We start from the raw sequence: 144,179 nt of genomic DNA, 5'->3' as shown, positions 1-144,179 counted from the left end.
TGCTTGAAAGCTTTATCACACATATGGCATGCAAATGGCCTCTCATTACTGTGAACTCTTTCATGCTTTTTTAGATCTGGTGCCCGAATAAAAGACTTTCCACATACCTCGCAACTGTACGGCTTGTAACCTGTGTGTATTTTCAGATGCTCTTTCAAATGAGCTTGTGTGGTAAAGCCCTTTGTACACATTTCACAAACAAATGGTCTATCAGCAGTGTGTAGCTTTTCATGTTTTCTCAGTCGTGCTTCATCAGAAAAGGTCTTACCACAAGCCTGACATACAATGTGTTCCCTGTGACCATAAAGCAAATACTCAAACTTCATATCCCCAGCTGCTGTCGTCCAGCCTGGTGTCTGTTCATCTTTCACTTCACTTATGCCATCATTAAATGTCAAAGCCTGAGGGGTTTGGGATCCTAAGTCTTTTGATTCGGTTGTTTCCATGGGCTCTACCTCTTGGCCATAGCAGTTTACTTTTCGAACCTCTTCGCTTCCCAGCTCTTTCAGAATCGCCTCCTGAACTCTCAGGGTAGTGGTAGGTGATTTTCCATCTTCCTGACTGGGGGGAGTTCCTTCCACTGTCACATCGGATGGACTGTCATCGTGATCTCCAATTTCTTCCACCTCATCGTCTTGGGTATCGTTAGGTTCCCCAATAGGACGGTTTATTTTTAGACAGTACTTGTTCTTGGACTGCGTGTTTTCTTCGGGACTAGATACATCACGCTTTTGAGTGCAGAGTTTATCTAGAAAGCGAATACCAAGAATCTGGCCCGAAGACATCATCAAATTTACATCCTCTTTCTTAACAGAAATCTTTGCAGTGTACATGTAATTGAGAACCTCCTCAAAAATATCAGAACGAAGAAAATCTATTTCTATTACTGATGAACTATCGACTTCTAGTTTTTTGAAAAGCTTTTTGAAGTAGGTACTGCAGGCAGCAAGCACACACCTATGTGCTCTGAACTTAACATCTTCAACCACGATAGCTATGTCACAAAATTCTCCTTCCAAACGTTGTTCGTTTAATGTTTTCAGGAACACAGTTTTGTGATCATCGTCATTGTACTTAATGGTTTCAGACATACTGATGAAAAACTCCTGTAAAATAACAAGTAAAAGTTTTGTAATACAGTAGTCTAAACCATAAAATCCCAACAGCTGATGCCATTTACACTCCAAAAGAACTGCCAGATAAATTTTTTAGCTTAACAGGACCAGGAAAAGCCTTTCAGAGTATAAAACCATTACTCTTAAACCCCTTTTAAATTTTTGAATATATAAAGAATATTGTAAATATAAATACATATAAATAACTGCAAATATAAAAATCTCTCCCTAGATTACACACTTTACAGGACACATAGTTACTTGTAGAGGATATTTTTTGCATTAAGATATTAATTTATTCAAATATTGATTCACTCATCCACAATTCAAAACTTTCTCTGTGAAGTTGTGATTCCTTGTAAATGTGTGATCCAACTGCAGCGAAGTCATTCTTATAACTAAATCTTCATTCTGAAAACCATATAGGGAAAAATCTAAATGTGTCAGCATAACAAACTAAAATGTGAAATACCAAATAGACCTCATGCCTTACCATGAACAACGCAGAAAATTTTCTGAATAAATGGTTACTAAGTATTTGACAGATGATTAACCCTTACAATGGCCCAGCTTCAGCCTGAAAGACAGAAAGACAGTAACATTTTAAGAAATGATAAAATACATTCCATAAGTTATTTTAAATTAGCGCGTTAAAACATAGTATTTTCCATTATTTACAATGATTCTGTATACATTATTAAAATGCCCCATCCTACCAATGACTTCGTAAATTAATTTGATAGCACTGCTGTCATAGACCATGCATTTACTTTCCTCTGGCTTTTCCATTTCCATGACTCTGCTTTCTTGCTACTTACTTTGGACTAGAGCTGAATGACAGAAAAACTTCTACAGGAATCAACACAGTTAACTTATTAAGCCATCAAAAAGACTGAATGACTGAATTCTGCTGAATTAGTGAGCTGACCAAGCCCACTGGAAAGAGTGGTAAGCAGACAGAGCAGCTCAAAGGACACCATGTTGGGCTGCAGATGGATGAATAGAGATGGATGCAGAGAGACCAAGGTTACCAGATCTCCAAAGAAACAATAGAGATACTTGAATGGCAGAGGGATAGTGAAAGATACAGAATTTACATTATTCAATCCCCATCTCCCAGAGGCAGCCACTTGTGGTAGAGACAGGAAATGCATTGGAGAGGAGGGTAATCTAACAGTTGGTTCAAACACCTCCCTCCATCACCTCACGTGCAGCTACAGGACGCTCAACTCCTAAACTCCTATTTATCCTTATTTTTCTTTGACCATACATGAAACGGAACCAGCTGACAGGTATGCAACTCCCACTTTTTAACACAGTATGGAAACAGACAGCACCCTGCAAATGTGCTTGCAGGTCTGGCGTTGCAGCAAGTAGTGCCAGTGACTTAAGAAAACAAGTAAAAAAAAAAAAAAAAAAAAAAGAGAGGAAAACCAAAATTATTTTCATTGTCCTATACAATCAGATGCTAAGATAGCCAAAAGGGAAGTGTACTGATATTTGAAATACACAAAACCAAGAAGCTGTGTGTGTTTTCCTGGGCTGTCTGGCTCTGCCACCCCAGGACGAGGCATTAACGCAGCACTGATGAGGGCAAGACCAGTGACTATCCCAATAGGACCTACGACTATCCCAAGAGGATCTGCTGGGAGTTTGTTGCCGGCTGGGTAAGACTGCTTTCTTTCTGAACAAGCAGCAAAGGGTCAGGGTTAATAAGCGAGGAGCAATCCCACCCTTCTTTGTTAAACATGCAATTGCACTGCGGTTCCGTTGACTCTTAGAACCAACGTGGGCTTAAAGCAGTATCGCTGAGCACACGAGTGCGGCCGCGGGGAAAGGACCCGGCGGGCACTTCACCGGAGAACCCGCAGCGCCATTGCCGGGCCACCCTCCCCCTTCAGCCGAGCCGGGCTCTCCGTGCGGCCCGCCGGCGCGGCGCCGTGCCCGTGCCCGCCCGCTCCGCGCACCCGCCGCCGAGGACGCGGCGCGGGCGGGCTCCCGACGGGGCCCATCCCTCACAGGAACCCGCGGCAGGAAGGCGCCGCCCGCGCTCCCGGCCTCCCCCCCCCCCCACGGCGCCGCCTCACGGGGCTGCGCAGCGCCCCCCTCCCTCAGCCCGGCCGCGGCTTCCCGCCTCCGCCGCCAGGCCGCGCGCCCCTTTGTTGCAGCGGCGCCCGCGCGCACCCGGCGGCGGCGGCGGTGGCGGCGGCGCCCGCGTCCCCCGCGCGGCGCTGCCGTTGGGGGGGGGGGAGAGGGGGGAGAGGGGGAGGAGGGCTCGCGCTTACCTGCCGCCCGCCCGCGCGCGCGCGCGCGGAGCCGCCGCCGCTTTCCCGGGAGCGGGAACGGGGGACCCGGGGGGGGGGGGGGACGGGGACGGGGGAGGGAAAGGGAGGGAAGGAGGAGGAGGAGGAGGAGGAGGGGGGGAGGGGGAATTTGGGGAGGGGGGCTGGGGGGGGGTCTGCGCGCGTCTCTGCGGCCGCCACCGCCGCCTCCTGCACGAGCACTCAGTGCGCGCGCGCGCGCCGGGGGCGGCGGGGGGGGGGGGGGAACGTGCATGCGCAGTGCGAGCAGGGCGCGCCTCAGCCGGGGAGCGTGGAGAGGAGCACAGTGTGTGTGGGGGGGGGGGGCACGAGGCGCGGGCGGCGCGCGCGCGCTCACGGCCGGCTCGGCCCCAACGGACGCCGGGCACCCGCCCGCGTGTGCGAGCCCGGCCCCGAGCGGGAGGGGCAGGCGCGAGGCGGCCGTTAGGAGCGGCCGTGTGAGGCACGGGCGCGAGGCGGCCGCTGGGCGGCGCGCGGGGGCGGGGCCGCGCGCCGGCCGCGAGGCAGCGGGCGGGAGGCAGCGGGCGGGAAAGGGGCGCTCGCGCCCGGCGGCGGGAGCGGGAGCGGGAGCGTGAGGCGGGGCCGCGGCTCCTCGGGGCCTGTGGGCGGGACCGCTGAGGGGAGCGTGCCCCGGCCGGCGGCGCGCAGCGCGTTCCTACCGGCACCTCGGCTCTTCTGACGGCCGGAGAGCCAACGCACCCGCTGGGAAGAGCCGTGGCAGCACCTTTCATCACCCACCTCCGTTATTTTATTTTATTTTATTTTATTTTATTTTATTTTATTTTATTTTATTTTATTTATTTGTGAGGTGCCAGCCTGATGGCACGGTGTCCGGTGAAACAACCCGTGGATAAATAAAGCTTTAAAAGTTGCAAAGTGGTAACTTTTGCCCCTTCCTGAGTCATCTCTCGTAATGTTTTTTGACACACAAATATATTTAGCGAATTGCTTGCCAGCTGGATCACTTATATTTTTAAAATTATTAATTAGGAAATGTATATTATCTACCCAGTTTTAGATACTATGAAAGTAAGTGTATTTTGACTGCACAGATGGGATTGCCAGGCTTGTTTTTGTAGCGACACAGGTGATTTGCATTCAGGAAGCAGAACTGACTCTATTAAACCAACTCAGAAGTATTTCTGACCCCCATACGAGAACTCCCTCCAGCATGGAAGGAGCTTCCCACATATAGCTTCAGGACATGTTGTATGTTTTTGTGACAGTGCCTTGGGCGCTCTGGTGGTACCCTCCTTAGTCCTGAGTAACGTAACTGCTGCGTTTACTGACTTCACAGAATGGCTGAGGCCGGCAGGGCCCTCTCCCCCTGCCGCAGCCCCCTGCCCCAGCAGGGCCACCCAGAGCAGGGTGCACCACATCCAGGCGGCTTCTGAAGGTCTCCATGAGGAGACCCCACGGCCTCTCTGGGCAGCCTATGCCAGTGCTAGGCCACCCACACATTCAGACAAAACCTCCTGTGTGTTGGGCTCCTGCTTGTTCCCGCAGCTTCTTGTCCTGTCACTGGATGCCACTGAAAAGAGCCTGGCTCCTTCTTCTTTGCACCTTCCCTTCAGATATTTATACATACTGCTGAAAGCCCCTCTCAGCATTCCCTTCTCTATGCTAAATAGTCCCATCTCCCTCAGCCTTTCCTCATAGGAGAGTGCTCTGGTTCCACAGTTATCTTAGCAGCCCATCGCTGGACTCTCTTAGTAGCTCCACATGTCTCTTCCACTGGGCAGCCCAGAACTGGGCACAGCACTACAGATTTGGTCTCACCAGTGCTGAGTAGAGGGTGTAGGGTCATTTCCCTCATCCTGCTGGTGACACACCTAATGCGGCTTAGGACACCACTAGCCTTAATTTACTGCAAGGGCACATAGCTGGCTCATGGTCAACATGGTGTCCACCAGGACCCCCTGTGCTGACCAGCAAATTGTGCCTCTTATGCTCTGTGTTTCTGCTACACCTGCACAGTTCCCAGCACAATGTGAATGTGCTCAATATCCAGGGGCAGGTTGCACTGTACTGCACAAGATCCGAGTTAAACTCCTAGTGGAGGACAGCACGGTTACCATAGGGAAAGTACGGCCCTTGGTTTCCTCTCTCTGCTTTCTGTGTGATAAGCTACTTTTGAATGAGTGCTGTACGTTTCAAGTTGTATCAGGAGCAGCTCTCACTGAGACACTAAAACACAACAAGCCTGTGTATCCAGATTATATCTCCACAACTATAACCTGTTGAAAAATGAAACGTTTGCTACTGCCAAACTGTGTCATATTTTTCATCACTTGTACCATCCCAGGTGTTTGCCAAGTGGTCTGAAGTCAGCTTGGTGAGCTTGCAAGCTGAGCTAAAACCTTCCTCCTTTCTGCTTGGAGGTGCAGGAACACTGCCTGACTGTAAATGCTATAGATAATATTATAAAGCACGTACAGTGAGCAGTAGGCCTAAAGGTTATTAAAATTCAACAGTACCAGGTAATAACAATAAAATTGCAGGTGCAGGTTATTTAAACTACTGCATGTGAGACAATTACCCGTTTCCCTGTGACTACTTTTGCTGAGTGATTGAAGCAAACAAAGAGATAGAGACCAGTGTCACATGAAAAAAGTCATGTCACAAGCTTCTGGTGAAACGTGCTTGTCTGAAACGCAGCTACAAGCATGCACCCTCTATGTCTCATGAAGGCCCTACACTGAAAGGTAGCAGAGGCCTAGCAGTCATCTCAAGTGCTGGTGTGTGGAATCTGCAAGTAAAATGGCTGCACATATGAAACTGAAGCAGGTCTGGATGTGGGCAGGTTGCTCTGGGCTTCAGGAATAAAAGAGAAAAGGAAAAGGTCACAGAAATTTCTAATACAAAGAACTGGGATCAAAAGTACATGTTACTGAAGGTAGAACATAAAAATAGGAAAACATCTCCACTAGCATGTCTGTAGGCTAATATATATCATGTCAGTTTGCCAAAAGTAAGTGTTTCCTCAGTCTACTGGAAAATTCCCTTCTGCAGAAGAAGTGTAACCAGGAGGAAAAAAAATGCCCTGATCCTATATATCTGAGTGCAACACTCTCCCTGTGAAATTTCCCTCTACAAGCCCAGATTAATATTCAGGCTTTGAAGCAGATTTGCTGTTTTGCTATGTGATTCACCAGACTGTGGATACTATGGAACTGTTGAACTAACAGGCTGTTTCCAGACTGTTTTCACTGCAGGGATATATGTGTAGGGAAAATGAGACCTTTGTAGGATGGGCTTGTTGGTTTTGCAAATTGAGTAACGGGAGTGCAGGGTTACAAGTGCCACTTTCTGCAATCATATGTGAATGAGACATCGGAGGTATAGGCAGGAAATGCTGAAGGTTTGCTTCTAAAATGTTGAAAGTGGTGACTAGCTTTAAAATATATATTGTGTCATTGTGTTCTTGTGTGTTTGTGGTGTTTGTAAAGTCTATATGAGTTACAAGCAATGATACAAACATCTGAATATTATGGCCTGTTTTCACGTATACTGACTGTATCTTGGTCTTGCAGAAAGAGTCATCCTTCAGGAACATAGATTTCCCATGTGAACTTTGCACGGGTCGGATGTTCCATCACACGGAGCGTGCAGAAGACAGTGAAAATACAAAATGTCCACTCTTTGTGAAAGGGAATCTCAGAGCCTGTTCACGTATTCCCACACGTCAGCAAGGACTGTCTGTTTAAGCCTCTGTGGAGTAAAAGCGAATGTGCTAGGACAGAGGAGGACAGTCACAGAGCAGATGCTCCTCGCAGAGCCTGTTACCCATAGCAACCTGGCGAATTTCCCAGCAGAAATTTGCGTACAACTTAGTCATGGTTTTGCATCATTTACTCACTTCTGTGTTTTCAAGCATCTTCAGATGCTTGAAGACAGAATAGTAGAGAGAAACAAGGAGGAGCAGAGCACAGGGGATGGAGGTTGGTGGCACTGCCCTCGGTTCAGCTGCACGAGCAGGAAAGGTGGCGAGGCCATCTCGCCATCCCAAACACTGAACAGTGCTAACAGTTTGCACCTGTGCCTGAAGGCACACAGGTCCTGTCTAGAGACCCTGAGCTCTAAAATTGTATTTAATAGTACTTTGAGGTAGAAGAGCATCTTAATTGTACACTAACCCTTGTGATTTAACCTGGCAGGCAACTAAATACCACACAGCCATTTTCCCACTCCCACACACGGTGGGATGGGAAAGAAAATAGAAAAAAAAAAAAAACGGTGAAAACCTGTGGGTTGAGATAAAGACAGTTTAATAGGACAGAAAAGGAAGAGAAATAATAACAATAATAGTAGTAGTAGTAGTAGTAGTAATAATATGTACAAAGGAAGTGATGCACAATGCAATTGCTCACCACCTTCTGACCAATGCCCATCCCATCCGTGAGCAGTGATACCCCCACGCCCTGTCCAGCCACCCCATATTAATTATTCAGCATGATGACACATGGTATGGAAAATCCCTTTGGCCAGCTGGGGCCATCTGTGCTGGCCGTGTCCCCTCACAGCTCCTTGAGAACCCCCAGCCTCCTCCTGGCAGGGCAGTGTGAGGAGCTGAAAAGTCCTTGGATCCGTGTGAGCACTGCTCTGCAACAACTAAAGCATCAGTGTGTTATCAGCATTATTCTCATCCTAAATCCAAATCATAGCACCATACCAGCTACTGTGAGGAAAATTAACTCTATCCTAGTTGAAACCAGGACATCCTACACCTTGTGCCACATTTATCTACAGTCACGTGTAGTAGTACATGATGACATGCTTGTCAAAAGTTGTGGTAGATTAGGATATGTGGCATGCAAACTTAGCAGTTCACGCTGTGTGCATGCACGAGGCACTCCATATTCCTTTTGTTCCTAAGCAAAATAGTCCAGCTGTAGCTTGCATAATATTGGATACCTTATTACAGTCCGTGTCTGACTCTCTGCCTCCCTCTCATCCTTTTTTTAAAATATATCTTTATTGATGTTTTGCAGTTTGTGCTCCATTTCTTTATTGATTTTTCTCTATTTCTTCCCTGTATCCCCACTGCTCTCTCATTTTCCCTGCTCTCTCATTTTCCCTTTTCCTTCCTTTGACCATCAGTTTTCTCCGGGCCCAATACTTGACTCTGTATGACACCCTTATGTGATTCAAATGCCGCAGGGAGTGAGTGAAGAAGGATGCTTGCCACTTCCCAATGCCAAGTGCCAGAGGTGATTCATGAAAACCTCACTTTCTCTCTTCCTCTTCACAAGTATCCTCTCTGTGTTTCCTTGCATCCTATGCCATTATATTCCTGCCTCATGTAGTTTTGATCCCGTACTCTGGTGCAGGAGCTAATGATGCAGGTAGTGACTTAGGGCAGCAGCAATGTTTATTGCCATCCACGGAAACCAATGGAAAGGGGACACAGAATACAGGTTAGAGGTCCCAGAGGAGAAAGAATGTGCTCTATGGATTTGGATTCTTCATCCTAGGCAAATATGGTATCAAATGAACAAAAGGCTAAAATTACACATTCAGTCTTAATGTGGATATTTCTTGACTTTTGAGTGTATAATAATGCATTATAAAAAGAATGGAAAGCATTTTGCTGAACTAGTTAATATTCAGTAGGTGGGAGCTGCTTCTGTGCTTGATTCCTGTTTGTATTGCAGGTTGTGCTAACATTGTTACAAACACACGCCTAAGAAACAACTGATCCACAAGAGTATAATAGCTTCCTTATGACTGGCCTATCAAAAAGAACAGATTTCTCACATTTACAGGTGAGGTATCTTTTTGATTTACAGAGCACATGTACCATCTGTTCCCATAATGCTGGTACAGTGACTTCAGTTTCAGCCATGTTTCATGTCCAAGGCAGATTCTTTCAGGATGCAATTAATAGACGAGACTGCCTTTCTGTGAGTGATTCGCCTGATATCCAGTTTGCTTGTTTTAGTAGGTTAGACACATTTTTTTGGATGAATGATCTGCTGATGTGAGAATGGGCTGAGGGGTTACCAATTTATAGTGGATCTTGCCATGGCTATATGAAACGTTAATTTTTATTCAAATAAATATTTTTTGGCATGGCATTTTCTGCATTTTCTGAAAGGAGCTGAGCTTGCCAAGTGTACGCGAGTACTGTTAACTATAATGTATTTATTTTGTCAAAAGAAAAACAAACAAACAAGCCTTTATCTTTCATTTGAGCATTGGAAACTGTCCCTCGTATTTATGGATAGGCTATAACCGAAAAATCAGTTGTCTCACAGCTACAGCCCTCGGTCTCCCTTCACCCTCATTCTTTGTGTTTCGTTATTCCTAAAAATTAGATGTTTGTTGTTTACAACACGAATAACTTGTTAAATTCTCCATTGCTATTTTGGTTATTTAAAGCTCTATAAATAAACTAAAAGCAGTGTCTGATCTGATAATTTCACATCAGTCAGTATAAACAACCACACAGGATACAACCACAGAATAAAATGGAATCTTGTCCACACTACACAAAATGCTAGAAAGTCTGTAGCTGAGACCAAATGACCAGGATTCATGCATCTCAAAAATGCCATTGGTAGAGAGGAATGAAGTCCTCCTAGCAGACAGCTTGCATGCTTCCAGGTGATACAGCTGCCTTCATCAGCAATTGATTGCAGACATGGGATTCTGTTTTTGAGAGCATGGTCAGGGTGGCACTTTGGTTAACAGAATGCAAAGGCAAACTTCCTAATGGCAGTTTTTGCCTTATGTACAGTGGTAATTAATAAAAATGGTTTTTATTTTTGCTTTCCTCCTCATGTCTTTGCCATAATACAATAAATGTAAAATCAACACAGTGGCAAAGAGAGGCTTAAGTTCAGAATTTGTATGATTTTATTTTTCTGATATCTGTTACTATTTGGATGTTTGGATGATCTAAGTAGTTGAGTTTATTTCGGCAATCATATGCTTAGAGACAAGCGTAGAGCTTCATACAACGGACAAGTTGTGCAGCTCTGTGAGTGAGATTCTGTTTAACGTTAACGGTCTTTTCTGCACATTTGCTAATAAACATGAACTTTCACTTAAAAAAAAAAAAAAGGAAATTGTAGACTGAAGAGCACTTTCACTGAATATTCTATTTTACACATTTGAATCCTTTACCAGCACTTTTTGCTGAAGAGACCAGGAATTTTTAGCCAGTTAACACCTGCAATGTTGATCTCACTATTGCATCTGAATATTTGTTGAAAACAAGGAAACAATTTTATGATAATGAAAGCAGAATTCAGAACTGATCTCATCTAGTACCAAAGTCATTAAAGATCACTGGAAAAAAACATCACCCCAAGAAAACATCCCTATTACCAAATTATTTGAACTGAGCTGGAATCAGACTAGAGGCAAAAATGCTCAGTGCTCTGTCAGAACTGTTAAATATCACTGATTGTAACCTGCTTAAGAATAAGAAATATTTAGATAAGGGAACAAAAGGGAGAAGTGTTTTATTTGTTTTGAGGGAATAAATGGGCCTAGAAAGCTAAAAAATGTTATCCTCATGTCATAGAGCACTAAGTAGTTAAGAATTGGCTTTTCAGCTTTCTCTGTCCTAGGACAAACACAGAACCTTTATAATCTGTCATGACAAATATAGAAAAAGAAGGAATATCTCCTGTATCTATTTCACTTGTCTAAACTGAGAGTCTCTTTGGTTGCATTAAAGATGGCATTAACTGTCCTGTGATATCAGTCATTCAAACTAACTTCCTTCTAATTACTTTCTAATGATACACATACATGAAATAACAGCAAACACAGAAATAGACATTGAAGTTCTTCTGGTGCTTACTATTGCTTATAACCTTTCAATTTCAGAAGAACAAGCCTCGCACATTGCCTTCAGGCAACTCTGAGATGTAACTAATTTGCACCAGCACTGAAGCTGTTTAAGATACTATTTTTAGCTGATGCCTTTGGTCACACAGTTATAGGAGTGCTGCAGAAAATGGAGTCTTATCTGGCAGCCCCAAATGCTTCTCAAGCAGAGGAGGAGAAACAGAAACACAAGGGGAAGAGCTAAAGAAGTGAGAAGGTGAAAGGAGGAGCATAAATCTGATGTTGGACTGGCACAGGTCTGGTAAAGGCAGCACTACTAGCTGTCTTCCCCACACGCCTTAGGCTGGTCAGAGAATTTCCACAACAGATCCTGGCCTTGCAGCAGTGGTAGGTCCCATGGTAAAGCACCCCCCTTACCACCTGCCGCTACTGTTGGTGCTTTGGTATTTAATGAATTTGGTTGCTCATTTGCTGTTAAGTACAGTACACAGTTCTGTTCCCATGTTATGAAAGGTATGCAAAAAAAAAAAAAAAGAGCAGAAAATAATTTCAAAATTATTTTGAGGACTGCAGAAAGTACAGTAAGGTACTTCCAAGGCACAAGCTATTTAGCTCCCTCAACAATAATGCATTAATATGATTTGATTACAGCGACTAAGACACTAAACTTAATGGAAAGAAAATACCAGTTGAATAAAGGGTTCTTTAGTCCAAAGAGAAAAAAACAAAACAAAACAAAACAAAACAAATGAATTGCCCATAGCTGGAAGCTAAGACCATGAAACCATTCAGACAGGCAATGAAGCATATATTTTTTAAACATAGGGAGTGATTAACTGTTGGAACAAACCAGCAAGAAAACTAATGGATTCTCCATCTTTTGAAATCCTCCAGTGAAAAATGAATGTCTTTGAAAGTCATGCTTAGTCACACTCTAGCTAATTGGCTCAGAGTAAAAACAGCAAGTGACATTGTGTCCTGTTTTATATAGGAGGTCAAATTAGATAGTTGTAATAGTTCTCTTTGGCTTGCCACCTCAGATATACTGCAACTGCCAAAGGCCTACATTAAAGGAAAAATAATGCATTGAAGTTAGATGCTCCAAGGGTAAAAAAGGCAGAATTAAGGTTACTCCAGTAATCTTCACTATGATCCTCTGTGCATTTGCATTGTGATGCATTCTTAACTGCTCAGTCACTCAGATTGTCCTCTCAACATGGACCATTACCAGAGTTATAACCCTAAATCTTTAGAAATCACGGACTCTTCTGTTGCTTGATCTAAAGAAAGTCCTGTATTGGGTTTACGTGACAAGGTTTTGGTAGCAGTGGGGCTGCAGGGGTGGCCTCTGTGAGCAGAGCCCAGCAGCTGCCCCATGTCAGAGCAGAGCCAGCTCCAGCAGGTTCCAAAAGGGACCTGCTGCTGGCCAGAGATGAGCCATTGAGCAACACTGGTTGGGCCTCTGGGAGAGCAGATTTAAGGAAGTGAAAAAAAAAACAACCTGCTGTACAACAGGAGCTGGGAGAAGGGAGTGAAAACCAGCCCTGCAGATCCCCAGGTCAGTGCAGCAGGAGGGCAGGAGGTGCTCCAGGCAGGCAGCAGCAGTTCCCCTGTGGCCTGTGGAGAGGCCCCTGGTGGAGCAGGCTGTCCCCCTGCAGCCCATGGGTCCCACATGGAGCAGATCTCCACGCTGCAGCCCGTGGAGGAGCCCCTGGTGGAGCAGGTGGATGTGGCCTGGAGGAGGCTGCGGCCCATGGAGAGCCCCCGCAGGAGCAGGCCCCGGGCCGGAGCTGCAGCCCGTGGAGAGGAGCCCACGCAGGAGCAGGGGGTCTGGGGGGAGCTGCCGCCCGTGGGGGACCTGTGCTGGAGCAGGTTGCTCCTGGGGGATGGATGGACCCCGTGGTACGGAGCCATGTGGGAGCAGTTCTTGAAGAGCTGCTGCCTGTGGGCAGCCCCCGCAGGCTCAGTTTGGGAAGGACGGCATCCCGTGGGAGGGACCCCACGTGGAGCAGGGGCAGAGAGTGACCGTGAAGAAGCGGCGGAGACAAAGTGTCAGGGACTGACCGCAGCCCCCATTCCCTGTGCCGCTGCACTGCCTGTGGGGAGATGGAGAGGAAGGCACTTTTAGTTTGCTTTTAGTCTCTCACTGTTCTAGTCTGCCAGTGATAGTGAATAAATTATATTAATCTCCCTATGTTGAGTCTGTTTTGCCTATGACGGTAATTGGTGAGTGATCTCCCTGTCCTTATCTCAACACTTGAACATTTTTCCATCATATTTTCTCCCCCTTTTCCTTTGAAGAGGGGGAGTGAGTGAGCAGTTGTGGCTGCTTTTCAGGCTGAAACCACCACAAGTTCCTGTCTTATACTTTTATGTGGGTCAGCCTTAGCAAGGGATGCAATGAGCACATAATTGTATGAAGGACCAGCAGAATGAAAGGCACTTTGTATCAGTGTCGAGTGAATGGAAGTATGGGAACTCTGATCTTCCCAAGGGCATGGGAACTCTTAATCTTGAAGGAGAAAGGGTACCCCATTAGGGTATCAATCTTGTCCTGCTTATTCTGAAAGGCAGCATGGGTATGGAGGTGACACAACCCTGTAATATTAAGAACAAATATTTTATTCATAAATACAGATACATCATATCGGTCACAGCCTAATTGCAGAATACAATGTATTTTGTAGGCAGGATTTTTTCTTTCTCTTATGTATGTATGTTAGCTGGGATGCAGACAAATATGAGACTACCACATGCCTGTTAAGAAAATGGATGATACTGTGAAAAATTGCTGCCCAGCAATTTACTTAAATGCATTCTACTTACAGTCAGTGGGAATGCTGTTACTCATAAGGGAATTAGGTGTGAACCCATAATTTATAATGTAGTATGCAGAGAAAACTTGCTTATCCACTAACATGAATTTTTGAACACATCACTTCATATTTAGGGAATAATATGTGTCTTTTTTCTGCTTTTGTTTTGTTTTGTTTGATTGAGAAAAATGTATAGAGCTGTGCAAGAATCTTTTAAGTCCATTTATAAAGATATGTGTTTCTATGGCTCTGTACACAGCACAGTTTTTAGGAAATATGTTTACTACTTAAAAGTAAAATAATAGTGTAAGTATATTTATAGGGTAGAGAGGAAAGACTGATTTTATTTATGTCACCCTTGTCTCTGGGCAATCAAAACATTACATTAAGAAGTCATATGTAATAGTATAAATGAGAAATCTAGACTTTAATTTGTCTAATTTTAGTGTGCCCCTAGATTTTTATGTGAAATATTTGAAGATCTCACTCTACATCCAATAAAGTAAACAGAATAGCTCCCATTGATTTCCACCGGAGACAATGTCAAACTGCATTTAGGATAGGGTTGAGTGTATCCTAGCTCTCTTCAGGTTTAGTGAGTTTTATTCTGATAAATTCAAAACTCTTACCATAAATTAACAGTCTCATTAGTTATAAGATGAAAAAAACAACTACATCTCCATTTAACTCAATGGGAATATAGGAAAATAATATCCCCTACTAGAATCAGCATAAGCATTATTACTGTCTTCTTAACAGATTTGAACGTATGTAGTATGATCAATACTTCTATTTCTGTTCTCAACAAACTGTCTTGTTCCAGTTCTAAATTGTTAAGAGGTGCAAAGATGAATATATAATAGAGATGATGGACAGAAAATACTAACTTAAGATAACACAACTTTAGCAGCTCTCCCACCTCCTCCCTCCCCCCCACCTTACTCCACCCCCAATTTCTTCTTGGCCCTTCAGCACTGTCCAGAGTTACAGGTTCCTTAATATTTGCTGGACCACAAAAAGCAAACAAAACCCAGCCACATGCATATTAAACGTAATGGTCAGCAATATGCTTTCCTCCATTGTCAGTGTGGACCATCGTGCCAGGAGCTACAGGTGGCCACAAATGATTTCAAAGGGTCACATTACTCAATACTTTAATTCTCCTCACTTCACAGGGACCTATTGATTTTGTCTTTAAATGTCTGCAGCATTTGTGTCAGTTAACTCAAGGAGTCACTGGTATATTTCCTTCAAAGAGTAGAATATTCCTAGCAAATTGGCTAGGTGTTTTTGTTTTGTTTTGTTTTTGGTTTTGGTTTTGGTTTTGGTTTTGTACCTGGTCTTAACAGATCTAAGTCCACGGCATACATCACAAAGTCTCCTTTTCAGCTACTTTCCCATGAAGTTCAATGTCAAAAAAATCCTAATACTGCAGCTTTATGAAGCTTAGCTCTGCCTCAATTTTGCTGCTGACTTTAAACACAGCACTCTCTAATAGCTTTTCAGTGCACCCTAATCGGTCTAGGTCAGCTCTGCTACCATTAGAGAAGCTTGAAAATATCCCAATACATTACAGCTGGTAATATTTAACCTACAACAAAATCTGACTGACCTTTGAGAGAACTGTTTAGATGCATGCAATAGACATACAAGGATCCACACGGATAACGTACTTCCTTAAGTATACTCATGAACACAGATACCAAAAATAGAGATGCAATGCCTACAGCATAAAAAAAGGGTACAATACAACGGATATGGCAAATAATAAAAAAAAATAATAAAATAATAATAACAATCAATTTATAATTGGTCTGCCACAGCAAGAGGTTGTAGCACACTGAGGAAACCTATGAATATTCCAAATCTGAAGTGCTTGCATGAAAGGGGGAAATTGGAAAAGATTCATAGGATAAAGCTGCTGCGCTCTAGAATGGTGATCGACTGTGGTGTGCCGCTTCTGCTAGTGAAATGCTTTTGTGCAGATGGGCTTTGTCTGAAAACAGTGTTGCTTGTTCAGCCATGGGATTATCAGATTTAATGCCAAAATATACTTTTCTTCGCACCTTGTTTGACCAAGGTTCTTTCAGCTGCTCATGTCCCCAGTACAAGTGTATGCATTTTGCAAACTGATGCACGGTGTCGAATGGATGTGGGCTTTACAGTCAAAATCAGGCTGTATGATTCAATACCATACAAGCTGCATGTAATGCAGGAAACATAACCCTATAACTCATTGCAAGTTATGTGAATTATTAGTCCCATGAAAATAAGTAGAAGTTACATATGCTTGGTTTGAACAGTTTATGCTTTATAACCACAGTCCGTCAGAATCTTTTCCACATAGAACCCATAAAAATATTTCCAGCAGCTGTGACTGCCAAATTATGTGGGGCAAGTGAACATTGCTCAGTCTCTGTAAGTACAAAGACACTTAACAGTCATGCCTTATGGTCATCCCAAGCATTACTCATTCTGCTTTGCCTAATGCATATTTTGGACTTAAATGCCCACTGACTTCTCAGCCAAAGCTGTTAGTGGTATAACTACAGCCTCTGATGGCAATATAGCAAGCCTTTTTGCTTGATATGTGCTGTGATTACAAAATAAAGTAGGGTTATATTAATCATTTATAGTACATCTGCAGCATAATTTGCAAACTTAGAGTCTGATTATTTTATGCATTGGCAACTAAACTAATCTGTATTTATTGTTCAATCCCAATTTATTATTCAAGGAATTCAAAGGGGATGGCTAAGCATCATTCTCTGCTTTCTAGCTTCTGCATTTTCCTTTCCTGTTTTGTTTTAGTATGAATGCAGAGAGATGGTCTCAGGAATGGGGGAAGAGAAACATGTTCTTAAAATAAGAAACTCTTTTTGTAAAACTCTAGAGGAGTTTCACAACCCAGATAACAATTATCTGACAGGGACACTGACAAAGATATAGCAGCTTCTCAAAGACCTTGCATAAATAGCATTTTACACATACAGAGGCCAGGAATTATTATTAAAACACCAGTTCCAGTATCTGTATGCAACATAAGTCAAAGGAGGAAAGGAAAGGGATAAAGGAAAATAATTTTAATAGTATCGACTATATAATAGCTCTGGCTACTGTCTGTTAAATAGTTCAGTCTACAGAAAGTAATACTTCAGGGCTAAATCATCTTTGAATGGTGGGTCTCATGAAAGTGAAGTCAACAGAAAGTCCATCAAGTGCTTTAAGAGAGGTTCTGTCCCTCCATAGGCTTTTCCATCTCACGTATCATCTCTCCCTAAATCAAATGAGACTGGACATTGCTGATGTTCATACCCATTAGGTGGAGATAAGTGCAAATAAAGCATGTATATGAGACACTGCTATTGCATTTTGACTTTCATTCTCTAAGCTTGTGAAAGTCAAAACAGGACATTCCACATGCTGAATGGACAGTGCCGTCTATATGGGTAACATTCACTGAATGGATAATCAGGGTTATTTATGCACTTTTTTTTTTTGTCGTTGTTGTTAGAGAGATTTTTTTCTTCTGAATAACTGCAGCAATTTCCATATTTGCTCCCATATCAACAAGGCGTATGGTTAGTAATGGAAGTAAACCAAATTCTGGGTGTTAGCCTTATATTTGCACAATTATGTTTTGTCATAGCTGATAAAATGACAACAGGCCAATTCTCATGCATATTTATGTTAATCAAAGTGCTAGGATAATGCATACTTCAAATATGAGGCAATGTGGCAGTTGTTTCTATTAGACCATCCTGCTAATATCTCCTATTGATGCCTACGGGATGAGTCCTTGCGTGCTCTGGAAGCAGCTTAGCCCATAGGATTATTGCCTTAAGAATAGAAGCCCTAATTTCAGAGAACTCTTTCAAACTGCCTGAAACTTGGCAGTAGCAAGAGTAATATAACAACAGCTATAAACATCACCTCTTATATTGATATAGGTTCCCTCTTATATTGATATAGGTTCTATAGATTTCATTCATTTCAGTAGCAGAAGATCCTCTGTTTAGGTACATGATATCCACACAGCATTTCAGTAACCTTCACTATTTCATTTTTTTCCTATATGGTACCTCACACCCTGTTGTATCCTTTGGCACTTAGGGGGGCAAACACTTGTAAGGTGATGTACCACATACAATCCATGTAGCTACCTTGAAACTCTCTCCAAAGCCCAGTTTAGAGAAAACTAGCAGGTTTTGGTTGTTGTTTGCTTTAAGTTCATTCAATGTGTACATTCTCCAAGACTCTTATTTGCTTAGATAATTATCTTGTTTCAGAAGAACCTGAGTCAGCCTTTATTAGCTTACTAGCTTTAAAATCTCAAATGCAAATGGATGTTTAAAAAAATAATAGTAAAAAAGGAAGCAAATATATTAGCTTAAGAGCATATAGCTTGGCACATTAATGACATTATACTTTATTTTTATTTTAATCAGTGGCTTTTTGTTCACAATATTTAAGTATTTAATGCACCATCCAAATCAGGAACAACTGTTAGAGCTTTGGATCAGTATGCTGTCTATTAGCATACTGCATTAAGTGTTAGCGTTATTATATAAGTTTACATGTTTTGCTGTAATAGCTACCAGATCAACAGGGCTATGTATGATCAACTCAGACTAAGTAGATCATAAAAGCCTTAGGCATCGCAGGCTGCGTTGATTCAGCAATATTCTCTTGCTGTCCTCTTAACATGCTATTAAAACCTTTTGCTTCATCATCGTGTAGAAGCAATATAAGCCATGAATTCTACTCAGCCCATTACTATGCTTATCCTGAAATGTACAGTGTGTTGCTCACAGGAGTTCCATTTAATCTTGGGTACTTGTTACCACACAATTTCTCCTGATACACCCCCATGCACTGTGCCATTTTCCTCTCTTAAGCTCTCTGGTGCAAATCAGACCAGAGTGAGGATGTGACAGATTTCGCTTTCTAGTCTTATTTTCAAACATTTTCACCCCGTCTGACTTTCATCGCATTTGACTTCACCTGACTCTTCCCTTATTATCTCCTGGGTACCTGGGCTCTGTGGGTCACTGTCTCTAATTTTGTCTTACAGTTCTCTATTGAATGTCTTTCTCCTCTTCTTAAGGTCCCACATGCTCAGGCTTCGGTGATCTCCTTGTTGATGACCCACTTTAGCTGCCCATTTCCTCTTCCTCACCTCTGCTCAACTTCCAGGCTTAGCTCAAAACTTCCCACAGGGCTAATTTCCCCATTAGGGTCTTCATTAAATAAAACTCTTTGTGGTGCTTGGGTCTGTTTGACCTCTGTAAGTTTCAGACTCTTATATCATATATCAGGCCCTTATATCAGGCTTTTGGCTCCCATCATCATGTCCTATCACTAGTTCAGCCTATCAAAATTTATGTCTTAATCTCTCTTAGCTGGCTTGCCTCTTAAATTGAGGTCATCCTTGATTTCTTCATGTTTAATTCTTCTCTACCTTTGCAGTGAAGGCTGTTTTTATCTCCACTTTGAGGTCAACCAAGCCCTGGCTGAATGTTCATCTTGTCTTTGCATCTTCTCCCACTGCTCTTTTTGCACAGCAGGGCTTTGGTGCTGTGTCCTCCCACTCTAAAGTCACTTCTGTCTTGTGCACTGCCACCTTTCTGGCAAAAAAAGAATCCCACGTTCTGAGGTCCTGTGTTTTCTCTTGGTGTTCTCCCAGACAGTCCATTGTGGGACTACCTTGGTTTGTTCTTTATAAAGATGTATAAAATTATTTCTTGAACTCTCCTTAAGAAATTCCCTTTCAAAATTGGTAGCAGATAAGACACGTACACTGGGATTCTTCACCAACAGAATCTCATTGTATCCACCTGTGTGTTTTTATTCAATCATCTCTTTTATTACTGGTTTATACACTGTGTTTATATACTGGTTAGGAGATTCTAGAGTTGTGTATTTCTGCTGATTCCAATGTGTGAAAAATGTATCAACTCAGATCAAAGCATAAGCATACTTGCTTTATGGATTACCTTCAGATGGTTAAATCAGCTTCACCAGTTCAGACCTTCAAATATCTATGGCCCTTAGACCATGCTTGGCTTTGTTTACATTTGAAATCTGTGCTGTAATTATGAAGTTGTTCTGATACTGCAGTTCTAGTGATTCGTTTTGGGTTACTGCCAGGTATCGGGTGGAAAAATCCCTTTTAAAGGAATATTGGTCTTCTGAAGCAAAATTCTGAAGCAAGATCATACTTCAAAGAAGTACTGCACAAACCATTTTATGACGTATTTGGAGACCTACAGTTTTAAAGGACAAGCAGCCTTTAAAAGACATAATTGTAGTTTCTAACAGTGGAATGTATGCCTTTTGTATAAAGTTTAACAAATATCCAAAACATTGTATCTGGAAATGGGAATACCTCGTAGAATTGTTTGCTGTCAAAACAAAACTTTCCACAGTAAAATTCCTGTCTCTTCCTCTCATTTTCTTTCAAGTCGTGCTCCAACTGTTTTTCATTAATAGCACAAATAACATCTCCCACAAGTTTTGTTCAAAAGTTTGGTTCTTTCACTACAAACACATAATAAAACCTCAGTTCCAAATGACTTTTCCTGTTTTCAGAACAATCTGATGTATCTGTTATGCATCTGTTGTGTGCTATAGGGTTATATCTTTCAGATCTCTTTGTTTGGGCTAGTTTGACCTCTGAGACTACAGACTTTATTTTCCAAACTAATTTGTTTCTTACAAAAGACAAACATTTCTATTTATCCTTGTGATTTAGACATATGCTATATTTTTTCCTAGACCTATCATTATGTCTCCCATCTGGCACTGTGGGAAGGAATATGCATTCTTTAATATCTCATGACAAATTTCCATGTCTTGAGACATCTCCCTAGCAAGGTTTCCCCCTGCATCTTTGAAACTATGTCTCTCTACTTTCACTGCCAAGCCTGATTCATTAGTACTTGCCATGGGACAAAGAGACAGAAAATTACAAAAAATCCAAGTGATAATTTTTCCACCCAGCTGGTATTTTTTTGTCGTGGGATGCTTCTGCCTGCCTATGATAAAGCCACAGAGAACAAACATATTTTACGGTCTGTAAGGCAAACATATCCATACTATCCTGTATTTAGGATATATATAACATAACATACATATAACGTATCCATATGCTATATTTACTGTTGCCAATCACAAGTAACTTTCTCCGTTTGAAGCATGGCTTCCTAGAGCTGTGCCCACAAACTGTACCACTTCTGTCACAAACACCACATCCACCCTAGTAACTGAACCACTGAATTTGTGCAGGATGGTGACACTGTCATCATTCAGAGTGCAAATTTCATTAACTGGGTTCTTGTTCTCTTTTGCTCGCTTGTTAGGTGAAGATGGTAATTAACCAAGAAAATTGCCATCTATCTTTCACTGTTCAGATTCTATCAGCGGTACAAAGCAATGAAGAAAGAGGAAGTCACCAAGAACAAGATCTAGAAAAAGAAATTATTTCAGGGGCAGTCTTCTGGAAGACCTGGGAGCTGACATTTGCCTCTGAAATGTATTTTAAGCCTAGAACAAGGTTCTACAAAGTCTGATCTGATAGCTATCGGAGAATTTTATTTTCAACTTGATTCAAAACAGTAAAGAGAAATGAATAGTAAAGGAGTTGCCCTTACTATTCTGGTAATCCTGGGATCTGCAAAAGCAACATACCTGACAAGTCATGTTATTGAGCAGCATAACACACAGCATGAGCATGTGGAGAAATCTACCTTCAAATGACAGCACACAGCTGTTGTGAAGGGATTACTGTTGTGTTGCCCTTTGCAAGTGAAACAAATATAGATTCAGACACACTCAATGTGTTTGGGTCCATTTGCGAAGTTGCTGTGTCTCTTACTGCTAAGGATAGTAAGTGCCCTTTCTCACTGGTCGTGATAATTTTTAGCCTTGTCATGAGCTGCTACATCTTTCTGGGGAAAGGTGATAACCTTTCACCTCTGTTGTGTTTGAGCTGGGGATATTATTGTTACTGTTGAAGTCACCTATAATAGAATCATAGAATGGCTTGGGTTGGCAGGGACCTTAAAGGTCATCTAATTGTAATGCCCATATTTTTACATACCAATGTGGGAATTAGAGAATGAGCTGTCTGTTTCTGTACACCAAATGACTGAGCTTAGTCTAAAAGAAGTTCCTATTAAATATACTAAAGGAAATACTGAACGTTTTCTCCATCAGCTATGAAATTAATCATTTATACCTTAATATTTGTAATGGGATATGTTGAATTTAGGCTATTTGTTTTATGATTAACTCTAATGGCAATAATAGTAACACACACTGCATTTGTCGACTTTTGCTCATCAGACATAGGCAGAGTATGACAAACTATAAATGCTGGTAGGCATTTGTAGGAAATAGCTGCTGATAAATGGTTATAGACACCTTTCATCTGCTGTTGGAAAAAAAAAGTGGGGAGAGGGTTGCATTTTTTGCATTTGAGCTTCTCCTTTGTTAGCTTCTGTTCAGCTCACACAAAGATCAGTGCTTGGTGAGAGGCACCACAGCGGCTGAGACCCAACACATGGGTTTTTATAAAGTGGAAAGATCCTGGACCTGTTTGCCATCATGGCAGGCTCTGAACAGGCCACAGGTATTGACTGACAAGTAGGCATGAGGAAAGTTTCCCTGTCACCTTGCATGGATGAGGATGCTATGAAAACTCTGTCACCAAAGTGGTAGGGATATTGGTTTTTTGTAGGTTAAATCCAGAAGACAGGTAAGTCAGCTCTTCAGGTCCTGTGATATGGGCCATGTTTGTTGTTGTTGTTTGTTTGTTTGTTTGGTTGGTTGGTTGTTGTTGTTTTTAACCAGGAAAATGGCAGTAAAGCTCAGCATGAGCTGGGGCTAGGGGAGGAAAGACAGAAACGAAAAAGCTGAAAGCTTTGTGAGAAGAAAGATGAAGGTGAGTGATGAATGCCCAGGGACACAATAATACCTACAATGAGAAACACAGAAGATTATCTGGTAGAGTTGGGGGATTGGACGGAGAGGATTTAGAAAGCAGAAGCAGAAAAATGACAGGGAGGTTTTTCCCCTCTGCAGTTCTAGAGTGTTAGTTACAGCGTAACTGAGCAGGGAAAGTTGGTGAGGAGTCTGCTGCAAACCAGAGAGAAAAGACACCACCAAGTCTAATGCTCTCCAATACCACATGTTCTGAAGTCAAAGACTTGCCCTGTCAGACAAAAAGCTTGAATGGGATTATGACTTCTATTATGATTTCATCAGTATCTCCCCAAAGGTATCAAGGGTGAAATCTTACTGTGTTTTTGTTTTGTTTTGTTTTTTTCCCTATTTTTTCCTACCCTGGGAGAGAAATAGATGCAGAGGGTGAGGCATCCATATTAGAAAGTCTTAGACTTAAGTGTTGTCTCAAGAGATCATCATTTCTCTCTCCAGCAGCAAAACATTGCTTGAGACAGGAAGGATATCAGAGAGTTTTAATTGTTGGTGTCAACACAGTGCACATAGGTCTTGCCAAACAGTGTTTGCTCTACTGATTGATATGTAACAAATCTACTTGCCAATGTTGCTGAGTACACAGAGGTCTGCTTTGGCCAAGTAAAGACTGCAAGATGGACATCATTAGTCAAGGATGTATAGCTGGAATTGGATCACTTTTGAATCTCAGCAATAGCTGCTTTACATAATCTAATGCAGGGATGAGATATTACTAGTGTTGTGAAGAAACATTTTGAGCTGGCTTACACATATTTGCATTGTTTCATGTCTGTTTATGTAGGGACAAATGCAAATGAGCATACCACTGTGTAATGAATCTGGACACCACTTGACATTTGTGCTCAAGACTGAGTCAGTAGTAGTAGTTTCAATAAGATACCACCTGGAGCTGTGCATGCACTGGATATAGCCATCCTTTCCCCAAGTATCTCCCCAGTATGTGTTAAAAATATAATCAAATAATAAGACAGTTGTCAGTACCAAAAGATAGCATTAGAGATATGTTTTAGTACTGTATACACTGAAGAAGCGTCTTCTTTGGAAGTTAGCAATGTTATGGGGATGTCCTTTCCTGTAGTTACCTCTAATTGCCACAATTTTAAAGTAATAGTGTGAAAAAAAAAAAAAAAAGAAAAAAAAAGATGCCTGTTTCAGATGGTGGATAGATATTAGTCCATCACAAGTTTTACTCTTTCTTGAGACAGCAACAATAGTATTCCATGACTGCAATGAACACAAAGAGTACATCAAACTATTTTTCTCAGATACGTGCTAACTGAAGAGAGATATTCTATTGCACATATGAACACGTGTTATTACTCCTTCAGTACAGCATTTTAGCTGATTTAGTGTTCTACTAAGTGTTACTTAGACAAATAAGTTATATTCTCTCTACAGAAGTTCTGAATTAAGACTGTGCCCCTTATATCACAGTCCTAAAAAAAAAAAAAAAGAAAATTAAAAAAAAAACCACCTAGCTAATGATATTTCTGCACTGCCATGAAGTATCCAGTACAGCAACGCCACCTTATTTTACTTGCACGTCTGGAGACGACTTTTTTTTTTTTTTTTTTTTTTTTTCCCCACAATGGTTCACTTATGAATAGCCACAAGGACTTTTTTAAACCCTCCCCCCTCCTCCTTCCTTTTTTTTTTTTTTTCCTTAGAGAAACACAAAAAATAATTACTCCATGGATATGGGACAAAGTTTCAATGTTTGACTCTATAGTGAAGTTTATTTTTTGAGACTAGCAAGTACCTGCTTTCTTGATCTTGAACTATTACCACCTACCTTTTCTTTCATTCATATCATCTTTCCCAGGCCCATGAACAAGTTCTGTCATAAACAGTGAAGGAAATATTTTATATTTGTTCTGTGAAATCATCTAATCTAGACCTTCCTTGTCCTCTTGGTCTTTGAAGGGAGGCACAACCAGCAGTTTCAGGTGACGTTAACCTTCTTTCAGTAACTACTTTCGATGAGGGAAGACATCTGATCAGCTCCCAAGCACATTTGAGGAGTTTTGTTCATGCAGGTGGTAATTTCTTTTCTTTTATTTTTTTTTTCCGATCACCAGCATTTAAAAAAAAAAAAATGTTCCAAATCAATAGAGCAACGGTTTTTGGCCTGCCATGGAACCATATGGCTCTTCTGACATGGTGTGGTTAGTTGTCAGTGGGGGATTCATCTACATCACTGGAGAAACTGGAATCATATCTCCACAATTTGCTTAAACTTCCAGCTAAACAAGTATATGTAATGATAAAACTTGTGTAGGGAGCCAATTTGTTTTACTGTTGTCCCAACATCCATTAGTCTTAATTACTGGAGTGATTGATGTACTTGACGACACAGATGGACTACTCAGGGTGTCAGCCAAGTTTTCCATAACCTACATGGCTATGGCAGAACTTTTGCTCTGCTTGTCTCTTTTCCTGTCTTTTCTTTGTCCTAAAACCAGACAGACTTATATGTGAACTCAGCATTAAATGCATGGAAGAAGAGCCCAGTGGCATGGTGGAATAAATACAGCTGATGCACCATTTCGGTCCAAATGCAATGACAGATGTAATCAGTGAGTTGATACCTGACTGGTTCAGCCTGTTGAAGCTGTTAAGACTGAGTGGTGAAGCTTGCAGGACAGAGAATATCAAGAGTCCACAAAAGGTTGATAGGGAGGACAGGATGTAACAGCAGAATGAATGGGAACAGAAGCAGCAGATGCAGTCTGTTCAAAAGCCCAGAGAGAAAATGCAGAAGAGAGGAGCCTGATAGATCAAACACACTTGGGTTAAGGTGGAGAATATGAAAACAAGCAAAAAGGGTGAAAGAGAGTTTGAAATAATCATGGTATGATCAGCTACTAACTGTTGCAATCTGTCTTCCCAGAGTTTGCAGAAGCTTCCTTGTCAGGTCACAAGGCCACCTCCTGCAGATATTCAAGACAGCCATTTGTTTCTGTGAAGGCAGGCAACATACTGCAGTGGTTTCATGTTAGATATTCACTTTTACCGATTGATATGACAGAAAGTATTTGTACTGACATATTGCATCTGATTGCAGGAAAAGAAAAATCTTGTGACATGTCAATCACTAGATGACATTTTGTATGGAAGAACGGACAAAAAAATCCATTGTTTAATACATATTCAGGGATGATTTTGTACAGATACTGTCAGAACAAATAATGTTCTGTGGCAACATGTATACACGTGTGTGTGCATATTTGTCTGGTAGTTTTGGATTTAGGAGCTCTAAGGGTGAGTGGTAAAACTCAGCACTTCTGACTATATAACAAGATTCATGTTTGTCTGAGTTTTATATGTATTGGAGATTAGATAAAAGGAACATAAATGACTTTAGAAGTGAAATCCATCAACTGAGTTCAATCAGAAAACCAATATGTCTGAGAAACAGCCTCATAAATCCATAGCGGAAGGATATCATGATATCTGTGCAAGTAGCACTCTTGATTTAAGGAAAGAGTGAGCATCATATTAGTTGGATTCTTCCTAGTGGAAGCAGCTTTGAAGGTTTTTAAATGACCTGCTTTTGTACTTTCAGATATATTGCTTTCATTTTTTTCTTTGTTCTGTTGTATGATTTATAATACATCCTTCCCTGAGATGTTTAATATATATATATATATATATTTTTCTAATAATCTGTTATCTTTTACACTACAGTCACCCAGGAGAACCCTCCAAAGATTACATGGCCAGTACTTAAAAGCAACATGTGTAGCAACAGAATCATAGAATCACAGAATATCCTGAGTTTGAAGGGACCCACAAGGATCATCGAGTCCAACTCCTGGCACCACACAGGTCTACCCAAAAATTCAGACCATATGCCTAAGAGCACAGTCCAAACGCTTCTTAAACTCCGACAGGCTTGGTGCCGTGACTACGTCCCTGGGGAGCCTGTTCCAGTGCACGACCACCCTCTTGGTGAAGAACCTTTTCCTGACGTCCAGCCTGAACCTCCCCTGTCACAGCTTGACACCATTCCCTCGGGTCCTATCACTGGTCACTAAAGAGAAGAGATTGACACCTGCCTCTCTATTCCCCCTCATGAGGAAGCTGTAGACCACGATGAGGTCTCCCCTCAGCCTTCTCTTTTCCAGGCTGAACAGAACAAATTTTGCACAGTAAACTCTGCACAAAAAGAAGAAGGTGGCTCTTATACTAGAGAAAATAGAGCTGATAGACTGTATTACAGAAAAGTCAAATCTGTGTAAAAAAAGAAAATAATTTCTACTGTCTTTTTTTTTTTCCTATGTCATCATAGTCTCTTTTAAAGACAAGGCAATCCTACTTACAGTTAGTCATAGTTGTTTCAGCTGTAAGAGTGAAGTCATTGATTTATGGAGGTTATAGCTGCATTTGGGAGCAGGAGGTGAAGGAAAGAGCTGATTGAGATTTTTGCATAACACGAGCATATTGGTCTTCCTTAAAACGAGGATTTTTGAAATTCTGGTACTAACAGTCTTTGCAGTAGCCATTAGTTCCAACTGAGAAGCAGGAATGATGGTGAATGGGAGACAGAAAAATGGGTCTCCACCCAATCAAATGTCACAAAACAGAGCAATTTATGTTGTGAACAAGAGCTAACGTTAGTTCCAAGATAACCTAATCTGGTTTCTTTTAATGAATACAGGGATTTGTGGAAATCATTTTTATACAAAAACTAACGGCAATATGCCTCGTTGCTTATTTCAACCTAAACCCCTATGAGACAGAAATAAAAGATGCAGACTACTAATGGTCCTTTCAAGTGTATGACCAAATTTTTATTAGGAAGGCTGGCATTTTGTATAGCCCTGAGGGAACTCAGGCCAACCATGGACTACCTCTTTCCCGAGGTGGCACAAAGCTAATGATAAAAGATACAGTTAAACATCATTTACAGTGTAAGACTGAGATCACCTTTGGAATTTGTAGATTTGAGAAGAGTCCTGCATTTTCTCTTTCTTTGAAAAAACATGCAGTGTAATAAGCGTTTCTCATAATCATCCATTTAGACACCTCAGACCACCGCTATACCTTGGGATCTATACAGGACTTAAGAAAGTCCAAAGCACTTCTTCATGTTCATCCTGTCCCAGATAGTGTTTGACAGGTCTTTTTGTCTTACTCCGTTTGAGTGGGAGTTGGTTTGGTGTCATTTCATTACCATGTAGTTATAGAAAACATCAGCACTGGAAGCATGTAACTACGGATAGTTTTCACTTTTTGAGGAGAAAAAGAAATTGCAAAGGCATCTTGAAAGATTAGATCAGCAGAGCCAACCTAAGGAGCTTCAGTACTAAGAGAAGATACTTGAAAACAAGTTTCTGCTTCTTTACATAATGGAGGGGAAGGGAAAGAAGAGAATCTAACATTTGTTTTTAATCTTCTCTCCTTAGCCAAACATTACTCTTTTATGCACTTCAAGAGAAAGTGGATCTAAGACTTGGGAATGGGAAAATGTCCAGTTAAGGACTTTCCTTAAAGTTAGAAATGTAGAAGAGCAGAGATCATATTCTCAAAGCAGTGAACTGTAGTTTGGGACTTGTGTACCTTGGAAAATATCCCTGTCCTTAATGCTTTGCAATGGCTAAAGTCAAATGAAAATGTGGCTTCTTTTGGCTTTAGTTTGTTGATTGGAGATACTTTTACTGTAGGGTCTCTGGCTGCTTGTATAGTAACTAACAATGTAAAAATAATACCAGCCTATTTGACAGAATGTATGGGTGACTGAACAGCATTTTGTTTGGGCAATACAGTTAAGAGTACACAGTATGAGCTGCTGGTGTGTTCAACAAACATTAAAAAGGCCATACAATCTATCTTAGCATTGCCACAGGCACACTGAAAATTTTTCATAGACTACAGTAGAATGCCAGCTGAAGAAAAATAAAAAATAAGGTTTGATTCCTATCTCTGCAGAACCTGAACCATTACTGCTCCTGTATAAACAGGGGAAACTCATTTCATTACCTCACTACTATTACATGTGATGAAAGAAGGTTGCAGAGAACGTATTGTAAAGGTGAAGCCTGGAAACAGGGCCTTGTGCTCTTAACTATTTTGGATTAAGGTAAGAAATCTGCATGCAAAATTTTCCAGATGACAGGATGTTTTCCAGACTGAAGCCTGGACTCAATTTGCCTTGAGAAACTATTTATGGAGAACTATTATTTCTGCAGATACTAATTGTTGTACAGGTGAGCCTCATCATCACACCAGCTACTTAAATCTGCTTTGGAACTAAGCTGTTAAATAAGACTGAGCTGTTAAATCTAACAGCTAAATCTAATCTAATGCTTTGATCTAATATCTGGATTTAGAGGCCCATTAACATTTTTTGAGATGCTTGTACACAGATCATTATTTGCAATTTGGGAGAGGAATACCTTAAAAAAACTTCAGAGTGAGAAATATGTCATTCCAAATGGCCTTAAAAATGCTGAGGTAGTGGTTTTTTTTCTTTCTTTCTGTGTCTATAATGGTTACAATTGTGGTGACTGCTTGTTATGTTTATTCTTGCTTTGCAGAGCCATCATGACCCCTTACCTCAATGATGCAGAGCAGCCAGTTCTCATGGGGCTGAAGCTGTGGCTCCTGTTGTAACAAGTGAGGTTGTCTCCTGTACTGATGTCTGTGTTAGTAATGGTGCTTTCAAGTAATACATCATTTGATGGCTTATTTTATAAGCTGTTTTACGTCAAGACACCAGACAAAGACCAACAATAAATGAGAAGAGTCGGAGACAAAAGCTGGTTGGTAGAAACAGGCAGGTGTTTTTTATTTCATGTGGCACAGCATTAGGCAGACAACCCAAGAAACAGTTTCTAACAAAAACCAAAACTATTGCTCCCAGGAACCATCCCCCAAACAAGGGTCTATGCCAACAGTGGCACTGAGATGTCCTTGCCTGTCCACTCTAATCTCCTCATATTTTGCACATGCTTAGGCCGTATCTTAGCTGTGAGCATCCTTTCCAAGGAGACTAACTTCTTAAGATACAATATCTTTAGACAGCATACATACTGTGCAGTATCACCAAAGTACAATCTCCTCAAGCCATGCTAAAATATAACGCTAACTCTGAAGAGAAGGATGTGCAACCGCCTCATGTCTCTCTGAGGTAATACAATGCTGTTTCTTAGCTGACAACATAAGGGGCACCTGAGGGAAGATCAATATGGCTTCAGAGTCTATTTTTAAACTCCCGATGCAGTAGCGAGAACCAGGAACGAAGTCTGCTGAGACACTGCGTGAGCACCTCTTCCACCTATGGCTGCTGCAGGGCGCTGGCAGCACCAAAAAGCTGATCCTACCTTCATCAAGAGGGCAAGAACATAGACGTTCTTCTCTAAATCTGAAGGGCTAGCGGGGAGAGAGGTCAGTCAAAGATCACAACAGACCGTAACTTTTGCATTATTCATCAGGCAAGAGGTAAGCAATGACTGCAATATGGGAAGTTACATAGTTAGCACTCTGGATTAAAGGCATGAAGAATGGCTGGTGGAAGGAAGACATTTTAGAGACTTAGGGCAAAGCTTTTGAAGCCTTGGGATATTACTTTAAACTATTATCTACAGGTTATTCTCTCTATATATTCTATTTTTCTTTCTAAATTAAGAAAATAAACATTTATTAACAAGTCACTGGGTCAAGTCTTGCTCTCTGCTGAAGCCAACCCATTGACTTCAATGAGAGGGAGCCCTGTGTAAACAATGAAGGGCAAATTTGGCCCTTTAAGTCCTGAAAAGTCTGCTTGTATCCATTTCTTTCAATCCTGCAAGGAGATACAGATTGAAGGGTGAGTTACTTGTTATGAATTTCTTTTTAATTACCAGGGGAGCATCAATGAGATATGGCAAAAGAGCAAGAAAAAAGAACAGAAAATGAAGTACTCCTTTAAAGAGATAATTTTATCCATGTTTCAGAGCAAAAATGCAAAATGAGAAGGGCTACTGACCTTTACTTTCTAAGCAACTGCAAAATCCTTCAGTTAGCCTCAGTGAAAACAGTACACAACTACAGAAAACAGAAGAAACCATATACTTCTTCTCCTTTGCAAACACAACTTACACAAAGGTGAACACCTTCAGACCCCCTGCTAACTCCAACTGTCTGCACAGTGCAGTGTAAACCACTGAAGACAAAACGTGTCTACTGTGCAGATGTGTAAAACCTGTGGTGCCTTACAAATGTAACACAATGTTTTGAATATAAGAAACACTAGGTTCTTTTAGACACAGAACAATACAATTTTGGATGCATTTACCACTTTTATTTCACTATGCAGAAACATACATTCACCATGTGTTGTGATGCAGCTGACAGTGTAATGGACTCTATCCCTTCAGTGGGTATTATAGCTGAACACTAACGAGTTTTCAGTGGACGTTCTGTACAGTTTAAGGCTTGACTCTGAACTAGATAGTAAATGCTGACCAGATTCTCAAACAGATTTTTTTTTTTTTCCTCTGAGAACAAAAGGGAAATCAATAGAAAACCATCACGGTTATTTCAAATTAATAATTTTCTAAAGCTGCAAACTAAGTAAAATACAGATTTTCTCCAAAATAACTACATATAATTTACAAGGTTAGGATCTGTGAAGGGTGACCAGAAGCTGACTCTGAACAACGCTGACAAAAATTGTTAAAGTTAATATGCTAAAATCATTACTACCACATAAGGTATTCAGTCAGGTATACAAAGCACACTTTGTAAGCATTTAAATATTTTGATAAGAGTAAAGATTCATCATTGTTTATCGGGCAGTAATAAAACCAGATGAAACAAATATAAGATTCAAGTTGTTTACTGAATAAACTGTGTTATTGGCACATCTAATGTGTGGTAAAACATTATACACAGTACCTATACAGCTTCTAGCATTTTGGGGGTAATCTTCATTTACAATATCCGTAAACAAAAGGCTTGCCACCTAACAAATTTTAATCTGTTTAGACTTTCATAAACTGTGAAAGGCATGAACTGTTTATGTGTTACATGAGATCACTGCTTATACTGTTTATGAACGTGCAGGTATAGCTGAAAACTTAGACATTTTAAGAAAATTAAAAATGCTGCTTTTCTGTAATTTTATCGTTGCTTCATGCAATATTGTTTAACTGCTGCTGATTCAGATTGCTTTCTATGGGAAGATATCTCTGCCAGTTTCTTTATTAACGGTCAAGATCAATTCTTCTGTACTGAAATTTTCCATAGACAGATACAAGTCAGTCAGGCTGGAACTGAGACTCCATATAGGCTCTCGTATTCCTACAGGTGTGTATGTCTGGATTCATATGCAATCTAGATTATTCCTGCAGGAAAGAGAACTGAGTTAATTATTTGAAACAACTATTCTCCTGCAGAGAGAGATTTTGTCAAATTGTTTGCATGACAAAAATTATTTAAAAACAGCATCATTCCAGTATAAGGAACTTGGCCCAATTCCAAAGACTATTGATGCCAATGGAAAGAACTGGTGACATCAATAGACTTTTAACTGAGCCACATTATGTTGTCTCTGAAACATTCAGCATAATACCACAAGAATCATGGCTACTCACTCCTCAGCGATTGGTTCCATCTTCCAAAATAAATTACAGATACTGAAATTCAGTTTTGTTTAGGTCTCTATATCCGAAAGCAGGAGAGCAAAACAGCTTCAAAAGGTGCTGTGCATAATACTCTGTTACTTACACCAAATGCTAGGGAATATATATTGTTTTAAGAATAAAATGCTGCTATAGGTTTAAACAAATTAGACAAGCAGCTTTTTTTTTTTTTCTTTCTTCTTTTGCATACAGCATTCAAAGCAATTTGTGCAATGGTGCTGGCATTAACAGCTTTTGCAGAGCAGGTTAGTATGCATGACATGTTTCTGCACATAGAATAAATATAGTAATATTAAGATGTCTGTTTAGCCAACCACAATTGGAGAGCATGCCTTTACTGAAAAAAAAAAAAAGCTTGACACAAGAAAGCTGCATTATCATCTCATCTTGATAAACAATGCCGCTTTAAAACGTAAAATGTCCTATAAAATACCTAAGAAAGCCAAGACATACAAATACTGACACACTGCTTCACTGGGTTCAAAACAAAACTCAAAAGCAGGTTACACCGAATCTTTGCAAGTTTGGAATAAAGCTTAACTTGTAACATATCTGTACAGAACGTTTAAAAAGCAGCTATAGGTTTTTCCTTTGGCATTTTTTAAACAAAATGCATAACTTTAAGAACAAAAGCAATTTGTTCTTAAATGACATAAAAGCAGACAACAGATTTTTTTGACTTCAGGATTAGAAATTGGACTATATCAAAGCATGGACAATGAGGAATTTTCAGAAAGCCAACAAAAGCAAATGAGTAGTTTCTCTTTCTCCAGCTGGCACCATTAAATGAAGACATTTAGAGTAGAATGGACTTTGCATTCAAATATCAGAACTCATAACTAGCACAAATGCAACTTGCAAATGCCAGTGAGAGAAAGCAAAGAGTTAGAGGTGAATTATGGTAGGAAAACCTTTGCAACATGCCAGCCCAGTAAATGCCTAGGAAAATCATCTAGTCCTCTTACCTGTGGTCAATCCTCCCCATCTTCTGGTGTGATTTCTGTCTCTTTATGTACCACTACTTTGGTCACTGACATGTCAGGGTGCTGCTCTTTGGCTTCTTTAATTGCCTGAGCCAGCGCCTATCCCAAGGAAACCACAGAAGGGCAAAAACAAAAAGGAGGTGGAACATGCATGATCAGTAGCAAGGTGGAGAGATTCATGAGATATTACACAATTTACAAATGAGGAAAATGATTAAAATATGAAATATACCATCACTGATTAAACTACTAATCCACTTTAATTTAAGGCATGCCAGTTTGAACAGTATCTTTTAGAGCCATGTTAAGAAATGTTTTGTTTGGCAGTCTTCAGGGTAGCCTTGAACAGCTTAGAGATTTTACCTGATCATGATCAATATCTGCATCTCCTGTGATGACTATTCGTTTTTCAATTCTTGTCTCTGAGATGCCTCCTTTCACAGTCTAAATGGGAGGGACAAATGCATGTCAGTAACTTGCTTTAAAGAGTGCTGTGACCCATTTGCAGAATGACCGGGAATCCAGATGTGACCAGACTGAACAATCTCAAACAGAGAACATGGACAACCCTGAACTGTGGTTGGAGCAGCTCTGGAGTAGCTCTGGAGTCTGCTCTGAATGGGGATTGGAACTCTCCAGGGGTCCTTCCAACACTGATAATTTTGTTATTTTAAACAACTTGTACATGTCAGGAGAGATATTTGTATGTGTTGAGTCAAAAATGGCAGGTATTAATGGTAAATTCATGCCATTAAGAGAAGAATGGACATACAGACAGCTCATATTAAGACCTACTCAAGTCCTACTGTAGGCTTCATAGGGACAGAAAGGTTGTAAGAACTTTGTATAGCTCATCTACCGAAGGGTTAATTGGACTGCAGAAAGATGACATTCTGTCCTCAGTGAACACTGGTAGGAGAGCTGTCACCATACAAATAAGGTTTCTGCTTAGGGGCAACCTGCTACTAAGATGCTACCTTGAAACTCGAAAGACCCAACATCATTTGTCTGTTCAGCCTTAAGCTTTCTGTCTGGCTGTGGGTAAGCACCTTATGGGACAACACAACTCAACCGTAATGTCTGAGCTGACTGAATGTCCCATTATGAATACACGATACAGATTTATTTTATCATTTCAACGCCATGCAGAGATAATAGCTCAGTACTCAAAAGCAGTATAGTCCTGTCAATGCACCCTCACACTCAAGAAAATTATTCCTTCATTGCAATCACTTGATACCGATATGGCTACACTGCTCCCAGTTTCAGAGAGTATTTGCAGCTAATTCAAGTGTTTCTGCACAGCAATATTTTATGCTTATGTAGACATACCCTAAGGGTTTATGTTTTTTGGGACTGCTGTCAAGTCCTTGGATGATAGGTTAATCAAGCTAGTACACCCAAAGACAGGTGAATGAAGACAAGTACACAAAATAGACAGGATTTTGTCCAGAGATTATAAACATGCGTCCATATTTTAAAATAAATAGAACAAAAGCTAAGAAAACTTATTTCCTTCTGAAAAAAAAAATCTCCTAGATTTCAGAGGACTCACTTTGGTGATATGTGTAGTGGTTGTAGTGCTGGTGGTTTCAGACGTGATGGTTTGTGCACTCATCAGCACACCTGGTTCTGAGTCAGCACCACAATCCACCTAGAGAACCAAAAAACAATCATCAGAAACATGCTCCTGCACAGAGAGAGAACTGAATTTCCCTATTTTTATTGTTCTTCATAAAAAGAATACTTAATAAAAGGGAAATAATTGCTGTTAGGATGATCATGTGTCAGTATTTCTCTCTGCATAACGACACCACTTCTGGAAAGACAGATGAGATAGTGTGGTTTTGACACCTGCAGTTTCATCAGAGTTCTCAAAAAGCCCTACATCAGGACATGACAGTGACCTTCAGATATGCTATAATTACGTACATCCTCCTTGTGCTAATATTTAATACTTGAACAACTTACAACAGTTTACACTAAGGCATACACTTAAACATGGATGAAGAAACATGGGTTCCTTAAGGTCATGTTAAATTAGACCCTGGCTTTTGCAGAATTTCTTACCTGTGAAGACTCGTATGTAATGGTTTTTGTTTCTGTATGGACTACCGGCACTTCCTTTGTTGAAATTTCAAGATTTTCCCCCCCAGCAGAAACACTACTGAAACTGATAGTCTCAGTCTTCACAACTGGTGACTGTGTGAACAGAAAAAAAAAAGGAATTGGAACATTTATTAAAGCTTCTTAATTTCTCAGAATATATTCTTGCATGGGAAAAGAAGGGAGGATGAATAATAAGTGCTCTGCATTTTTAGGAAAATAAAAGAGAGAATTTCTTAATTATAATGGTACATACATGTATATTATGCTGGCAATATTTAACACTATCCTGGATTTCAGGAAAACAAACTTCAGGAAAGATGTAAACTTTACACATTTTCTCAGAGTGACAAGAGAATAAATCCTATTCAGGCCTACTTTTCCATTCAGGGCTCAGAAAAAAAAAAAAAAAGAGAGAGAAAAACAAGCTTTTTTTTTTCCCCTTCTGCAAAATAATTCTTGAAATTCTGCAAATAGGGCTAACGTAAGAAGCCTGGATTGCTTGAGACATAGTACAATAATTTAACAACTGTAGCAAACACAGAAAAAAAATATTTTCTGTCTTTGAGGACATGTGAACATTGCCAATCTTGATGGACTTTCCCAAAGCAAATGCCAGCTGAATTCTTGTTATCCATTGCATAAAAAGCCACCAAATTAGGTATTTCTCTGCAGCATGAAAAGCGCTTTTAGGTAAAATATGCATGGCATTTTGCCAAGGATGGAAACCAGCGACAAGCCTTGCAGGTGCCATGCAAGGAGGAAATAAGAGGAGAAACAAACTGCCTGCTGTAAAGATGCAATCATACAAGCCTTGTACTCTTTACTTTCCATGAGAGGAATTGATTTAGTCCACTACTGCATACATTTACAACTCAGCACAATAACTAATTTAATAATGAGTTACCTCAAAATGAGGTTTTCTTTCCAAAGAATCTGAAACGTGAACTGTTGTACTGTGCTCCTCCACTTGCTCATGAGAAGTAGCAGCAGCAACGCCTTCCTGTTTGGTTACAGCTTTATCAGCCTCCTCCCTTTTTTCTTCTTTAGCCCCCTCAGTCACAGCAGAGCCCTCCTTCCCTTTCGCGCTAGCAGCTGCCGCAGATGCTGCCTGAGCCTGGGCATCCAGCACAAGTCCAGCCACTTTAGCAGGATCCCCACTTGCATGCACATTCATCCCACGTCTCTCCTCGATAACCACAGTCTCCTGTACAACCTTCGTCACTGCATCCTGGTGTGGCTGAGCTGCTTGCTTCATTTCACTGGAAGCTGTCTCCTGAGATGTCGTTGTGTCTATTCTCTGTAGGGAAAGAGGGAAAAAAAAACCTCAATGTCAGAAGCAGACAACGGTACTCAGAGCAGCTCCTCAGCTTAATGTACTGTGAACATAAATAAAAATGGGGTATTACATTTTGCCAATTTATTTCTCTCGCATTGATGGATTTTCACTCTGAGGACCTTATTAGCATAATAGAAATGAAAAATAAAGCAAGAATTACAATTTTTAAAGGTGAAGAGAAATGTCAGTGTTTTTCTTCTTGGTAGTTTTGTGCGAGGTTTATAAAGGCAAAATACAGCACCCTGTAAAATGACCAAAATAAAGTGAAATGAGATTAAGAAAAAAAAAAAATTTTTTTTTTCCTTTTGGTGAAGTTTCTGTTGTGGTCTGTTGTAACAAAGGAAAAGGCACAGCAAGTCCATGAGTCCATGTGTTAGTTATACAGGCTCTGAGCTATGCATAAAAACAGGAAACAAAAGAAAAAACAAAGTAATCAGTGTGCATTTATAACATTGACGGATGGAATCAAACAGCCACCTGAGCCCAGCTATGTGAAGTAGAAGTAACCCCTCCTATGAACTCTGTTGGTTTTCTGGCGGACTCTATTAAACTGAAGATATCTGAGCCATCCAAGGTTTTTTCACCAGTGGACTGTTTAGTCTAAACAGACAAAGAAATGGAGAGTCATACACAGGAGAAAGGCAGACCCACATGCACAGACATTTTAATTGACAAAACTGGAGCCAGAGACAGAGGAAAGGAAGAGAAGGTTGCAGGGGCACACAAAGGTTGGAAACAGGATAAGAATGGGAAAATAAATTAGAGCAGATTCATAACGGCTGTAGTAAGCAATAGTTACAAAGCATAGTTGTTAGCACTGGCATTTTGCTGGTTCAAGCAAACCTTTTTACCCTTTGATTAACAAGCAACAGCAGCAATACCACATTTCAGTAACATGGATCTTTAAATAAACCAGAAAAGTTGAAAGCCTTATATAATGCCTGCTTTAGACCGTGGTACGGATTCAAATTATGAGAAAAAAAATAAGCTGGGTTGGCTGCTGTCAACATAAAGCCAGGCAGCAGAACTGAAAGGTAGGGTAGTGTGAGGGTATTGCCTAAAAGAAGTCATGCTTTAATCTTTAAACCCTTGGCGTGAAGTCAAAGCCACTTGTTACCACTACTTTTGATGCAGACGACTCAGTAACATAGTGAGCAGTAGCAATGGTAAATGGTTGTTCTCTGGAATATCTCCACTCTTTCCGGGCAAACGCCCCTGCTTTTACAGCTTCACTGTCAGGGTGTTTTTCTGCTTTGCCAAGCTGCAAACTTCCCAGTGTACCATGTAACTGCAAATCCTGATCCATCTTTGGTGTCTTTTTCAAACTCTCTTCTTCAGGACTCTGCAACTGAGATTCTGCTTCCTTTATAGGTGTCAGGGAGTCGGACAGCTTTCTTTTTGTGCTCTGCACGTCGGATCCCCTCCTGGCTTTCTCATCAGTGGCATGCTCTACGATCCCATACTCAGCCACTACTGGAACGATTTTCACAGATTCTTGCACTTCCCTTTCCATTTTTTGCAAAACTTCTACAGAAGGCTGTACTGTTTTCTCTCCCTCTTTAGCTTTACTTGTCATGGTTACAATTTTCCCGGACATGGTATCATAGGACTTTCCTAGGGTGAACATTTTCTGCTTATTCTCCTCTTTGGATTGTATTTCACTCTCCAAGTCTTCAAAGCTCTGCATCAGAATGGTACTGGATTTTAATAGCTCAGGTGGAATGCCAGCTTTACTGCTCACAGTCACTACTTTGTACGTCACATTTTTTTTCGATTCACCATCAACTACCTCAGAGGGCATTTTGTCTATAATAACCCAATCCTCAGTGCCCTATATTTGAGATACAAAAGCTAAATTAGAATATCTGAAGGTTTATCTGTGCTTCAGAAGCACTAAAGTATGAAGTCTTTTAAGAAATCAATGTTGCCTCTTCTGAAAGCATATAACTTTTACCACTGAACTTCTTAACAGCAGTTATCAAACCGATAAACAATATCACCTTAGGCAAAGTATGATTTCCTTTGTAGGTTTCCTCCCCTTAGAGGCCCATATAATGCAGACACAAAAAAAATACTTTTGCCACACTATGTCTGCAGTAACTTGAAGCAAAGTAAAATGGTGATTGGAACCATCCTGAGGTTAAAAACCATATATCACAATGGTTTGTAATGCTACAGTTGAAAACAAGTTACAAAAATAGGGCAAATAAGCCCATTCAACTGTTCCCCAGTTGTCACAAACACACTTTTGATGAGGTTTTAGAATAGTATGCACTTGTATGTAGCTGTAGTCTGCACTGAATTTCCTTGCTTTTGTTAGAAAGCATCAGCCCCCTTCAGCATTATTTAAATTTAATAGCACAACACAGAGAACTTCATACTACTGAAGATACTGAACTGAACTTAAGGCAATGTCTTTTTTTCTCCTTATGCAAATATGCTATGCGATTTGCTTTGACTGTGCAGTCAGCATCCACTTATTTGACCACAAGACCGTAACTTCAGTATTTAACTAAGCAAATGTGTTTTTTTAAAATTGAATGAATTAAAAATAACCTCTAGGGATGGTGGGATACTTTTCTGGATAATGATTTGATGAGAAGTAACCAAAGTGCCAGCAGACTCTCCTTCCTGCAGCTTCTTCTCTATCACACTTGGCTAATAGAAAAACCAATAAGAACACAAAGTTCACCATCACTCAGCATAATCTGAATTCACTTGACAGTATATAGGAAATTCATTCTAATGACACAAGTGCCCCATTAATCATAACGTTCTCATTGTGAATTGTGCTGGAAATGCATGCACAACTGCAAACAATATCCACAAACAGCACTACACAGGTCGATTTGTAACTAGGGGAGAAATCAATCTCTATTAGGTAGTCGTAAGCTCTGGAGGGGCCTCATTCTTCAGAATTTAGGCCCAGATTACATCTGGCTCTGGAACTTATGAAATTAATAGCAAAAAAAAAAAAAAAAAGTGGCTTGGAAAGCAAAAAAGATAATACAATAATAAATCATTGCCAGCCTATCTGACCGTATTTCAAGAAAGTATGATTTATTTTTACCTGCATTTCAAGGAATGTAGTACCTCCCTTCTGCAAAAATATGAGTTTTTCTGATTTTTCTCTTTCTTCTTTGGTCTAATGTCAGGGGAATAAATGGTTTTAGTAAATGGAGGGCATATAGACCACTATGCTATAGAATAGCTTATCAGACTTCTTTACTCTATGAATTATTAATTGCATGGTAAGTTAGGAAACAGAATTACACAGAATAATTTAACACCAAAGAGGTTTTCAAACAGTCTCTCCCTTTTAAGGGCATTCAGATGAATGCAAAGCGGACATGAGCATACAGTTTGTATAGCAGGAAAAACAGCAAATTGAGTAATACTCAGGTGTGGATGCACCTGAATTCATCCTGTTACTCACTTAAATGTGTCTGATGCCAACTTACATGGCTTCCATCAACAGCCAAAGAACAGGACCCTCCACCTTACCCAGGCTTTATCTTTTTCCTGAGTTTACAGCTTTCTCTGGTGAAGCAGACAGAAGGTGTGCTCTGCAAAGATTTTGGCTTGCCCTTTCTCCTTACAGGTATAAGAGGTCTCAGAATCTTTTCCACATGCAGGAAGCTAACCATTGCTGTATTACCTGATACAACATGGCAACAATTCCTCCTTAGCTTTACCCCATCTGTGCTTTCCCAATGCTGTAAGAATAATGAGAATTTCTCTGCAAATTGACCAACTGGGAAACTTTAAAATGACGGTAAGTCTCAATTTCCTAAGCCTTTCAAGCCTGGGCATATGTATTTCTCAGTCAGACACTCTTGGCCATTCTCCCTTCTTCTGGGCTGGCCACCTTCTTCATTTGGCTGGAGCACATAAGCCCCCACATAGCAAAGCAGATTTCTTGCCAACCCCTTTCAATCCACTTTAAAGGCTGGTGTACTCTTTAGACGTGTAAATGCAAGCAATACAATTGCATGATAAAAAGGTACCATTTTAAATTCATATATGCCGCTGTACTTGGGAAGAAAGGTTCACACTTAAAGAAAGATACAGAACTTCTAGAAACTAGAGAGGGAAAGGGAGAAACGACTCAGCTACCTGACTGCATTGAGAGGCATAACTTCTTCATTTCTAAAGTGCTGGTTTAATTCAATCCAGGCCAGACTAAACATTGTTAAGGAATCTGTTAATATGATGGCTTTCATGTTCTGCAGCTATCTAACCTCCATTATAGCAGACATTTAAAACAATTTCTCATAACTAAATAAAACCAAAGAATTTCTCCTACTATTGTGAGAAACCAATTGGTGACCAGGCAGGCTTAAAGTCAGTCTGACCAAACACAAACATGCCAAACACTCAAAGTACACATTTTGAAAAGGCATATTTTCCTCTCTGTTCTTGTTTTATTATATTAATCTTAAAGAACTAGTTGTAACAGCTTTGAATACACTTTTAAAGTGGCTATTCTGAATTAACATGTAGCTTCCTTGACTATGTTGAGCTACTGTGGGTCTAAGCGCTCTAAATTCTGACTGCCCATGCATTTCTTTGTAGATGACATGGTGCTGATTTTGACTTTGCATGGCTTAAAGCAGGACATGCAAACTGAAACCATCCCACTTAACACAGACAGAAGGAATGGTCAGATGTCACCTACAGCGTGGTGCCAGAAGTCACCCCAGGGTTAGGCTCTGGTAGCTCAAATGCACTCATATTTTTCACAGAAATACCTTCATTTGAATGAGGTTTTGTGGGACAGCTGTAGTTTACTTAGATGCATGTAAGATATAACAACTGGACACTGCTTTTGAGGAAGTTCTTTTCATCCAGTAAGAGAGTTACCAGATGGGGATATCTCTTGCCCTTTTCCTTTCCAAATGAATGGTTAAGTTAGGAAGTTTTTCCTCAGGGCAAAGCCTACATAACTGTAATGTTTTGCCATGCCCGTGCATTTTTAATAAACATTTTGTTATTAAATTTGCATAATAATAAAGACATGAAACAAACTCAGGGGTTACGTTTGTTTCACCCACACTCCTCTGATTCAGGCTCAGCTAACCAGCCGCTCCCTTTTCAACAGTTCCTCACATCTTTAATATGTTAGATGCATCCTGTTTATTATAATTACATTCTTTCTTTTAAGACAGAAAACCTGTATTTTCAACTACAAACTTATTAACGTGTTTGTAAGATCTATTATGATTCCTGAACAAGACAGCAGGAGTAAAATTAGTACTCCCATCACACTACTGCTCTCTCTAAAAGGTAAGCCCTGGGCACTGAATCAGTTTTTTCAGTATTTTAGTACAACCTGATGGCCACTCTAATGCAAGTCAGATGCCTCTATCAGACACTGGATAGATGGATATAACGTGGGAAAAGAGGGGCCTTTTTCTTGGCAACATCCCTTACCCTAACAGGAAGATGAAGAAGTTGACATGTTATCTGCATGCCTCCCCAGAGAGTTACAGGTCTGCAGTGCCAGCCTCTAAGGTGGGAAAGCAGAAGACTCTTTTGAATTATACTTTCTAGCCAATCTTGCTGAGTTCCTTACAACAGTAAATCATTGAAATGGTGTCAGAAGCAAATTTTAGGAGCAGTTACCGGTCCTAAAAAGCAAGTGGTAAATATAAAGATGATTCCTGTGAAACAGAAACCAGATAACCACAATGGAATAAAAATTAAGCTTCATGCATACCACACAAGCAGGCTTCTGTTTGCTCTACTAGACTTAAGACACTCTCTGCTTGTTTTGAACACCTATACATTTTAAGGCAACCGTAATGTTACATCATTACCTCTACATCTCATTATCTACCCACAACCTAAATAAAACATAGCTTTTTAATCAGCAAGTTTCTTGTGAACATTTCAGGCTGCACGGTAAGATTTTTTCCTGCATACACACTGCATGAAAATGTGCACGCTTAGCAATCTGCACTGGGTCTTCAATAGGTATCCAGCAGACGGCAGCAACTTTCAGCTACCCTACTGAAGTGGCCAAGCAGGCCCAATTATCATCATTATTTCTTCTTCACCTTCAAAGACTGACAAAGTTCTGCCTTTTGCTCTGTATTTTCTTGTCAGGATTGGTACTGTACCCCCATTTGTGCTGCTATGCCACTGCTCCCAAGCAGTCACCATTACTTAAATTTCCCTTCAATCACCATCATGTTTTCTTCATGCATGGCTGGACTTCCTCAAGCTCAATGAACCTGTAAGGAAGCCTGTGTTTTGCACCCTTAGAGAGACCCAATTCTGCCAGGCGGCTTGCAGTGAATTTTGCACTCTACCTATACATATATACATACATTTAGACAAGCTACCTGCTCTTCCTTGTACCTTTGCTGCTAGAGCCTGTGTCCTGAGAAAAGGGAACACCTGCAAACATGGGGAGGCCTCTAACATCTCCTGAGAGCTACTGTAAGTAAAAGTGAATACACAAATACATCGTGAAGCCTTTCAGATCACGCTGACCTCTTCAGGCACTAGCGGTTCAATCATAGGAGCTTCCTCCTGCCTTGCTGCAAGCCGAACGGGAGATGTGGAAAGCCTCTTCTCCCACTCATTAGACACAGCCGTTTCTGTGGAGGTTTCCAAGAAGGTTCGTTTCAGCTCGCTTATATTGGTCTGATGTTTCATCAGATCTTCTTGGGTTTTGTCTAGGTCCTAGACAGTTTTAAAAGAATAGAGCAGTTTGAAATACATCCTAAGCTGGCCAAATTTCAGAGCCAAAACATGTAACTCGGTTAGTAAAGAGGAAAGTAACATCTCAGGGAGCCAGGGAGCACAGCACTAACACAACACTCTGTGAAAATGTGGCATTTTGAAAGGTAACAGCATAGCATATCTTGTACAAGTGGGTATAAAAATACTCTTAAAGAGTTTATGTGTATCACTTTAATTTACACCTGGTAAAGTGGCTTAAAACAAACATACATATGCGCGTGGAGGCACACACACATACGCGCACATAAATATATGTATTTATAGTACAAGTTAGAGGAGTCATCATAATCTGAGAAAAAAAAATATCTACTTAATTTATTAGCAGGTGGGAATACACAGGTCATGCATCATAGTGCAGATTCACAGTTTACCACTAAAACTAACACACATGTACGCACATGCACTGGTATATACCAATACCAACCTCTAACATAAGATTACTATGTTTGACATACACATTTTCACCCTGTATTCGCTTAATCAGACTATTCTGAAAGAAGTGAAAAAGAAAGGGAAAGGTAAGGGACACAGTATTGAAAGGATATAAAATGCTGTTTCTACACATTTCTTCACAGAGAACTGACAATAGCATGCTGAGAGATATGAACACCTCCAACATCTACACTTCAGTAACACTGGGCCTTTTGTTTCTGTACCTGTGCCTTTAGATCTCCGTCTTCCTCTTGATCCGACTGCCAGCATGAGAAAGATTTGAAAAAATACCTTATCCATTCATATTAACAGAAGTCTTTATGAGAAGTTGGTCAGTGGACTAGGTTCAGATCACACTTTTTTTACTTTAAGAGCTTAAGGAGAATGAGTAGACACAGTAGCTAACTGCGCAGTTCTCCTAAACCAGAGCAGGCCTCCTCTTTTCAAATTTGTTAATTTTGAACACAGGAGTATTCAACATTGCCCTTAAAATTTTACATTATAATTTTTTAACTTCCATTATTTAATTTTCCATTACCATAGGTGCACTCGACTTTCAGAGATCCTCTAGCTATTTGTGGAGTAGCAGTTGGACCTTCTCGCTGAGGTAACTGCTGGTTTAGGACCAAACGGCAACAGCAAGGTCTTTGGAAATCTACAATCCCAAAATTTAAACATACGAGGACATCTCCTGAGCCACAGGAAATGTTTTGTGTAACTCATCAAGGATAAACAATGTGCAACACTTTCTACAGAACGAACCATATTTTATTTGCTAAAAATGCTATTTCCCTAACCTCAGTCCCACTTTGTATTCATATAAATGTATTTCAAATTCAGCCTGTATATATTCTTTCAGGATCAATCTGCCATGGTTCTGGAACTGGACACATACCACATTCACTTCAGCTCAAATTTTCAAAAGCAACGCAATATGGACTGCCAAGGCAGCTCTTTTTCTGAGGGTTTAATTTTAAAATGCAAATATACCAAACTTTCTGAAAATCAGTTGTCCATAAGAAAAATGATTCACAAAATTTTCTCCCCTAAAATAAAGATGGAGTATAGGGAAATTATCATGCATTTTTGCTAAATAAACCGAACAGTTAAAGTGTCATGGTTTTAGGATTATATTTTACTTTCTGTATGGCTCACAGCCTGAAGCTATAGAGTGCAAAAGGTACTTCAAAGCATTTTGTGCTCCTGACTTGCCTCTACAGACATTATGTTGTTACTCCATGTGGATTCTGCTAATGCCTGTGCCACTATTTTATTGTTAATTTTTCATACAGTTCTAATTAGTGAAATGACCCATTGAAAGATCTTTATCTGTTGACTGCTTCATAACTCAGTTCAAATCTATTCTATTTACAGCCAAGGCTGAATTGTCCTGATGCGTCATATAGAGAATTCTTCCTTGATGATAATTTTAATAGTCTGAAATATTAATGAGATCTTACTGAAAACCTACAGTAGTGTTTGCAGTAAGGCTCTGTCTTCTACCAGATGTCAGACCAAATTCAGCTCATGTTTGCAGCTGCAACCATATTAATTATGAAAGCATTATATACACTTCACTGGAGTCACACACGGTTGAATTTGCCTGCACAGTCTACATACTATGTTGTTGGATATGAAGCTTATCAGTACCAAGAAAAACTCATTCTTTTTAAATGTTCCGCACCTAAAGACAATACCTGCCCTACTGTTGGCGGTACACACATCTTTGAAGATGACACGTGAAATTAATCGCATTGAAAATATTTATAATCTGAAAATACCATTATTTTTTTTTTTTAGAAAACTTGAAAACTCTGCTTTACTTCCTTCCCCAACCTCCCTCTCTCAAACAGACCGCAGATTACAAGAGCAAAGTAACAAACAGAAAAAAGCAGGACATGACCTGGCCAGCCTTACTGCCCAGGTAGGTAGTGTTTGCATAGGCAATGCTGCTACTATCTTGCTATCTGTGCAAGACAGCACGAGCTTTGCAGCTTCCAGATAAAATACCAAAATAAGATGAATCTGAAGGGTGCCCTGAAAACCCCACTCGCCAAGGAAGGCTCTCGCGCTCGCACGCAGACATGCACAGAGTGGGGTATCCTACACTGCAGGAAGAGACATGCATTTTAAGCACTAATGCCCAGTAGGGTTGGGGAGAGATGAAGCAAAAGGCTCTCCCCTTCACTAACTGGGTGCCGGGGACTGTACAAACCTCAGTGGCAGTGGTCTCACCATCAGCTGCAGTATCCGTCTGTTCACTGTCAGTCTATTTTGTTAGTCAAGTAACCAGGTTCCAAGAGGAAGGCAGGAATAAAGAATAAACCCATCTCATCAGTACATGTGGGCCACATGGAGAACTGTTAAATTCAACATCCCTGTGAACTGCATTAGCATTGCTTTTCAAACCACGCACAAGTCAAAGAAGCAAAATAAAAATGCTATATTAGTAAACAGAACAGACTCAGAGGAAGACTCAAGGCGTACTGTACACAGTATATGGCTTTACTGTAACAAATTTATAAGCCAAACAAAATGTTACAGGAAAAGTGTTATTTGAGTAGCAGATTTTATTTTTATTTTTAAGAAAGCCAGGTGGCTTGAAAAAAAGAAAAAAAAAGATATTTTCTAAACAAACTTTTCCTCCCATAATGTTTTTTTTAAAGGATATTATTTATCAAGTTTTTGTTTTAGCCAATATAGATTAATGGGTTGCTTGACTTTTTATCTGGAGGGGGAAAAGATAATGAAATACAAACAAACAAACAAAAAGGCTACTTTAACAGTCACCTGACTTTCAGCCCCTCATTTGTACAGAAGGTGTCTTGTCTCCACATTTATATACTATGAGGCTGTCTGCGTTACCAAGGAGTAGAAATAACCATACCCTCAGCCCACCTACTGCCTGCCTATGGAGTAAAGGTAGGTAGGGCTCAGATCCCACTTGGTTCCAATAAAGAGCAGCTGACATTGTCACCGATAGTAAAAAGAAATAAAACTGTTATTAAAAAAAAAAATCAAAATACTTCCCATTCCATTTAAGAATATGGACAAAAGCAGGAGAAAAATAAAAATAACTCCCTCCCCCCCCCACAACACTCACTGGGTACAAGTGATAAAAAGGAAACAAAGCACAGCATTGCACAGACTGATCTGTTCCTGCTTTGCTCTGGTAGCACATTGACACCATGAATAACATTTTAGTGGAGAACCCAAGTGTTGAGGCGTAGATAGACAGTCAAGTATAGGTTACTGCAGGCTGAGAAGACAGCTCGAATGACAACTTTTGATGTTATAGAAGCTTACGGAAAATTATTAAGTAATGAAAGGGCTCCCTAATGCCCTAGATTGGCACATACAAGTTGTTTTAACGTCAGTGAAAGCTTTTGTTTTGATTAGCGATTTTCTGTGGTTCTTAGATAATCTAAAGTAACACCAGCAGGCAATTTAAGGCCAGGACAATATATCTCATCCTCAAATCACATCAGTATGAAAGAGGAGAAATAGGCAACCTTCTGCAAGACACGGATGATCAGTCTAAGTTTGAATTTCCTATCTTCTGTCATTTTCTGACAACTGCAATGGTTCATAAAAATTCTTTTTTTGATGTTTTCACTGCTTTATTCTTTATCATTCCTTTCTTCAAATAATTTGTATTACTTGTATGACAGGCAGAAGAATAAGCAGATATTTTGAACTATTGGGTAAGTGCACGAATGCAAGTTAGATGCAATTTTTCAAGTAATAACCACTCACTAGACAGACCACTTTTATTTTTAAATAAATCTGTACTGCCAAAATAGGTTACCTATCTGGTCAAGCTGCTTTCACTAAAGTGTTACAAAACGTTTCTCTGAAAATTGTTTCTTTATTAGCAAAGAAGCTCACATCTTTAAAACATAAATAACTGTATGGCAACATGAAAAAAAACACAACTATGCATTGTTGCTACTATTAAAAAAAAAAAAAAAGGAAATAATAAACCTAAGCATTTGAAAAGAATTAAAAGATTTGTGTCAAGGCACTGTCATGTGAGTCTGGCACATACTGTGCACTTAAGAACTTGAAGTTGGGAATGTTAGTGAAAAGTCAATAGCAATGCTATCTACCAAGGTACCAATGCAGAAACTAATGAAATCAAAGGGGACAGATCCTGTCTCTGACTGCGCAGACTCCCTCCAAATGCACTGTTCAAGGAAGGATGGAGCTCAACAAGGTATGAGATACAGCCTGTAGCTCTTATAAGTGCCTTCGGCATCACTGTGTGCAGCATTTGGTGAGCTGGAAGCACATTTGGGGAAAAATTTCTTTCCCCATAACAGCAATGAAGTCCTAAATAAGGCATAAAACTCGGTTCATTGTAACATACATGTCTGCTAACAAGCCAATCAACAGCCGTGGAGCAGAAGTCAGAATTACTGGGTTACTGGAAATAAAGACTGTTGCAGAGCAGGGAAGGGCGAATTACGAGGCTCAGCAAGGCAGGTGCCATCAGCAGCGGGGAGTAAGAAAGGTCGGGCTTGAATCAGAGAGGGGCTGCAGTGCACTGCACAGCAGGCAGCCGCTGCTTGTGCTCGTGAGCCTGCGAGGGGCTGGAAAGGAAGAGAAAGCAGCTACCTCCTGAGATGTTGTGGCTGCACGTCCTGTAGCTTGTGATCGTAATTGCTGTGATTTGTTTTGCCAATGTAATGCAGACATGCCCAAGTTTAAAACATACTCACTTTCATGCAATATTTTGAACAAGAAATACCCCCTGGATTAGGCACAAGTCTGTGTTGTCTGCCAGAAAGCACTGCCAGAGTAATCACCGTCATAAAAAGGCTACACTAAAAAGCCTATTTTGTACATTTTTATGCTCAATACTTTCTAATTTTACTATGAAAAGAAATGCTTATTTCTGAAAGAAGAGCAGACAAATGCATTATATAAACACAGCCTCATTATTGCCTCTGGAGCTGGCACTGTATTAATGCTGCTATTGCTATTAGATTAATCCAAGTGCAGAGCTAATGCAAATTGAGACATAAATGCTATCTCAAAGTGAGGACATGAAATGAGACAGCAAAATTTTGGATGCTTTTTATCAGAAATTACATATTATTACTTATTTGTTAGGCATTACGGAGCCAAAAGCATCTAAAGGCCATGTTTTTACAAGATAAATTGATGTAACTTTTGGCTTTCCATTAAAAGGAAATGAAATCCTGCACCAAGTCTTACAAAAACAGCAACGGCAGATTTCACAAATGTTTAGAAGCACAAGATATTTATTGAAACCAATAGTGCGATGGCATAGACAAGTGGCCCATACAGCTTTTACAAATGGCCAGCTGGTCTGCAGTATCTGATCCGGTGTTTTTACATACAAAGCAAAAATGTATTGGTACATTTGAGGATGAAGGAAAAAAGGAAAAAATGAGAAAAAATGAACTCATTATTTTATTCTATCAACTGAGAAAAACAAGGTACCAGCAGAAACAGAGACCAGTTACTCTGTTCCTTAAACAAGCAGATTCCTTTTCTTCTTCTGGATATATTATTATGTCCATAGCTATCAGAAGCACTATAGATTCTTCTTCTCCTGCTGTTGGTTTATCATCTGCCTGTGATAACCCTGGCAACTAGAGGCATTGATCTTGGCAGTGCTAATTTAACACTGCAAATGGTAAAGGGCCCATGTGGCATGCTCCCGTAACAGCTGTCCTGGTCTGAACTCTCACTGATACATTGGATTTAAGTTTGGGAAAACAATTTAATCAGCAGCAGAGATGGGATTAAGGCTTAAAATCCAGATCCAGGTTCTGCTGGACCAGAAAGCCTCTCCTGGACTTGTGATACAGTTGATGGCCTTTTGCAAAAAGCTGAGCCTGACTGAATTTCAAACACCCTTAAGTTGGTGAGGGTGCTCATTATTATTGACTAGCTATTTATATTATGTAAATACATATACATGCATATGTAATTATGCATGAAATTGTACTTTTTCCCCACTATTTAGATGACTATTCTAACATGCCCTAGGATGAACTGATAGGAAAAAGGAGAGATCTTGGTGGGTCAGACACTGTACTTCAGAGCTGATCGGTGACAATTTGTTTAGCGCAAGTCACTTTGCATCAGCTGACACAGTTTGGACCAAGCCACTTACACAGTGTTGTGCCTAACCCTGGGCCCCAAGCTGCACTCCCAACACGAGAAAAAAAATAAAAAGAAAAAAAATAAGGGGAAAAAAAATCAACCAAAACCAACGCCAAACCAAAAACCCCATTCCTTCTAACATATCAGCACAGACAGAAATGAGGCTCTGAAAGTAGGACCACTATTGCAGCAATCTAACACTGGTTAGGACTGAAGCACTGAACACGAAAAAGAGTGTGTTCGATGCCGAGGTACACACCTCTTCCTCTGAACTGTCACTCAGGTCATTGGCAAGTGAGGCACTCAAGGAGGCCGCCTTGGGCTCCAGGTAGCAGAGGCACATAGCCAGAGGAAAGGAGAGAGTGAGGGCATATGGCACTGAGAAAGAGGCAGAGAGCAGAAAGAAAAAAATGAAGAGGAAGCAAGGCACGAGGGAGGGGGAGCGGATGGGAAGGTAATGCTGCACGCTGGCAGGCAGGAGGTTGGTTTTGGAGAGGTTAGGGAGCGACAGGTAGCCGTCGTCATCCAGGAGAGAAGGGAATGACTCGGGAAGTTGCAAGGAGAAGGAAAACAAAGTCCCGCCTTTGCTGGCTTTTTGCTTATAGCCGAAACCCACGTCTTGCTCAGTGGAGCAAACTCTGCCTTTTCTGTCGGAGTCCGTCTCTGACTCCCCGTGCTTTGGAGCACCCTCTTTAGGCGACTCGCAACCTAATGACTTTTTTCGAGCACTCTCCTTGCATCTCCTGCGAAGCTTTGCTGAAGATGCATGGGGGCCAGGCTGCGAGGATGGCGAGGAGTGGCGTGAGTCAGTGCCAAGCAAAGGTGGCTGGTGACAGAGAAAGAGCAGCAAACAAGGCGCAAAAGCAAAAGGACAAAAAGAAAACTGTCATTAGTTAATTTTCTTCCGTGATGATAAATAAGATATATATATATATAATTATATACAGTACTTTGACACCACAGCTTTTCACTGAGTTAAATGTTGCATGTTCCCATGCTGCACACCACACGTATTGGTGAATAATGGTTACAGCTTACAAAAGGCAACTTCTCAGTTCAGCATTTGTCTAGTCATCTGTAGTACACAATTTAAATAAAATTCTTCATGGCCATATGTGGAGGTGCAGATGCTGCCAATTTCCACTTTCTGCACGACTTGCTTCAGATCTTAAGGACCTTTCAAATGTGAAGTACATGGATAGCAACAAAGAAACGGGAATGTATTCCTAATACCAACAGTGCTTGTAATGCTGCCCTTACTCAAGTCATGAGGAGACAGAGTTGGGGTCAGACGCCTTGGAGAACCTCAGTAGTAATTGTTAAGACCCCAAAGGTTTTAAACTGTGTGCCCAAATTCCTGCATTGCAATGCTAGAACTAGTCAAAACACATTCTGGTTTTGGCAGGGGTCAGAAGAAACTGTATTAGGTCGATACCTAGCCAAGCAGCATCTCCTTAGCCCACCTCTCCCCATTGCCCAGCCCTGCCCTCACTGTGTGCACCCCACCACGCTGGCCCCATGCATGGCCAAGCATCTCTGTAGTCAAAAAGTGACTCTTCACCCCTAGGGAAAAGACAAAAAAGTACCCAATGCTTTTGCTACAAATTTTACTACAATGCAAAGAGTATCAACTACCAACAAACAGGCTTTGCTTTAATGCACCATTTGTAGGGCATTCAACAGGTCTTTAAGATAATTCAAGGACAAAAAAAAAAAAGGTATAAGCAGGGATGTAACTCAGAAGAAGGGCACTCGCTTCTTGCTGACATACAACACACTCCCTAGCAGGAAGCCACAACTAATTTTTAGACACAAAAAAGCCAACAGTTGCCACCAAAATACCCCCCTACCATAGATTTTTCACAATGCTGATGGATATTAGGCATTTTGGCCAAAGTCAAGTAGGTGCACTTAGGTAAAGTAACAAACTGGCTCTTTGACCAAACCATAAGTACCTGAGTTCCTCCACTGCTCGTCTTCCTGAGGAGCTTATAAAAGGCATTTCAATTGCACTCACACTCCAAGCTCCCAGGAGCAAAATGACTTCAAAGCCAAAACTGCTTTTGTCTGCACAAGACGGTGCAAAATCTGAGCCAACAGACTGGATCAGAGTTTTATACACAGGTGGCATCAATGCTACCTACTAAGCCTAACCTTTACCGGTTATACTAACAGTAGGAATGGGATTTCAGCCCAATATTTACATGGAGGAGATCATTCCCGTCTCGCTAATATTTTGCTTCTATCTTTTCTTTAACGGGAACAGGTAAAAAAAATAATATATATCTATCAATTCAGGCATTTTGCATTCCAGAAATAAGCAATCAAAATCAAGTCTAACTTCAACAAATACCTTCTTTGTGAGCTTAAGGTAGTAAATGCAAACCAAAATCTAATGCTGATGGACCCAGAGGACTTTATGTGAGCTAAATACATAGAACTTCTCTTTATGTTGTAAAGGCAAAAAAGCCAAAGTAAATATCTTCTTTGCTAATGCAGACTATTCATTTATGGACAGCTTTGCAGCATTAATATTTAGAATAACAACTCGTGCTTAAACACATAGGGATAAAACAAAGATAAAATGTCTTAGTGGAAAATCTGCAAACCTACTCATATATCTTTAAACAGAAATGTGATTGCAAACTTGTCCTGTGTTTCTTGAGACCCTATTCTCTTTATAATAAATAACAAACTGTTGGCAGGTCCAGTGGAAGCAGGACTAAGATCTCTATATGCTTACAGGACTGAAGTTCTGTTAACAGGTGGTTTAAACAGAACCCACCTCTTGGGGGTTAAATTCATTCATTTGTGCGTGTTTAAGTACCATTTTAGGAAAAGTGTTTTCCTAAAAATAGCTCTGTTTCTAGCCATCAATAAGGAACATATGATCTTTGAAATGCAGCTGAACCTCTCCATTGACCTAAATTAACAAATACTTGGAACGGAATTAGTTTCTATTGGATTTTTTCTGCATATTTAATTTTCATCCATGTTTCTCCATGCAGAAACTAATGAAGTTTCAAGGAGACCCTAGTCAAATTTTACAAAGATTATTTTTTAATAGCACAATTGCAGCCCACAGTTTCAAAAGAAAATCTTTCTTTACCTGCAGTTTCAGTAATTCCGTTTGTTTCTGATTTTTGTACCTTAATTGCAGCTTTTTATTTGAGGATCTGTATCTTTAGCTCATTATATGTACCTTGTTATATGATAAGGCTAGAAGTTCAGGCTCTCAGATTTGCATTCATAAACAGTTTTCTGGGTATAAAGGTATACGTAAAGTTTTTTCCTCATACATGAAGAGAGTAAATCTTGCACATTTAGCAAATGCATTCCATAGAACACGCTTTGAATGATACCCTAGATTCAATATTTCATATTTTTTCTCTTCAATGTATAAGAAACAGATGCCATTTTACACTCAGTCTTTTCTGATTCTACCTTATTTCTCTTCACTATCTGTCTCTGAAATACAGCATCTTCTCTGTCCCTCTGATTTACTTTCTTAATATCTCAGTAGATGTAATCCACAGCTGTGTGTTTTATATACATGTGGTGGTGGTGGGATTGGGTTTGGTGACTCACAAATCAAATTTAACAACTGAGTAGAGAATCATCAACAAAAACAATCTTCTTCAGTGAAAATTTCAAAATAGGGAAGTAAATGCTTTTGTAAGCCAGAAAAATGTTTATCATAGTATATTCATACCCAAAAGGAAAAAAATACTCATTGAAATATATGGAGGGAAACATACTGCTATGAGAAGGAAATGAGAAAAATACAATAGTTTAAAGCACAAAGCTATGTACAATGACACAGAACTACTTTGTTGCCCTGTCAAGAAATAGAAAACTTGATGCCCATACTAATGTCAAAGTACAACTGAAGACCAAAAGAGCAAAACATGCACTTCTAGGCTATTTTCTGGATATTTCATAAAGAACTCCTGAATGCTATGTAAAAAACACACTGATAAATGTTTGCTTTTCCAAAAGCAGTCCAAGGCAGGAACTGGCTTTTACAACATCATGCAAAAGGACTATACAAATATACAAATTGATTCAAGACATGTATATACATGTACATATAACTGTGTATATTTTATGTTCCTCTTACTGCATTAGGTATCTTCTCCCTCCCTAATCATTCTGTGCTCTCCAAGCACTCTCCAGGCAGGTCAGTTTAACAAAAAAAAAATAAAAACTCTACCTTTGTGTCATGGCGTATTGCCGAGACTGGGGTTACTTCCTCTGCTCTTTTCTTTTTGCCCTCTTCATCATCTTTTTCTTCTTCTGCTTTTTTCTCTGGCGTCACAGTGGTTATCAAGTTGGTCTGAGAGATGTCCTTTGTTGTGGTGTACTGGCCAGTACCAACCTCTGCAGCAGACACAGAATCCTTCATGTATATTTCATGGTTTTCATTCACTGATGCTAAAAGCAAATATTTAGAGAGGGAAAGTCTGAAATAGCTTTTGCTGAGAAGCTGCATAAAATTAAAAAGCTGGGTTAGTAAAACATTCAGATATTGCTGAAAACACAACTATGTCATGTGTCAGGAAACCAGAAGCATGTGCATACATTTAAATAAACTGTTTACGTGAAACAAAGCATTTAGCTTTCATATGCATAAACATATATTATGGATGTGTATACACACATTACTGTAGCTAATGTGTGCATTACACAGTTGTTAAATGTTAGCAAGCCATTGCTATTGTAGTAAAACATCAGAGAAAAAATAATGCATTGCCATATATATCAGGCAGAAAACATACAGAAAAACAGCTATGACATCAGCCGAGGGGATGGAAGAGGTTTTTTTTTTTTTTAAATCTGTCAGAATATATCAATACAGATCAAATGCAAGGTAAGTAATGCACTGTATTGTAGGAAATGACAATATTGATGTAACACACAATATCTGAAAATCAAGAAAGGTCATCTTTCTATTATCAAGTATTAAAGTCTGTCAGTTCAGTGAGCTCATTGTCCTAAAAAATTCTGGAAGGAATATTTTAGGATGTAAATGCTTGACAATTCAGCAAACTTAAATATATATGAAGGATTTAAAAATAAATAGTAAATTTACAGATAGAATGTAATCAATATATTAATATATACCTAGATCCTGCTCTTCACTACTGTGTAACCGATTTCATATTCACCAGGACTATTCAAATGTGCAAAGTGACTTGCATGCGTAGCAAACCACAGGGCCAAGATCACAGCGTAATCATAATGCAGAACATTACTGGCATGTTTGTGTTACAGTAACAACATTAGTGAACAAATCATAAGCATTAATTAAAAAAAAAAAAAAACTCTCTTCCCCATTTGCACTTAGACAAATTAGCATAATAAAAACCTTGCAGTCTAACAAATGCTCGAGAAAAGCCTTCAGATATCTTGTCTCTTGGGTATGAGCTCAGGAGGTGGGAGAAAGCAAAACGAGTAGAGGGAGACATGTTGTTTAGATGTTACAAACAAAACAGAGCAGAAGGGTAATTTCTGCTTTGAGACACATGCACAGCAATCAGGTCACCAGTTGCTTGGTAACGAGCAAGAAGCACATCAGAATTAGAGGATTCCAAAATAATTAATGACAAGCAGCATCTTTAGGGGGAGAAAAGAAGGCTTGTCACTAGTACTTTTAAATCAAGGCTTTTCCCCCTCCCCACCATCAGCTATATTCATCACAATTCATTGGTGATATTCTGCAGGAGAATCCACCTTTTTTAAAGTCGTAGTGATTCTAAATTTAGTCTCAGTATTTTTTTCCATAAAAATAAATTGCAACCTACTTTCTCTCAATAGCTGACAACAGTAACAGCTGATGAAGTAGCTGAGACTGCATCAGATGTTGGTCTAATCTAAGGAGCAGCAGAACCTTGACTTCCATGAATCACGGAGAAAGAGAGGAGGAAGGAGGACCTACTGTTAACCTGCACACGTTACTTTCCATCTTACACCCTCAAAAGTGATGCACATACAAAGCCTGGTAGGACTCATCAGAGTGAGATACTAGGTAACAAGAAGCAAGCGTTATTACTCTATGAAGGGAAATAACTCATTTATGAATTTTAACATAAACTTAAATGAAACACCTGTATAGGAAAAAAAAAAAGCCAAATTAAAACAAACAAACAAACAAACAAAAAAACAGTTATTCATGTAAATCCTGCCAAAGTGTTGAAGCCAGACTTGCTCCGGAGGGCAAGCCCAGTGTGACAGATTTGGGTACCTTGATCTTCTCCCAGGCTGGGAAGGGATCTGCAGGGGTGAGGCCAAGGAATGAGGCCCATGAAGAGTGGGCTCCCAATAACATCCTTCAGGCAAACACTTTGTAACTGCAGTAGCAGTAAATTCAGGACATTATTTGTCTGTATCCTGCTCATGGCTACCTGTGAGCCACCTTGCTGATGCCCCTCAGTCAGGTCTTTATCTGTTTTCTCCCTCCTGGAAGGGAGCAGAAGTCATGGGGCAAGGACTTGCTTTCCTGCTCATCTCTTCGGGGCTCCTTGGCTTCCCAAGTGGGACACAGCTCCTGAAAACCACTGCAGGCAGTCATTTATAAAAAGGCTCCATGACAACACAGAAGATGCCTTGTTGAAAGCTAGCAAGCTTTGTAGGGGCACCTGATGCCTATCCCACTTCATCTGAGACACTTTCCTGCTACTTTACCCTCTACTGCCTGGGTGAATGTTCCAGTTGCAAGGCCTCATGAACCTAATTTCGAAGTTCAGCTGTGCAAACAAGTTTAAGTAGTGCCGCTCTTGCCACACAAGCTGTATGCTGCACAGGTCATTAGGAGCAGAAGGGCCAGCTGTACTGACAGAGCCTCCGTTCCCGGTATGCAGTGAACGTGCAGGTACTTACATTCTCCTCTCAGCAGAAGCTCGAGGGATATGAGATTACAAGAGGTTTACATCTAATTTAAAGCAGTGACCACGGTGACTGTAACTTTTGGCAAAGTCAATTAAGAGGACCTTACCCCCATCTAAGCTGCGGGACATAGTATAACGTTTACTAGAAGACCGCTCGAAGTAAGGCGCGGGCCGGTCTATGAGCGCGCTGGCTCTTCTCGTCTGAGCCTGCGTCCTGCCGCTGTAGCGAAACTTGGAGCCCAGTGTCAGGAACTTCTTTGGAGGTGCTTCGGGTAGCAGGAGCCTAAAACACACCAAGACATATAGGGATTACTCCAATTCCTCCACAGATCAGCCTACTACTTCTGCAGAGGGGAGAAGACCGCTGCTGCATATCATTAGCCATTGGGAGCTGTGTCTCACAGGTCCGTGCTGAGAAAGGGATCAAATAATGCTCCACATACAACATCACTTAGCTAAAGTGCTAAGACCACAGGGCCATATCCATTCATAAAGATGCAAACATTTTTCAGGTCAGAGCCTTCCTACCCACTGTATTATGGCTACAGCGTTTGCTAAGTTTGCTCCATTCTCCTACTATGGAATTTATGCTCTAAAAATTGATTTTCCATGAAAAATCAAAAACACACAAAAAAATGCACAATTTCTTTTTAGATATTGTGATACTAAGATAGTGTTTCATACGAATCTACAGACAACTTGAACCAAAAGTTTTAAGAAAGGAGAGAAATTCTTCAGTCCTCCCAAACATCTTGAGAGGGAAACACTGGACACTCTCATGCCACTGAAAAGCTTACCATTTTGGGTTCTCATTGCTAAAAATCTCTTTGCTGACTATCTCAGCATAAACTAGTTACTGCATTTATTCCACTATCCCAAACTTTTCTCAGGTCTTCATAGATGTCGAAAGCATAGCTGCTTATGCATAGTTGCAAATTTCCTCAGAAATATAAAAATTACAGCAATGGATTCCTTATTCTAGGGGACCAAATATTACACCGCTGATTACTGTCTGCATTTTTCATATGTAATTAAGTCAAAACGTTTCTCTGTTTTTTTTTTTTTGCATGTATCTCCCAGTATACATACATATATATATATTTTAACACATATCTCCCAGTAACTTTCCATACAAGTTGTTCTGCCTATACAAGTTTAGAAGAGTCCTATGACTTTTTAAGTATAGTGACTGACAACATCATGGCACAGATAAAACAAAACAATCAATTAGAATCATATGGTGATTTTAAACATTCAGTATCTAATTGAAATACTATGAAAAATTTGGGTGAAACATTTCACATTTGTAAGGAGCAATAATCTTTCCTTCTCTGCTCAGAGGCACCTCTTGATCAAAATGACAATTTGCTTTGAAGAGTTTTGTCTCTGCCAACAAGATTGTTCTTTTTTGTTGCATTTTATGGCACACCTTTAGGAAAAGAAATCGACGTACCTGAAAAATGTATGGTGCTCAACACACACTTTCCATAAGCGCTTTGCGGCACGATGATTTGGCAACTTAAACCCAATAGTGCTTTCGAACTGCTCAAACTAGGTGGGAAAAAAGAAAAAGTACACATTTGATGCCGTGCATCTATATTTAGATATTACGCACAGGTACACAGGTTCATCTTCATTTCCTCTGTCTATATAATCTCTTTACAGTCTCATGTATATAACCATATATATACATACTCCACAGACTACTTTCTGGGAAGGAAGCTGTGAGTAGTAAACAAAGGCAGCTTTCAGGGATTGCTTTTTTTGGGGAAAAATTAGATAATGAGGAAGAGGTTTTTGATGCTGACAGTGATGTTTTATGCACTGTAGTAACAAAGAGGTCAGTTAAGACTTGGGAGATTTCCGAGGGAAAAAAAAAAGCTAACAAAAACATTTAAGTGTTTTAACCCTGTTGTTTTAAATTCACCAGTTTAAAGAACAGTAGGAAGCCTGATAATAGCCTGGAGGGGAGCAATAGTCTCCTGGGACTGGTCTGGTCTCACACAGCCCTATATTAAGGAGAATTACAGTGAAAGAACTAGAGTTAGTAAATCACAGTATTTTTAGCTAATTTAGCTCCTGGGAAGGATGAGAAAAGGAACAGGTAATTGAAAGAGTTGGCTGGGGACACTAAGTGACCTCTTCGGGTTGTGCTGCAGATTTGTATTCCAGATGCAAAAGCTGTGACAGCTACAACTGCTGTAACATGTTGATGGCTACATGCAGATAGCTGAGTAGGTGAAATAGTGTTGCTGTGATCGGGAAAAGGTAGGCAGAAGGGCACTTGTAAGGAAGCCTGGATCTCTATGGGAAACTGACAGAGCGAAACATGGCAGGAAACAACAAAATGATAAAGATGATGGAAGCAACACATGGGATGGTGAATCACATTATTATCAAATGTGATTTGAAACGGACTGCATTGATCATTTTGCAGAAGTAACTATGACCTGGTCACAGGAAGCTACATACCAAGACCAGCAGAGCTCAGTAGGAAATCAATGGTGGAGAGCTTGACTGCAGGCATTGGGAAGGAACATCAGTGGCTATTCGTTTTGTTTTTTGTCTTTTAAATTAAATTCAAGACTGGGAAGTTGGTGACTAAGACTGTGTCTGCTGTGAGGCAGAGGATGTAGGTTTGTGGATTTTGGTTTACAGCTCTACAACTGCTCAAGCCCCGATGCAGGTGGTGACCTCAGTAGATTTCCCAGGTCAGTTATGAAGCCAGTACTGGAGACATTGGCTCAGGACTCCCAACTGCCATATTGCATTAAGGGAGAAATGCCAGTCCTCAACCAGGTGATTTCTGTCCTGCTATATAGCTCCAACCTCTAAAATGGATATACATGTATTTTTAATCCATCACAGTCCGATTACTATGCCATGGATTTTTAATCCATCACAGTCCAATTACTATTCCAGCAGTTCAAATGGAGACCCTTTTGTTTATGATGATCTTGAACTCTTCCTGGGATTTTTGCTAAGATTTATCATCTTATTTCTGTGTTAGTGCATGCTCACCACATGAGGTAGACAGACACACGTTACCAGTGGTGTATTTGCTATGCGTGCGGCTGAGCCACAAGAGGGCACTCACTGTACGAGATTTCACATCACTTTCTTCCGTGTTAGAACATGAGCTCCTATGAGCCTGGAAGGGCTAATGCATGTAGCTACTAAAAATGCTGAATGATGGATGCTGGACTCCATTTTTATGAGTCTCCAAATTTCGACTTAGACCCCAAATTTACTAATCTGATATGCTTATAAAATTTGGTATGGCCTGTTTGCATCTTACCGTGCAAGATGAATAGACACTAATTTAATATACAACATGTTGGTGGATAACGAGCACTCCATGGATAAGCAATACATTACTTAAATGCCCAAAGTATTCATAACATGGATTAGCTTTTTGCATGCAGATGACCATGTTTACTGTTTACATTAGTTCATGGATGTAAACAGAAAAACACCAAAGAAGATTTTACCTGTATTTTAAATAAAGTATTTACCTACTCTTTCCTAAGAAAATCAGCACAAATTAAAAAAATATAAATGAAGAGGAATGTTAAAGGGCTGTAAGACATGACAAATCAACAAATCAATGAGAACACAGGTTTTTGGAAAAGGTTCGTTCACTGAAGAGTTTCAGGTTGCCCTTACCTCCCCTGGTCGGATTTTGATGTAGAAGTTGTTCCTCTTGTAGGAGATTTTCAGAACCTTTGGCCAGGCAAATCTATTTATTCTGAGTCGGTCTCGATATATTAAGAGGCCGCTTGCACAAACTCCTAACATGATTTCCACTCCTTCAGAATCCTAGAAAAGCAAGCAATGTACTTTGTTGAATACTTCTCTCTTCAAATTCAATAGTACTATAGATTCTTGTCTACTGTGCTTCTGTCTGAGCTACAAATCTTTAATGCGTCAGCTACAGTGACCTTATTTCTGAGAGCTACACTACTCATTGACTGCATTCATGCAAATAATAGTAAGGTTGGGCAGGATCAGAACCTGAGTGTCGTGGAAGTTATCTCATCTTTTAGAAAGACTCCAAAATGAGGGGGTTTCACTTTAGGTGGTATTAAAATAATGATATTAACCATATAGAACACTTTAATTACTTCTTAAGGTCATTAGGATAAATACAAGATTGAAAGTAAGTAGGACTGCATACACATTTACCAGTCCCAGCATCACCCATTCTCCATGACTAAGCCTTGTGAATCAGACAGATTTTTTTCTCAAAGTCGATCTTCAGTCTCAAGCCAATCTTCAGTGTTTACCATTACCACTAGCCTGTAAATTTTTTTTTCATTTAGCTAAGTACTAATAGTTCGAGAGAAAAGAAACGTCCACCTTAAAGCACAGAGTCCTGTGGTAATTATTTTAAAATAACTTAATGTTGTAAAAGTCAGCTATGGAGATGTCATTGTATGATAATCATAAAGTGAATTAATAATTTTCTGCTATTTTTCCAAACATTTTTTAAGCACGCAGTGAAAATTTAATTATATTTCAAGATGAGCACAAAGGCACACATGGTCAGATGAAAAGGCTACAGCACAGTTTGAATTAAAAAAAATAAGGATGCTTTTAAAGTCAGAGACACAACAACAAATTAGTACCACAAGGTCACTCCAGTGTTAAAAAAATACGTATCAATAAAGGATGTATGTTCCAACAATGATGGTATAACACCCCAAAAGACATCTTTTTTTCTAAATAAAGATCTCATGTGATAACATTGTGAGGTACTGCAGAAGAGAGAAAGTTAATTTTTTCAGCAGACTTCAGTTTTACAACTTCCTAAGAAACGAGTAATGTTTAAATACAGTGAATACATTTTTAAAAATGAAATCTCATTGTCTGTGATCACACTGACTGCAAAATGCTTGAAACGCACATGCTCAAATATGGCATGTAGCTGCAGATGAAAGGGGCTGCTTCTTTTGGTATACTTTCTTAAAACCTTGCTGAGAAGTGCTTCCTTTCTTCCTCCCCACCTTTGCAGCAGACCTCAATCCATTCAAGGCTTCTTTTGTGTTTTTTGGTGTCAGAAACTGCTTTTCAATGTGATACTACTGGCGTAAAACAAAACCCGAGTACGAGGAGAATTTGGCTGTTTTTCAGGAGCTATGCAGTTGCACAGAACACAACGCTCTTTGCTCTGACTTCTGAGGCACAAGATGCTGAGCTGCACATACCCATAGCTCTGCATACGAATGGGAGGTTTTGTCAGACTGCTGACAGCCCAGAGGACAAATCTATCCATCTGAACACATTCTTAATTGTAGCCCTGTGCTAGGTAATTGAGAGCTAGTTTTAACAGCAGTTGGCAAGCCCAGCATCTGTTGAGTAACTTGAATACCTGCACAGCCTTAATGAATTGACGTTGACACAGAGACATCTGCCACTGCACAACTTCAAAAAGGCATCCATAGAGACGCAGGTCCCACAGCCTGATACTATCCCATCTCACCAGAAGACCTAATTAAAACCAAGTGCTGCTTCTCATGAAGATTCTAGTTTTCCTACTTTTAGCTCAGTTTCCAAGATTATCATTGGATTTCTTACTCCACAGACAGACCCAATTCAGTTACCAGTGCAGCTTTCTCTATTAAGAACATCACTTTAGAGAGAGATTGGTTTGACTGACAACTTCGTTTGCTCTGAGTCTTTCAATATGAAGAACAGAAAAGTAAAACTAGACACTGATATTTTGTAGGGGAAAAAAAAAAGAAAGGTTACCTAAGGACACCCTGTCTTAAATTTCACAGCCTTTCTCCAGTATTCTGAAAAATACTCAGGTCTTAATGCCATGCTATGTCAAATTTTCGGTAATGAAGCCTGCAACATATTTAGAGCAGGAACTCACTTTGTTGCTGTTCTGCAGATTTCTTTGTGTTGGACAAAGGGTGTTTAAAAAAAGCTACTGAGTGACATTCATCAATCTGTTTCTATCTCTGTTCCAAATGTGCCTCAAGATTTTGTACCTATCTGCAAGACACAGGAAAAGCAGTGGCATGCTTCCTGGTCAAGTGCTGCCCATTGAGCCATACCCATATTTTTCATTTTCAGTGAAGGCAATTAACAGAACACAAAAGATTACCTTGAATTCTGTAACACACATGCACAGTTCCTATGAAATGCTCCAGGGACATGGTTGCATGCCCTTTCAAGATCCAAGCTGCAAATTTATCTCAGTTCTTGAAAGGATCTGCTGCAGCATAAAAACAGGCTCACAGAAATTTGACCTGTACAGGAAATGCAGTGCTCTCCACAGCTCAGAAGTCTTTGTTCGGTACTCATTGCCAAGGATGCTTGCTAACCTCAGAGATGTTAAAATCCCTCAACCTTACTTTGAAAAGTGAAGAAAAATTGAAGAGTGAAGTAATTATTTATATGGAGAAAAAAAAAAAAAAAAAGCCATGAACAAACAGAAAGCTGGCAGGTGGCTTTCCCAAGCCACAATAAGCATGATTATTTTTTTGGTCCTATCTTAACCTGCTGATGATTAGAGAAACCACCTCGTCATGGGAGAACGCTTCCAGCAGCATTACTTCCCTTCCAGTCAACTGCAACGATGACACTTCAGAAGAGAGACCAGACGCTGTCTCCCTATGACTATCAATCCGATTAGGTTTCCAGCACAGCTAAATAATTGCTTCAGAATTCTTTGCAGTGTTAGAAATGATCTGCTTATCTAGCTAAGATACCATACTTGGCCTTATTAAATAGAAAAATGTAGCTGAATGAAATGACAATTGATCACTTTTTGGACAGCTTCTAAAATCCTTTCTCATTACTGTGTCCATTCAGTATTTTTTCCCAAGGATTTGGTTGTTCAATTAACACGAAACGTTGATGTGCAACATCTTTGAATCTATAGGCTAAATTGTGTTACAGTTACAAGAAATATTTATGATTATCCCAGGAGCCACCTTTCCTCATGTTGACCAGTGATTTATTCCCCAATCTGCCTGTCCCAAACCAGAAAGAATAAATCAGGCTGTCCATGCATATTCAAGTACTATGCCACATGAGAAAGATGACTGTTGTAGGCTCCCTGCAGGAAGAACTGTAGTCCATACCTTAGCATGATGGAGATCTACTCCATACATTGATAACTTCTTGGCATTCTCCAGAAAATGCATCTCAGCCTCTGCAGGTGTCATTCCCCTGAGGAAAAGCAACCAATTCTAGCATCAGTGTTAAGGAAACAGAACATGAATTAAAATCCAGCACCTGGAAGACATTTTCAGCCTGTCACAACTGAAGCTGTATCCCTTAAATAGCACGGCACCTATCAGAGCTGAAGCTCTGGTGAAAACACTGTTATCTTTCATGCTTTCATGTTATCTCTTCTCTAACTGAAGGCACAGAGAGGAGTCACGTCCAAAAAGTACTTTTATTAAGTGCCGTCACTTCAGAAGTACGTAACAGCAGGTTTCAACATTTCCTTATGCTGCAGGACGTACCTGAAGGCAGGCTACGGCCTCCATCCATCCTACCTGTGGCTCTTGTGCAGCTCGATCACCTTATCTTCCAGCTCCTTAGTGTGATTCAGCGCAAAGCGGAATTCGCTGACGTAGTCGCTGCCATACTCGTCAGGGTCGTAGTCGCCAAGCTCGGACTGCACGGTGTAGGAGCCCAGCAGGGCGAGCGTGACGAAGGAGCAGGGCAGCCGGCCGGACACGATGTCATCTCTCAGCTGCAAGCAGAGGTAGTACCTGCAGGGGAGCACCACCACCGCTCAGACAGGGCCCACCAGCAACAAAGCGGCAAGGAGCCAGGGGTCCTCTGCTGACGGGCAGAAAACTCCCAAGCTCAAGGTTTTTCAGGCATTAGCAAGGATAATGAGAATTAAAACCATCCTTTGCCTAACTTGTGGGTAGCAATGCTTAATTAATCTTTACAAAACTGCATGGAGATTTCTTAACAAAATGGGTTGCTATTTTGTTTTGTGGTCCAGATGGTGAATTACCCCATTGTTTTCGATAATAAATCACTGAGATATATTGCTAACTGATATTTTTTTTTCTTTAAGGATAAATAATGTTCCCTAAGGGGTAGCTGAACTCCAAGCGGTTCAAAAGATGTCTCCTTAGCAAACCATGAAGCTTTCTCAAAAACACATTTAAATGGTACATGCTGTTAAAAGCACAATGACAAGCAGTGCAAGGGATCACCAGATAATCACCAGAAAGAAGAATCCAGAAATAAAGTGAAGCGTGTTGGCTTTGTGGTTAAGGCACGGAGTTCCCTCGGGGATTTAAGGGTGAGAGAGAGCTCCCGAGTCCTCCACAAGCTTTGCTACAAGCCTGATGACAGAATGCCCTTGTTTGGAGGTCAGGTATGATTTTTGGTGTAACAACTAACACAGCCTACCCCAACATGGAGCTGATAGAGAACTGGGACGTGCACTCAGTTAGGTGGGTTAGGAGGAATTTGGAAATGTTCCCAAGCACTTTACTGCAGATATAACCTCTGTGTCTTGAACCCAGTTACACACACAAAAAAAAAATCCTTCCCTTCAGCAGAGGTGCAGGTTGCAGAGCTACCTGACTTCGTTACCACCACACTCACCATACCATGCACACCAACAGCACACCTAGCCAGTGACACATAAAATTGACAAGCATGCTCATTTTCATCCCCATTCTTTCCTTTCACAGTTACCATTTTGCTGACAGTAAAATCTTGTTACCACTGGCAAAAAGGGGCATTAGGCATCTCTGTGAAAATTAAAATCAACTCTCAAGAATATGCATATTGGAAAAGCTTGATTTTGAGGTTAAATTATAAAAAAGAAAGTTGTCTGAGCTCAGAGGACTAAACACTGTTCACAGTGTCTTTTCTGCCAAAGCATCACATATTTTCCATAAGCTCGTAAGAGAAAGAAAGCCAATGGGAATACAAAACATTCCTTTTCTTGGATAATTAGAGAATAAGTGCTCTCAGAAACAGCCTTTAAGCCCCTTCTAGAAAGGTATTTAATGCTTTAAACACCTGGTAATATCTTCAGATAGCTGGGCAGGGTCTGGAGGGTAGAATTTCACATTAAATGCAAACTGCCAAGCACCACCTGGAAGAGAACACAGGTTTACTGAAAGTACAATGTAAGTGCAAATGAAGATGTTCATGCTGTTCACTTACCAGCAGACTTAAAAACACCCCAGTCAAGAAATTAATAAGAACAGGATATGGTATCTCTTTCCTGTATATCTTTCTGATGATACTTCTTTTCTGTTTCATAATTATGGTATTAGATCAGATCTTACAGCTCTTTTCTTATTTAGTAAGATTTTCACTGAAGCGAGGGCTCTAAGGGAGTAGCAATTTATTGCTAATACTTAGAAAAATTCAGTCTGAAAAAAAAAAAAAAGTTTACTGGAATTAACCATCTGAAAACACAGCCTATACATGTGTTAAAACCAAAAACCCAAAACGCAGGCACTGGAAACACGGCAAGCTAGGGTTCACTCGGGCAGCTGATTGGGGTGATGTGCTGGATGGGCTTTGCCCAGGGCAGCTCAGCCGCATCATCTCAGGGTGCTGCCTCAGCACATAGCTCCTGCTGCCAGCAGGCAGAAATTACTGTGCTGACAAAACTGCAAGGACAAACACAGGCACCACAGCTGAAAAAAAGGCCTTAAGCACAGAACACCAGGAAATTCCCAGTTAGTAATTTTGGTCAATTTAGATCACCCCTGGGATAACTGGTTTGCATCACTGCAAATATTTAGTGAAAAGAGTTTTGGAGTGCTACTTTTAGATGTTGTCCTGAAAGAATACAAAGACTGAAAACCAGAAAGTGTTGAACACAGCAATGTAAATATGAATGCTGTTATTTAGAAGTGGAGAGGTTATACTAGTGCATATCTCTAAAGCAAATGAAAAGCAGTAACAAAACCCCAAACAAGAACATGTTAACAAGCAACGTGGTGGTATCTCGTGAACAGGATTTTCTCTGAGGCCTTTGTTGCAGGATACACCTCTTCACCTGCAGTTCTACTGTAAGTTACAGTATTTCTGTAACCAAAGCCAAAGCAAACATTTGAGTTTTCTGAAATGTGTTGACATCCAATTACAAATCTAACTAGAATAAATCTCTCAAAAGGTCCCATATTGGCTGTGTAATGACAAAGTGCTCATGAATGCTGTGAAAAACAGTATTCCTCCTTATAAACCCTGCAGAGCAAGGTTTTTCCCCTATCTTTGATCCAGAAGTACCCTGTGCCTAGGTAACTCCCAATGATCATGGGTCTTGGTGGTGTATCTGGTACACTCTCTGGTATAGGAAGCTTATATTCTGGGCAGAGTGAACATCTGCTTGCCTGGAAATGCTGTAAGGTTTTCCTGATTGGATGTTTGGGAGTATTTACTTAGAGACTTCAAGAAAATCTCATCCTATCCAGTCCCATTTGCTATGGTCATCCATGAAAACCCAAGAAAACCAGCTGTATGCACAATAAGTCTTTGACATTTACCATCAGGGTTTCACCTCTTGGTGAAATTTTCAGGCTCCTTATTCCAGGACCTTTTCCACTCCCTTGCACCATAAAACCTGGTGGAAGGAAGATTTGGCCAGCAGCGAGGATGGGGCACGGTCCCATTGCTGCCCTCCACAGTGGAGGGCTGGGGGCCTCAAAAACCACAGCCTGAAAAATCTGTGCCCATGCTTCCAGCACACACAAAAATAAATGAAACCTACTCTATAACCCTTGGGAGCATGGCCAGTTAAGGTAACTAAGTAAGAAGCCTTCTCCCTGAACTACAGGGGCTAAAATAAAACATAGTGGGTTAAAACTAATGGGATGTGAACCAGAGGCTGTAAACACAGCGATGACCTTGTTTCTTAGACACTGGAATGAAATCTGTTTGCAGTGGAATCAAGAATATCTGAGTGCAGTACAGCACTCAGTAAGCAGGATGATATATGTATTTTTTTTTTACCACTCATGAAAAGGATCATGTGTAAGAGTCCTACTTTTCCATACTTCTCTTGTTCCAAAATTCTACAGTGAATTCTCCAGAGCAAGCAAATTATCACTGTCATCTCCTGCAAATACAACTGTCCCCAGCTCCATGTCCAGGACTAGACTTTTCTGCCCTGCTTAATCTCTCGCTGTCACTACCTTTCACTATCCAACTCATGGCTTGGGCACATATTAAATGCATTTCACATCAGCAGTTTGAAGCTGAGCTGCTTTACTTGCATTGACAATCAGCATAACCTGACTCAAGAAGGTCTACAGCACCTTCCTCTCCAGAGCCACCTTCTCCACAGACTGAAAAAAGGCATACAATGGAGCACAGATTTTCATTGTTCTTCATTGCCGATCATTTAACTTGTAATGAAAATAATACTGGTGGAAAGGTGCAGTTGCTCAGAGAAGCAGAGGAAGCTTTGCAGTCAGTGTCAAGTAACCCTTTGAATTACAGAGAGGGGAATGACTCATTTGCCAGACCTGATCCAAAAAATGTGAACCACCAGATGTGTTTGCTTGTAAAAGCACAGGTGCTAGGTTATTTACAAAACCTGCAAAGACAAAAATGCTGAGGTTTTCCTGCCAAAAAAAAAAAAAAAAAGTAACACACACAAACATTTCATCAATTTGAAAAAGTGAGGATGAAAAAAAAGGCAGGTCAAGTTTCAAGCCTGGCAGCCCTGACACAGTTTTCCTTCCAGACATTTTTGAATTTCTAATGCAGCAGACAGCTAAATTTAACAACGGGGCTTTTTAAAATATTCACGTGAAGCAGAAAATTGACTGATTCTGTACAAATTGAATGGTCATTTTAGAAGCAAAGTTCAAGCTTTTGACATGCAGGAAGGGAAGATATTTTAGAGCACTATCTTTGCATCATTAAAACATTTCAATGTGGGGTACTAACAAGTGTTCCTGGATTTGATATAAATATCAGTAACATAAAGAAATAACTTATATACACGGCCTAGTCCCTAGGGTTATGTTGTTTAATGTCAAACTTCAGGTTTTTGCATCTCTGCAAATGTCAAGTTGTTTTCAGTAACGGAACTTCATGTGTTACGAGCCTGAGTAACTGCCTGAACTCTTTATGGGGTAAACACGTGGGTAATTCTTGTTCCAGAGACAGGATGAAGACGACTCTGAAACTTCAGCTCCAAGATGAGGTTTCATCACCCCAGGGGGAAGCGAGCTCCGTGCTGCCTTATACACTGAAAGGTGGGGACAAGGGGGCTGTGGCCCCAAACCACCTGCCCCATAGCCCCCATGAGCAGGCGGCCGGGGCGAGGAGCACTCACACCACAGGGACGTCCAGTGGGGCAGATCTCTTGCCCATCAGTGACAGGGCACCCTCACATTTCCTATGGACGGCTCTTGGAGGGGTTGTGACCACAGTGGAACGAGTGGTACTACAGCTCTTTAGTGGGTCTCCCACTGGGGTCTTCCAGCTTGGGACACCACATTGGGGGCACCAGCTTTGTCCCTTTGTCACAACGGAGGCTGGAGTCAATGAGAGAAGAGGTTTTGTAGCCCACCAGGCCTCTGCGAGGTGGCTATCCATACGTAAGAGACCACACTCATTGAGAAACTTAGGCCATGCCTATTGTCAGCAGCAGACAACAGAAAAAACTGTATGGAGGGCAAAAGGATTTTTTCAGATTCTGGGGTCTGGGAACACAAGAAGGAAATGTTTTCCAGAATCCCTGAAAGAAACACACAAACAATAACAAACTTACTTCGGATCTGCTTTTTGATTTCCTTGGCAGGGTCCAACCAATTCTGAAAAGAAAATGTTTCCTTTTTTCAATTTGAGTTAGAAAGTACAATCAACATCATTTCTAAAACAGTGCTATGAGACAAAGTTAGAAAACCTGCATGCCCACCCCTTCCTCTTTGGAGCAGCATTAAGCAGGGATTATGGTAACTTTCAGCATGTAGAATCTGGATTGTTTCTGATCTTTCTAGAAGCTGGAGAGGGGCAAGGTTGAAATTAAAAAATATTAAAAAAAAATTAACAGAAACCTTTTTTCTAATGTATCTCCTGGGACAATGCCAATTAAATTTCTACAAGCTTGTTAATAATTTTTTAATTCTTTTTCTTGAATTGTGGAAGGGCTGAATGTGCTGAAAAGCCATGTCACAGACACACAAGTGTGCCATAGGGCATTGCCTCGTTCGCAACCCCCTGCTAGCACAAGGGCACGGTGGAGAGTGGGGGGACCCGGGGCAGAGTTGCAGCCCAGACCACCCCCAATCCATGCCATCCGAGGCTGGTGGCTAGGCAAGAAGATAGCACATAAACCCAGTTAAGGAGGTCGGAGATTGTCACAGAGATGTGCTACTACTTCCCCTAATGCCAAGGAGCTTTGCTGGCTGAGACCAAGTTCCTCCAGAGGAGGCGAGCAGCAGCTTGGGGTCTCTTATTGCTGCTGCTGCAGCCAGAGCTTGCTGTTCATAGGGCACTGCCCCGGGAGAGATACTGGGAGGGAGAGACCCTGTGCCAGTGCCTCGTCCTCTAACGGAATCAAATTAATATTTAAAATGCCTCACACAGCCCAGAACATAAAGTTTGCCTCCCTGAGGAAAGTTCCACTTTGTCCAAAGAAAGAAAAACAGATGTATCATAGAAAAAATATTAAAGAAATATCAAACGGGCAGAACACAAAAACTCCCACACCCAACAAAAACAACCAGTTTGCAGCTGTCCAAATCCAGTCAGTGGTGCAAAACATGAGCCCGAAGAGTTCCAGCCATTTCCAAGCTTTCTGTAAAAGCACACTATGCGCCTCTATGAAAGGTGCATCATGATTTCTGTTTTCAAATGTGACGTTATTGTCTGCCTGGAAGTTATCTGGCAGAGGATGGAGGTGAATTGCTAAGTACTCTGACATTAGAAATTTGCATGTTATTGATCTATAAACATGGTGTCAGTTGGTTTTTAGCTGCTTAGCTCTGTAAAGTAACTGGTAATCTATAAATGTTTGGTACTTCTAAGCCACCCATTAGTAATGCATGCATTTTTTTCTTTCCAGTACAGGAAAGCATACCTATCTGGAAATGTACTTAAACATCTGCTTAACTTAACTAAGTATATGCTGAAGTGTTATCTTGGACTAGCATGGATCAAGTGTCTGCTTAAGTGACTTTCTGAAACAGGAACAAAATCCTCATATTTAGAAGTCTGTAAAGAAAGGGGAAGAGAGAAACAAAAACCCACCAATTTCTTTTGTATCATATATAACTGAAATAAAAAGGAAGCCTAGAAAATAAAGCTGTTGTTCTCACAGGACATAAAGAGCTAAAGAGGTAGTAATATCTCCAGCTTCATCAGGGAAGACCTTTGAGGACATACAAAGCACAAAATATCACCTGGTGATCTCTGCTGGACCGTGGCATATCTTGCTAAGAAGTTTTGTTGCTGGATTCTTTCAAAATATTTGTCTTAAAATGCCCCAAAACACACACAGCGTTTAAGTTAGCCTTTGATACTCTCTCTTTCACGTGTCCATAAAAATATGTTTATTACCCAAAGCTTAGATCATCTTGCACATGGCTAATACACAGTTCATTTAATGTTAAAGTTGAGCCATAGATATGCAGAATAAGATTCACTATTGCTGCTGACTGCTTCTGAAGACTTATGTCTTTAGCCAAATCAAACATAATGCATAAGACAAGGTAGGTCAAGATTTGAAGTCAAAACTTCTTAGCAGTGAAGCAACTCCTGCCTATCTGTATCCGAACCATCGTATTAAATAAGCCATATTTTAATATTATATGCTTAAAAATATCTACAGAAATGTGAATCTGACTTTTATCTATGGCAGTAATGAAATATTCATACTAGAAAGAGAGCCATGTACATGACTAACTTCTTTCATGTCATTAATAGCCCACACAGAGGTAAGCCAAGGAAGCCCAGGGGATGCTCTCAGGAGGTACAATCAGTTATAAAAAATAACATCTCTAGATACATATATGTAACTTGATGAGGAAGACAAAAACAGCTTTGGGATTGTTTGCAACTGTCTGGGGATGCATCAGGGGAGCTCTGATGTCCAACTGTCAGGTTGCTGAAGGCCAACCAACATTTTGTAGGTTACCTTTTGGTTTTCTGTGTCTCTGTATGTTAGCCCGAAGTAGTCTTTTTCCAAAAGATTCAGATGCTCACACACTTTGTCAAATAGCACTTGACCTCTGGAACGTTTCTGTGGGAAATAAACAAACAAACAAAAAAATCACCTTTGAAAAATAAAGTAATATAACAATTAAAATAACACTTTTTATGTTTAATCCTCGAATTTGTAACTCAGACATGATCTATTTCAACTCTTCCATTTTTCAGACATATTGATCAGAGCTTCATAAGAATCTGCTGAATGGGGCAAATCTGTTTTTCATAAAAACTCAGGTCTTGTTGTGGAGTTAAAAGTAAGGCAGTACATGTCATGTTTCAAGTTTCAATTAAAAGAGCTCTTCTGTCTTTCAGAAATTGCAACTTCAAATTTATTCTGAGGTCATATCTCAATAAACCACAGTTCCCTTTGTTTGCAACAGCAGTAACAGGCAACGGTACAAAATATTCCCTCTAATGGATTATCAGAGATGTGACTTGGGGGCAATCCACTGGAGGAAAAGCCAAACGTGGAGATGTCTTGCTTCAGTAACATTGTGGACTGATTCCAGGATCCTTCTCTGTCTAATATGTAGGGGAACGTAATATACCATCTACTGAAATCAATGAGAGCCTAGTATCTCACAGGGAATGCAATTAGGTAAGAAAGCAGTTTTCCGGTGTTCCACTCATCTTCTTTATTGCTAACATGTTATATGAAAAGATATCTCACTGTCTACAGCAAGAGCTCTTTGCAGAAGCATCATAGTCTCTCTCATATTGGACAGCAAAAATTCAGGTCATTCTATTTCTTAGTGTTTTATATGACATTGAAAAAAAATCTTAAAAAAAATACACAGATAGAAATGTCCTCTTTATAAGCTACCCATGCCAACTTTAATATGCATTAGTTGTGACAAAGAATTCAAAATTATTTGGGCCATCAGGCATTGTCTGCTTCCCTACATGCACCTCAGCTAATGGAAAAACCTCACCACTTCATTTCAAACACACACACACACATAAATATTTTAGTTGATGTCAGCCAGCCAGTTTCTTTATCTGTAACATACACATGACTTTAAGCAGAATGGAAATACACTAGTTACTTCAAAAGCAACACAGAAGGCTGAAACAAAAGCAGACAGAATGCTTCTTCCAAACTCATCTTCATTAAAATAATGAGGACAAATCCAGAGCACTACAGAGATTGTTGTCTTCTGTCTACGCTATGCAGTGGCCATTTGTGGTCATGTTACGCCGAGTACATTCATGACAGCCTGTCATTCCTCAAAGGTCACCCACTTGGACCCACGTCCCTTAGGCACTACATCACCCCACCACAACAGCAGTTTCACCAGAGCCCCTTGGTGGGCACGAGCGCTTTCCTTCCTGCTCCAGCTCTCTGAGCTATACAAACGTAGTGGAGGAAAATGTTCCTCTGTCAATACAGCTGCACCCATACCACACTGCCAGCCCAGCAGTGTTGGCCGGGCTGTGCAAATATTTCACAATCCAAACTGACAGGGCTATGCCAACAAAACTGCGGAGCCCAAAGCTGGCCTCAAACTATTTTAGAAGTGGTAAGCAAGCCAACAAAAAATAACAAAATAAATAAATAAATAAAAATACGGTTGCTGTTTAACACTCGACAAAAACATTAGGAGCAATGATGGAGTAAATTGTGTAGCGGAATTTATTTTTTTGTTAAATTCAATATTTGTATTGAGGTTCCGAAGGTACATAAGGCAGAGAAATATCTTCTGCAGTTTTATTGATGGAGAAACTGAAGAATGTGGCTGTTACAGCCTAACAAGTGTTCTTCAGCTGAGAGAGAAACCAGCCACATAAATGTACTGAAGCTGTACCGCATTAACTTCATTTACTGTGCCTTATAACATCATTTGTGCAACCAGCTCTAGGCTTGTCACATGCTTCCAGCCCTGTATCAGGAAGCATAAATAAACCCCAGCTCCTTCATAATCTCAAACAAATGTTTAGTTAATTCTTCAATCCCCAGATCTGGAAATAAATAATGGAGCTTGGTGGTTTTAGATTTGCTGTTCCACAGAGATGACTCCACTACTGTGTGCAGAGAGGAACAAAGCCAGAGCCGTCAAGCCAAAACAGTCACACCTCTGCTACAAACAAGCAATGCCATATTTTGCCAAATTTCTTGCCTTTCTACTTGATAACAAAGTATTTATACCAAATAAAGAGGAATAAGCAGGTTACCTGCTTCCCCACCGCACCAGTTACATTTGAATTGTGACACTTCAACACTTCAATGTCCTCTTCAGGAGTCACACAAGGTCAACACAGGAGCTGTTTTATGTGGCCGATCTGTACAGCCACACAGATGTCAGCTTTGAGAAACAGCAGCTAGCAGCTGCAAGGTACGATGCTTTCATAGGGAACTGTAGGAAACAGTTGTGTATGGCTGCGTTATAATAAAAATGCTCTGCATTTCTTGTTTGGCTACGCACTGTGGGCAAGTAAGATTAAATACAGCAAGCCTGGAATAACTTGCATGGCTTGTTTTTTGCCCGTGACAAAATCTATTCTCCTCCTTCCCTAGGAAGATGCCCAAGCTGCACTCAGCCAAAATTCCAATTTCACAAAATTCCTGCTGCATTTGAACACTGGTAAGTTTTGCTGATGCTGCAGGAGGGCTTCAGAAACACCACATGTACCTGACAGTCTTTCCTGACAAGGATGCTCTCTTCACTGTGTGTCAGCCTTACCAGGACGACTTCTGTCCACAGAAAAGCCCATCAGTGTTAAGACAGAGGAGCTGCTGCCTGAATGTCACTTCCCAGGTAAGAGCCAACCCGTGTGCCACCACCGGCACAGGATTTAAGGGGCTCCTATCACTTTGGGGTGCACACTGCCTGGAAATGGAGCCACCACTGCTGCCTTTGTAGAGCAAAAAAACACAGTGAGGGGAGGCTACTGCATAAATCCGTGGGAAATTAAGAGGTTTAGCTGGGAATATATATTTAAAGCAAATGAACAGACCTCCCACGCTCCTGTTAATTATTTTTATTTTACCATGCAATCAAATAAGCATGACAGATAAGGCAATGGGTATCATTGCTTTGGCAGGGAGAGAGAGAAGGAGAGGTGAAGTAGAGAAAGGTCAAGTTATAACATCATATTGCTCCTCAACCCACCCTAAACCTTTGCCTTCCACCATTTTGGGAGTGACAAGGCAATCACAGCTTAATATCAAAAATGTAAAGCAATTCTCAACAGGTCAAAAACTGTGCCTAGTGCCTTTGCAATGCTTTTAGTGGATCAAATAACAAACTCCATGCTATAACACATTGGCCATGTAACTGAAGAGTTGTTGTGAAAGGTAAAAACATGGGAAGAGTCTCCCCCACAGATATTCTTAGATACATTTCAGGCATGAATGGGATGAAATGAAATGTAGAGATGTGAAAAAGAGGCACTTTGCTCAAGCTTTGGGGAATCAAGACCACATAAAGAATGCAAAGCATACATTGCACAGTATAAATGAGTACAGAAGTCAGGGAGCAAAAGCTTTACACTTTTCACAGACTCTTCCCTGCAACTCTGTAAAGCCCACAGCTCTCGCTCGAAACTGAAATCGGAAAAAAACAGCCTCCTGGTCAAGCTCCCAGTGAAAAGAGCCAACAGCAGTAAACTTGGCAGGTCTGCACCCGCCAGCAATTCCCACACGCAAGGGAGAGGAGAAACAGTGGTCTTTCCTCGCCAGCTTCTCCTCTGGTTTTGGACCTGAGCCTCTTCCTCCTCGGGAGGCAGAAGGCCACAAAAGGCTCTCCAGGTCCCTAATTGGCTTCCTCAGAAACAGCCCAGGCTCAACCCTCTCCACGTCGACTTCTCATGCCGCTGCTGCTGCTCCGCTCCCTGTCCCCAGCTCCCCCCAGCCTGGCTCTACAGCCCTCTTGGCCAGCCAGCACCGCTCACCCTATCTGACACCTCCCTTTCCTCCGCTTCTCCCCTTCACTGCCTGACTTTTGCCACTTTTCCACCGCAAGCCCTTGCTCACTCTGCCCCCCAACCCATGCAATGCCCTAATCCACCCAGGGGACACTCTTCCCTTCTATATCTTTGCTGATGATGACCTTTTTTTCTGCAGCACTACAAAAGGGAAATAAGATGGTCGATTCTACTAAAATATGTATTTCAGCAAAAAGAGCAAGTACTTGGTGGATGGAACAAGCACGTATGTCCCCTGCCCTCATCTGTGATGTTTTAAATTCAGGGAACTTCTCCAGCCAATATCCCTCACACTCTTGCCCCATTACAAGCCCGCCAGACCAAGGTAACACACTGTACACTATAGGGAATGAGGACCTGAAAAATTCGGTACTTCATTTTAGCTCTGTGTGGATAACAAGATTATTACAAAGTTAATTATTCTCACCGGTGAACATTTGGGTACAATGTCTGGTACTTCTTAATGCAGAAAAATGAAAAAGTTTTCCTTTATTATGATTAAACCCATAAGCTGTAATGTACTTAAGATGAATGGACATTATTAAAGTGAAAAAATGTAAGCCTTTGTTATTCATACTTTGTCATTCATACTTTATCATTTCAGTCACAAAATATGTATTGCACATTAATATAATCAGAGAATCACAGGAGGGTTGAGGTGGCAGGGACCTCTGGAGGTCACCTGGTCCAAGCCCCCTGCTCAAGCAGTACCAGCGAGGGTCAGGATCATCAGGTCCAGCTGGGTTTTGAATATCTCCATGGATAGAGACTCCAGAGTCTGTCTGGGCAACCTGTGCCAGCGTTTGACCACCCTCACAGTAAAAGATTTTTTTTTTCCATTTAGATGGATTTTCCTGTATTTCAATTCTTGTCCATTGCCTCTTCTCCACTTGGCACTGCTGAGAACAGTCTGGTTCTATCTTTACTCTTCCCATCAGCTATTTGTACATACTGACAAGATCCCCCTGAGCTTTCTCATCTCTAGGCTGAACAGTTCTAGGTCTCTCACAGCTTTTCCTCACAGGAGAGGTGCTCCAGTCCTGTCATCATCTTTGTGGCCCTTCACTGGACTCTCTCCAGTATGTCCAGGTCTATCATTTCTTGGGTGAGAAATGACCTAGCAGTCCTGGTGCAGCCTCATCAGCGCTGAGCAGACGGGAAGGATCACCTCCCTTCACCTGCTGTTAGTACTCTGCGTAACGTGGCCCAGAATGGCACTGGCTGTCTGTGCTGCTAGGGCACACTGTTGACTCTTGCTCACCTTGTTGTCCATCAGGACCCTCAGGTAATACCCTCACATGAAGCAATCAGGCTATCAAATCCATATGCTATTATGATGTGATAAACAACTAGGAAAGTTGCATGGGAAACGAGCAACCAACAATTTAATATAAAGATGTAACAACACCCTCCTTGTCATGTAGGTGCTGTAAGACCCTGTGAACCACCTTTGCTATTTATTGTGATATAAGAAGAGATCAGGGAGATTTAAAATGCTATGTGCTGGATGGTGCTTCCCAGACTGGAAGCTAATTATGCCAGAGGAAACTTTTCAGGATCCAGAACTGCTTGCCTCCAATGGGTAAATTTTGGTTCTTTGCAGGCCGGGAAACACCATCTGTCAGAAACATCTCCTTCAGGCTGCTGTGGCTCCTGTTTCAGCAATCCTGTGCTGCCCCTGAACCACCACCATTTGCAATTTGCAGGCTGCCACCTGCACCTCTGCAGCCACTAAGGGGTTAATCATCCTACACCTGATTAAAGTGTAGAGTGTTGGCCTACTCTTGTGCTCTATTTTTATTCACTAGTAGATTACCCTCCTCTCACTGATAGGGAAACATTATGTGCAGCCAAAGAGCAGAAAACAGCCCTCTCTGCTTCCTAGAAATTAAAGCTATTACAACCCCCGAAGTGTTGCAGTTTTAGCGTGGTTCTATTTTTGCAGACAATGCTGCAGTCTCATGTGTATGCAAAACGCTGAGCAAGGGCTGGGGGAGGAAGCTGTCTGCAGCATGCAGGTATGCCAGTGCTGTCTGAAAGCAATTACAAGTGATCATATCGAGGGCAAATTTTACAGGCAGGGGAAAACCCAAAGATAGAGTCCCCCAGCCAAGCAGCTATAATGGGATTCGTTTGTGCCACCCACACCCAACATCTCTGCTGCATAGTACCTACAAGGTCAGGGCACCCCACCGAGCTGAATCTTTGCCTCCCTTTCTCTTCAGTCAAGGAGCAGAGACAAACAGATACCACAGCTGTGGACTTGGATTTCAAATGGAAAGTGTCTGAACATTTCTTTCTGCACGAATACATAAGCAAACATAACATTGCCGCCTTCCTCAGGAAAGCTGTCAAGCTGCCAGTGAACAATGCAACACTAGCACTGGCCTGGCGTTAACTTCTGTACAGTTACTGTAATAACTCCAGTGGGCATGATCGCTGGAAGGAGGACAAACAGATTAGGATCATGAAATCCCGGTAGAAATAATTGGTCTTTAAATGATGTTGAGGTTATCTGGTTCACATTCCTAATTAGCATTTGCACTTTCCAGTGGGTCTCAACAATACTCTCTATAAATGTGTGTGCTGGCCCCAGTCTTGCATGGATTAATGCGTTTTGGCATGTGACTGTACTAGCCTCTTCTTTTCCCCTCGTTCTTTTCAGTGGAGAAGTATTAGCTATTTTTTTTTTCATTTACAATGCACGAGGAAAGAGATTCTAATTGTGTACAAAGAGCATTTTGCAAGATTTTCTGTTAAAACCTCAGTTTCTACACTGCGCAGGCCACGATGTTGGTCTCCTCTATGCAAATGCAAGGAGCACTCACATAAAATTTGAGACACATATGGCATCAAATAAGTAACATACACAAGGCGGAACTTTCATCCTCCCCATCCTGCAGCTTCTGCAATTACTCTTGCAACACAAACAAGTGTAAATGATTAGCTGGTTAGCAGGAATACTTTGTACTTGCCGCAGCAAGCACTCTCTTCCCACAAACTCCCCCAGCTGAGATATCTACAGTAAGCAAGCCTCGGAGTGGCTGAATTCCAGCCTCCTGACAGCGTTCGCATTCTTTGCTCATGAATTACCCATCGTACACAAAAATTGGCCCAATCTCGGAAAAAAACATGACTTGCGCCAATAGTCATTACTTGCTTGTAAAAGGGGCAAGTGCACGCAAGTTTCCAAGATCACTTTAGTAATGAGAACTCCATCTCTGTGGAAGGGATCTCAACATCATGAATTAACCATAATGTAATGTACATATGCAAATATGTGCATAATTTAATACACGTAATATGTGTATGTGCAAACACATGCAATCTTACGAGTAAATAAATGTGCAGTGTGGTTCCAAATTTGGAGGAGCAGATGACCATGTCACCACTCCATCTATGCAGAAACAATCACTGGTCCTAAACTCAAGCAATAATTCTGGTAAAAAGCATATTTTTATCTGTGTGTGAAATAAAAATCTACTCACTATGACATTGCCTGTATTGTTTTGAGATAAATTTGATCTGGCCAACATACAAAGGGCTGAACTGAGAAATTCTAGAAGCTAATCACTGCATTCTAGGACAAAACATTTCCAAATAGAGAAAATGTATTTTTTGAACTAATCTGTATTTTTCATTAGAAGATGAAAAAAAAAATAGCAGGGGGTTAATTTTCCTCAAGGAAGATAAATGTAAGAAGCCATTCTAAAGAAGTTTGACTTCCTTTTACTTTCACATATTCATACTTTGCATCATTAGAGGATTTTCTCTTGGGCTGTTTACTCTCTCCTCCACAGTTTCTCTCCACTGGGAAAAGATGATGAAGGAGAAAGGTGACAGAGGAGAAAAGAATCCACAAATTTCTTCAAATCTGTGGTTTCTCAAATGAATCCCTCAGCAGGAAGCTAAGTGTGTAGCATTCAGGAAGAAAAATAGGACGAAGAATCTTTCCTGGAGTGTTAATTGGCAGAAAATCAGCAAGTTTTCCTCCGGTTTAATGAAGTGCATCTTACAGAAAATGTGTATAACTAACAGGATGAGATCTTTCCAAAGCAAAACATGACTCAACCATTGGAGTTTAGCCCCCTAAGTCCCTTGCTGCATTTGCTGAAAATGGTAATGAAAGTTCCAGAAAAGTCAACATTTTTTCTCTGAAAGTTTAGTATGCTGAGACTGATGTTATGTGTATTACATAAAACATTTGAAAGAAAGCCACCTCTGCTACTCAGCAAAAACTTTGCTGAAGTTGCTTGTACAACGCTGTGCAACGAAGTGGCAAAGCAAACAAATGGACAGAGCAAACAACAGACATCCCACTGCCATCTCGTATGTAGACAAACAGACAAAAAACTAAATGACAAAAGAAACAAACTCATCTGGTCTTTTTACTTCAACTATTTTATGTTTCTTAAAGAAAAATCTTAGCTTTGGCACACAGAGACTATTATAAATGAACACGTATGAGGACACGTATCTCCTGGATGTTCATAATGACATAATACTCTCCATTCAGTTTGTAAGCAGTTTATGCAGCACAGGTAGGAGATACTGAACAGGAACTTTCTGATAGTGTTTTGGGAGGCAAAGAAAACAAAGGCAATGAAAATAATAAGTTTTCAGTGAAACACATTCATTTTTTGGTTCTCAAGATGATATACTGTTTAATCTTTCATCTACTTCACTATAACTACAAACTAAAATTCATTGGTAAACTGCATATGGAAATGTTCTAGGTCACAATTCCAAATACAATGTATTGCATAAACAATTTAGCCAAATGTGTGGAGAACTAAGAATTAAGACATTTCAGAAACCTTTCATTTAATAAAAGCTATGATGAAAATACTTTTTTTTTTTTTTCCAATGTGAATGTATTTCATCCAAAGAAGTGCTTTGCCTGAAAGCTGTATGCCAATACGAGCTCTCCAATTGTTCTCTCTTTATGAAGATTTCTACACAAGGACCCACACGTACATCAGTGTAGCTGACTAATGTATGTAAAAGTTTGAAATAAAACATGCAATATTATTCTGTCTACCTCTGCTTCTTAATTTAGAACTCTATCCCATACTGCTGTGCACATACAAATGTGCACATAAGAGAAACATACAGTAGACTAGAAGGTATTTTGACATACAGTGAAGACTGATCTTCTTTTACCCTCTCATCATGGTGGTTCTATAATTTATCAGCTTTTTGATATTTATTGTGTATAGAACACTGAAATATATTACTGTTCCTAAAAAGAGCCATTTTTGACAGCTACCTCCTAAGTATTTAATTCAAGTATTTAGATAAATAGATAACACTGTCTGTGCTATAGTTACATACCTGCACCTAGTATCAGTGACATTGTATAACATGACACAGTTTTTATCAGGGCAACCTTCTTTAATACTGTTTGAGCTTGCAATCCTAAAGAGCCAGCACTAATCTAAAAAAAACGAGGGGACTGCTAAATCCCTGTAAGAAGATTGGTGACCTAGTCCTGACGCTGGAATCAAACCAAATTAGGGTCTTTGCCTTCTACATCAGCAGCAGAGATCACACTAACACCGTTATCACATGAGCTCTAAGTGTACTCGTGGGTGTGCTACACAGCGTGCATGTTTACGAATAAAGCCTACACTTTGTACACAGCAATGCTAAGATGCAGGAGGTGGCACCTGAGGAATAATAAATACTCTGGAGCATGTCTTTATATATTGAAAGGTAACAGCAACAGTTGCATGTGCACAACTGAAGAAATGCATGTCAAATGTGATGACTACCGAAAGCTTAGGTACCCCAAATGCATCAGCGTAATTCGTACTGCAAGGACTGAGATCTAGTAACAGCTTACAAGCATTCCCCTCCAATACTGGAAAAAAAAAATAATGGCCACTATTTCTCAAACAGCAGTTCAATTCTCAGCACATTCATTAGTCTCACACATTTGCTAAATCCTGTCATACAATAATAAATCATATTCCATCATTTTGGAGGCTTTTCAAGAGAGAAAGTACTACCCTTGCTCAGTATGCTGGAGCACACAGATTGTTTGGGTCTGGTGTTTAACCAGACAGACAGCCAATCCATTTGCCTTCTGACTGCACTCCCTCCTGCAAGAAGATCTGCAGTAACTCATGCAGGTCTGTTGGGATCCAATACAGCAGCTGAGGCTTTCCAGTGGGGGGTGTAAAAATAAATATTTTCCTTATTCTCCCAGGTCTTGGATGAGCTCAGCAAACGTGCATCTCTCCTGTGTAACCACTGTGTAACTGCACGGGTGTATCATCACGGGGAACCCACCACTACCTGCACCATACATGGTTACTGGCAGCTATCAGCAAAAATCAACCGTAAACATCGGGTTTATTTTCAACTGAAAAAAGCCCCACTGTAAACATAGTCAGATTTAAAGTGTAATCTTGCTATACGAATTTAAAAGCCACAGAGCTCTCCCTGACCTACATTGCCAGGCTAGAGGGGAAAAAAAAAAATCACACAGAAACCACAGCACAGAAAGACACTCCTGAGACGGGAGAGGTGCCATGAGGATCAGGCTTTTAGATCTGGGGTACCTTAGAGAGCATCACATCATCAGTGCTGGGGTTGTCAAGAAAAATAACTTAGCCTGTTCCCTGTGGTTGTAAACTTCATCCAATCTTTTTCCCCTTCAGACCAAACCCATTTCTGCCAGAGCAAGATCAACCATGAAAGACAAATCTCTGCCCACCACTGCTTTCCGTCGCACGCAGGTGTTTCCTCACTGCCCAGTCCTATCTCTGGTATTTTGTTCTCTCTGTCAACAGGCAGGGATAACAAACCATACAGGCAGCTCAGCGAACACTGCATGGGGCTCACCTGGAAAAATCACCCCTATGAGGTGTCAGGATTTTATGAGACGACTAATATTTTTAGGGGATGATAAAGTGAGCACTGACTAGGTTTTGCTCTGAAACAGCAACTCTAAATGTTAACATGGGGACAGCACCTATAAAATAGGAACAACTAGCAACAGAGTCAGAGATTAGGTTAGACTGGATGGTTGGGAGCTGTAACAAGTAACAGGCACCTGAGTAACTCAGTTACTCAGTTACTCAGGCCAGTAAACACCACAAAAAACAGGGAAGCTTGGCAAAAGTGGGACTGGAGCAGGGACAAGAAAATCACCAACGTCACTGGGAGAATGGGAATGTGGGGTAAATGGGGAACAGACACAGCGTCCAGAAACAGCAGGAGGCATTAAAATCTGAGCATCAGTTTGGGGACAGGAAAAGGGGTAAGCAAAGCCTTTCTCTTGTGACATGTGTGATTAATCTTCCAGTAGTACTTAAAAAACACTTGCAGAGACTGGGTGCTGGCTGCACCCCTGTGAAAAAAACTGCAGGCTGGCCAGTGTGAGCCAGGCAGCACATCTGGAGAAGACAAACGTGGACGCATAGATGCAGTCTCACCGTCAGCAAGGACAGTGACAAGGACAGGAGCCCCGCTCCCTGTCCACTGAGAAGAACAAAGAAGCAGCACAATGCTGAGGTTGGACAGGCACTGGAGCAGACAGACCTCTATCTCTCTGGGGTAAAAGATCATCCCAGGTTAACCAGCAACTGGCCTGCAGTAGCTGGGTTTGAGTGTGCGTGACCAAAACCAACTAACTACATAAATATAAGTCTGCCAGATGGAAAACAAGCTCCTGTTGCCTGGCTTATTTCCAACTGGTTCACCAACAGGAGAGAACCAGAGACAACATTTCACTTGGAAGTTTTCAGTTAATGATTTATTCTCTACAAAGTGCAATTTCAGGGCAGTTGAAATTATTTGTCAATGTAGGTCTAGCCCTCTTGATAGTTTACACCATTATGAAAAATGGCTGTTGCCTCCAAAGTATGAAAATGAAGATGTTTGTCTCCTAAACCCATCATTTTACTGCTCAAATCATTTTCAGAAACTATTAACGAAAGACAAGAGGACTAGATGCAAAAAGAAGATGTCAAGAGCACATGTACAATACTTTTTTTTTTTTTTTTTTTTTTAATTTAAAGTTCTGGTATTTATTCTCACTGTAACCATGTCCTCTGCTGTGCTGAAAGGTAGAATTTAAAGCCCAACCTGCTGCTTACTTGGTACCACATCTGAAACAGTGACTTGGCTTTAATTCTTGGTTCTCCTTCAGTCTCTGTAAAATACTTGTATATTAACTGAAGGAAACACAAGAGACCCAGCTGTTTTATCATTTAGGTGCGTTTCCCCACCAGGTTATAACAGATTTTGCCCCTGAATACCATGCAGCCCAGATGTTCCCAGCTGCAAGGAGCTCAGAGGTGCCACACCGACATTCTTGGACTTTATTTGTTTTTAATTTTGATTTATTTATCTTCAGTGAAAAACCTTGAAAGAAAAGCTCTAAAAGGAAGCCCAAACATTTTTATTGTTGTTTCAATTACCAAACTTAAGCAAAAAAAACTTTTCTGCTCAGCCTCATGGTTCATTGGTTCATTATTATAAGCTGGAGAACATGGATATTGATTTCCAGAACATTATGCTTCCTGAATTGACAAGTATTTTAACTCTTCAAAAGCCACACATTGTATTTTTAAAAAGTAAGCCAGAAGAGTTGTATATTAACTCTATTCAGTTGGAACATATTCAGGCAATACTCAGACTCCTACTGACGTGTGTCAGGTAAGATAGATCTTAACTGAATCCCCTGGCTAATCTAAGTCAGCCCTAATTAGCGGGTCTGGGGACAGAAAACATTCTGTACAATGCCAACAACGCATCTCAGCCCAGTCACATTTACTGAAACACGTCCTAGGTAAGGAACAAAAACCTAACGCAAAGCTGTTCATATTAAATTTAGTGAAATGTAAGCAGAGAGTAGGTCGAAAGGAAAAGACTTATTAAAAAATTCCCTCTTGCACTCAGTAATAAGTTTCACATGTAAGGCCATTTGCACGAGACTGTGTGGAATTCATTAAACAATTAAAACGTGCAGGGGGTAACTGAAACTGTATCCTTCAGAAAGCAGAGCGCCTATTATTACAGCAGTCTCCTTCCTGACCTTAACGTCTACCTCAAAATGGGTAAGAAAGGCAACGTTATTGAACTGTCCATGGCAAAGCAGAGCACACGTCTGCCCTGAGACAGCTCCTGGGGAAGGGAGGGCTGGCTCCAGTCACTGCACCGGGCAGGGGGACAGCGGGGCCGCTCATTCTGCCACTGGTGTACCGAGACATGGGAGGATTTTTCCTCCGGAGGTAGTATTACAAGCCAGATGTGGAAAACCAGGAGAAGAAACACATGCAATATTGAAGTCATCACTTTTGTGTTTTTCTTTCTGGCAATGGTGGCAGAACAAAAATAAGTCTGCTCGTTCTTTACTCTTCAAGTCTGTCCTATGACCATCCTTACTCTCGAATTTATTACAGAAAGCATCCATACACCCTCACTTTCTCATGAAAAGAACAATTCCTGTGAAACATAGTACTGCATGCTATTTGAGAAGCCATTCACTTCAAGCCCATTTTGCAAGGAGGAGTTTCAGCACATACTTGTGCAGGGCAGACAGCGACCTGTTCATTCCAGCCGGCCTCTGTCCAAGCCATAAACCCTGGTTTGAAATCTATGGAAATACATCTCACCTCTTCCATTCAAGTATGGTGCTCTGAAGGCCTCTGAGGTTGTGGGGAAACTGACTGCTAAGAAAATGGGGTCTTGATTAGGCAGGCCCCTCACAGAAGTGTAGAAGGGGCTATTGCACTGGTCAGCAGACTAATGCTTTGGTGAAAGTAGAAGCTTGACAGAAAACTAGATGTAAAAAAAAAACAGTGTATTTTTAACAATCCTCTCCTACCTCAGCTGACCCCCATCCACCAAGAAGAGGGGGTGATAGTAATGCTTCCTGAGATGCTGAATTTCCACGCTCTCCACAGTATCTGAATTACATGGCAATTCAACCTGTCTGATAGAGGGCTGCAGGGATGCCACAGCAAGGTTGCCACAGAAACATTTATTTTCTTTCACCGTTCTCCTGTACAGTCATGAAGTCAAAGTGGTAGAAGAATGAAGAAAGAGTATAAATTACCAATGGGCTCAGACAGTTGAGCCCTTGAAAATGAAATCTAATTATTTTGCCATTTATTTAGACAGATTATGTTATAGCTTTCTGATCTCACTCTGTGATTAATAACTTGTATATGTATAGAGCAGAAATTAAGACAAATTCTGACCTGTTTTAGAAAAATACTTCAAATTAGGCAACATATAAGGAAGAGAATGACAGCTGGTTCCACTTCAATCTTTTAATTAAAATGCAGCAGTCTATATAGCAGAAAAACAAGATGAGGCAGAGAGGGAAGTGGAGAGGGATAAATCCTAGGAATAGTGCAATTGTACTAAAGCACTTGAAGACCCCTACTTACAGCGGGAGGAATTTAGAAATAAGTTACTTCTGCTTGTTTTCCTGTACCTTAGGAAAAACCTCAGCTAGTGCATTCACTGTCCTTTTTAAGGTTATCTGAAATCAAGTTACAGTCTTGGATCTTTGTTGGTCTGAAGAACTAAACAAGTAAATGCAATATATAGGCCTACCTTGCTTTACAGAGAAGCCTTCAGAATCCTTTTTGCCAGAGCAGCTTTGGCCCCAGCTATGGGCTTGGCCGCTTTCGAGCAAAAGCGTTTCTGATCCTGGTGCCAGCTGGGGAGCGCAATGGACAGCACAAGGAGAACTGCTTCCAGGAGGGGTGGGCACCTCGATTGAAATCACGGGCCAGCATCCATCTGAGCAGGCTGTGACAACTGCTGTCTCTGAGCGCCCCTGAGAAACCTCCAGTTGCTTTAGGACATGAGGGAAGCATGTACTGAACCCAAGGCTGCTCTGCTTTGACGCTGCTGGTGACAACATCAGCAACAACTCTGCTCCAAGAGCCAACAGCTGTTCCTGGACAGGTGAAGCCCCATTAGGTGGCCATCCCACCTCGGAAAGGAAACACGCCTCTTAAATAAGCCTGCTGCTACCATCCACAGGCTCCCAGCCGAGAACTGCAGTAGCGGTACAGATGGTAACACTTCTGTTTTTTGGTTTTGGAGGAGGATGAATTAACAGGTTGGATTAGCTGTTTAACCTGGTTTTGGCTCGTAATGTCTTACTGCATGAAAGACTTTCTGGGTCAGGATAGACACAACACACTCGCAGTAATAGTGCAGGGCCACAGGAAGAATCTTTTATCTGGCATTTGCTTAAGATCTTTCCAATGAAAGGGTACCACACTAGATAAATTGCTGTTAACCTCCCCTTTGAAGTTACCTCCACTACGTTTTCCTCTGCAGATACATCTCATACAATATGAAAAGACCCTGGTGCCACATATGCAATGTACTGGGCATGAGAGAGACCAAAAGGAACAGTGGAAGGCAGTAAAGACTGTCAGCAGTGGATAGGGAATAGGAAAGAGGGGTTTGTGAAACAAAGAACAGGAAGGGGATAATGGATTAACCAAACCTGTCTCAGAAGCATCTCAATCTGTGCAAGCATGTGCAATTTCGGCTGTCAGGTCTTTAACTGGATGAACACATAATTGATAAGCTGTAGGTTGTGCTCTACTTGAGAGCAATAAGCTTCCTTAAATGATATGAATATTTAATGTATATAAAAGCATTTGTCTTTTGCAGAGCACTCTATAGAGCAACTGATGGATTCTATAATGATCCCCCTGACTAGGGAATGCACTTCCAGAGGGATAAATAACTGGCGTATGTCCAAGTTAAGATTCACTGACAGAACTGGTATTCTAGCCCAAAAGAAGGTTTCTAAATTTCCATTCCTTCTAGATTACACTGCTTTTCAGCCTTCAGTAGGTAGAAGCATGACATACAGACAGAAATAGAAGACAGGAGCTGGCAACACGGGATGACGTTTCTGACTCACATCCACTGATTGTCACATCCCTACCCTGGGCCACTGTCCACGCTGAGGGATGCAGTTACGTGGGTAAAACTCATGGAATGGGAACACTAAATATTTGATTGGCATGTCCCTGCCCGCCCTTCTTTTTAAGGAATTCACCTTGGGGAATTTACTGACCTCCATAATTTGTTAGATCTTTGAATATACCAAGATGTATTTTTTTCAGTTTAAAAGTATATAGTAAGCTTACTTGTGGGGTATCTTTAAAACATGATAGTTTTTTTTTTTTTTTTTTTTTTTTTTTTTTTTAAAGTGACATTATTTCAAGGAATCGTAAAGGTTGGAAAAGATTTCCAAGATCATCTGGTCCAACCATCCCCCCACCACCAATGTCACCCACTAAACCACGTCCCCAAGCGCCACATCCAACCTTTCCTTGAACACCCCCAGGGACGGTGCCGCCACCACCTCCCTGGGCAACCTGTTCCAATGCCTGACTGCTCTTTCTGAGAAGAAATGTCTCCTCATTTCCAACCCAAACATCATCTGGTGCAACTTGAGGCCATTCCCTCTAGTCCTATCACTAGTTATCTAAAAGAAGAGGCCAACCCCCAGCTCCCCACACCTTCCTTTCAGGTAGTTGTAGAGAGCAATAAGGTCTCCCCTGAGCCTCTTCTTCTCCAGACTAAACAACCCCAGTTCCCTCAGCCTCAGTCCCTCCTAAGACTTTTAAGACTTGATTATTTCTCAGACTGCAGCACCATTTTTTTTTTATATGAAACTGCAACAGAACTTTATTATTACCCAGAATTCCTGTAACAGAACTTCATCTTCAGCTCTTATGTGATTTTCTGAAATGTCTCCTGTGACAGACCCTCAGTCTCCCCAGCCTACTAAATATCTTTGCATACACTTTTTCTCCCCAGGATAAAAAGCACAGCAAACATCACATCCGTTGTCTTGGCTGGATATGGACTCCTTTCACTCTTTCTGAATTTTATGCACATATAAAGTGGAATTCCCTGGGGATCTTCCCATGGGTCAAAGAGTGGGGTGTCCTGGAGAGGTACCTGCAGTTGCATCCTCAATGCATAGAATATGCTAACAATACCATCTGCGAAGGACTCAAGGTCTGGGTCATTCATTTAAGGAGTGTTAATGCACGTGTCACTTCAGCTGTACTTGTGCCCTGAAATATTTTTGACTTTTCACTACTAAATTCTGTTTCAATGCACTCAATGGCCTGCTCATCATCATAGTATTACGGCTTTGTCATCTGAGGATTCATCCTTTTGGAAGCCCTATTCTCATTGATATTACACTCTCCCGAGGAATTCTAACCATCTTAGAGGCAGGTACAGTGGTTACTGATGACACTCAATACAACTGCAAGATATTTCAGCAGTCTAGATAGAGAAAATGTATACAAAATCTGTATTGGACATATTATTCAAGAGTTACTCAGAACTTATAAAGCAGACAAATGTGACAAGTAGTAAAACGTGATGGTTTCTATATGCTAGCATTTTGACACTGCAACTCCAATAGAGTCCAAGTTCAGAGGAAAAGTGAAACTTCCTAAAATAAAGTATTATTCATAGCATTTTTTTGCGTAGGTGAGAGTCTAACATAATAAATCTCCCCTTCCGCTCCATCTTATATCCTCATAAAACTCAGCCTTGTAGACAAGATTTCCATAGAACTCCTATTTTGTAAAATTTGCTTGACTGTATTCCAAAAAATGACTCAGATTTTCCACTCGAGTGGCAAAAGCTGAAACAAGTATCACTCTTTCCATCAAAGCCAGCAGAATCATTCTTCCAGGTTAATGGTTTGCAAACTATCTTTAACAGATAAAAATGGGACTACAGGTCAAGAAATGACAATTTAATAGTCACAAAGTATGCAACCAGAAAGCTATTGCTAGTCTGACGGAAACAATACAGGATTTGGCTGCTGAAACTAAAAGTCAAAAAGCATGATTGCTAAACTGCTATACAAGCAACTTAATCACAACTGCTCTTTGGAGCTAACTTCTAGCATAGCAATATTTGCACCAAACTGTAAAACCTTCTTTCTCACCTACCACTCTCCAGAGCACTTAAAACAAGAGCAGCTGAGTGAAATCTGAGCAAGGATGTCAGAAACTGGCTCCCAACCAGTTGGCTCCCAACTGGCTCCCAACTGTCCTCAACCCTCTGCCCCCAACATGAGCTCTCCTCCTTTGTATTCCCGTGGATTCCCCTTTCAAGTGCATAGACTACCCCATCCCTCCCTTTTTAATCTTCTGTCCTCCCTGGGTGACTCCCACTACATACTGCAGTTACCCAAAGGAGGGCAGGCGATGCTGATCCCTCTAACGCATATCCTTCCCCTTCCAGGAGGACATTGCTCTGGCTGGGGCTCAGGCTTGCCTTGCATGAGTGGCCTCCCAACCAAAAGCAGGCTCAGGACAGACAGGTTCACTGCTCAAAGACCGCTTTAGTGACATGGCTAGAGTGGCTGACTGGAGAAACAGGCCCACCCTAAGATGCTAAATTTGCTTATGCCTATACTTCACTATGGCCTTCTGGAGTTCAAGGCAAGACATCCTCTCAGCATGGGGCTGCCAGCAATCACAGACCAATTGGTTCCTAAGTGACAATGCAGCAAAGACTGTCCCTCCCCAAAGGAGGCTCCTGGCACAGTCCCAGAAGGAAGGCGAGTCTCCTTATAGAAAATCACCAGCAACTTTACACCAGTGATGTTTACACGTAGTTCTGATTCCCAGACACAGTGGAGAAGCACATAAAATTCCACACTCTAACTTCTGTTTGCTTCTGACATTTCCCCTGGGTATCTCTTGTGTCCCCACTTATCTCTTGATGGTCAAAACTACTATTTAGATACTGACTCCATATGAGTCCCTACTCAGCAGAGTACCTGAGAGAAGGGAAGTCCTATGAGATCAAAATCCTTCTTTGTTTATGGACTTTACTGCCCACAATTCATTTCCTGCATTCTGTTGTGGCATGAGCTGACAAAATATTAATCCAGCCTCTGGCTGTTCCAGGGACTGCTCACTATTCCTCACCGGAGCTCAAATCTGTGCAACTTCTTCCATCTCCACAGAAAACAATGGAAGCAGCTTTGTGCATGGCATTGGTGAAATATCTAGCCATTCATACTTTTGCTTAAATCAGGAATCTAGTTTCTCTCTTTTTTTTTTCTTTTTTTAAGTCTTAATCTACAAGTCTCATTTCAATTATTTTCCTCCAGACAGAATGAAAAAACAAACAACAACAACAAAAATCAACCAAAATAAAAAATGATAAAAAAAAAAAAACAGGAAGAAGCAATTTACCTCTACTTCACATGCATATTCAGATCCATCCAGGAGTGTCACTTTGCACTGCATATTTTTAGGTTTCTTGACAATCTTTAGAGGAGACTTGGAAAGTTTGCTAGAGGATGACTTTTGAGAGAGCTTGTCGTCCTCTAACTGCTGGTATTCCAGCTGTTTTGCGCTTGCAGCTGCAAACTCTTGTTCTTTGTCTGTGGCCTAGAAAGAGAAAGAAAGATAAGTTAGACAAACTGATCGTGCAACACAGTGTATTATGCACCCTGCTTTCGGCACACCAATAAAGTGGGTCTAGCGTGGGGCTTGGGTAAGAGAGCCCATGATGCATGGCAGACTCCTCATTAACTATTGAAAAGTCTCTCTGTGTTCCCCCCAACACTTGCACCTCGCGCCAAAGGTACAGAAAAGCCAGGGAGGGGGGAACATGCATGAAGATACTTTAGGTTTCTTCTTTTTCCATAGTTACAAAATCCCTCTCAGACTCGGACCCTTTTTTCATCTACTGGAAGTGCTGAACAATAAGTAAACATCTTAATGAAGAGACATTCCTACAGATTGTTGATATTACCTTAAAGACCTGTGCCTATTAAATCATATCATGTTTCCATGTGGAATAGGAAAAGACCATTAGGTTTGCACTAGTTTTGATATCAGTGAGACATGCCTTTGAGAGCAAAAGGCTCCCCAAATGCCTGAGCAAAGGGTTAAACAAACAGGATGGAAATAAGAGGCCAAACATCTTTTATGTGCAGCTGGCTGGCTAATGGATGATAACTACAGGACAAGAGGCTGGATTTTGCTCTCCGCAGATGCTCGGTAAGTCCTTTAAGCTGGCAAGAAGTAGGTTCTATTTGAAGGACAAATATACTGCAGGGGAAAGGGGAGAGAAGAAACAATCACGGTTACTTTTCCTTGGGTTTATCTGAGGGTCAGACCATTTGAAGAGTTACCATGATGCAGCACAGCTCGTGGTCCTTTTCACTGCAATAGATGAAAGCCAGAACAGCTCTACAGCATTTTGCCCTTCCTAGCAACAGCACTATGCCACAGTCATTATTTTTCAAATCAGTTATGCCCCTGGTAGTCTCCAAACAAAACCTCATCAGGAGTGCAGTAATACCTAAGCTAGAGTTTTAATATATATATATATATATATTTAAAACCTTTTAGTTATCTTGCTACAAGGAAAAAATAAACAAACGTTTTGGCTCCAAATGGTTTCCATGTAAGAAGCAACAAGCATCCCTGGAAATAATATCGTAAATTAATCCTCCGACTCTGTTTCCATTCATTGTATGTAATAAGCCTTTCATGAGAATGGAGCAAATCCGTCCAAAGGCTTTAATCTGCTTTGAGACCAAAACAGCCTTGCATCATATAACCAGCAACAACAGCATGGCACTAAATCACAGGGAACTTTCCCCACGAGATTTAATACAAACAAGCCATAAGCTCTCCTTTTTCATTTATGTGAAAGGGGCACAGGGGCATTTGGAGTCAGCCACAGCACCATCTCCCACCAAAGCCCCAGCTGCAAAGAGACAAGGCAAGACCCCACATTCCTCCTTTCCCTACAGGTGAGGGCAGAGCAAAGGTCTCCTGGGCTTTCCTGGGTGGGGAGATAAGATCAAAGTGCGACTATGAAGATGCATAGAGGAACAAAGAAGCTGCTTTCACAACCCACCAGCCGGCTCTTCCCCCATCTATTTCCAGACCTGGAGGATTTCCTCCTCCCGGCACTTGGACGCCAGCTCTGCATCCGGACGTCAAGGTCCTCGTATACTTTGAAGGCTGGCGGGAGATGAAGGCACAGCATATGTCACAAGATTAGCTGTTTGCTGAGGATTTAATGCTCACAGTGGCCCTGACAAAGGGGGAGAGTCCCTCCAGGCTCAGAGCAAGGCTAGAGGCCAGTTACCCCTCTAGAACCACGAGGGCCAGCTGGCAAGCAGTTCAACCTACTACACTGAGAGGAAAACAAGACTCGAGATGTCTTCTCCTTGGGCCCCCGCCACTAATGGGCAGCGGGACTCTTTGATGGTTTCTGCATGTTTTATTAAGGAAATCTACCATGGAAGGTACATATGCACATCTGCATGTACAAAAGTCATTCCGGGGCTGGAGGTATTATACCATCACTGCAGGTGGCTCATGTAAGAGTTAAACCCTCCCCACGACCCAAAAACCCCAACCAACCAAACCAAAAAACAGATGCATGGAATTAATCTTTTTAAAGAAAATAGGAAAGCTTCTTGAGAGAAAAGCCCATGACAGCAAGGGTACCCTTCAGCCATTTAAATTTTGGAAACATCTTCAGCCTGAAAACAAATTTTTTGAATCCTTAGATTGGTGATTGTTTTCCTTCATGAAGACACTTTTAACTCAAGACTTCGGCAGACATTAACTTATTTATAACTACATATATATTAAAAAGAAAAAAAAACAGTATTGACATTATTTTGTTTATTAGGTTCCTGTCTACACTAAGATCAGAGGAATCTGTCTAGGTTAAAATCATACAATGGATTTACTCCCATTTGTCTGAAGAACAAAACATGCCGGGAACTATTAGAGAAGATCTCCTGAACTATGCTGACATGTTTAGGCACTGAGGTACTTTCAGAGTGAATTAAGCTTCTTCTTCCTAAAGAAACCTGACATTGTGGTATCTAGGAAAAAAAAACGGCCAGTGAAAATTCCACATACTCAGTGGATTATTCTGAACTCTACAAACATTGTTGCATTCTTCCCCCCATCCTCTTTCCCTCCCTCAGACCACATTTTTGCAGTATTTTCAATGTTATGGACTAAATTCTAGTGCACAAGTTGCCTCAGGGTTTGTGTTTTTTGAGCATAAGCTTTCTCATCTTTATCTATATTACAGAATCACAGAATCACAGAATCATCTAGGTTGGAAGAGACCTCCAAGATCACTGAGTCCAACCTCTGTCCTAACACTAACAAGACCTCCACTAAACCATATCACTAAAGACTACATCTAAACGTCTTTTAAAGACCTCCAGGGATGGTGACTCAACCACTTCCCTGGGCAGTCCATTCCAATGCCTAACAACCCTTTAAGTAAAGAAGTTCTTCCTAATATCCAACCTAAACCTCCCCTGGCGCAACTTTAGCCCATTCCCCCTCGTCCTGCCACCAGGCACGTGGGAGAATAGACCAACCCCCACCTCTCTACAGCCTCCTTTAAGGTACCTATAGAGAGCGATGAGGTCTCCCCTGAGCCTCCTCTTCTCCAGGCTAAACAACCCCAGCTCCCTCAGCCGCTCCTCATAAGACTTGTTCTCCAGACTCCTCACCAGCTTCGTTGCCCTTCTCTGGACTCTCTCGAGCACCTCCATGTCCTTCTTGCAGCGAGGGGCCCAAAACTGAACACAGTACTCGAGGTGCGGCCTCACCAGAGCCGAGCACAGGGGGACAATCACCTCCCTAGACCTGCTGGCCACGCTGCTTCTTATACAAGCCAGGATGCTGTTGGCCTTCTTGGCCATCCGAGCACACTGCTGGCTCATATTCAGCTGCCTATCAACCAGTACTCCCAGGTCCTTCTCGGCCAGGCAGCTTTCCAACCATTCATCTCCCAGCCTGTAGCGCTGCTCGGGGTTGTTGCACCCCAGGTGCAGGACCCGGCACTTGGCCTTGTTGAACTTCATACAGTTGGCCTCAGCCCATCGGTCCAGCCTATCCAGATCCTCCTGCAGAGCCTTCCTTCCCTCGAGCAGATCGACACACGCAGCTAACTTGGTGTCATCTGCAAACTTACTGAGGGTGCACTCGATCCCTTCATCCAGATCATCGATAAAGATATTAAAGAGGACCGGCCCCAGCACTGAGCCCTGGGGGACTCCACTAGTGACCGGCCTCCAACTGGATTTGCCTCCATTCACCACAACTCTTTGGGCCCGGCCATTCAGCCAGTTTTTAACCCAACGAAACGTACGCCAGTCCAAGCCACGAGCAGCCAGTTTCTTGAGGAGAATGTTGTGGGAAACGGTGTCAAAAGCCTTACTGAAGTCAAGGTAGATCACATCCACAGCCTTCCCCTCATCCACCAGGTGCGTCACTTTGTCATAGAAGGAGATCAGGTTCGTCAAGCAGGACCTACCTTTCATAAACCCATGCTGACTGGGCCTGATCGCCTGGTTGCCCTTCAAGTGCCTCGCGACGACATTCAAGATAATCTGCTCCATGAGCTTCCCTGGCACTGATGTCAAACTAACAGGCCTATAGTTCCCCGGGTCTACCCTCCGGCCCTTCTTGTAGATGGGCGTCACATTTGCTAGCCGCCAGTCGACTGGGACCTCTCCTGATAGCCAGGACTGCCGATAAATGATGGAAAGCGGCTTGGCCAGCTCCTCCGCCAGTTCGCTCAGTACCCTCGGGTGGATCCCATCCGGCCCCATCGACTTGCGTACATCCAAGTGCTGTAGCAGGTCGCCAACCAGTTCCTCGTGGATAGCGAGGGCCACATCCTGCTCCCCATCCCCTTCCACCAGCTCAGGGTACTGGGTATCCAGAGAACAACTGGTCTTGCCGCTAAAGACTGAGGCAAAGAAGGCATTGAGTACCTCAGCCTTTTCCTCATCTTTTGTAACTAAGTTTCCCCCCACATCCAGTAAAGGATGGAGATTCTCCTTAGTCCTCCTTTTTGTGTTGATCTATTTGTAAAAACTTTTTTTTGTTATCTTTAACGGCAGTAGCCAGATTGAGCTCCAGATGAGCTTTGGCCTTTCTAATTTTATCCCTGCACAGCCTCGCAACATCCTTATAGTCCTCTTGAGTAGCCCGCCCTCTTTTCCAAAGATTATAAACCCTCCTTTTTCTCCTAAGCTCAAACCACGACTCTCTGTTCAGCCAGGCCGGTCTTCCGCACCGGCTCGTCTTTCGGCACGTGGGAACAGACCGCTCCTGAGCCATTAAGATTTCCATCTTGAAGAGTGCCCAGCCTTCCTGGACTCCTCTGCCCTTCAGAACCTCCTCCCAAGGGACTCTGCCAACCAGTGTCCTGAACAGCTCAAAGTCAGCCCTCCGGAAGTCCAAGACAGCGGTTTTACTGGTCCCCTTCCTGACTTCGCCAAGAATAGAGAACTGAACCATTTCGTGGTCACTCTGCCCAAGACAGCTCTCGACCACCACATCTCCCACCAGTCCGCCACTGTTTGTGAACAGAAGGTCTAGCGGGGCACCTCCCCTGGTAGGCTCTCTAACCAGCTGCATCAGGAAGCTATCTTCCACGCTCTCCAGAAACCTCTTAGACTGCTTTCTCTGGGCTGTGTTGTGCTTCCAGGATATGTCTGGGAAGTTGAAGTCCACCACAAGAACAAACGCTGACGACTTCGCAGCTTCTGCCAGCTGCCTGTAGAACTCCTCATCCGTCCCCTCATCCTGGTTCGGCGGTCTATAACAGACCCCCACCAGGATGCTTGCCTTGTTGGCCTTCCCTCTGATCCTAACCCAAAGAGACTCAACCTTATCATTCCCAGCCTCAACTTCCTCAACATCAAAACACTCTCTAATATAGAGAGCCACACCACCACCACTTCTGTGCTGCCTGTCCCTTCTGAAGAGCCTATAGCCAGGCATTGCAGCACTCCAGTCATGAGAGTGGTCCCACCACGTTTCCGTGATGGCAACCAAGTCATAGCCTTCCTGCTGCATGATGGCTTCCAGCTCCTCTTGTTTGTTACCCATGCTGCGTGCATTAGTGTAGATGCACTTCAGTCGGGCCATTGCCTTCTCCCCCGGCCTTGCCATTGTTCCCCCGGTACAGCTCCAACAAGCCTTATTTCAGCCCCGTCCCCCTTCTTTCCTAGTTTAAAGCCCTCTCAACGAGCCCTGCCAGCTCCTGGGCTAGGATCCGTTTTCCCCTTGGAGATAGGGACCCATCTGCGGTCACCAGGCCGGGTGCCGAGTAAAGCACCCCATGGTCAAAAAACCCGAAATTTCTGTGTTGGCACCAGCCTCTGAGCCACGTGTTAATCAGGTGGGCTTTCCGTGTCCTCTCGGTACCCCTCCCTACCACTGCAGGGATGGACGAAAACACCACCTGTACTCCCGCTCCATCCACTAACCGTCCCAGTCCCCTAAAGTCCCGTTTGATAGCCTTCAGGCTTCTCTCTTCAATATCGTCACTGCCAGCCTGGACTATCAAAAGAGGGTAGTAGTCAGAGGGGCGAAATTTTCACAAGTTGCCTCAGGGTTTGTGTTTTTTGAGCATAAGCTTTCTCATCTTTATCTATATTAATATATCATACTATGACACAGTGTGTTCAATGACAGCAAGAGAGAAAATTATATCCATTTGCACATTATATCTACAATTTTTGACTTTTTTAATGACGTTACTGCCAAAAGTTCTGTTGGTTAGTATTGCTTTTAAGTAGTTCTTTCCTGTGATGCAGACACCTAAGCTACTACGAAATATACTGAGCAGATCATCGCTGCTAGACCTGGCAGTCACCTGACAACAGAGAATTTTGGATTCAAACTGGTAATCTCAACATGGGAAATCTCATATTTCTTCACTAACCCAGATCTGTCAAGGCTGTACAGATGTCTGAGCACAGGTGGGAAAGAAAGATCACACAGTGCACAAGGGCATCTCAGGCCTCCAAACTCACACCTCCATAAACACAGATGGACAGTTTGGTGCCTAAGGTCTTTTTTGTTATTGTAGTTGTTTTTGTTTGTTTGTTTTAAAGAAGAAAATCAGAAGAAATTTCAAGAGCAAAGATCAGTGAAGATGTCTGGAAGAACAAAATTGATAATACTCATGCCTAGACCTGGCAGAATTGAATTTTACGTTAATGAACTGTTTGTGTAGTGGTCTTTTCTCCTTGACAAGCAGCCCTTCATCTTCTCCCCAAACTAACTAAACACAATTTCTGATCTAATTCAGAGACTGAAATTCTCCCAATACACAATTTGTAGGCGTAGGAACAAGAACAGAAAAGTTTTTGGTGGGGATAGAGAGAGGCTGATCAGAGTTTGTCAGTGGCAGAAATGGTCAGCAGTCAAAAAAAAAAAAGCAGTTCTTCCAATGGTTGATCTTCAGTAGCTATAAACACCAGAAACCCTGCCTTGCCACGTCTACTTCTTGGGGTATAAGAAATCAGACACCTCTTTCAATTTGGTCCCTGAAATATTTGTCATCCTAAGCTCTTACGTAATATGTCCCTAAATAAGGGACATAATAGAAGGCTTTGCTTGTATTTGAAATTGCTTATGCTCCATTTTTTCCTCACCAACAGCAAATTTGGGCTGTATTTCTGAGGAAAAAAAGCTTAAAACCCAAGAGCACAGGCAGTCTCAAGCAGTTCTGGGGGAAACACTCACAACGATATTAAGCAAAGCCTTACCTCTGCTTGCTTCACCAGCACTGCCTCCCAGCTAGGTAAAACAACAGGACCTTATTTCAAAGTATCTGAGTTTTATTAATTTATTTATTTATTTTAAGAGTAGACGAGGTGCAAGACTGACTTATTCCACTCTTCAAAGGTGAATGCCATCAGAAGGGAGTCATAACCTTACGGATCTAAAGGGATGTGATTTGCAGGTACCTCATTAGTTTTGTTTCACTTACCCGTGAAGAACAATGCCTGTTAATCCTATTGACTGGAAATTGTTAACAGGAAAAAGAAAACGGCTGCCACAAATGTAATAAGTGCAACAACGAACCAAACGGAAAAATCCTGTGACAGCCCTTCTAAAACCTATTACATGAGAAGTTAAAGTAATTATAATGCAGTCATTTCAGAACTACAAGAAGCGTAAGAGACCACAGTTTCTTTATGGCTCACACATCAGACAAGCAAGCATGAAATCAGTTTTCAGCAGGTGCCAAAGAAGAAATGAACTCTAAAAACATTTCCAGCTTCTTAAAAATTGGCACTGTTTGCTACCTGATGCAAATGCAAGATGGAAAATGTTTCCCACTTAGTTAATAAGACTGGCCTTACAGTTAAGCACTGGAGTCTGAAACACCTGAGATGAATTTCCAAACATTCTATATGAAGGCTATTATGTTTAAATGCAGAAGACCAACCAATTGAAATCTACAACCGTCAAAACAAACAGCCTTCCACGCAAATTTGAATATATATTTCCAATCCTAATGAAACAGGCTCATTATTTCCCAGGAGGAATAACGCACGGCTCCCTTACCTGTTCCTTTTTCACCGGTGTGCTGTGCGCTGCCACAGCTGAGAACTGCTCTAGTGCGTTTTGGTGCTCTTCGCTCAGCTGCTGCTGCTGTTGGTCCTGCGGCTGGACCTCCGCTGCCCCTGGCTGTGCAGGGGTTTCTTGCTGGTCCTGCTCTTTATCCTTGGACTCAGAATCTGATCCCGACTCTGTAGTCATGGTTGGTTATTCTGTAAAAACAAGGAGAGCAGACCTACTGAGTACAATCCTGTAGCTGTTCACTTGTAAGCTACATTTACAGAGTAGAGAACCATTAGTCACAAAGTCTTAGCTTACTATGTCCAGCCTGTAAACCTAATGTGACTATTACACTGGCCCAAGGAGGATCACCAGGAAAGCTTTCCTTGTGCAAAGGAATAAGTCTAAATCTGTACTCTAAAGAAGAGCATGGTGCCATAAAACCTTATTCTACACTATCACATACAGACAACACTGCAGGAATTAAGTTGAAGTTAAATGTAGAAATGCAGCTCTTTGTAGTTCGTAATTCGTAAAAAGAGAGTAACATATTGAGAAAAGCCTGTGTGACTTTTAGTGTCCTAAATCCAACACAATTCACCATAGTCTGGGTTTCCAAACCATGAGCGTGCAAAAACTTAAAAATGTTCAATCTTTTCTTCTTAACATTTAAGTCAACAGGGCTTGAACTCCTCAACAACTGCACTGCTTTTGGAAAGAAACTCAAGTACTTTTGATGTTTCTAGGCAATATATATGCTGGAAACATTTGAAGTGGGCCCACCAAGATCAGTGCAATAATGTCCTTGTGTCCATTTCTGCCCTTCCCACTTGAATTCACCCACACTTCTGTCATTTCTTTCTAAGTGCTGGAGTATGCAAAAGAAAAGATAAATACTTCCATTAGGTAATTCTAAGAGTAAGATTTCAGAAAAAGTGAATACAATTTTTCTTGAATATGAAATGCCTATGCCTGAACTTAGCTTTGTCCAGTACTGAATCAAAATGAAAATATTAGCAATATTCATTCAGACTCTTGACATCTGAATTTAAATTGTTTAATTACAAATATGTGCTTGGCACCCAATTCTCAAACTATATAGAATCAGAATGAAAATTTAGAAAAGTACTGCAATTCCACATGAAAACAGGGTTTGAAAAAGCAGACACCATGCCAGTTCAGCAAATAGAGCGTACTCATATTTTTATTACTTGTACAGCACCATGATGACTCAGAATGTACTCGAGCATTTTGCTTTTAAGCAACTCAAAAACAAATCAGTCTGCTGCAATCTATTTCTGTTCATCATCAGGCCGTAATTTCTTTAACCTGGTAACCATAGCTACTATGTAATTATAAGCAGTTCCACAGAATATACATCTGCTAATTCATCTGCTATGAAGTCACTATCAACTCTTAACATACGCTACAATATTTACTAGTAGAAACAGATTTGCTGAAGATTACACAAAAATTACGGGCAATTTTTTTTTTCTAGAATGCTTAATAAGCTACATTGCTTGACAGAAAACATTTTAAATTAGGTCAATTAATATTTTCAAACTTGTTTACATATTGTGTGCTCTCAAGGCTAAGCTCTCCAGTGAATACACTTCTCTGTACAGCAAGCAAGTTCTCAGCACTCAGCATGTTCTCAGTCTTTGTACTGTGTGTGTGCAGGTGTGTGCATGGTCCTACCTTCTGTACACCAACACTCACAAGTGAGAAATACAACATATATGGTAAACTTATGTTTCAGGCCATATTTTCGAAGTCCTAACATATGACGCACCTACTTGGGAATACATCGTAAATTGCTACACTTGAGCTGACACAGTTGTATGAAAAATGCCTCTGAAAAATGTACTATTTAAACCATTTTCTTCAGCATCTACAAAAAGCAATAACTATCTCTGTCTTTTAAAATGTGACAGTGTGGGAGGCATTCATCTAATCGAACTCTGGATGTATGCATCTGAGACGGTCACTTTAAACTCACCACATACAAAAGGGAAAGACATTTCAGGGAGTGATTCATCTGACCTATTTTAGATGTCTGCTTTAAGCTGAGATAAATCACTTACTAGCACTATTTTGTTCTACTTGTTACGAAGGAAGCTTAGACAAGTTCCTCAGATGCAGAGCAAACAAACTCATTTCCCATACTCAATTCTATTAAGCCACTCTTTTTGTGCGCTTTAAAAATTAAATTGTGGAATAATGTTAATCTCTCAGAGTTTTGTTTTGCCCATCTGTCAGACCAACATATAATGAACTATTCTTCATCTGATGTTATCATGCTCGGCTTGCTTTAAAAGCATCCAAGACTCCACAAACTTCAGGGTTTTCTTCCCCCACCTCCAAATCATATTCTGTACAAATGTACAAAAACATTAAATGCAACTTAATCAAAAAATTAGATCAATAATAGCAAACTATGCATGATATTTTCTTTTCCAGATATTATGAACTAACAAGTAGGAAAAAAGTAACTTTCAGCTACAAAATCATGGATAAAACAACTCCAAACAGCACAGATGACCAATACAAAGTATAATGCACAGAGACAAGTATCTTCAGGTGTTGATCTATATGAGATCAGATTGCCAGCTGACACAAATCAAGCCTGCCTTTCTTCAGTTTTCACCATAGTGCTTCTGGAAGCTAATTTTCACACCCTATACAGGTTCTTTCCTGAGAATTTTATTTTATTTTTTTGTCCTGGACTGTAGTAGGCACAGAAACATATCCAGTTAAATTAGTCCCATAAAAGCCAACTCTATGTAGTATGAACTGAAAACTAGCTTTATTTCATTTGCCATTTATAATTTTGCATCTCAAGGAACAAAAAATGTAGTTCTTCAGTTCTTCTGGGACATACTGCATGAAACAGCTTTGCAATGCTGCAAGGTGCTCTGTGGGACTGGTTTTCACTCTAGTTACATGCGAGTCCTCGCTTGCTCTAAGACTGCTTTGTTAGAAAACTTCTCGTGCATTATCAAATCTTGTAGCATTAAGTGATTCCCTGGATACAATATTCCTGTCATTAGTCAGCCACCAGATGGATTTAATTAACCCAAGGTTACCCATTTCCAAATGTCTTCTCTATTTCCCTACGCATACTAACATGTTTAATGACAAATACTGAAAACAAAATACTATTAATTTCATGCTGTTATCTTACAGATGTAAATAGAATCAAAGCAAACATACTTTAAATCCAATTTCTTCTGAACTCATCAGATGATTGCATTTTTGAGATCTATCTCATTCCATGTAGTGCAGGCTGAAAATACCTAAACTACAAGATGGAAAAACATTCCTCTCTCTTTTAGTCCAAACCAATAGGCTGTTTTGCCTTCCTTAGCAAACAATTGCTTATCCTAAAGAACTTTTCAAGCAATTCATTTATTATTTTTTTTTTATAAATGGCATAATAATCTTCATAGGAAGAGGTCGTTACTTATTGGAAGAAATAACAGCAATCTTAAGAAATCTAACAATATAAATATTATTCTACTTATGTCTGTATGCAATTTGTACTTGACAGAACAACTAGTAGTGTCTGCCTACTCATCAAATATATTAAATTGGTTCAGCATTTCTTAGTTGTATTTTATTGGTTTATTTACTATATCTAGCTACGTACCAAAATCATGACTTCTAATATGAATTTCAATACAGGAAGAAACACATCACTGAAGCTCCTTAAACTTTTTCTGTTGCCAGAACAAACCCTGTATCAAATTCCTCTTTCCAGCCAACAGAAAACAAACTAATGAAAAGAAACTAGGAACACTACCTTACACAAATGAGGTAATACTATGCAACCCAGATGTGCTCTTGGATATCTAAGTTTTGGCTTATAATCCCATATTTAAAGATTCCAAAAGATTAGTTCAGTCCAAACTTAATACAGATGCTGCTAATGCTGGATACTCTAAGTCTAAAGTCAATTTGTATGCAGAATTCAATTAGAATGAGAATCAAGTCTTTATTGTTTAAAGAAAAATAATGCACAGAACTAGCTAATTTAATCTGTGGTGTCTACTCAAAAATTAAGTTTAAAACGTATGCACTTTCAAGCAGTGTAAAGGTTTAAAATATAAGGGTTTCAGAGCGCTGCAAAAGAATAATCAAGAGAATATTAATATACCATCAAGGTATTAAAAACACTTTCAAAGAAACTACAAAGCATATTTTAGAATAATTTTACTAGATCAAATTACAGATAAGGTATCTTTTCATACCTTTACACTGTAGAAAGTAAATACACTTCATACAGATTGCAAAATCTGCAAAACACTTGCACTGAGCTTTCACCCTAAAACCTTCCAGCACACCTAGTCATTATTACCTAGAGCTATCAATATATTGCCAGTTGACAGAGTGCCACTGCCATTACCAGTTAATTGTCATGGATCGACAGAAAGCTGGTAACTTCCTTTATTCCATACTGGAACCAAAATCATATTGTGCTCTATTAATAATTCTCTTATCAGGCCAAGCCCAGGCTATGTCATCTGGTTCCCCTCCAGTAAGTGACAGTCACAATCTACTGTATATATCTATATGTTCAACAAGTTCACTCCTCGCCTCCCATTCTCAGAGTGCAGATCTTCTGTCTCACCCATCTATTGAGCAACTGAATTCACAGCTAATTGACAGCAGAGTCCATGGCTTAATTTACCCAACAGTCATTAATAAACCTTTATTTATTTTCACTAGCATGTATTTATATGTGTCTGATACATTAAGTAAACTGAAATCACATTACTGAAGAAATTGGAAATTAATTCCAAAACAAATTGTGGTGCAGTGACAAAACAAAATTGAACCAAGTATAATTAAATGATCTATACATAGCCACTAACTATTTCCTGTAATGCAAAGATTAATGATTTATATTTAAATGCTTCTGTGATCTAATTAATTCTCTTTGTGGAAAGTTCCTCTTTAATTATAACAATTTCTGAAGATGATTATAAATCACTGCAAAGGTCCAACTTTGGAAGTTACATAATATAATAACGATTCCATACTTTAAAAATAATGTTCCACATAACAAGATGCATACTTATACAATAACAATGAGATACTGATGAGAAGAGCATATTGAGAACAACACTGCCACTGAGAGCAGTAACAGAAATGTCAAGATATGATTCAAGAAAAGAGTATATGCCAGACCACTGTTTTCTAAACTTGAAACATAAACTGTTTTCATGAAAATGCTTTATGTCTCAGATTCTTTCATTCCAGTTAGTTTGTTAGCAGGAAAAAGAGAATTTTTGGATGCCCTTTAATTTGCATGAATCTTGCCCTCACATTGTGGAGGCACCTAGGCCACAAAAAGCCTGGCAAAGCCTCACTGTCTGGCAGTCTAAAATGGCTCCAGGACTCCAGCCCAGGATGTGCAACCCCTATACTTATAAATGCATTGGTCATATTTACGAGCTTAAGATTACATCTTAAACATAAAAAATGTTTATGGCAATACATGAAGAAGAATTGGGTAATCAGTACACACTTTTGACCTACCAACAGACACATCCCTCAGAGGGGACAAAAAGGCAATGGCACACTTGTCCCCATGGACCCAAACCTCCCCCATCCCAGGCACACGTAGACCTCTCTGCAGCTATGTCCCACAAGGGCTGCTGAAAGAAAATGAAGCCAAGGGTTCCTGGCGAGATTGTGCCCCGCTTACTGAGTGTGGAGATGGGAAGTGTCAGAAAGTTTAAATGGGGTGAAAAAAAAAAAAAAAAAAAAACAGAAACACAAAAAGGGATCGTACTCCGAAGCAGAACCAAGGGCACACGACTCATATGATGGACATAAAAGACCACCGTCGACTTAAAAGAAGAGATCACAGCTAAGATACAAAGTGGATTAAAATCAGCAAGGAACGCGGCAAACAATAAAAAGAGATTCTACAAATACATAAGGAAAAAACAGGTCCATTACTTAACACAAATGTGGCACAGGAAAGGCTGAATTATTCAATGCCTCATTTCACAGAGGCTAGCTGGGACCAGATATTCAGCACATCTTTCAACCTAACATATAGGATATGCAAGTGCAGGCTGGAATAATGAAAGAAGAGGAGATTAAGTCATCAGTAAATTACAGGTTTTCAAGTCAGCAGGAAGCACTGAAAATGTCCCTACAGTGCTTAGGGAACTACCGGCAACCATCCATAAACCATTAGCCAGAGAGGCCAGGTAAGGTCTAAAAGAAATTAAAAGACCCAACCTGATCTTACAAAGGAAAGTAAGGATGAAAAAGACAGAAATTATAGTGTACTTTAACAACAGTGAAGTCAGTGGAATACACTAATAAAGGGTTTCCAATCCTGTAAAAATAATGTGATTAGAAAAAAAAATAAAATCAACATGAATTTATCAAAAAGTGATGTCAAATTAATGTAATGTCTCTCTCGCTCTCTCTGACAGGGCATCTGTCCCAGCTGATAAAAAGAAAGTGGAAAAAGCAGTGCAGATGACTGAGCCTATCTTTAGTAAAGCTTTTAAACCAGTACCACATGACTTTTTCATGAACAAACCACAGAAACAATTTAAATGATTTTAAAAAATGGGTGCACAAGTGATTAAAAAAAAAAAAAAAACCCTATGCCATGAATACTTATCAGTAGCATGATGACAACCTGTGAGAATGCATCAGTTGAGGTATCACAGCCCACTCCAAAGCATTAATGAATGAATGGCGAGTACCCGAGCTGTGCTTAGCATCGCACCAAGGGAGGCTGGGGCATGCTACTGCAATACTCAGTCAGCTTTAAGACCAGGAAAGCAGTCTGAAAGAAAACCGTGTATAGGCTGAATCGGACTGCATTATGTAATGGTAACTGCAACAAGAATGGGGACATCACAACTGAAAAGCTATGAGGAATAACCGGCCAGGTGGCAGGAATGAAGCAGCATAAGGGTCTGAAGTCACACATTAAACAAGACCAGTTTCATTTTGGGATCTGCTATTGGAGCTATTCTGCCTTCTTCAGCACCAGGGAGAAATATACGGTATATTGTATTTCATTTTGGGCCTCATATTTTTTGAAAAGTATGTATTAGAGAGTGTCAAAAAGAGAGTAGGAAGAATGGTATGAGGCTTAGAAAAATATGATGAGAGGAAAAAAGTTTAAGGAGCTGAATTTGTTTACTCTGAGAAAGTGAACAGAGAGAGGGGAACTGATAAGAACCTTGCAATACACACAAGCTTCTTACAGACGGAAAATAATCAAGCATTTGCTGACAGCAGAGCAAGAACTTGATTGGCATCGAGTGGGATTTAGTGTAGATGGCATACCAACTACAGCAACAGTCAAGAAGAGGCTGTCTGTAGCCGTGTGCAGTCACCACTGGAAACTTACGCACAGATAAAGAGCAGCATCAAAATTCTCTGTTTCCCACTTTATAAAGCATAAGCATTTACATTTTGTTGATTTTGCTACTCTTTCCAGCTGGGGTGACAACTCCAAATTCACAAGATGCACGTATTTGTTTCCACTTCAGAGCACTGGATGAACGGGATAGCAACTTTATTTCCTGTTTACCTTTCAGTTCTACGAATTAGTGAAATTACTCAGCCCTGTTTTTGTTCTTTTGTTCTTCACAGCAATAAAACCCAGAACGGCTGCAAATTCTTATGTCTCTCCTGCACACAAGGTTTACAATGAGTATGACCAACACACACTTCCCTGAATACACCAGATTGCCTTTTGGGGTCTTATCACCTAGAGCACCCCCCAGGCTACCCTCATTTCTGAACAGATAAAAAAAAAAATCAGGCTACCATAAATATTTGTGCTGTTTTTCCCCATCCTGCTGAGCCAAACAGTTTTTCTCACAGCCAGACAGGGACTTGCCAGAGGAAGAAGGAAACTGTACTCTGCCAAACACCCACCAAACTCTCTATACAGGTCTCCAGTTGCTGCTGCACCCTTCCCTGCACCCAGAGTCTGCTGAGAAACAGTGGGGAATTACAGGGTTCAGGGGGGAAGCAGATGTATGAGGAGGAGGAGAAGGACAATAACAGAGACTAGAGCAGCATCCAACAGATGCTGATCATGATATAACTGCACATAAACAACCTCAACCTCACCTCTCCCTCATTTCAGTTAAAAAAAAAAAAATCCAAGCAAAAGAAAATACAGCAAAGCTGCTTGTAGTGTTGTGATTACAACTGATTGATAAATACTCAACTAAAACAGCATGAAAGAACCCTCAATGGCATACCCTGATTTTCTGCAGAGAAGCGACTTTGATTACTTGGGTTACATTTACATGAGGTTTTGACCTTTCTGAATTGCTCTGGAGCCAAACATTCACATGCAGTCCCTTGTGCATCATTCACTATTTAAAACTTGCATTGAATGCTACAGAGCCTGAGTGTGCTTCGGGCATAGATCTTTAAAGTTCACATTTTCTTATAGGAAGCAGAAAACAGAATCGATTTTGGATTAAAAAAAAATAGAAAGAGCTGCAGAAATTGCTGACACATGGCAGGTGTGGCAGATTATCACTCTACCCTCAGGCCAAAATGCTGTAGCACCTGTGCACAATATTTTCTGTTTCATGCAGTACCTAACCAGGCTGTGCTCCCAATCTCACATGAAGACAGTAATCAGACAGGCAAGGTGCAGACCAGAGCATCAAGCCCTTCTCCTCCATGGGCTTCTTGCTCTGTCCCACCAGTCATCTCCAGCTCAGATAATGGAAAAGCCCATGAAGTAAAACAAACAAAAAACCAACCAACCAACCAAGATAGAATATAAGCTTAAAATGCCAGCATGGCTTTTCTGATTTCCTGGGCATTTAGTAACTGGAATTCATAGAAGAATTGAGTTGGTTTTGCTCTGTTTTATGCAGTGGCATTTGAACAAACCCCACAGGGCTGCTCGCCCTTGAACTAAGCCCTCACCAGCCCACTACTTGCAAGAGTATTCACGGTATCATATTAGAAGATCACAAGATATCTTCACATTATCATATTACAAATTGTTGTTTTTGCAGTATTTTCTGAAAATCTGCCAAGAACTAAGCTTTTTAAAAATTTATTTTTTTTTGTATTTATTTTGTTTATATCAGTTGTTTTTTCCTCGAGTCCCAGAGGAAGGGTGCAAGCCTGGCAGTTTGAGAGACCTACTCCACGGCATCCCCTATTAGTACTGGGGAACTGCACGCTGCTTTCCAGGCATTTTTGTGAACACAGGATTACAATAACCAGGAAAACATTAAACTCAGGTAGGCACAAAGGGAAGGAAGAAGTTACAGGTAGTGAAAAAATAAAACAGATGAGCAAACCCTGAATCCACACTGGGCCCTACCTAAATAAAGGGTGCTCTGTGTGAGTGGAGCGGTCTGAGGCCTTGGGCCTAGAGCCCTCCACCTTCGTTTGGCTCTGTTCTTCTCCAAATACCACACTAATTTTACATCCCATTTTTCACTGCAGCCAGGCTATATTGCAAGTCATGATAGCGTGTTTAGCAGTAATAACTTTTGTTTTTCTGAAATGGATTATTCACTTTGTATTTTGATTTTAACCTCCTGGGTGTTCGCGTTGCTTTTTAACGTAAAACACACCCTGCGATATCAAGTGATAGACTTTCCAGTTGGGAGCACCACGTCAGGAAACCACTGGCTCCCAAACAAATTAAATCCTTGCGAGTCTAAACAACCAAAGTCGTGGCATCAGACAGTCAGCTTTTTATACCAAAACTCTTTGGGGACCCCCACACTCCCCAACGCTTTATTGCCTGCTGCAGACTACAAAACCACCGTTCATTTGGCACAGGCAGCGAGCCCATGACACCAGGTTAACACTGTCGCTGCAAAAGCATGCTTCCAGCCCTAGCCAGACAGAAACGTAATGGATGATCAAACTGGGAGAAATGCAAAAATGCATTTCATAGTGTCCCCTGACCCTCCCAAAAATCTCAAGCGCAGATATCAGCAGTCTGCCCCGCTGCCTGTGCACTGTCAAAAAGACAGCTCTCCCCGTTCAGCTTCCCCAAATCACCAGCTGTTGAACAGTTTGTTGGATGCAAACCAAGCCCTACAGATGGTGCAGTGGGAGTGCAGACTTCTAGGAACAAGTCGGTCATCATGGAAATAAATGCACAGATGACAAGGATATTTACGGAGGATCCAGGCATCTGCAGCGCGGAGCAATCTAACGTAAAACCACTGAGTAAGCGGGATTCTCTCCCAGCTTTGGTTATGCTTCAGTTAAGTGTTTTGGGGCCATTTTAGTTGCACGTTTCCAAAACACAGGGAGCTCATGCACATGTTTTTCCATGCACAGTAGTTATGTCTTGAGGACCCTTTGCACGATGAACCCACAGCTAATTAAGAGCAAGCATACTGTATCCTCACAACAACCCAATAAAGCCAAAACCTTTCATCATCTGTGCAGCTGCTCTAAACCACGAGAAGGTGAAGACCAGCACCCAATACTGCCTGACAATGAAAACTGCTATCTTTAAAGGGGATTTAACTATTTTCAGTTATCAAACCCTCATATGCTGCATATACAGCTCCAATTACATGATGTAATCCTGATTCTGAAGATGGATGTCACCAAATCTGCAATTCCTCCTCAACATCTACAGTCATCTTGGACTTAGTCATGAAGAAGTGACAGCAGCTCTGAAAGGACAGAAGGGGTTAGGCAATGAGGACAGTCGTGGCTTGCAGTGCCCCACTGCACAGCAGTCAGAAAAAATGGTGTAGGGAGAGAGAAAGGAGGGGATAAGAAAGAAATTGGCAGTGATGCAGCTTAGTCACAAGAATGAGAGGGAGAAATAATGGACAAACGTGGAATAGAAGGAAGAAGGAAAGCTCTTTACAGCTTTTAAATCATTGAGGATTCAAAAAAAAAGTTATTGGAAGTAATTTTAAGTTAGTCAGCAGGAGTTGAACTTTTTTTTTTTTTAATTGATTCTATGTCAAGCTGATTATTTGAAACTAGAAATGAAGGTAATTAAGTTAGATGTTGGTATTTCCTAACTCAGGAATACATGGCTATACAACCTAAATCATTTCCTGTCCCATTTCCTTTTTCTTATAGATAGCCCTGGTTAATGTTTGATTGCGTGCTTTGAAGGTTAAAAACCACTAACTTGGTAGCTCCTATCTACCTTAATCTAAGGAAGAATCCTACAATTAAGAAATAAAGTGACAGACTTCAGTGTCTGTTCCGTGCGCTGAATTTCAAACTTGTCACTTGTATTAACCAGGAAAGTGCCCAAAACAGTGACATAGGTACATAAACTGTTAGTTTTTCCATCCTTCCCACTGACTTCGTGCTGGAGCCAATGCAAGTATCCCTGGGCATGTGACAAAGGACTGCTGTGCATTATATCTACTGATTATTTTACGCCAATCCATTTCTTTCAGCACCCTCCAGATCACAGCATGTGAAATTCAACTTATTTATATTCTGCACTACATGGAAGCTTTGGGATAAGGAAACTGTCTCAATCCTTACAGGAAAGATTTGCCCAAGAAGGCATTTGTAATTTTGATGTTTAACTTATCAAACAATTTTGGTATCTTAACGTACAATTCAGCCTTCTCAAGAGTTACTAAACATGCAGAAAATAGAAAGAATTACTCCCTACTTCATCATAAATTGTAGTTCAACAACCAAAAATGTATTCTAGTAGTTATGGTTGATGCTAGATAATGGACAGAGTTGAATTTCACCTCTCCTTCCCCTGTTTTGCAGCCTGTTTTCTGTGGGGACAGAAATCTCCATGCCAATATTCATATGGTTATTACATCTGAACTAAAAAATGAATGAAGTAATCCACCCACTCCCTAGATGTCATAAATGCCCTGGGGAAGTGGTGCCCTGCAGCTGGGGTCTCACTGACTCTGCTTTCTGCAGCGTGCACTACATGCATGCTTCTTGCTACAGCTGGGGCCACACAAACCATCCTTACACTTACAAAATCATTTTTAACAAAGTCTGCAGAGAAGAAAAAGTAAATAATCCTTCTCCCAGCTCCAGAAAAGCATCAAATATTTCTACAGCAGCAGCCACCAAAATTTGGTGGGGGGTGGATGGATAGCCATACAAAGTAGGCAAAAACCACCAACAACAAAACAAGCACATCATATATGTGCTGGATCAGGCTACTCATCGCTTTAAAGTGTCTTCACAGTCCCCTTCCAAACCCCTTCTCTAAACTCAGTGTGGTATCTATTTATGCCACTTGCTACTGAAGTCCCACAATGACGAAGTTTCCATATTCCCCACAGGGAATTTATTACATTGACTCCTTCACCTTACTGTTTAGGAAAATTTTCCCAAATGTCTGACCTAATTCTTCCTACTTGAAATGTAAGCACACTACTCCTTATCCTGACGACGGTGGATGTGTGAAATGGCTCTGCAGCTTGCAGACGGCTGCTGTTCTCCCCTTAGACTACTCTCTCCTCTGCCTCTTCTTGCAAACCCTATTTTTAGCCCTCTCTTATACTCTCCTCCCCCTCCTCTATTCTCTTTCTGATCAGTCCACTGCTTTTCTGAGCAATAGTATCCAAACCCTACTTTCAGCTGAGGATCAACTGAACTTACTGGTGCTGAATAGATTGTAAAGAGTGCTTTGTGTCTTAAAACAATACTTCATGCCTCCCAGTATTAGAAAGTTCACCATCTTCACAATATTGTGACACTACCAACTTAGTTTTAACCTGTGATTTATTTGTAAACCTACATTGTTTTCTACAAACTCTTGGCTAAAGATCTCCCAAGCGGAAAAAAGCCATCTTAACTACATTATATTCAATAAAAAAGTAAGCAAAAAAATTCTACTGGGTAGATATTTTTAAACGTAAAATGGAAAAAATCAAATAATGGAGTTCCTTCTTTTGAGCCCAGTATCATTCAAACAAGTAAAGTATTTGTTGATGTACAAGATCTAGTTTCAGTGACAGACTGCACATGATTTATGTTAGAACAACTGTGGCTCCCGGTATCTGAAGTATATTCAAGTCATGATACTCTTTTGTTTATTAAAGTATAAGGGAATACCAACAGGAAATATTTCCAGTTTCACTTATAGCTTCCGTCCATTGCTGAAAAAAACACTCAAGAAATACCCACCTTGGTACTGGGCAGGTGTTAGAGTCATTAACAATTGTTTGGATGGGCTGACACTTCAGCACATTTTCACAAGAGTTGATGGCATCTTTAAAAAAAAAACACTTCAGGAACTCCAATTTCTTATCTGATTTCAAGAGCCACTGGGACATTAAGGTGACCCGAGTGGCAGTGTTGGCAGTGCCATAACTTATTAATAAATTGGGAGCAAGCTCACATCTGCTAGCAAAGCAAAGGAAAGTCTATTCCATTTTATGGTCTCTAGCCGAGTCAAGCACATTAAAATATGTATTACTTCTGTCTACCTGTCACTTCTTGTAACATGCTTTGGTGAACCTATGGCTGGAAGCCAGAACTCAAACTGTTTCAACACAAATAGTGCTTGTGGGGAAAAGTTATTTGCAATAGAAGTGTCAGCTCCCTTCCAATATGCTGGCAAATGCTTGGTTCAACTCTTATGAACCAAAAGTTAAACGGTGTTTAAAGACTGTGTTTTCATGTTAATCAGGGCATCTTGAAATGCTTGTGAAATGAACTCACCAATGAAAAACAGAAAACCAAAAGACTGATTGAGGGGGTTTCTTTTAACCTGTATTTCAAGAACAGATTTGATGTTGATTTCTTATCTTTTGTGCAAGCTGCCCAAGCATTTCAAGCAGGTGAAGCATAGATGTCCCTGCAAATGAAGCAACTGCATCGTTCTGATTGCATCCTTCCAGTGCAAGAGCAAAGAAGTATTTTGGGAACAATGCAATGGATGCAACTTCATAACACTCAGAGGGAAAAGTGGAGAGGAATTCAAGAGGACATGTATGAGGTCCAAACATCTTGCAGGAGCACAGCCAGGCAGTTACAGACTATACAGCCCTCTGCAGAGACTGCAGCAGAGAGAACCAAGAAGGAACAAAAACTGAACCTATGATACCACCAAGGAGAACATCTGCTCTTTCCATCACAGCAGGCAATGTGCCATTGGGTCAAAGAGACCAAGGAACTCGATGATAGGCAACTATAAGATACCACTTCATGGAAGTAGCAAACCAGATGCTAGACAATGGCTGGCATTGAGGCGGCTGAAAACTTAACAGAAAAGCTAGTTCCAGCTGGCTTAAGTAGATACAAGTGTGGGCTTGGATATGCAGGAGTTCTTAAGAAGAAAAGCAGCTTGCAAGATTTCAGGGTGGGGTTCTGAGATTTTTGTCTAATCCATTAGTACTAAATAAGACCAGAAACACGGCAGGGGCCTTTGTGCCCTGAACGGCATCTAAGTCTCAGAATTACAGCTGTAATTAATGGGTTTTCCAAGCTGAGGGGAAGAAAAATCAACTGGAAAAAAAAATTAGCAGCCTGCACACTAAGCAAGTTAAGGATTTCTTGTCTTCCTCACGCACACCCACATACAAGCATAAAAGAAAGGGCAAAACTCCCAAAACACACACCCAAGGCACTTCCCCACTTTACCCTATTTGTAATCTTTTATGGTCCCATAAAAGCATGCTGTGTCCAGAAAGATGAGGGTTCTTTTTATTTCCTATTATTTCATCTGCAATTCAGTGCGTTGCTTGACCTATGCTAACATAACTGTAAGTAAAACAGGTTGAAATATATAAGTCCACCATCCCCAAAATGAACTGCGTTTTATTAGCTTTTTTTTTTTTTCTGTCTCTGCTCACACTTCTGAGGACAGGAAACGCCTGCTGTGAATTCTTGTCCAGCATTTCTATCCAATGCCAGAGAGCTCCCCGAGGAACACAACCTCTTCAAGAAAGAGAGGTGTAAATACCTTTGTCCTTTCCCATCAAGCAGAAAGCAGTGGCATTGGCCACAGCGCCAGCAGTCCCCCAGCACCACAATACTGACCCAGCTTGGGATGCTGGCCAGAGCCTTCTGTCCCCGCTCATGTGAGTGCATGCAGAGCCCAGTGAGGACAGAAACAGATCAGGCGGACACTGAGCCACCTAACTGCACCAGCAAACAGAGCTGGAGCTGAAATCGGCAAGCATGCAAAAGCTGCAAATGTTTGGTATTAATATCACACAGCTCTTTTTCAAGAAGCCAGCTGTACTATCTTATATACGGCAGCCATACATTAATTTTTATCAGTCATAGTGAGTTATGTATGGGAAGGCTGAGTTACTGCCTTTTTGCAACTATGGTGTCACAACATTCATAAGCCTCATGTGGGACACTTGTATCTTATTAAACTAGACACACATTTTTGTGCTCTACAAGTTTTGGTTGTCAAAGAAGATCATGTACAACTATAAAATTATTACATGTGTTATAAATAACATCAAATACTCAAATTAGCTTGACTTTATAGGGAAAGCTATTCCTTATTTTATTCCGTTAACGCTCAGGACAGTATGCCATTAGGCCACAGCAGTCTGTGAGGCGGAGCAGATCTATTACTGCAGCTGAGTAAAAGGCAGCCTTAAAATTCACATCCAATAGGGATAAATCCAAACTTCTCCATATATGCTATTACTTTTCTACGTAAGAATAGAAAATCCACTGAAATGTCACTATTACATGTCTGTTTAAAGCACCCTCCAAAAACATATCTGTATTTTTCCTTGTAGTGTTTTTTATTTTTTTATTTTTTTCCATAGGTGGTTGTTATCATTCTTTGTCCTCTCCAAGGATGGCCTCTGGTAACTGCAGTGTGTTAAAAAGCAGATTTCATAAGTCACGTATGCACCTAGCAAGCTTAAGTCTGGCACACATCCCTCCCGACTCCTCCTCATTCCAACAAAACATACATAGTGAAAAACCTGTATCACAGAAGAAGAAAAAAAGCTATTTTCAGACCACACAAAATGTACTTGAATGAAAAAACTCCAATCCTGCAAAAAAAATGACAGAAAAGACTGATTCATTTTTAACACTGTATTTGCCGTAACTGTCCTAGCAATTCGTAACATTACCGATCTCAGCACCATTGCCTGAGCTGCACAACAGGACTTACAGGTGTGCTAGGCAGATGCAGAAATATTTCCAGGTGAAAGGATCTGGACTATTCCTTCAAACTAGTGGTGCAGGTCTGCAACACTGGTCGCAGTACGCTTATAAACGGGGAACCCCACGCTCAGTGACATGTGTTTTCCACCCTATTTTAACTGCAGTGGGAGTGAGAAGCACATCTGAAGCACATCTCCAGCCCCATCCCCTGTTCTTTGCTTCCCAATGAGGAGTGGTCTCAGCAGGCACCACCTGCATGCTGGCTGAGACCAGAGTAAAGCCAGGGCTAAGCGCATGCCCCAAAACATATGCGGCTAGGGTGCCAGGTCCCCAGCACCTGATGTCTCATCGCACAGGTATCCTTCTTCTGGGCCTATGCCCCTCGCCTGATGTGGACATGGCCCCTCACTCCTCATCCTCTCCACATTTATCCTTGGCCTCAGTGCAGGTGCTGTTTTCGAGCAGCGAACACGATGTCGCCCGTGCACTAGGCTCCTTAACAAACACGTGAATTTCCCCCCCCCCCCATTTTTATGCATGTAAGCCATTAAAATGATTTCACACCAATCAGGCTCACGTGTCAAGGAACAAGTGACCTGGAGTTCCTGAGTGTTCAAAGCCCGTATATGCTTGGCTCTGCTCTTTATTTATGTTCTTTACGTCTGCTGCCTCTCTGAGGCCTACAGCAAACAGCTGTCAGTAACATTCACCCCTTCTGCTAACACTTTCCCTAATCCCTAACTGACTTTCCAGCCTATAATTAAACTTTCCAGCTGCCACACTCAGGGATGGCACTAATATGCATCATTTCATTCTAAGTAGTCCCTAAAAAGCTCTTTTTCCAATTTCTAAGACCACGGGCTAGGACCAAAGCCTCTTACACTTATAGGTTTTAGGCCCAAACCCTTCCATGTACTTACAAGTTGTCTCATCTTTTACCAAGGAAATTAAACGAGCAAGTAATTAAACTAATACCTTTTTATAGTGCCAATAGGTGGAGTGCAAAGGGCTTGAAGACTGATGGGTAAAAGCTACAAGTGCTCACATGTTTTGCATGGCAAATCCACTGCCAAGAACTGCGTATCCACCAGGAATTACACAGCTCCTCAACGCAAGCCCAGAGTTTACAATGAAAGAATTAGGATTTGGAAATATATTTTGAATAAACACAGTGAAAAACCAAGCATCTTACTTTGGATTGCAACACTAAATTAGGGTTAGCAATTTGGTCTTGAAAATCTGTTTTTCACATTCATGTAAATGATTACCTTTCTACACAGAGATGGTTGGCAACTTTTTTGTTGGATGCTGTTGCTGCAGTGTTCAAGAGGATACTATTTTATGAGAAAATTACTGGCTTCCCAGTTGAAAAAAAAAATGAGAGGACGTCTGAAGTGAACCCTGTAGTTTTTTTTACAACATTGCATGGCCTCACTGGGACAATGAAGCAGACCAGGCTGGAGCAGCCTAATGACCGGTATGCACGCACCACAGGCTTCAGGAGGATGATGATCCACAACCCCTGCAAATTTGCAACAAGAAGACCCCACTGAATATCCACAAACTCATGTTACACTTAGCCCCAATGGAAATACAGCTTGAGACACCTGCAGAGTCCAAAGCTCCCCTACCCTCAGTCTGAAGGCTGGACAACCACATGCAGCACCCTTGATCCCACAAAGCAGAACAGCCCCCCCCCCCGCCCCCGTCTCCAAATATTATCTGTTCTAGAGCAGGGCAACGTCTGCTTGGCTGCCGCAGTGCTATCGCTGTGAACAGCAAGCAAGATCCATTCATAACACAACTGGCAAGCGTCCATCAGCAATCCCAATAACACACGGCCCCAAAGCAACTGTGTCGCCTGTTGCTAGAAACCCTGGAAGGCTGCAGGTCAGCCTCCCTCTTGTTTCCTCTTAACATGTTTGGGAGTCACGACGTGCTTTGGCCTTGCATTTTGCCTCACGTGGCTGAGATAAAGCGAGCTCTTCAGATACAGCTTTTGTGGTTTTGAAGCTGCAGGCTGGTTTCATATGAGACGAAGGCTGCGCCCTTGCAGAAAGTTATCTGCCATTTAAACAAAGTGGAAACACAGGAAAGGAACGCACTCAGTTTAAATTTTATTCTGCTGCTCGAGGTTGCTGATTTTCTTCCCAACTTTCTGCTAAATGCCTTAAAGTTTTAATGTTGCAAAATATTTCAGTGACATCTCAGCCTTTATCAACTACTGTTAGGACTATTTTGGGAGACTACCAGAAGATAAATCATTCTGGTTTCATCAAGTCTAACAGCATCACTCCTCAGTGAAGAGATAACACCAGACAGGTAAAAATTCAAAGCTTGGACAGCTATGGCTTATTCCTAGCGGCAAGACAAGAAGGGTCAAAATTTCAAGTGGAAACAAACACACTTTCAGTTCTTTCTAAACCATAGGTGAAACTTTCCTCCCTCCTTATATTAAGCATATTTTTAAAGGTGAATTTTGAAGAGTGCAGATGGCACGTTTAAGCTTCAAACACAAATGCTTTGAAAGGTTAGGAACATGCAAAAACAACATTTCACTGAAAACTGTTTGTCAGTTTTAATCACAGGATAACTCTACAAGAGGTGTGACTGCTGCAATTTAAATTTTCACCTGACAAACTGAATTATTAATCTTCATGGTGTCTACAACAAAGGATCACGCAGCACAGGCAGCCAGCTTCCCACCAGAAGATCTACTACAGGGAAACCTGGAGGTGGGGAAGGAGGATCTGCAGCATCCCAGGGTGAAACAGTTCTCCTTGTAGGCGCTGTAGCAAGGAGGGCACCGGGACCTTCGTCCTCCATTGCTCACTCATAGCTTAGCAGAGGTTTTCCAAAGCACGGCAGGACCCTGAGCAAACCCACTGATAGAAAACACTGCGCTTTGCAAGGAAGGAGGCAGAAACACTGTTGAGGGCTTCATCTACACCTTGAAGGGGCTTTGGCAGGAAGGACTTCTGGAGCTTTTCACCCACACGTGAGTGGAGGCCTCACCTGCTATCAGTCATTCCTTCATTTCCCCATGGAACGCCGTACATATTTCCAAGTTCCCACTAACTTTTCGAGTAGCTGCCTTTTCCTTGCGATGAGGAATGACATAACAGGCTTTGGGGCCATTCCAGTACCCACTGCCAGCAACGGCACATGCCAGTTCTTCAGGAGTAACAGAAAAACTTGTCCTGCCTCACCGCTCCATTTCCTGAAGATACCATGCAGTTTGCAGAGCTGCTATCTTAAGTGACATTAAATATTGCACTTCAGTACTAATTTCATATCTCTGTAATATTACTGATAAATAATTTCCCTACCGCATGTTTAACTAGAGCTCAGAAAGAAATAAAATTCTAAAAATTTCCACAGTAACTTAAAATGGGTTTTCCATATACTGTAATTTCAGAATACTAGGTTAGAGAAGATTTTACAAGGTCTTAAAACAAAGGCCAAACACCACTAGAAAGCAGGATTCCTCTCTCGAGAATCTCAAGATGTTGGGCTTAAACATGCCCTATCGAAGAGTGGCTTTTTCCCAGCCAACTTCTCAAACTGGTATGTTTTTAAGTAGGAAATAATCCTGTTTATCACTCCAACACTTATTCAGACTCTTGTTAATGTTTGTACTACCCCTTCTGAATTTCTGAACAGTTTCTTTCAGGCTCAGCAGCCAACATTTAATTAAGAAATATTTAACCACTAGTATTTTTTAAACAATGCCACATAAGCACAAATAATTGCTTATCATGTCTATGTTACAAAAATCAAAATACAGCCAGTGGAAACCAGATACAAAACAGCCAAATGCACTTGCATTCAACTGAACTAGTTTTGTTTAGAAAATTAACAGACAATGCATTTCCTTGGCTGAGTCCTTGATTTGTGTGCCAAGTTCTATCCTGCAGTGATTTTTCTTCTTTCAACAATATCACAGGCACAGAGGACACTACTAAGGAAGCAAACTTGTAATTCTGTGAGTTAGGAACACAGAGAGCCCTGGCGTGACCTAAAAGAATGCAGCAAAGCATTTTTAGTAAACTAAATGCATCTATTTTATCCCTTTATAACTGCTTGGAGGCCAGAGAACAGCATATCTTCTTATGGTAATTTGTAACTTTATAATGCGCATACTGACTCGTTACTGCATCATCTATTACACATCAACATTTTTTACTTTGAAAAAAGAGGAGAACAAGATTTCTTACAAGTCTGCAGAGGTACTAAACATTTGTATCGATTTCCACAAACTGGTCAGAAGGAGGAAGCATAACTACACTGACTGCATTCTTCAGAATAACATCTGAGGATCAGAAGGTCACAGGGGACATCTTTCATACCAGCTACCTTGCTATTAGATAGAAGAAACACCAGCAAGAGTTAGAAAGCGTTGCTTTAGACCACGGAAAATGCAAGACGCAGGCAAACACCAAAATAAAGAGCAATAACCAAACTGCTAGTGTGATGAGGGGATTCAGAACAACAAAGGGCTGTGGAAAATGCAACAATTGTGTCTGCCCAGGGGATAAGCAAAAACAAAAGTGAACCTTGAGAGGGAGCAAGTATAAAACAAGGCAGAGAGTTTGCTTTGATACAGGCACTCCTGTTGCAGAAGCTGCTGGTAATGCTTTAGTCAGTGCAATGCAGAAAACTACAACTGCTTTGATTCCAGGGTTAACCCCAAAACCAAGCCATTAGCCATATACTGGAAAGAGACATTTTATGTCTTTTCCAATAGCAAAGCAGCAGGAAGATGGTAAAAATTGAAAGAGAAGGAACTTTTTTTTTTATCTTCACTTCAGCATCCTTAATTCAATCACTGTCCCCTCGGGCTGAGAAAAGGAGTGGCTTTACTGCTCTGCACTACCATGTTAGTAGAGAAGCTGCAAAGTACAATATTCATATTTTATGTATTATATGAGTCTAAGAAAAATAGTTATGGGTTCACACATTGAAGGACAAGTCAAGAAACGTGTGTCACACCAGTAGCAAATGAGGATAAAATACTTTTGAACTTTAAACATTGTGAAATTCTGGGTATTTTGGTTTGGTTTTGCAAGAATTCTGGCCAGTGGATACTGAGCTGAAATAATGACCTCGACACCAACATTCAAGAGAAAGGCAGGATTTTCAAAGAAAATTGGTGATAATAGTATTTTACCATAGCAATACTTAATTGTGTGGCACACTTAATTACATACAAATGCAAGTAGGCACGCAGTTTATGAGGACAGAAAGTCGAATATAGTTGCATACTTTCATGGAGGAGCTGGGCGCTGCCTTTTCTCCTGTCCTGGCCAGCCAGTGTGGGGGGCAGCATTGTCTGCTGGCTCTTCTTCGCTAACCCATTATGGGCAGAAAGGGATTCCCAGGACTGCAATAAACTTAAACAAATCAACTATTCTCTAGTTCTCCAGGGTGTCAGTAAAGAGGGTGGCATGGTAAGTGTATTTTCTTGGTGGGGGGGAACTATCTTTTTTACTGTAACTTTTTCCAGATGTCTACTCTAAAACATTAATACATTATTTTTCTTACACATGCTTGTATAGTCTCTATACATACATATACAATCTACCTACACTACTAGTGGCACTGAGTGCAGGACAAAACCAGGGCACTAACACAGAGCAGGGCCCATCTGCTACCTGCGTGTGCTGTAGTGGAGAACTGCCGCTGCTTCGCATGCTACCGCGGCAAGTAAGTGATCAAACGCTGACAGAGTGCTGGCACAGAATTAAAGGACTCTCCTAATTGCCGTGCCTCAAATTCCATCTCTAAACCTGCTAGAAGAAAGCCTGCAAAACTCTTTAATAAATCATAAAAATCAGAGATGGAAATTAGGTCATTTTGTCCGTGTCTCCTACGTGCGCCGTGAGTTTGTTCCCCACGTTGTGCTGCTGAGTGCTCTGTCTCAGCAACTTCTAAATGATTCAAGTGGTGAGGCTTCTCCCGATTCCCCAGGCAGACTGTGACATAGCCCAGCACATCTCAGTGGCACTACAGTATGCTTCCCACCCACCAACCTCATCCTCTCCACCCCGTTTTGCCTCTGTCCAATTTCAATCTATTCCTATTCCTATCTCCCTCTGACTCCTCCAAAATCTGATTGTGGTGTTACCTCAACTACCATCCGGCAAAAATTGTTGCTCAGGAAACGTTCTTCTGCCTCTCCTGTAATCCCACTGTAGTGTGCTGCTATTTTTAGGAGAAAAAGGAGGTGGTAAGGGAATGAAAAGCTGCCAGCTCCAGCTGTACAAGAATAATGCTCCAGTACATGGAAACTACATTATAGTGTTTTCCTTTAAGCACATATAATTAACCAAAACTTTCAGTATTCTGGAATGATCCACCGGAGAGAAAAAATGGAAAATGAAAGTTCCAACATAAAAATCAGCAATTTCATTCAATCTTTAATCCCTGCAGTTGGGCCCGCCATTCTGTATTTGTTTTTTCCCCAAGATTTTACACTGGTAATTGCCTAGAGAGATAAATGGTTAAACCAGCAAAGTACTGGAAAAACAAAATGACAAATTTAGTTACCTGTTACAGAAAACTACTCAACAAGAGGCTGTCTAGTGCCAGCCTCTGAAGTGGGACTGAAACCTCTGTTTTACTCCTTGCTGGGGCACAGGGTGACATGCTGGGTCATCCTGCACTCCTCCCAGCCGTCCCTGCACCCCTCCAGCCAACACAGATGCCAAATTCCCCATGCAAGCTCCTTAATTTGTGCAGTGCCTCGGCTACCAAGACCATCTAGAAAAATTGAAAAGACTTTTTTTTTTTTGAGAACACATTTTTCTCTTTTTCAAACCAAACCTCATATTTACTGATACCGTAAAGTTAAGCATCACCTATGAGGAATAAACCAGAGATACTGGGTTTCTTCGTGCACACACTTCCCACATGGCAATGTTTGGGTGTGCACAGATGCATACGTTCGGGTACCCACCCACATGCAGCTGTGGGGTGCCTGCAGCAATCCCATAGCACTGGGGAGCTGAGGGTCCAAGGGCTGCATGCCCAAAGCCCTGCTCTGCAACAGCTGTAATTCAATTGAAAGAAAACAGTGATGAATTCAGCAGACGTGGTGAAGTAATCATCTCCAGGGTCCTCAGAGAGATTACAGCTTCCTGACCTAAGCTACAGTTTGTAGGGTCGGATCTTGATGTTTCTGTCTAACCCGGATCAAGCCTTGCTTCATGGGCAGGCTTACCAATTTCCGTGGGAAGGCTCGCAGACAAAGACGCCACCCGGCACGAGTCAGGGTGCAAGAACAGGTCTCTTAGCTAGCATAAACATATGTTTCCTAGGTCTGGTAGAGCATTTTTTTTTTCACAGCCTGCTTGCATTTGCTGGCTTATTAAACGAGATTTTATTTGCAGCCAGTATGTCCTAGGAAACCAGGAAGCATTACACATAATTGCCCTCATGCTCACGTGGAGTAAACAAGGAGATTTTCACCAGGGACTCCTGCTCCACTGCCATCAGCAATGCCCTGGGGACTCAACTGGTGAGCCTAGTGAAGGGGCACCCCAGTGGTAACCACAGCCATAGGAAGGGGACACATGAAGGTGGGGAGAGGGCAGCTGGGGAGCCAGGCAAAGCCACTGCTCTGCTAGGGGCCTGGAGGCATGTATTTCCCCTCCTCTCCCCCACCACATGGCTTGTCCTCCAACAACACAGCTCCGAATAAGAGCCTGCAAGGCATCCATGCCCACGTCAAAAAAACTCGCCCTTCACTGCCAACAGCCCCGCCAGTACTGCTGGGATCAAAACCCAGCCCCTGCTTTGGGGGCCGGGCTGCAGTAAAAGCCAAGTGACGGACGGATGCACGCTGTGCCTTGGTAGCTGGGTTTTTAACTTGCAACAGCAACCATTGTCCATTGTCTCTAACCCATTAAGGCAGTGCAATGACTTATCACTTCCACTACATTGTCAGTAAGCACACATTTCATACCAATACATGCGTGCATGTAGCCAACACTGCATCTTGCTAACACTCCCCTCCCTTTCCCCCAAATTTTCTTTATATCCACAGATGCTTTCAATTTATTCCACCCCTTGCCCCACACACACACGTTCTCAGTCCCTGGCTTCCACATTCTTCTCTAACCCTCCAAGCTAAAGGCTTTCCTCAGCGGGATGAAACATCTGGTGGGTGATCCTCACACGCACTTCAGTACTGCTTTTTTTTCTCGGCTCGCAAACAGATCACTTTTGATAGGTAGCAAAGCCACTGAAAGGGATTCTCTGTCTGCGGCACACAAAGTACTTCCAAGGTCTATAAAGGAAAGGGTAAAACTGGAAGGGGTCCATATAAAAAGGGTTTTTCCTCCTTTTTTTTTTTTTTTATTTTTATGTGCTTTTAAAACTTTCATTTATGTATTGCCTTTTCATATACTATGTCCTGTAGAATGCAAATAGATTTGTAAGTGATTTAGAAAATTAATATAATTGTTTTTTAGGTTTTATCCATTTTATTTAAAAACGAGCAGCTCTGCTGATATAGCCAAATAAAGACCAAATAAAAAGTAAAGATTTCATTTTGCTCCAGAGACAAAAAGCTGACAATTTCTCAAAATCGCATGACATCACTTATTCAGGAAAGGAGCAGGAAATAGGGAGATGGCTGTCTGTATGGCACATTGTCTCAGATTAATTCGGTTGTCCCAAATACTGACCCATTTCTCCATGAATATCTAGTTCTCAGCAATCCTCCTGAGTTTCCTCTGCACCGATGCTTACAGTGACAACTACCGATAATGGCAGTCACAGGAGCAAAGGGCCTATAGGACTCTCGTACTGAAGCCAAGACAAGTGGTTATGCTCCTCTTCTCCACTGCTGGTGCTGTTCCTTTCACTGACTGGAGATCTTCCCAGAGAAACCAAGCATTTCTCTTTGGGTGTTTCCAGCCAGCTAATGCGAGAGTAAGGGCTATGCATCTGCATCCACATCTAGTCCTGGACCACTACCCCATCATTAGAAATGGCAAATGCTGGTGATTAAAAATTAAGAGAAGGATGCTATAAAACTAAGATAATCCCCTATCTTTTCAGTATTTCTCCTCTTTTAAAAATTTCCTTTACGGTACTGATTCGAACTGCTTAGTGATATTTCCTTAAGTCTAGTTCTGGGTAACACCACTTTACATACTCTAACTCTAACTTTTGTACCAAATAAAAACAATCCACCGTGATCCTTTGGAAAAATATAAAATAAAATAAAAATGTTTTCAGCTTAATCTTCAGCTTATTTGACAGCAATCATATTTCTCAGTTATACACACACATTTGTTTTCACTTCATAACAGAGAAATTATGTCTGAACAAAACACTTTGACAATTCAAACCCTTCAATCATACTTCCAGTTAAAAATGCGACAAGTCAGATGCTAAAACACAATATCCTAGGGCCAGACTACACACACTGAGAAAAGCACAGCTCCTGCAGATTCATGAAAGAGCCTTCCCTGCGTGGACCAACCCTTTGTTTTCAAAGGCCAGCACACAGTGAACGCGCATTGAACGTACACAGATTCACACTGCGAGATGTATTTCAATGTGAAAAACAGTTATAAATGCTTTCACGTTGATAATGCTAAAGCTTGGGAGATAAAGACGATGCTTCATCTCATGAGAAACAAGTATTCTTTTATAACCACTTATAAATGGTTTGATGTCTTCTCTGAGACAACAGACAGCCCTTTACTGATACATGAGATTTCCATGAAACGAGCCTGAATGTCACCCGCTGTGAATAACACATTTAACACATTTCAAGAAGTTTCTTTTAACTCCGGATCATGCCTGAAATACACAGAAGTGACATTTTACATATTTAAAAAAGCCGCCATGCATTGCCCCCAAGGAATTCACAACCAACGCACCAGACAACAAATCTAACAAAACATAGGTAAGAGCATGCCATCGTGGGTCAAGCCTACCATCAGAGCTTGTATTATCTATAAAAAAAAATTAAATAATAAAAAAAATCTCAGCCTTCAAATAAAAACCCGTGAGCAGTAACTTTCTCATCAAAAGGTTTCCCCTTCAGATAAAAAAAAAGACCTCACCCTGTTTTAATGCAAGAATTACGTAAGTCGGAGGTTCACCTTCACTCGCTCCTTCTCGGAAGAGAGAAGAAAACCCAAACTAAAATCAACCCTCTCCCGCTTCGCTGCGGTTCCCCCGAAGACAGGCACAGCCCTGCCCTGCCCAGGATGCTGGGGAGGGGTGCCCCACCCTGCTGCCCCCCACCTCCTCCTCTCCTCCTCCTCCCAAAGGCTGAACCTGCCAACCGCAGAGGCTGGCTCCCATCGGCCGAGCTCCTGACATGCATCCGACGAGCTCCCCGTCACGCGGAGCAGCCTCCGGGGAGGAAAAAGGCCATGGGCTGCCTCGCTGACGGAGGGATGGGAGGGATGCGGCTGCGCGGAGTTAGCTCGGGGAGAGGCGCGGGCCGTGCTGGCCCGATGAAATAAAGGCAATGCATTTTTAATGCACGCCAGTTCACTGCGTCTGGTTGTTTGCTGCTGCAGCGAGCGGGGCTGTGGCGTGCCGTGGGCTCCGCTCCTGCTCGGGCAGTGCTGCAAATAAACTTCCTACGGCTCCTACCCTAACGCGGGGATCTTGAGCTGTCTTCTCCCCTCACTGCCATGCAGGTCTCATCCCAGCAGCAGAGCTGAAAGTTTCCAGCCCAAGGAGAGCAGCACGGCAGCATTCACCTCTCTGTGTACCACAGGAGTACACATACAGGTGCAACAAGACCGGTGAATTCAATCACAGTGCTGATGCGGCAAGACGAGCTTGAGCTTTCATAGAACTACAGATATCCAAGCTGGAAGGGACCCACAAGGATCATCGAGCCCAACTCCTGGGTCCCCAAAGGACCACCCTAAAAATCAGACCATGTGTCTTTCCATACTCTGCTCCATGGAGGAGCTATTCTCCGTAGTTTTAGAGGGGAAGTATAGACTTGACTAAATTTGATGAATGTTTACTGGTCAAAAGCATATTTTGCTTAGTTGCTCATTTTCTGTGAGATTGATACTTTTTAGATATATACAAATCTTTTCACTTTCTGTTGACAAAGAAAACATTGATATTATTAAAAGTAAAATGAAAGGGCGAGAGTTCAGCTTGCCGCACTGTAAAGAGACAGACGCACGTGGGACACACCTAACCTAGAGATTTTCTTTGGCAAGTGCAACCTGTGACTTGCAATTATTTTGACTGAAAAGACTTCCAATGAAGCAGGTACTTTTCCTTCTATTTCCAACCGACATGCACGTCGAGCTCAGGAAATACTTTCTGCCTCAAACACAAGCACAGGCTGCAAAACGGCATTCAGAGCTTTAAGCAGGACGCCCTCCACTTCCAAGAAAAAAAATAAATAAATCAGGAAACTGCAAAGCCACATCGGACGCACTTGGCTACTTGCAGCGGTGATAGGGGTGCGAGTTTTCAGGCTCCCTGCATCTGACAAAGTTTCAGCTCTTTGAAGGAAGAATAAAGAGCTATGGAGCCCCCTGCATCTGCAGGCTGGGTCTCCCAGGGGATGCCCTCGGGGTTTTATTTTTATTTTTCCATCTCCCCCCCGCCACCGCCACTTCCACACCACACCTGGGAGTGACAGGCAGCCCCCCACGCGTGATTTCTCCGCAGGGCGGCCCCAACCCGGCGTTTGGGACCCCCAAAAGGGAGAGTAAAGGAGGGGGGGGACCCCTCGCTGCCTCCCGGGGAGGGAAGGTGGGAAAGGACCCCGGGGCGCGGGGGGGGGGGGCGGGGGGGGGGGCGCGGCGCAGGCACTGCAGCGGGCCGGGGCTGCGATGAGCTCCGTGCATAACCACACCCGCCGCATTGCAGAAACCACGGCCGGGGGGGGGGGGGGGGAGGAGGGAAACAGCCCCCCCAGCCACCGCAAGGCAACGGGAGGGGAGAAGGGGAGGGGGGCAGCCCCCCCACCGCCCCGCCCCACGGAGAGGATAAGGGGGGCTCCGCCTGTGCCCCACCACTCCACGCCCCCCCCCCCCCCCCCGCGGCGCCTGTGCCGACTGGTGAAGTTTCCTACAGAAATAGCGCTCTAAATATAAATAAAATTGCATCCCCCCCCCCCCCCCATACACATACACACACAGCCTCTCCGGCCCAGCCGCAGGGGCGCAGCCCCCCCCCCCCCCCCAACCCTCCGGCTCCCAGCACGGGGGCACCGCTCGCCGCGTCCCCCAGCATCCCGCACACCCCCCGGCCCCCAGCACCCCCCCGGCATCCCGCACAGCCCCCCCCATCAGCGGCTGCCAACTTAAAAATGGCTCCTGGGAGCGAGGCTTGCTTCTCTGCCGCTATATATAAATAGGTGGATTTCAAAAAAAAAAAAAAAACTACAAAAAATAAAAAATCAGAGGGGGGTGTGTGCAATCTGCAACCGCACCCCCCCCCCCCCCCCCCCGGCATACCCTCCGCTTCCCCGTGCCGCAGGGGCTCCGCGGTACCTTGGTGGCGGTGCCGGGGGTGGTGGCACCGGTGGCGGTGGCACCGGAGCTGCTCCCGGCGGCGGCCACGCGTCAGCAGCAGCCCGGCTCTGCCTAGGGCGAGCCTCGCTCCGCCGCTCCGCAGCAAATCAGGGCTGTGGAGGCTCCTCCGGAGAGAGGGAGGGAAAAAGGAAAGGCAAAAAAAAAAAAAAAGAGGGGAAAAAAAAAAGCGCACGCCAAGGAAAAAAAAAAAAAAAAAAAGGCAAATGCTGGATGCTGGCAGGGGGAAAAGGGGGGCGCTGAGGGCTTGCACCCCACGCACAGAGCAAGGAGCCCCACCTGCACCCCGGGACGGGGGGGGGGGGTCCGGCCGGTTTTTGGCTCAGCAAAGTGATTTCTGCTCTGCGGAGAAGTTTAGCTGCTGCAGTTGCAAACGATAGGGAGGCTGCCTGTGAATTTAAAAGCAGCAAGCTGGATGCTGACAAAGTCTGGCTTTGATTGACCTGCGGGATTTTTGCTGGGGAGGGGGAGTATCAGCCTTCTAGATTTTAATTTCAAGTGACAAACCACATGCTTTCAAAGTCTGGACCCTATTTCACTCAACATCATCACCAAAGCAGAAAGAAACACAGGTCCTAACACACATTGGCTCCTGAGCCAGAAAGGGCGATGTAATACTGAAGATGACTTTGGAGTTTTGCTAGGGCGCCTAATGCAACACAAACTACAACCCGACACACGTCAGGAAGCCTCACAGATTCAGAGCATGCACCAAAGCTCTTTGGAAAGGGATAATCTGACTTGCACCATTTCATTTTGGTAAATAGGTAGCTGCTCTTAGAGCACGTAACTGAGCTCTCTGCTGTCTGGCTACAAGGGCCAGGAGCAGCTCTGGGAGCTGAGGCTCTGCTGCATGATGCTCATGGTACTCATTCCCTTCTCTGGGGGCCAGAAGCAGCCAAAATGCTCCTTGCCCACAGTAGGACCGGCCACACGAAGGCTGTCCTGACCAGCTGCAGGAGAACCACAGCCCAACACGCTCCCATGCTGCACCCTCGTTCTGTTGCAAGGCAGTGGGTAAAGCAGGCTTACCCTTCTGTGTATGCTGAGAGCTCCCCCAAAATGATAAGATCCAAATGAGATTCAGGCCTCCAATATGAATCAGGGGGTGGTTGGGTGGGATCTCCTTTAATTAGCCACATCTCCATGGGATTTCAGAAAGGAAAGAGGTTTTGACAGTAGGCAGTGGATGTGCCACAGCTCAGATCTGCAGACCTGCGCTGCTCTGTGCTGAATGCAGAACTGCCACTCAGCAGATCTGGCACGCTGTAACAGGCACAAGAAAGAGAGAGACTTCAAAGGGAAAATGTGTGCCATCGACTGAGAGAGGGCATACCTCTAGTCATGCAGTTTAAATAAAACAACTTGTGTACACTTCCCCACCAGGAACTCTGGAAGTCATCGTGAACCACAAGGGAATGTACTCGACAGCTCAGACATACATTAGAGTTAACAAGGTTTGGTTTGGGGAAAGAAGAAAGTAAGAAAAGGACAGAGTTGGTTTGAATCAATTAAGAGTCTCAAAAGTGAGCTAAGGGACTTAAGAAGTATTATTACTTGAAAATAGCTCAAGATTTCCCAGCTCAGCCTTTAGCAGCTATCGCCCCATCCGTTGCAGAGGGAGGTGGTGGCACTGCTTTCGAGAAGAGGGGCAGCAAAGCTTCGGAGTAACATCTGCTGTCCTCGAGCAGGGAGATTTGCCCCACGGTAATACCACACCCTGTGATTCCTTCTGTGGATATACTGCGTATCTAACAGCATCTTTCATCTGAGGATCTAAAAGCTTTCAACACATTGATTTAACCTCAAAACATCAAGCTGTATTAATAGGCTGTTCCTCCAAGCAGGAAATCTTTGCATCAGATATTTAGTAGCTGGAACCTCTGCACTGCCAATATGGGCTGAGTTTCCGAGTTTTTAGCCCTCACGATCTCACTGACTATTGCTTTTTTTCTCTCTTTGAATGTTATTTTCTAATTCTGAAGTGGGTTAGTTGGCCAGCCTGCCCTAACTCCTGTCAGACGGGAGCTCAGTGGAAAGTTTATGTTTCCATGAATCAGCATTTTTAAATTACTATTTAAAAAGAAAACAGAAAACATGCTGTTCTTCCAGTGGTTTTTAGCGAGCCCTCATCCATACTCTTCCCACACAGGTGGGAAACTTGAATAATCCCCCCACGCTTCCCTGGAGTGATACCAGCGTTCATCTAGATGACAAATCCAGGCAGTGCTAGAAGGGACTCTGATCTCCTGCCTTGCTATGTGACAATAGGTTCACTCCTGCTATTTTCTTGCACTTTTGGAGGTCGAGCTTCAGAGCTGGGTATCAGGAGGAACTGATCTTGATGTCTCCCCCGTAGTTCCTGTTCATCTCCACTCCTGACACACCACGCTCAGTGCAGCACAAGGCAGCCAGACGCACAGCCCCTGCTGCGCGCCACAGGAAGGGGCCGGCCCACTCTCTGCTCGAGGTTTGTTTTCTTAACTCCTACATTTTGCTTATTTAAAAGGGGCCTGAACTTGGGAGGGATGAGGGATGCCACACTCTTGCAGCTTGTAGTGGTTGCCCTCAATGTGCAGCCTTTGAACTCTTCACATCCTGCTGCTCTAGACATGAGCACTCTGCATGCCGCTACTTGGGGACCAGCTCCTCTTCACTTCAGTGACTGCTGAAAGCTCCTCCCAGCCCATATACTACTAATATACCTTTGCCCTTACAAGAATCTCATCGTCTTCCCCTGTAAAGCAGTGTCCTTCCCCCTGTGCCGTACACCTTCCTTGCATTTCTTCCTGGATAGGAATCCTCATATAATCACAGAACATCCCAAGCTGGAAGGGACCCACAAGGACCATTGAATCCAACTCCTGGCTCCACAGAGAACCACCCAAAAATCAGACCCTGTGCCTGTGAGCGTTGTCTAAATGCTTCTTGAGCTCTGGCAAGCTTGGTGCTGTGACCACTGCCTTAGGGAATTCCTCGATTTCCTATTAGTGTAAGGAGCTAAATGCACATTCATATTGCTTCTGTGCTCACCTGAGGTCCTCTGGGGAGGAGGTATGGAGATGTCAGAGCTGACACACGCTGACACCCAACTGTATGAGCAACAGAGTCATCCAGGAGACTGATGCTAGGCTGGGGAAGTGGGCAAAACATGCGGGAAGCTCTGCCCTCCACTCCCTTTTCCATCCTTCCCTTGCAGTTTTCCAGTTGATGACCACAAGTGACTTTTTGGGAAAGCCCCACAGAGGGTGGGAAAAGGTGCAAACACACTCACACAACCTTTCCCATGGGGTACCAGTCAGAGGAGAGCACTCGTAAGGAAACAAGGCCCTTGCAGAACATTTGGCCATGACAAGGGATTTTTTTTTATTTTTATTTTTTTTTATAGGAGAGGGCAATGGGGAGACACAGGGTCTTTGCCAGGAAGGGATGAATAGGCAACCCTGGAAGAGCTGGGACAAGGATTATTGACCAGCCCTGGGAACTGCTGCCTAAAACATTCTTGTGATTCCCTAATTGATTGGACATGGCATTCAAAATAGCACATTACAGAAAAGCAAGACACAAAAATGCTATCAAACTCCGCAAAAGGCCGTCTCAAGCCCAGCCAACAATGAATTAGCCGGGTACAGCACTTAGAAAAATGGGAAGTACTGTAAAAGTAGTAGCATTATTACAGCAGTATTAGGAAGATATTTCTCCGCAGACGCGAGCTTGGCACTATCTGTCTAGACGGGTAGATGGTTTTGGAGTCGAACTGATTTTTTTATTTTTTTTTATTACCGTATCCACTTCAATTTATTAAAAGCAAACTGTTCTGCCCATGACTCATGCAGTTTAGCTTTCTGCATGGCAATGAAACAAAATTCTCATTATTAAAAGCGATCGCTGTGAGACAGCATGTGAAGGTTAGGTTTAGAAATCAGACCGAATCTTCTATTTCTGTCTTTCCTCACTGCAAACGTTATGCCCACATACCTCTAATTGGCCAGCATTACCATTTGCTTAAAATACAGAAGATACAAACCTTCTGGTGAGATATGAGACTCCCCTTAGTGCAACTCCAGTGACATAGGTCAAGCTCACGACATGGGTTAGCTGACCTCAGTACAGCTCTGTTGTCTGATGCAAATCTTGCTCTGCCAGTCAGTGCTAAACCCACCCCATTTTAGGACTACTGAAAGAACAATCAGTAAATTTGGCCCCTGTGCTTCTGCAACTGAAATTCTGCAAAGATTTACTGCAATTAATTCAGCATTGCCCTTTGCCACTTTCATATCTGTAGCTGCTTTCTGACTGAGAGAATTAGCTGGATTATTAAGACATTACCTCCTGCTGCATTTCTCCAGCCCCCCTCACTAACCAAGTGTAACCAAGGTCTTATGAATATAAAATGCTTTGGGATGTACCTGAGGCTGTGTCTAAAACAGACATGCATTAGTTTTCAGAGCAACAAATTTAAGTTTTTATCTCAATAAGGTTTTCAATTTTAATTTATTTTGACAATGCACAATCATTACTACAATTTAGCTGTACTCTACATTCATATACTCTGAGTCTAGCAAATAAAAAATACAGAAGATATAAATTAGTGTTCACTGCATATTGTATTTTAATTTAAGTAGGGTTCCTAAACAGATTAACAATACATGAGGCAAGGACAACTCTCATTTACCATTGGCCATGCTATGACCGAGAGCATCCTAGATGGTGACCACTTCTACACTAAGGTTAACACAAGCCGTTCTCCTTTACTGGTGTTGTATCTGTTGAGTCCATCTCCTTCAGCCCATGACATGCTGGCTTCTCCCCCACCCACCCAAATCCATGCTGTTTCCTTTGTGGTACATTAAACAGGAAAGCAGATACCTTCCTTCCCCATTTTCCATGCCACTAAACTCAGTCTTGCATTTTAGTTACAAAACTATCTGTAGCCCCTCTATGTCTTCTTTTCGTGAAGCATCTAATTCAGAGAACTTTACCTTGAGCATAATCTAGTCTCACTGACTCAAAGGAGAATTAATGCACATATTTATTAAGCACCGTCAGAAATAGAAATGACATCCTGAATCATCATGGCCTTCTACAAATCTCTTTTTGAAATACCTCTTCCTCATGACACGTATAATAAAATGACTCTCAGTGGCCACGTTAATAGACATGGCCCTCAACTGCTTTTTATATCATTAGTCTTCTTAGGCTGCAAGATTTACCAGGTAGGGAAGGCACTTTAATGAGTGTTTGTATAGCACCCAGCACAGTTCACCTCTCATCTTGACTAAGGTTAACAGCAATTAAGAGAAGTGCTAATAGGTTCTTATTTAAACGAATAGCATTACAATAAGCATAAACATAGGTAAAATTGATATTAAGAAACATAGGAAGTTCAGCTCAAGAATGAACACATGTAGCCTATGTCCATAGCCCTTGCTCCTCGCACTCCATCCCCACCCTGCAGCCCGCCATGGTTTCACAGCCAGTTTAAAGGTCAGCACCACCAAAAAAAGTTCCTGTCCTTCCCCTAGTTCCTGGCTGCTCCTTGCCACCTTCATCCAGCCACTGCAAGCATATATCGAGTCCATGGGAAGAAGCAAGCAAACCTATTTGAGTTAAAACTGAAAAAGGAAGGACCATAAATCTGACTGGTTCCTCACTATGATTCCCCATGAGATCCCCTCAATATTTCTACACTGGCAGAAACATAGGGGGTGACATGAAAAGTGGAGATGCTGGCAGTCACACTGCCTTTTTTTGGCAGCCACACCAGCCTGTGCTGGCATTAGACTGTGGTGTTGGACACCAGCCTTTATTTATGTGAGCAACTGCTCCAAATTATCCCTAACCTTCAGGACCTGCATGATTGGGCTCCCAGAGGCCAGTCCACCTCTAGCCAGCAGCCTGACTCTGAGCAGAGCGAGGAGCTACTCCATGTCACATGTATAACTTCTTAGGCTCTTTGAAAATACATTCGGTTTTAAAAACAAACTTTAAGTTTACAATTGACATTGAGATTCACCTTGGTTGATGGGACACTTGTTAGTGCTGGGTTCAAACAGTACAACTGAAATAAACTTATTGAGAAGTGAAGAAACCCATCGCCTCCCTCTGTGTAAACGTATTTCTCCCACTGCTACTCAGAGTTGTTTTTTTTTTTTCTTTTTCTTCTCCTTGACTAGTAACAATAAGAGTTGTTATAGAAGTTCTTAGTGTCTTTCCCTTGACGAAATATACTGTCATACTGTAAAGGTAGGGTGCCCTATGTGGATTGTATCCTGTGATAGAAAAGTAGCCTGCTCCACTTGCTTCTTTCTAACTGAAACATAGCTTATTACTAACCCAACACAGAGCCCCAAAACAGCACAGTGGATCTGGTTTTGTACCTCGCACTGAAGAACAAGCCCCTTAATAGCACAAAAATGTTACATTGAGAGAAGAAAAACTCATCATCTTCAACCCACAGCTTTAACAAACTAAACAAATTAAGCTCTCGCAAATGACAATGATATATATTTGTGTCCTAGGCACTGAAAAATACCTAAGAAAGGCATCTCAGCCTCTCACCCTTTTGAAGAGCTTTTTACACTTCACAGATAATGACCATCATGAACAGCACCTCACAGTGCAAATGTTTAATTTACCACAGACGCCCCAAACCAACACTTCCAGGAGCAGGTTTGCTCAGTTGCCGCCGGACTGCCACCACTCCGCCTGTCCGCAAACATCTGTCTGACTGCTCTGGGAGACTGACATGCCAAGCAGTGACCTGAATGCCTTCAGCATCGGGCCAGCTTGCCACTTTGGAAAAGTTTCCTATCAGGTTTATTTCTGAGTAAAGCGCAAGCTTATGTAAGGACCCTCCATTTGTAAGAGGAGCTCGGCTCCTTTTCCGCAAAATTTCTGTGTGCAAAGTTTGTTCTCGTTAGTAAAACAGATGTAGGAATTCTGGCGTTGCCCCTGGAAAAAGGAAACAATTTGCACACTGGAGTTCCTAAGGTTGAAATTGAAATCTAAACAACAATTCACACTGAAAAATCAATTTTCGGGGTGACAACAGACAAAGCGTACTTTGTCTGTTACTTCTTTCATCTCTTACCCAAATCAAATAACATGCAAACATTGATTCAGAATATCTGGAGGCCAATGTAGTGCCTCTGATGACAGCTAAAGGCAGGCACCTCTCACTGGTTACAAATGACATACAAAATAATGTATTTACAGAAAGCCTGTGAACAAAAGAGATCCAGGCTGTGTTCTCCCAAACATGTGAACTCAGTTTTCTCAAGCGTCAACCAAATTATTTCCAAGGTCCTCTTTACCATACCAGTAAGAGCAGCCAGACGTCCATAATCTTCAAGCCAGTTCCTCTCCCAGAGCAAACTAGCAAACAGAAGAAGTGGGACTGCAATCTCTGCTGCAAGATAAGACCACGGTAACAGCATCAGGGCTTACAAACAGTGCTGGTCTTCAGTTTCCCAACTTGTCCGCAGTACTTTGATCTGGGTGTTTTGTCCACAAACTAAGATCTAATCACATGTGCTTGCAATTTGTTATCTTGACCCAAGAAGCAGCTTAGGAAAAGCTTGCAATTGTCATTGGACCTGTTAACATGTGTCAACAAAATATTGGTGTTTTTAACAGAAGAAAACAGAGCTGATGGTATGTGGAATTTCACTGACACTTAAGGCGCCAGACAAGTGAAATATGGCTGTGAAAGGGGGATTTTCATTTTCATAGTTTTCTCCTGAGAAAACAAGTAACTGCAGAAATAATGAAAGCCACAAATATTTTCTCAATGAAAAAATATGGTGGCATTGATACAAAGCATTGCATTGTAAATACACAGCACAAAGCTGTTTCCTTTGCAATAGCAAGAGAACTCTATCATTCAATTAGTTTGGAATAATAAGTACCAAATCCCTCCAATTCTGACTTTGGTACTGAATGAATTTTTGGAGGTTTGGGTCATTTTACTGTCTTTTGTATAGCGCCTAATCCACATTCCATGAGTTATTTTAAGCGGAAGAAAGAAATTAAAAAGAAAAGTAAGCAAGCCAGATAAATGGACTCATAAAACAGCCTTCAGAGGGATCAGATGATTTCAATGAGTTGCTCTTCTATGTTCCTTCACATAATGGGGAGGAAAGCTGGAAAGAGGTGGAGGGAGGCTGCATGGAATAGGAAAGTTAAGTATCAGAAAGTTGATGTTCCTCAGATTTTACTGCTCCTTGTGCCCTACACTCAAACCTTACCACCACCAAGCCCTGAATATATCTTTTAGTATTTCTGCCAGACAAGGTAGAGCATACATAGTAGCTACAGGCATGCTGATAGGCAGCTATACACATGCTGATTAGCTATCATAACATACGCTTTGATTAGACAGGCTAATTGCCCAACTACAACGACACAGGACATTTAATGGCTGAGCTCACTTCAAAGCAAAAAAATTCACTTAGAGAGGCAAGACTTGCCTCTAGACTTTTCTAGACCACCACTGCTACACAACCACCACTATTCTCTTTTATTTCCACTACTCAGGGTAGATCTGGACATGTAACATAAAAGATGCTGTAGCAATGTCTTATGGTATGGACTTGCCGTGTTTTTCCCTGCACCAGCCATCCTCTGCTTTGCATTAACCATAACAAAGTCCTGCCTTACTTCCTTTTTGGGGGATTCTGCCAGTCTTTGAAGGAACCTGAAAGTGATTATACAGATAAATGATGAAACCTGAACTCTCGTTCTCATGTTCCAACCGAGTGAAAAGACAGGAGATAAAGTGGCTTATCCTTGGAGAAGTCAGCCTCAAGTTTCTACCGCAAACGTGGTGACTTATTTCAGGTTCTGCAAAGGGTGCCAAAGCCCTTTGGATAGCAAGACTATTTCTGTGTAGTACTCTGAAGTGAATTTCAAAGCAAAAGTGCTTTCATTTCATCAGCAAATTCCTCACTGACAGGTTGTTTTTTTGTTTTGTTTTGTTTTAATTTTGAAGAAGAACAGCAATTAATAATATTAAACTTACAATGATAGTTTCTTAGAGTAACATGACCAAAATTCTACCCCTTGAGAGAACTGAGTTTTCTATACTCCACAATTCCCATGAAATCAAATATTCTGACATGTGCCCACTATTATGATTAAAGTAAGGACTTTGGAAGTTAAACTCCCCTCTGACTAACTTATAAAGTTACCTTCAACAAAGCCTCTCTAAAGCTAAAATTATGTTTCCCATTGTCCTTTACCAAAGTCTTAGCTCATATGATCGATTTTATTTAGGCTAATGAAGTAAAATTTTCACTCATACTTCACAGGCATCACAGTATGCAACATGTCTGAAGGTTTGTACAGAATTCATCCACCAATGAGCTAAGCGAGCTGAGCAGTGTTCAGCAGGCAATTACCACATCTGGAAAACCTGTCATAAAACAGCTGTTATCACTTAGTATGTATACACGCAAACTTTGAAATTACTTTAAGAATAAGTAGCATGTTACATCTTATCTTTTAGGTCCTTAATACTCTCAGCTTCTGAACCATGAGCAGGTCTCACATATTTGTGTCAAGCAGCCTTCTCCTCCCGCACATCCTCACTGCAAAGATGTTATAAGATCTTCGTTTCAGTGACTTCTCTTAATCACTTCTTGTTAGCTTTTTTTTTTTTTCTTTTTTGTATCTGAAACCTTTCTGAAAACACTTTCATTGATTAAAGGTTGTATAGAAAAAGATACGAGTTGATGGCTGACTAAAAGCACTCTGATGGCTGGCTACTTGGAGAAGTTAGCATGCAAAGCGGTTGGGCAAGAATTTATGGTACCCTACTTAATCTTCACTAATTTGCAGTGTAAATATTTTCAAAGTCCAATAAGGATGAAGTAGCTCCCCTCCAAAAGAAGTATGCATTTATATCACTTTACTTGGTTAAACAAGCTTCAAAATATATTCTCTTGTACTACATTATCTTACAGAAGAAAGCCATTAGCAGTGATACTTAGTTCAGAATTTGTCTTGGGGGTCCACACTCTAGATCACAAGAGGTTTAATTGTATGAGCTATCTGAAAACAAAATTGAGATTTCCAGAAATTTTACATTATGAGATTTGTTTTTTTTTAATTCAAAAAAAAATTATGAAAAACAGAAGTTTTTGGTTTTTTTTTGAAACAGCTGTTGCTTACCACGTGCAAAACTTACTAAGTTAAGGATAAGGAATGTTTCAGTTTCAATTCAGTACAATTCATTTAGTACACAGAGTAGTGATTGCTATGGTTATGAAATCACAAACGTTTTGAAGTTTTACATATGGGGAATGACCGCACATCATGTGCACAGAGATCACATTTAAAGTGGAATGTGAGAGAGGAGAAACCAGCTGCAAACAACTGTGCAGTGGGTGTCTAGCTTGGACGAGTCTACAGAGCACCTCCAGGTGACCACATCTGCTGGGCCACCAAGCTGGAGGAGACCTGCAGTGAAAGCTGATCTCCACAGTTGCAATGCAAGAGAGATGGAGAGACGAAGAACACAGCCAGCATCTCAGGTACCTGAGAAAAGACATGCCTAAACTCTGCTTCTGGATGACAGCAGTATGGGACCTGGTAAGCTCAGCACCTTATGAACGCCAGGTAACAAATCTGACCTGAGAAACACAAGTTCTGTGGGGCAGATGAGCTGCAAATACCTACAAGTAGACAGGACTGAAACCAGCCTGAAATTCTCATCAGAGAAAGCATTTTGAAGGCATTGCAATATAGCACCAATATCATTTTCAACAGTATTGTATACTCTTTTCCCCAGTTTTCGAATGTTCCTATACCACTTTTTATACTGTTTCGAAACCAGTTTCTCTATATATACACATATATTTTAGGAAATAAAAACGACCAGGACTTTGAGAGTTTCTGTTCCCCCTTCTTCCTCCCACCTAGATCTTTACATCTCCTGTTTTCGCCTAAGCTTCACAGCTCAGAACAGTAAAGCAACTCGTGGAACGGAAGCAGAGTGTTACAACAGTCTGCTACTAGAATAAGAAAATTAAACATGGAAAGGGGAGGTGGGATGAATCATGCCATCGTGTGACATTCCTTTACTCAAAAAAAGTCCCAAAACTTTTTTAAAATTTATTCTTAGCTAATAACAGTAATCTAGCATTGTATAACTCAAACTTCCCCGTGAATAACCAGTATAAACTATTTGGACCTACTCTTATACAGGTTTCTTGCAACTCTACAGACTAATTTCCTTTACTTTTCTGTAACCTTCGTTGTACTGCAGTAAAGTTTATTTTTTAGCATAAAAGAAACTCAAAATAATTGTGTGTGTGAGAATGAGAGAAAATAAAAACAGTTTGTCTAAATGTTCATCGTTACCCTGTGAATGCACCAACACCATTTTAACATCTAGTATGTTCACCAGTAAGTGATTTTCAGGGGTGTTGCAAGCAATAGAAGGATTTTCATGATCGCCACTAGACCAAGCAGTTTGCTGAAATGAATGTGTTTAAAATCTGCTTTGAGAAATGCCCTTTTCAACAGCAAACTTAATTGTTTCAGCTGAGTAGTTTAATACTGCAAGGTGTTAAATGAGGAGTAGCCAAAAGTGACTTCCATACACTTGGCACATTTCTGCTTCAGCTTCGGTCTCCCTGTTGGTCCTGGTGCAGGGAGGAAGAGCTGGGAAGCTCCTGTAAGAACCTGAGAGCAGGGTGAGAGGCTGGGACGGGGCAAGCAGCAGCAGCTCTCCCTTCTCCATACAGTTCTCCTAACGCACATCCTGCTTTCAGGCAGCCTCTGATAATTACACGAGATTTTGCAGGATCTATTCTCTGCCTTAACAGATATGTTGTTGGTAAAGCTAGCAATTAAAGTAGCTTAAAAAATGTGCAAATAAGGAGCCTCACAGCATTTGTGCATGTAGGTTATTCTTGGTAGCACTGGTGCTACTGAACCCCCTTATCTTGAGGCATTCTTTTCCACTTAAGAAAACCAAACCGTTGAGAAGCAACAGAGACTGTCCTAAACCTCTGTTTGAGAATCTTATCACTCACTCAAGGACTTGAATGCCTGGAACAAACAGACTACCAGGAGCCCCAGAGAGCACAGCAGAGCTGGAAAAAACAGACAGTTTTGTCTATAATATCCAACAGCAGTTTCACATAAGCGAACAGGATTCTTTCCCCTGCAACAGAACAGGTCTAACCTTGACAACTCAGTGGGGGAACACCTGGACCACTGAAATGGATGAGGAATCCTGTCAGTTTAATGATGCAAGGGTGTCCCTGCCTTGGGAGTTTTGGTATTCCTCGTGGTCAAGAGATAAAGACAGTTCTAGTAGCTGTGTAATCGTACAAATGCATATTATGGGAAATTAAATTTTGACGTCCATTCCTTTAGTTGTGTTCTAACATTTGTAATGTTGTACTCACTGACTTATTTTTATAAGCACTACAAAAAAAATCAAGTGAAAAGGCTCTGTTATGCCTAGTAATGAATTATTACAAAATAAATACTCATCCCAAATGTACTAGAGCATATCATTACAGGCCATTTTATAATTTGACTCTAAATGCGGTCAGTATTTGAAATATATCAAGAATTGCAGACATAACGCTTGCACGCAAAAGCCAGCCCCCATGTTTAACACGGGCAGTGACTGCAATTACACTAATTTCACATCACAATTAAGGCACACCAGTGCCCGGGCGTCTCTGGTGTGCGGCTCTCAGCATCAGACCCGCTGCACTGCCTCTCCCCCCAGCAGCACACGAAGGTCAGCTGCTTTTAACACCGGAAATGTAGCGAAACAGCTTGGTTTGTTATTGCATTGGAACTGTTTTGAGTCAGCGCAGCTTGCAGCTAAATGGCAGGCAGAACAAGCAAATTCAATTAAAATAGCTCTGAGGCAAAAGGGAGAGGAGTGTATTAGGAAAATAAAAATGGGAATTTAAAGGGGTGCAACAAGAGCACAAGCAGGCCATAACACAACCCTGTCTTTCTCTCCCTTTCATATCCATGTTCGTCTTTTAACTACGAAGAATATTTTGAAATAGGCTTGTCCACTTCCCATGTATATCTTCTGTTGATATCCTGCAAGCAGACACACAATAATCAAAATTTTCACCAAACCTGCCACGTCATCTTGTAGATGAGAACTTGTGAAGTGCATGGTCTGGAGTATTTCTCATTCCCAGGCTTAATTTTTGGCCCCTGCTGTAAGCAGAGAGCCCAAAGAGCATCCTTCCTGCAACACTTGGTGGGGGGCACAGAGTGAGGTCAGCCATCCATGCAGGGATGAGCACAGGGCAAGAGCAGCCACCAGCCCCTCGGTGAAGGAGGGAAACCAGGGCACAGCCCGTATGGCTTCGGGGCTGCTCTGCCAGGAACTTCACTTGATCAGCCAGCAGAAACACTGCCAAGGGTTACAGTTGCACATGAATGACCACATATTCCATTTCTTGTTGGAAATCACCTCAAGATATGGCTCTGCACATTATCAAGGATAACAGCATTTCCTTGTGATCGCTCACTCAGGGTCACACAGAATCAAAGAGCGGCTGAGGTTGGCAGGGCCCTCCGGAGGTCTCCCGCTCCAACCCAGTGCAGGGTGCCCAGGGTCACATCCAGGTGGCTCTTGAAGGTCTCCAAGGGAGGCCCAACAGCCTCACTGGGCAACCTCTGGGCTCCATCAGCTGCACAGTAAAGGATTGCTTTCTGGTGTTCAACCGTGCTCCAGTCTGTGCCTCGGGTGTTTACAGACATTGATGAGATCCCCTCAGAGACCCCCCCCTCAGGGTCCACTGGACTAGGGCTTATCTGTGGTTTGTTTTGCAGTTACTCAAATTCCTTCCCTTTGTCTTTGCTTGTGGAACCACATTTATCTCCCAACTGCACAAGAATATCTAGGTAAGGGAAAGTCAAACCTCTGCTCATTGCACCAGAAACATGGCAGTCCCACAGAAGAGAAGCAATAATAAAATGAATATTTTCATTACATTCAACTATATTTCTGTCTCTCACTGAAAGTTTTTTGCACTCAACTGTGTAGTGTTTTTGTAACATTTATACATTTCTTTCAAGCTCAACAAAAACTGGCTTTCAGTGGAATTCTCTGTTAACATGATAGCTTTGATGTGTAGCTACATCCTTCTGTGCCCACACTGGATTAGATACCAGCATGCATCCAAATCTCTGTGACTGTTTCTGCAACTCCTGCACAAGTAAAAGAGAGGGGAAAAAAAGAAAAGTAATCAAAGCAATGTTTGACTAACACATTACTGAAGTTCAGCCTCAAAGTATTTATTCTTTGCAGCTAACTGAAAACAGGTGCTTTGTGAGCTACACTAGCCAACCTTTTTTTTTTTTTTTTAAACTTTGCTAAGAAAAGAAAATGTGTCCTTGAGCACAAGTCATTTTACTTTCTCAGAAAATGCCTAATTTTTCCTTGTGGTTTGCATTACAGTCTTAATCAGAGAACTCATGGACTTGGGATGAAGACAGACCTCTGAGGACAACGTATAATATCTTTTCTCTCCTTACTACCATCTTAGCCACTTTTTAAAATTTATTATTAGTATTTTTAATTAAAAAAACCTGTATTTTTCTCTCCCTTCTCTCCCCGATTTATTATTTCTAGTGATCATTTTTGGGTATCAGTATGAAAATGGTTTTTTTTTTTCCTATTAACATGCATAAATACTGTTACTAATTCTTTTCTTGTAGCATCTCAGGACTCCAGATAGTGATAAAAGCTAAAGCAGGGTGTACCCTGTATACATCAACAGATAACCCTTGCTTTAGACAGACAGGATCAAGATTAGCAACACTTAAAAATAAATAAATTGAAACTGAGAACACTTTCCACAGCAAATCCAAGTAACTTCACATTTCTTACATGCAATTTTGTTTATGTTGTGTCTAGAGCAAGTGTAACTTGGCAGGAGTGCAATACTCCACAGACAGATATGGCAGCAGGAGGAAAGAAAGCAATTCTAAAAATAAAGGCTGTAACAGTATCATACGCAGAAGAAATATGCGCTTGCTGTCAATGGGGTGAGAGGGATGGCGGAAGCCCGAGCAGAGACCCACCAGTCCTCTGAAAGAAGAGTTTTACTTGTCTTTGAGCAAACTGAACAGCACAAAGACATTTGTGGCCCTCTCCTTACACAGATCATGCTGAGGATGCGAACAGACTGACAAGCTGCAGACAAATGTGCCACCAGGGCCAACTTTTACAACAGAAAGTTGACAAAACTGAAATGCCAACTTAACTACAATTTTTTAGGTAAAATTACACACCAGAATATATTGAATTAACATTAAGATTATAGATGCCAGTATTTAAGAAGTTCTATAATTAAGTTGCCTTCTGCTGACATACTATTTCCATACCCTCTTTTTTTTTAGGCCAGGAAGGAACTCCTGCCTTATCCAGAGTAAAGGGTGAAGGGTATCTAAAGAAGTGAGCTATGAATACAGAATTATCAATTCCCTCGCATGCTTTCATGTTGCTTAACACTGATAAATGAGCACTGCAAGAATAGCCATTAATACTGATAATTACTATTTCCACAACCACTTTTTTTTTTTTTTTGTAAGACTGAGCCACACATATTAATGTCAAAAGCATCCATGAATTTGGGACACCCTGGGGCATCGCCTTGCCCCACTTATTACAGACTTTCTGTAGGTAAGGCTGTAACCCAAAATGAAGATAGGAGGCTGGCTGACTTCTTCCTCCACTCCAGG

At 41.5% G+C, this 144,179-nt stretch overlaps 2 protein-coding genes across 6 annotated transcripts in view; both read right to left on the bottom strand.

Moving 5' to 3' along the window:
- The window catches only part of ZBTB14 (zinc finger and BTB domain containing 14), a 5,913-nt gene extending 2,268 nt beyond the window's left edge, over nucleotides 1-3,645 (bottom strand). Inside the window, exons 1-3 of the mRNA XM_035564174.2 lie at nucleotides 3,401-3,645; nucleotides 1,609-1,692; nucleotides 1-1,106 (exon numbers count right to left, since the gene is read on the bottom strand). The exon at nucleotides 1-1,106 is cut by the window's left edge and continues 2,268 nt beyond it. Coding sequence (XP_035420067.1) covers nucleotides 1-1,106; nucleotides 1,609-1,611 — 1,109 coding nt within the window. The 5' untranslated portion in view covers nucleotides 1,612-1,692; nucleotides 3,401-3,645. The remainder of the gene's footprint in view (nucleotides 1,107-1,608; nucleotides 1,693-3,400) is intronic.
- A 27,636-nt stretch (nucleotides 3,646-31,281) lies between these two features.
- On the bottom strand, nucleotides 31,282-128,496 carry EPB41L3 (erythrocyte membrane protein band 4.1 like 3). 5 transcript variants are annotated; one of them, XM_035564166.2, is made up of 27 exons: nucleotides 128,403-128,496; nucleotides 99,820-100,025; nucleotides 91,642-91,839; nucleotides 72,411-72,515; nucleotides 70,044-70,086; nucleotides 66,326-66,401; nucleotides 64,828-65,046; nucleotides 64,408-64,495; nucleotides 60,980-61,132; nucleotides 58,767-58,864; nucleotides 57,421-57,596; nucleotides 54,640-54,860; nucleotides 50,686-51,252; nucleotides 46,504-46,557; nucleotides 44,513-44,548; nucleotides 44,281-44,346; nucleotides 43,605-43,796; nucleotides 40,177-40,251; nucleotides 39,663-39,764; nucleotides 38,224-38,937; nucleotides 37,584-37,706; nucleotides 36,675-37,067; nucleotides 35,732-35,863; nucleotides 35,217-35,315; nucleotides 34,025-34,105; nucleotides 33,644-33,760; nucleotides 31,282-32,381 (listed from the first exon to the last, which is right to left on the bottom strand). In XM_035564166.2, exons 2-26 carry the CDS (start codon nucleotides 100,012-100,014, stop codon nucleotides 33,650-33,652), a joined length of 4,317 nt encoding a protein of 1,438 aa, XP_035420059.1. In that variant the 5' UTR covers nucleotides 100,015-100,025; nucleotides 128,403-128,496; the 3' UTR covers nucleotides 31,282-32,381; nucleotides 33,644-33,649. The 5 variants fall into 5 exon arrangements, with proteins under 5 accessions (XP_035420059.1, XP_050565013.1, XP_050565014.1 ...); XM_050709056.1 differs by lacking the exons at nucleotides 37,584-37,706; nucleotides 38,224-38,937; nucleotides 39,663-39,764; ... (2 more) ...; nucleotides 46,504-46,557; nucleotides 50,686-51,252 and having other exon boundaries at nucleotides 31,291-32,381; nucleotides 128,367-128,453; XM_050709057.1 differs by lacking the exons at nucleotides 37,584-37,706; nucleotides 38,224-38,937; nucleotides 39,663-39,764; ... (3 more) ...; nucleotides 46,504-46,557; nucleotides 50,686-51,252 and having other exon boundaries at nucleotides 31,292-32,381; nucleotides 128,367-128,453.
- Between the last annotated feature and the right edge of the window lie 15,683 nt (nucleotides 128,497-144,179).

This window comes from Cygnus atratus, chromosome 2 (assembly GCF_013377495.2).
Source record: "Cygnus atratus isolate AKBS03 ecotype Queensland, Australia chromosome 2, CAtr_DNAZoo_HiC_assembly, whole genome shotgun sequence".
NCBI classification, from domain to species: Eukaryota; Metazoa; Chordata; class Aves; order Anseriformes; family Anatidae; genus Cygnus; species Cygnus atratus.
Note: the sequence above shows the minus strand (reverse complement) of the source record. Positions and strands in the feature narration are given on the sequence as shown.

Excerpts from the sequence above, each read along its gene's own strand:
- EPB41L3 (XM_035564166.2), bottom strand. The coding sequence starts at position 100,014 with ATGACTACAGAGTCGGGATCAGATTCTGAGTCCAAGGATAAAGAGCAG. Across the intron at positions 54,861-57,420 it reads GTCCCGCAGCTTAGATGGGG|CATCAGTGAATGAAAACCAT; the intron begins GTAAGGTCCTCT and ends ATTTGCTTTTAG. Across the intron at positions 34,106-35,216 it reads CCACTACACATATCACCAAA|ACTGTGAAAGGAGGCATCTC; the intron begins GTGAGTCCTCTG and ends CCTCCCATTTAG.